Genomic DNA, 110,191 nt, shown 5'->3' on the forward strand with positions numbered 1-110,191 from the left:
ATGGTGCTCATGGCCTCATTATAAAAAGTGCCCACACATACCACCTTTAGCAGGCCAGTGGTGCCCTCCCTGTATGAGGCATGCAGGGAGTACATGAGGGAGAAGCTGCACAAAGCAGGTCCGCAAGTGGCCTAACACTTCACCTCAGACATTTGGAGAAGCCAGGGTGGAGATCATGCCTAGCTCTCCCTCACAAAGCACTTGTGTGACTAGACATGCCGTTGGTGAGCTCTCCTTCAAGCTGAGGTGATGGATGAGTCCCACACAGCACCTGAGATCATGAGGGCCATGAACCACTTGGTGCAGGGGTGGCTCATTGGGCAGGGTGCAGGTTCATGGTCACTGACAATGGGGCCAGTATGATCTAGGTGGTCCATGGTGCTAACTTTGTTGGCATCCGTTGTGTGGCTACTTTACTATTCCTATGAACTGCACTTTCTTAACCTCCTAGGTACTGAAACTCATGGACTCAATAAAGACATTGGAATTATGACACACTATAACCTGCCGGACATCTGACTCCCCAAGTACCTCTCCACTTTTACCTACTACATTCCCTTTCACCCCAACCCCAGCCTGTCCCTCACCCCCTGATGCCTCCATTTCCATTTTCACTGACTGGCTTTCTTGCCTGCATTGCATGCCAGCCTCTGGCTTCTTTACTATTCCTTCCATCCAGGAACAGCACAAACCAACTACAAGTGCTTCCTCAGCATGATGAAGGGTTTTCAACCTGAAAACTTGCTAAGATATATTTCTCCAACTATCAAGTTGGTCTACTAAAAGATATCAGATTGACCCAAAGAACCTTGTCTGCCATGTCCTTAGACCAACACGGCTACAACCTACACCCCTAGCACCTGTTCCGAGCTAGCTGACCAGGAGGAGGCAGGGCCCTGAGCACATTTAAGCCCCAGGGATGGGGTTGGCAGGGAGAGTTCTCTGACAGCTTCTGGTGAAGAAGCTCCTGAAGGAAAGGAAAGAAAGCCTCTGTGACAATTTGGCGGCCTGAGATGCTAGTGCTAGTGTGCTGCTTGCTTACTGGTTGTTATTTAAAGTAGTGAACTGGGCTGAGGCTTTAGGGGAGGAGGAGACCTCATTGGGACACACCACTGTGTCGTGGGCACTAGTGAGGGTGCAGTGACAGGGGCATAGAGAGCCCAGTGACAGTAGAAGGTAGAGTGAGACCAAGACCTCATTACATGGACAGTATCAATATACTATCTGTGAGGCATGGGGTAATGTAAGGGATGGTTGGAGCCATGCATGGTAAGGGGTGGCTTTGCTGTGCTCTGAAGAGAGATTCTACCAGGTACTGTGTATGCTCACCAGTAGACCTACTTGGATCTGTACTGAGAAGCATTATATTGACTGGTTTCTTTGGATATTAGAGATTGGTCCCCTGATAAAAGGGACATGGATTGAATCTAAAGAGAGACTGAAACAGTTGTGTTCTAGGGTGTTTGAATCCAGGCTAAAGCCATCCCCTGGATGGGATGTGTGTCGAACTGAGACTATGGTCATCTGGGTGGCATGTTACAGAGGGCTGAGTATTAGACAATCAGGCAGCATCAAAACCAGGCTGAGGAGAAACCTCAAATTCCATCTGGAGTGGCTAGGGTAGGTTAAAGGGGAGATGTGGAGTCCCACAGAAGAAGACAGATTGAGACCTGAAGGATCACCTCAGAGTATTGCCTCCTATTAACATTGTACCAACAAAGTAATGGCAAGAGAGAAAAAAAATAAGATAAATGTCCTGGCAGACCGGGTGATCCGAGGTTGAGTTCCATCCTGTCACCACTTGTAGGTAAACAAACTCCCGGCAGTGCCCTTAAGCCCTACAATACCTATAGTCATCACAGTGCAGTTTCCCAGAAACCTCTACACCTAACTACTTGAAACTTGACATGCTTTGTGGCCTCAGCAGGGGCTACCATCTTTGCTATTTTCATCTGAATCAGGAAAGAAATGGTAAAGTTATAGGCATTTTCATTATTCCCCAAATGTAGCCTATGGGCAAAACATTGAAATGCACTGAAACAGTGAAACAGTTTCGATGAAGCAGAATGGAACAGTGCTTCAAAACAGTGAAATGAAACACTGTCCCTTCAAAATGGTGAAACAGAAGTTGAAACAAAATGGTGCTGTTTTGCACAGCCCTAACAGTTATCTGAACTGAAATTTGACCAGGAGACCACCATAAACATCCTAACCCAGTGGTGTTCAACCTTCCAGCCTGATGGGCTAGATGACATAGCCCTGAAGCCATATTCAGCCTGCCCTAATCAGATGTAAAATACACCGGGATACTTCCTAACCACTAACATGTATTTTGGTTTCTTAAATCAGGGTGTCCATCTTCTGAGGCCACTGGTTCCACATGTACCCCATACATGTCATGGTGGCTGCATATGCCCTGGTGGCATGCTGCAGGGGCTGAACATGGCACTGTACAGTAGGCCTGTGCAAATAGGGAAGTATTCAATTTGGATTTAGCCAATTCAGAGGACAGTGATTTGATTTGAAGATTCAGATCACTTTCCTGAACTGATTTGGCCGAATTGGCTTCGGAAGATTTGGCTCTGATTCGGAGAGATTTGGCGATTCAGCCATAGACTATAATGTGGAATCACTGAAATACCTATAACTTTGTCATAGTTTGGCTGATTAAGATAAAAATTGTGGGGATGGTAGCCCCTTCTGAGGGCTTGATACCTGCCAAGATTCAAGGAGATAGGTGCAGAGGTTTCTGGGAAACTATACCTCAGGCTGCTGACAAGCAAAACTTGTGACATGTATGACATGGTGTGTGTGTTAAGGCACACTCTCACTGATGCTGGGGCCTCTACATGACATGGTGGTGTGCCCCAATGAAGTCTCCTTCTCCCCTACAGCCTCAGTCTAGTCTACCATTTTAAATAACAACAGGCAATAACTTAGAGAGCAGCACAGTAGCAGTAGCAGCATCTCAGGCCGTCAAACTGTAACAGAGCCTTTCTTTCCTTTCCTGCAGGAGTTTCTTCTCCAGCAGCTGCCAGAGAACTCTACCTGCCAGCCCCAGCCCTGGGACTTAGATGTGCCCAGGGGCCTTCCTCCTTCTGGTCAGATGACTGGGGACAGGTGCTAGGGGTGTTGGTCTAAGGACATGGCACTGGCAGACAAGGTTCTTTGGGTCAATCTGGTATCTTTTAGTAGACCAACTGAATAGTTGAAGAAATATATCTTAGCAAGCTTTCGGGTTGAAAGCCCTTCATCAGGCTGAGGAAGCACCTGCAGTTCCTGGATGGAAGGAATAGTAAAGAAGCCAGAGGCTGGCATGCAACGCAGGCATGAAAGCCAGTCAGTGGAAATGGAAATGGAGGTGTCAGGGGGTGAGAGAGACAGGTTGGGGTAGGGGGAAAGGGGGATGTAGCAGCTACCCCTCTCCCTCCCCTGCCAGAAGACCTGACACCTGCCTTTCCAGCATGCTTCATATTAATTTTTCCTGTGCTGGAAAATGTGCCTGTGTGTGTAACTAACCAATAATATCTCTTCTTCTTCTTCTCTGATGTATGACCATCTGACTTCTGTGTTGTGCTTAATAATCTCTATCTGACTTCTTCTATGATGTATGTACATGAGTGTGTGTAATGTATGTGCTTTCCTGCACAGTGATGAATCACGCCATCAGGGAAAACACAGCTTTCTTTTTGTGTGTGGCGGGGGGGGGGGGGGGGGGCGGGGAACCCAAGAACAAATATAAGTTGAAAGAAATGGATTGGATAGGGATATATAGAGGGATTCTAGTTAGCAAGCTGTATCCAATCCTTTCCAACAACAGATACTAGTAGGAGAGTGACTAGGTAGGAAGCCATACCAGTCCATTACCTTTCAGACGCTGTTGCTCTGGCAAAAACAGTTCACAAAAGGCCCAGAAAGCCTGCAGACACAGGCTTTATATGCTGTTTCTACATCCCTCCTCCTGAGCATTGTGATTGGAAGGGGTATCAGGAAAAGATCACAGTCACTGACCAGCTACAGATGTCAGTCTTTCCCCCCCTGCTCCCCCTCCCTCTTCTCAGTTTATGATCCCCTGAAAGACTTCTTCTGAATCTCTGAATCTTTTTGGATTTGGAGATTCAGAATCAAGGGGGGAGGGGGGGGTTCCCTCCTAGTTTGATTGGATTCAATGATTTGGCCTCCGAAAAGGGCCAAATCTTCTCCAAACCAAATCACGGACCAAAGCTTCACACACCTCTACCCCCATTACAATTCATTGTGTACTGATGTACTGTTCATTGTACCCCAGTCATACAGCCCCCACACCATGTAGTGTGAGCCTCCTGCCCCATATGGCTTCTCCCTACACCATGTGGAGATGCACTCCAGGCCCCTACTAAGTTAGAGGGACAACTCCCAATGTACTGTTACTTTAAATTACCAATTTATCAAATCAAGAGCAAGACCTTATAAAGGGGGATAAGGCAAAATGCCGCATTTATTGATTACATGAATTAGACATAGAGTTTCGGACACACCACTCATACAGATGCACACAAATCATCATACACATCATTACACTCAGACATACACGAACACAAAACAACCATTCCATTCAGATATTATAGTTAACAGCAGCAGTTGTTCAATAGGAATACTAGGTGGCCAGCCCAGGCCTATTGAGAGAAGATGCAGATAGTAGCTGGAGTGGGGTGAACAGATGCGTGTGCTTCAAAAAAAGCAGCAGTTGAGCGAGACTCACCCAAACTGGTATTTTCCAGAATCCTTTTTTGTGGGGATTGGCATCCTTTGTTTTTTACTTTGGGGTTTTTTTCATACCCAATTTCTGTTTTTGCAGTTGTTTCTCATCCATCTTCTGCTTATCTCAGCCCAAGATCAGTTTGGTCATAAAAGTTGGTGTATCAGCCTTGGCATGTCCTTGCTGCCCATGTGGCAGGATGTGTACATTGCTCTTCCTCATTATCTTGATTGTGCCCTAGGCCTCAAAGGGATTCTTCAGCCATCTATTAATTAGTTTACTGAGTGGTAACTTACACAATTGGCACCTTGTTGCTTACATAAACAGTTAAATCTTTTGCTTTCATGCAAAAATTCCCATTCTTTCACCATTCACCCTCTGACATAGACTTTCAAAGTACACAGGGCATACAAAGTTCATTTACTCATGTCAAGCAGGGAACAAGCACAAAATGGAGTTTTAGTTGTTCATAAAAATAAAAAAATCAATATGAAAAGATTCATACTACAGTACCACACTGTCTCCTCTTATGCTGGGAGGGGAAGGGCTAGGGAGGGGGAACCAAGGGACTCCAGCAATAGAAGCTGGATGTGTGCATCTGGGCTAGGAGCCTTGGGTCTGCTTGTTAGCTCCTTAGGGCCTGCATGCCACTTGGAGAGCCCTGTCTTTAATTATTCAAAACCAGAGGATTTCTACAACACAGTTTAATGTTGTCCATTAAATGATAGTTGAAACAAATTTTCAGGGATCAATGCACCCAGTGAATCAATACCACTTAATGCTGGAGCATGTGCAAGTTCTTTGAAGGTCTTTCATATTGCTTTAGCCAAGCTTTACTTAACTTGTAAGAGGGGAGCCAGTGTTAAGTCATGAAATGGGATTCAGGACTAGTGTATAAAGGACTGACATGACAACTTTTTTGATGAATGACAGAAAGTCTTTATTTACTACAAATATTCACTGCTAAATGAGTCTAAAATAAAGCAAAGTCCAGTATTTAGTTGTAAAAGTGATAGCATCTTACCAATACAGGTTATAGTGCTCTTCCTAGGCCTTTAGGTTCCAGGGATGGTGTACTCATTTGGACCTCCTTGCCCCTGGGGTTCTGTCCTCAAGTCATCATTCAGCAGAGACTTGTGGGATGATAAACAGCTTCATCTTTATTAGGAAAACAGGATTCAGCCACACATACTCTCACAGTTTTCAGGGAGAGCCACCCACCACCACCAAACCACACCCACATGGCATCAGGGGGAAAACTGGACCATTGCACCGCAGGCCCCTTAAAGGTACATTTCATATACCACACAGGCAAAGAGTGTTGTCATATTCTCAAGGTGTGGATCCATTCACCAGAAGATCATCTGGGTGCTGTAGCAGTTCTTGTTGGAATGATTTCTCATTCTTGAAGTGTGCCCTATTAGTTGTTTCATTCCTCTTTTATACCCTTTAGCTTAGTATCTTCAAAACATTCTTGTAGCCATGTAAATCAAGAGAGAATCCCAAGTGGTAACTAACAGGAAAATCCTGTTAATTGAACTGTTCATTATTGGTTATCAGAAAGTCCCAATTTTGATTGAATTACCTTTCTCAGTAGCAATAGATTATCGATTTATATTAAGCTGGAACACATCAAAGAGTAAATCAGGAGACACCGACCAAAGCCCGGATGGAGAATGTCTCTTCCTATGCATAAACACAAGTTACTTGCAAAGAAATATTTACTATACTAATTAATTAAGGATAGACATTTCACACAGTTAAATACCAGACAAATAGGAGCCTGTTTAAAATCATCATAACTATAACAAGATAAGCTGGAAGTGATGCCTTATTATTTCTTTTCAGAAGGTCCAGCCACAAACATATCCTCTTGCACTGTGCAATTGCCATCAGTATTTGTATTTTAATTTTGGTGAGTAGGCCCAACTCAGCTTGAGTTTCACAGTCATCAGTCAGCATAATGGCTGCTGGGATACCAGTGTTTACAGGCTCTCTTTACTATTGTGTCTGAAGTTCCAAAGGATGTTTGCGTTTAGCCCCCTAATAGAATATTTACTTTAAAAATAGATTAATAGATTAATAGATTCATAGATGTTAGGGTCGCAAGGGACCTCAATAGATCATCGAGTCTGACCCCCTGCATAAGCAGGAAAGAGTGCTGGGTCTAGATGACCCCAGCTAGATGCATATCCAACCTCCTCTTGAAGACCCCCAGGGTAAGGGAGAGCACCACCTCCCTTGGGAGCCCGTTCCACACCTTGGCCACTTGAACTGTGAAGAAGTTCTTCCTAATGTCCAATCTAAATCTGCTCTCTGCTAGCTTGTGGCCATTATTTCTTGCAACCCCCGGGGGCGCGTTGGTGAATAAATACTCACCAATTCCCTTCTGTGCCCCTGTGATGAACTTATAGGCGGCCACAAGGTCGCCTCTCAACCTTCTCTTGCGGAGGCTGAAAAGGTCCAGTTTCTCTAGTCTCTCCTCGTAGGGCTTGGTCTGCAGGCCCTTAACCATATGAGTGGCCCTTCTCTGGACCCTCTCCAGGTTATCCGCATCCCTCTTGAATTGCGGCACCCAGAATTGCACGCAGTACTCCAACTGCGGTCTGACCAGTGCCCGATAGAGGGGAAGTATCACCTCCTTGGACCTATTTGTCATGCATCTGCTGATGCACGATAAAGTGCCATTGGCTTTTTTGATGGCTTCGTCACACTGCCGACTCATGTTCATCTTGGAGTCCACTAGGACTCCAAGATCCCTTTCCACCTCTGTGCCACCCAGCAGGTCATTCCCTAGGCTGTAGGTGTGCTGGACATTTTTCCTCCCTGGGTGCAGCACTTTGCATTTCTCCTTGTTGAACTGCATTCTGTTGTTTTCTGCCCACTTGTCCAACCTATCCAGGTCTGCTTGCAGCTGTTCCCTGCCCTCCGGCATGTCTACATCTCCCCATAGCTTTGTGTCATCTGCAAACTTGGACAGAGTACATTTGACTCCCTCGTCCAAGTCACTGATGAAGACATTAAAGAGTATCTGTCCAAGGACCGAACCCTGCGGGACCCCACTGCCCACACCCTTCCAGGTCGAGACCGACCCATCCACCACGACTCTCTGGGTGCGACCCTCCAGCCAATTCGCCACCCACCGGACTGTGTAGTCATCCAAGTCACAGCCTCTTAACTTGTTCACCAGTATGGGGTGGGATACCATATCGAAGGCCTTCCTGAAGTCTAAGTATACGACATCCACCCCTCCTCCTGTGTCCAGGCATTTCGTAACCTGGTCATAAAAAGAAACTAGATTGGTCAGGCACGATCTGCCTGCCACGAACCCGTGCTGATTTCCCCTCAGCATAATTTGTCCTGCTGGGCTCTCGCATATGTGAGCCTTGATAATTTTTTCAAAGACTTTGCCAAGGATGGAGGTGAGTCTGACTGGCCTATAGTTGCCCAGGTCCTCCTTCCTCCCCTTTTTGAAAATGGGGACCACGTTGGCCCCTTTCCAGTCCTCCGGGACTTGGCCCGTGCGCCACGAGCGTTCAAATATTCCCGCCAGTGGCTCTGCAATGATGTCGGCCAGTGCCTTCAGCACCCTCGGATGGAGTTCATCCGGGCCTGATGACTTAAAGGCATCCAGTTCTTCCAAATGACTCTGCACCGTCTCAGGGTCTACACATGAAAGTCTGGCACCTTGCTGCTGCCTCTCTACAACCCCAGTGAGAGACTTGTCGTGCCCCTCACTTAGGAACACTGAGGCAAAGAACTCGTTGAGGAGTTCAGCCTTGTCCCCCCTATCTGTCACCAATTGTTTCTGCCCATTTAGCAGGGGTCCTATTCCTCCCTGGGCCTTCCTTTTACTTCCTATATAGCTAAAAAACAATTTCTTGTTGTCTTTTACTTGGGTTGCCCTCCTCAGCTCCAACAATATATGAACAATATGAACAATATACCATTTTAAAAAATTAATCAACCAATTTAGTTCTTTTGAAAGCAGCCAGCCCTGAAGACAGTCTTTTTATTTCAGTACACACATAGTAGCTAGACCAAACAATGTGCCTCAGACCAGAAGGCTAGGGACAGAAGTTGCAAATATACTGGTTTAAGTTATCAGAAACTGGTTTAAACCTGTAACAGAATAGAAGTTCAGTGCACATAAACTAGTTTCAAAATGGCTGAAACTGGTTTAATATAAACCTGGTTGAATGTAGTATCAGACTAACTGATTTGAGTCAAACTGGTTTATGTAACTTCTGTTCCAGACCCCTTCATGGTTTAAGTTAAATCAGACTTAGCATCCTCGATGCTTTGCAACCCTGGTAGGGCAGTGATGTCTGTTCCAGAGACCAGGGCTGGCCCCTCCCCTCTGCTCTATAGCCCAAGCAGGGGCAGGGGCATGGCCAGATACATGGGCCCGTGAGGCAAAGAGAGCAGGGAGAGGGTTTATTTCTGTGAGTGCTGCTGAGGGCAGAGAGAGCGGGGCCAGCCCAGGCTAGGCTGCTAAGGCCAGACCCTTTCCAGTGGGTGGCTGCTTGGGCTGGGGCCACAGGGGCTGCGCAGCTCCCCATGTCCAAGCTGGGCAGGGCTATCATGGAGCCCAGCCAGTTGGGAAGGGATTGCGGGGCTGGCCCATGGGGTCAGGGCCCTTCCCAGCCCACAGTGGCTGTGTGACAGCCCAGCCCAACAGCACAGGTAGGGGCTGGCTGGAGAGCAGGCTTCCTGGGCCATTTCTGAAACTCTTACTGGCAGTAAGTAGCACTTATTTATGGAGTCACACAATTGGTGCTCTCCTTGCAAATAAAGGTTGTAGAACTGGACTTTGGCATTTTATTTTAATAATCCCAAGGTATTGTTTCCAGAAGATTATTCAGGCATAAATATTTTTATATTAGAAAAGAAGCTACGGTAGAAAGGTTAGAAGATATTCTGATCTGTGTTTAGAATTATGCCCCCTAAAATTAGCCCAGTTGGATCATATTTTGAACCGCAAAAGAAGTTGAGGTTTTGATTTCATTCAATTCCTGCTTTATAGACTAAAAAAGGATTTTGAAATTAAGAAAGGCATGCTTACAGGAAAAATGAAGATTAATTTGTGTCTTAAATATGCACCTGGTCTCAGCAGAGGTGGAAGAATCTAAATCAATGTGAAGAACAAGAACTACTTGTTAATCCTGTCAGATAGGAACAGACAGTCGAAGGCTACATTCAGACATTCAAAAACCCCAAACTTGAATTGAGTCAATCTTTGCAAATTAGTCTGTTGTTCATCCTTCGCAAGTGAAGATGACTGCATCCAACGCTCCACTCTGGACCGATGACCTCTAACCTGCACACATTGAACTGATTTGCAAGGGCACAGACATTAACATTTAATTCTGGAAATGCAGGCACATGCTTACAGTGGTTCAGACTAGAAGCCGGAGAGTGTGAAGCAGCCCTCCCTTCCCTTTGCAGCAGCTGTAAGGCTGAAGGGAAGCTGACTTGGGGGATGTGGCCAGGCCCCTGCAGGAGCTAAGTATGGTTGTAGAGGGGTTTAAACCTCCACCCTGGCCCTTAGAGACCCCAGCCAGACTGTGCCTAGAGGGAGAGAGAAGAAGCAGCCCTTGCCAGGCTTGTCCCTGAAGCCAGACACTGGCCAGGGCAGTGTCTCAGGCAAAAGGGAGCAGGGGGTGGGGATTAAATTCCCCTGTCTCTGGGCAGGCATGGGACCCCAGTTGGGGTCTGCCCAGCTTTCCCTCCTGCTCTTGCTCAGGTGGCGGAGGACCTGGCCAGAGCCAGCCAGCATGGCCCTGCTATCCACTCAAGGCTGGGGCTGGGACTGCCACTAGGGCTGTGAAGCTGAGCCCAGCCAGCCTGTGGGTGTTGCTGAGGGTAGAGGCAGAGGGGCAGCTTGGCCTGGGGCCATGGGGGCTGTGTAGCCAGATTGCTTCTGGCTCCCCATGCCCAAGCCAAGCAGGGCTGTCATGGAGCCACAGCCACCTGGGAAGGGCTCCATGGGGCCAGTCCATGGGGGCAGGGCCCTTTCCAGCCCATTGTAGCTGTGACAGCCAAGCTCAGCAGTACCGGTGGGGGCTGGCTGGTGAGCAGGCTACCCAGACCACCTCGGAGGTGCTGGTGAGTGCCGAGCCCAGTAGCCACCACCACTCCCCCTGCCTCTTGCAGCACCTGGGGCTGCAGGCATGCAACCAGCTGTGGGCTAGCTAGGGCTGGGGGACTTGTTCTGCCTCACATGCCTCCAGCTGCTGCTACCACAGCCACACCACACTGCTCTGGGTAAGCGGGGCAGGAAGCTTCAGCCCTGCATCTTCTACCCAGTGTGTGGAGCTCCAGCTCTGGCTCCTGAACACCTTGGAAGGTGGAAGGCATCCAGGTGGAAGGCATCCAGGGGCTGCAGCCAGAGCTCCATGTGCTGGGCAGAAGCCACTAGGCCTGGCAGGACTGTTTTTCTCCCCTCACTTCCAGCTGTGACTCCTGCTCCTGTCACATCATGCAGCATAGCTTGGGGTGGGAGGACCTTCCTTCAGCTTGGCTGCTTCAACCTCTCTCATGCCTTCCACCTTCCAAGATATCCATCAGCTGGAGCTGGAGCTCACACTGGGCACAAGCTGCAGAACTGAAGCTTCCTGCCCCCAACACCCAGAGTGGCTTAGTGCTGCTGCAACAGCAGCAGCTGGAGGTAAAGGGTCCAGAACAGCACCCCCCGGGCCCTGGCCAGCCTGCAGCTGGCTGTGCACCTGCAGTCCCAAGTGCTGCACAGGACAGGGGATGCAGCAGTAGCTGCCAGGCTCAGGGCCTCCCAGCACCCCTGAGCTGGCCCTCCCAGAACACTGGGTCTGAAACTGTTTAATCCTTATACAGGCTGTGCAGTTTGGAAAAAGGCTTGTTATATTCTTCCCCAGCCTTCATTCCCACTTCATACTATGCATGTGGATCAAAGACAGTGCATGTCTTCTGAGTCCATACATCAGCTTTTATTCAGCTTTTTGCTTGCTCTTTTGGCAGGAATGAATTCCACAATTCTGTTGCACAGACTTGGCTTGTTAGATTATACCTCAGACTTCCCACTATGGAGCCACTATAAAAATAAGAGCTGCGGTGTGACAAATATTTCACGACGTGTAGGTTTAAAAAATAAATATAAAACACAGGTATAACAATCTTATTGTTCAGTGCATGTAAGTGTTTCATTTACTATTGAAACTTCAGTTCAAAACCACTCTATTGATTTAACTGCTGATATGATCTTCCCCCACCTCCCAAATTCCACTCCAATCAACTCGAAAAATATACAGACCTTCACCTTAGTAATGTCTTTTCCATTCATTAGTGTCACTGAACCTATTGATGCTATAGTTTCAAGTGATTCCTATTTTAAGTAGTCACCACCAAAAACAGGCAGTAAGCAATATATAGCTAAATTTGATAGCACTTCTTCATCAGTGACATCTCTCCTATTCAGTATTCCCTTATGATGAAAACTTAAACCTTCACCAGTAATATTCTTGTTCCTGGATTCAGGCAATACTTAAAAAAGAGTTGTAAACAATGGTATTTAAATAATTGTACTTTGTGAACATGAGGCACTGGGGACTTGATGCAGCTGGAAACTAGAGATAAGAGAGAGGTTGATACTCACTGATTTAAAAAAAAATTTTTTTTGAATACTTAATGTAACAGTGAATACTGGGTGTAATTAAGTATCCAAAAATAGAGAGGAAGCGGGAGTAGGAGGAGCCCACATAATGAGGTAATTTATGTTTTAAGTTTAGGGGCCTCCTAACTAAAACATATATAGCCTTCAGCAAGGCCAAGTAAGTTATTGCTTTGCAGGAAGACAAATGTGAGCAAATATTGTCATTCAAAATGTGGTGGACCTTGAGAAACAGTGTGCCAGATTTTAACTAGATGGGTGTCTCTTTGCAGCCTCTGGATAGCCTACCTCATCTGCAGAGGTGCGTGTGGTGGAGATTTGAAGGGCAGTGTGCAGGATGGTAGACATCAAGAGCTCAGCAAAAAGACAGGTAGGGGCATAATTATTTTTCCACAATTCCTTGTGTAATGAGGATCTTCTGGATTCGTGCTGGGTTGGACAACAAGGAGCAGGGAAAGATTGAGTGTTATGAATTATTATTTTTAGATTATGGGTATGCATTTATAGGAAGACCCAACATTCTGCCGTTTTAACAATCTCAATGGAACAAATTAGGAGATCTCAGTGATAGGATTCTCCATGTGATGATCTTCATTTAGGCATCTTCTTTGGCTTTTGTAACGCAGAGGATGGGGTCCAAAGCTTTTAAAACTTTCCACTTGTCACACCTAAAAAGACTTCTGTTTGGATAGATGGCTTGCTCTAGTTCTTGATTTACAGAACATCCATATTGTGCTCTTTCTGTTCTCAAAATCTGATACCAGCTCTTGCTATAAATGTAGGAAATGTCTCTAAATTTGATTTTTATTTTTCACTAACATACCTATTTAATGAAGAATGAGTATATTGTGCTGAAATTCATTACCCCACAGCATGTCTCTTTTGGTTAGTGACTCAGATAATTCACTTTCTTGTCTTTCAAGGGACTGTTTTAAAGCAAGTATATGACATTCATAATTTTTCTTATGTGGAAAAAGGCATGAGAAGCAAAAAATGCTTTGTGTTCTTCCCCAAAACAAACTCTCCCAGAAATTTGATTTAGACTAGCTTTAATGCTTAATTTGGTCTTGTACATTTTCTTTTTACTTTTTTAAAATAACATTTGAACTTGGGCCTGACATAATTTAAAATATCAAATTGTTTCTATATAAAAATATTTTTAAAAAATAAATTAAAAAAAATTCTCTATTTTTGGACAGAACTTCATTTTTGTCAAATAAACTATTTGACCAAAAATCTTGTCCCAGATTTATTTCTCATGTGATAAAATAATCTTGCTGGAATTATTGCTTTGGATGTATGATGCCAATTTTACATTTAATAACCTACAGTCTAACTTTCATCTTATTTTTCTTTTTTATTGTAGTGAATTGCTGTTTGCTGATACGAAAATGCAAATATGTAATTCGTTTCCACTTATGTAACTTACAAATTGGTAATAAACAACAGATGAAAGAATGAAATCCAGATTTCCTTTGTTATAAAATAGTTCTGAGCTCAATCTCTTTGTTTCATAAAAACATGCCAAAACTCAAGCAAAAATTTGTCACCTATAAGTATAAATTAAAAAGTAAAGATAATTAAGATCAACATAAGACAAATGCATAAATCATTCGAATAGCTTAATTGTAGTCAAGAATATGAATCAGTAAAATAAATATAGTCAAATATCTACAAAAATACTGGTAATTCAAAAACTTTCATTTCAAATGAATCAAGCCACACAGAATGTAGTTAATATTTATCTGGAATTTTCAAATATACTTCCACATGAGTGCTTCTGGACAAAAGGAATTAGAAGAATGATTAAGTCAGTTACATCCTTCCCCTGCTCCCCCTCTCTTGGCCCTGTTTTCTCCGCTTTTAACATTTTTCCCCCAAATGGTCCCAGAACAGTGGGAATACTGAGCCCTAATAGCTTAGAGCTGAACCATAAACATTACTGGTAACAGAACTGGGAATCTTTGCTCTAACCCTGCTAATCATTGCTATTTACCTATGTGTTAAATTGCAGGTCACTCCCTAGTCACAGCAATACTACAGACCTCTTCCTTTATTCAAAACTAAATAATGAAAAGAGTGGGTAAGGTATTAAACAAACCATAAGGTAAGAGAGTTGGAGACTTGGGCAGCAGTGACCATGAGATAATTGAGTTCAGGATTGTGAGGAAAGGAAGGAGAGAGAGCAGCAGAGTAAGGAACCTGGACATCAGAAAAGTAGACTTTGACTCACTCAGGAGACTGATGCCAGACTGAGGGGAACAGGAGTCCAGGAGAGCTGGCTGTAGTTCAAAGATGCCTTACCAAGAGTGCAGGAACAAACTATCCTGGTGTGCAGGAAAACTAGCAAGTATGGCTGAAAACCAGCTTGGCTTAGCAGGGAACTCTTTAGTAAAATGAATTGCAAAAAGGCAGCATATAAGAAGTGGAAACTTGAAGAAATAACTAGTGAAGAATATAAGAGCATTGCTTGGGCAATGAAGGGATGAAATCAGGAAGGGTGGAGCACAATTGGAGTTGCAGCTAGCAAGAGATATGAAGGGTAACAAGCAAGGCTTCTATAAGTATTTGGTAGCAAGAGGAGGATGAGGGAAAGTGTGGGTCTCTTAGTGAATGGGGGAGGCAACCTTGTGACAGAGGCTGAGTAAAAGGCTGAAGTGCTCAATGCCTTTTTTGCCTCTGTCTTCACAGGCAAGGTCAGCTCCCAGACTACTGCAGTTTGGGGAGGAGGTGAGCAGCCCTCAGTGCTGAAAGAACGGGTTAGGGACTACTTAGAAAAGCTGGATGTGTACAGGTACGTGGGGCCAGATGGAATGCAGCTGAGGGAGTTGGCTGATGTGACTGAAGAGCCATGGGCCATCATCTTTGAAAACTCATGGTGATCAGTAGACGTCCTAGAAAAGGGCAAACATAGTACCCAATTTAAGAGAGGGAAAAGGAGGATCCAGGGAACTACAGACCAGTCAGTCTCACCTCAGTCCCTGGAAAAATCATGGAGCAGAACTTCAAGGAATCCATTTCTGAGCCCTTGGAGGAAAAAAAAAAAGTGATTAGAAACAGTCAGCATGGATTCTCTAAGGCCAAGTCATGCCGAGTAACCTAATTGTCTTTTATGAAAAGGTGGCTGGCTCTGTGGATGTGGGGAGACCAGTCAATGTGGTGTACTTTGATTTTAGCAAGGGTTTTGATATAGTTTCCCACATTTTTGCAGGGAAGCTAAGGAAGTATGGGCTAGATGAATGGACGGTAAGATGGATAGAAAACTGGCTGGAGCATTGGGCTCAAAGAATAGTAATCAATGGCTCAATGTTTAGTTGGCAGCTGGTATCAAGGGGAGCCCCCCAGAGGTTGGTCCTGGGGCCAGTTTTGTTCAATGTCTTCATCAATGACCTGGAAGATGACATAGAGTGCACCCTCAACAAGTTTGCAGATGACACGAAGCTGGGGGAGTAGTAGATATGATGGAGGGTAGGGCTAGGATTCAGAGTGACCTAGATAAATTGGAGGATTGGGCCAAAATAAATCTCATGAAGTTCAACAAGGACAAGTGCAAAGTCCTGCACTTAGGATGGAACAATCCCATGCACTGGTACAGGCTGGGGGCTGACTGGCTGGGCAGCAGCTCTGCGGAAAAGGTCCTGGGGGTTACAGTGGACAATAAACCAGCAGTGTGCCTTTATTACCAAGAAGGCTAATGGCATTCTGGGCTGCATTGGTAGATGTGTTGCCAGTAGATCAAGGGAAGTGATTCTTCCCCTCTATCAGCACTGGTGAGGCCACATCTGGAGTACTGTGTTCAGTTTTGGGCCCCCCACTTCAGAAAAGATATGGACAAATTGAAAAGAGTCCAGTGGAGGACAACAAAAATGGTGAGGGGGCTGGGGGACATGATTTATATGAGGAAAGACAGGGAACTGGGCTTATCAAGTCTAGAGAAGAAAAGACCGAGATGGGATTTAATAGCAGCTTTCAACTACCTGAAAGGGGGGGGGGGGAGTTCAAAAGAGGATGGAGCTAGACTGTTCTTAGTGGTGGCAGAAAACAGAACAAGGAGCAATGGTCTCAAGTTGCAGCAAGGGAAGTTTAGGTTAGATATTAAGAAGAATTTTCTCACTAGGAGGCTAGTAAAACACTGGAACAGGTTACCCAGAGGTGGTGGAAGCTCCATCGTTGAGGGTTTTCAAACCCCAGCTAGACAAAGTTTTAGTTGGAATGATCTATTTGGGGCTGGTTCTGCTTTGAGCAGGGGGTTGGACTAGATGACCTCCTGAGGTCCCTTCCAATCCTGTCTTTCTATGATTCTAGAGCGTCTCAAAAATGTATCAGAACTCGTTGTAGAGGTGATATCTTTAATAGACGAACTAGATTTTTTTTTGCAAAAAAAGGTCTTTATATACAAGCTTTTGGGCACAACCACCCTTCTTCAGGCATAGGAGAAAAGGTTGTAAAAGTTCTCCTAGATAGAAATGAAAGTTCATATTTCATAGAAGAGTTGAAGGGGTGTGGTAAAATCTCCTGTCTGGAACAGTTAATTTTATGCAGATTAGGCTCAGAAAAAAGTTGAAATGGTTTGCTTACCTCAAAGTTGTTTGGTGGCAAGCAGGATATAGAGTCATATTTCCTTCTGATTATGACATTTCATATTTCACAGAGAGTAAAAAGATACAATGCTCCTCTGGGTAGGAATTTCTTATGTGGAGAGGTGTCTCTGGGTTCCATGATAATGCAAATTACCTCAAAGAAAGGCAGGAGGTTTCAGGTGGTAAAACTTGCTTCCTCTTTGTAAAATTATGAAGATTTCATTAAAAAAAATGGTAAAAGTTCAATATCTTCCACATTTCAGATATCTAGATTGTACTGCATATTGGGATGGCTCATTCTTGTGCCCTTGGTAAGGTTTTTAAAAAAATACAACCAGCTCTCCTGGACCCCTTTTGCCTTCCTGGGGAACCTGCCCACCAGTTTCCTAAGTGAATCAAGTCTGCTTTTCTGAAGGATCCTAAACTTAATCATCTCACGGCTGCCCAAATTGCTATCAGCTACTATAGTCTTCCCCCACAATTCTTCCCTGTTTGTGAGTAGCAGGTCAAGAAGGGCCTGGCTCCTACTTGGCCGCTCTAGCACTTGCACCAGACTGTTTTCCCCAATACTCCAAAAATTTCCTGAATTGCCCTCCCCCAACAGATGCAAGGGTGACTGAAGTCCTCTATGAGACCTGGGGCCTGTGATCTGGAAACTTCCACTAGCTGTTTGAAGAAAGCCTCATTGACCCCATCCTTTTGATCTGCTGGTCTACCACAATGTTACAATTGTTACTCTCCCCTATGACCCTAACCTAGAGACGTTCCAGAGGCCTGTCTCCAGTTTCACACTGGAGCTCTGAGCAATTATACAAATCTTGTACATAAAGTGCAACTGCTCCTCCACTTTTCCCCTGCCTGCCCTTCCTGAACAGTTTGTACCCATCCATGACAGTGCTCCAGTCACGTGAACTATCCCACCAAGTCTCTGTTATTCCACTCACGTTATAGTTGTGTGACTGTGTGAAGACTTCCATTTTTTCCTGCTTGTTCCCCAGGTTCCGTGCATTTTTGTACAGACATGTGTAGTAAGTAGCTGGCTGCCCTACTTTCTCAGGAAGAATTAGGCCTCCCCTGTTGCCCTCTCCAGTTCGTGCTTCTCCAGGTCACCTGCTTTCCCACCTACCTCAGGTCTTTGGTGTCCATCCCCCAGTGAACCTGGTTTAAAGCCTACCTCACTTGGTTAGTGAGGCTTCTTCTTGGAGTAACATGTGCCAGGTACTTTTCTGATTACATTCCTTTTTCAGTTTTGCTGCTTCCCAGAGTATGGGAAGAAGTATAGAACTGTCGTATCGTTTTCTTGAGCCTTTTGAGAGAACTGTATCATTCTGAATCAAACCTTTGATATTTTTGAGACTTCTTAAACACATTGCTTTTCATGGGAGCGAAATTTTTCTGTGGTACTGTGCTGCCTCTCAGTGGTTTGTCAAGTTATTTTTTTAATATAATGTTAATCAAGAATAAAATGTTATTCTGGTACATGGTATAATGATTTGAACAATCCATTACTATGAATTAAAGTGGTCTTAATACTTTGGGCCAATCATTCAGGTGATTGTGAGGATATCACATGTGCATCTAAATGCACATTAATTTACTAAAACTTGGCTTTGGGAGGCATTATTGATTTCCTTCAGGCCTTGCATGGACACTGTGCCCGTGCATCATTTTGAAGCAGCCAGTAATTGCAGTCCTGTCAAATATTTCTCTTTTCTTTATCTTCCTGCTCTCACAGATCAATAGGGCATGCACTATTTTCTACCTTATATTTGGTTGTCAGATGACTAGCCCTTCTGATAATGGCTAATACCAGATGCTTTAGGGCCCTGCAAGAGGCAGCTGTTGCATAACTTGCATAGGGACAACTTCCAGCTCCTAATCTTCAAAGGTCCAGGGGAAGCAGGGTTGTTTGCTGCCTCTGGACTTCCAGATAATTTTGCAGTTCTAAGAATGTCAACTACCAACTTGGCAGGAAAAATAGCAAGAGTCTCCCAATGCTTGAAGAAGGGTGTTGTGCCCGAAAGCTTGCAAAGAACCTTTTTGGTCTAATAGAAGATATTAGATATTACATATACCCAAAGAACCTTGCCTGCCTATGTCCATAGACCAAAGGGATAGTTTAACGAGTCAATAGCTAATGGCAGTGTTATACACCCAATGGCATTTGAAAACTAAGGAATCAGGTGGTAGTTGCAGGGTTCTTTGTTGTAGCTGCATTGTTTTCATAGATTTCATAGACATTAGGGCTAGAAGGGACCTCAGAAGATCGAGTCCAGCCCCCTGCCCCAGGGGCAGAAAGTCAGCTGAGGTCAAAGGATGCGAGCAAGATAAACATCCAAATATCTCTTAAAGGAGTCCAGAGTAGGTGCTTGCACCACCTCTCGTGGCAGTCTGTCCAAGCCCCCAAGGCCCTGTTTTGAGGTACCTGGGGAGGCAGAAATCTGGCAGGTTGTAGTGTGTCGTAAATCAAATGTCTATATTGAGTCCATGAGTTTCTGTACCTAGGAGGTTGATGAAGTGCAGTTCATAGGCTCGCCTGTGAAAAGTGGCTTGTAAATTCAAACAAGCACTGAACCTTGCTAACCTCATCACCCAAAGCCAATTTCCTACAGCCCAAAACACACCGAATGGATCCAGGCCAGGCCAGGCCAGGCCATGACAAGACATGCAAAAACTGCCAAGAATATCTCCAGAATGGAGATATCTTCACAATACAATACATATCTCCATCAGGGTACCGAGTGCCCTGATGGAAAATACACGGAGCCACCAAGCAACAACTGCACACCAGAATGAGGCACACCAAAAATCTATCAAAGACAAGAACAGAACACCACTTGTCTCCAATCTCTCAGCCCTGATCCTCAAAGGGATCAGACCACTTTTCAAAGATGAGCCTATGAACTGCACTTGGTACAGAAACTTATGGACTCAATACAAACATTTGACTTACAACACAGTACAACTTGCTGAACATCTGACTCCCCAGGTACCTCTCCAGTTTTACCTGCTATATCCCACTTCCTTCCCCACCCCAGCTTGTCCCTCACCCCACTGATGCCTCCATTTCCATTTTCACTGGCTGGCTTTCTTGTCCACATTACATGCCAGGCCAGTCTCTGGCTTCTTTACTATTCCTTCCATCTAGGAACAGCACACACACCAACTGCAGGTGCTTATTCAGCCCAACAAAGGGGTTTTCAACTCTAAAGCTGGCATCCTGGGCAGCTAAGCTGAGCTTACCTGGAGCCTCACAACTCTACTGCAACCAACAAGCCTCAGGCCTATCAAAGATGTGATGGGTCTGGACTTTCTCCAGTGTGTGGTGGCTGGAGGTTATGGCACCTTCTACCTGCCTTTCACCAGGGGGATCCTCAGTCCTGGCATTTCTAGGAGCTGTGGTGCTGCTGGCAGGATGCTGTTTTAGTGGTCATACAAAGGACCTGGGACCTTGTCCTTCCCCTTGGCCTAGGCCATACCTCCAAGTTTGTTCTGGCATGGGCGCTCACCAGGGACATGTTCTTCCCCTGCTGGCTGGTGATGGAGTGAGTGCCACCTCCAGTTCTGAGAATGGGGCATTAAATAGTTTTTAAAACATGGAAAAAGGAAATTGGAGTGGACAGAGTGAGATGGGTGGAGCTCAGAGAACCCCAGCAGGGGTTCTGCACCTGGAGATCAGAGAACCCCAGCAGCTGGAGGTTCACCTTGAGGAACACCAGCTGCTCCACCAAACCAGGATGAAATGAGGTATGGTGGGATGTCACTACATCACCAGCAATGCTGACCACCCTCTCACTTGGAAAACTGGTCGGTGGACAGGACAAGTGTCTCCAGGCAACTGTGGCCAGATCCCACCACATCTGGCTGCAGCATGCCCAGTAGGCCAAGGGGTCACACAGCAGCGGCTCCACGTCCTTGGTGAGATAGCTCTCAGGCCTTGGTGTCTGCCTGATGGTGGGGTCTGATGCCTCTGGACCCCACCATGGAAGCCATGCCCTTGGTCCACACTGGCAGCACCTGTGGTAGAGAAGGAGACTGGCTGGTGGATGGCTTGCTGGCATGGGACAGTGGATACCCCTCTTCCACATCCCCCACTTCCACCATTCTGCCTCCCTGACTCTGTTCACCAGCACCTCCGTCCAGAGATTCAGGCTTTGGCTGCTGCATATGCTGCTCTTCTCCCTCAGATCACACATGGCAGCCAGCATGTGGACCAAACTGTACCACAAGGGATCAAGCCATTTCCTGATGCCTTCCTTCAACCATCTCACCCGTGCCTGTACGTCTGGTGACAAACACTTGCCCCAGCCAGGAACATTGATCCCCTGGAACTTCTCCATTTGGTTCTGAAGTTCTGTCACTGCGGGAATCACCTGGCTAAGGAGGGTATCACCAGCATTGAGGGTCTCGGTAGCCTCGAGGAAGAGCTTGAGGACCACCAAGATCTGGGAGATGGTATCCCACTCAGTTCTGTTAAGGGGGGCTGCTGATCCAAATCTCCATGAGCAAGGCCATCTCATGGATGGCCTTCTGTTGCTCCACCAGCCTTTTGACCATCAGGTATGTGGAGTTCCATCGAACCTCCACATCCTGCATGGTTTTGTACTGTGAGATGTTCAGCTCTGCTAATTTGTCCTGCAGCATCTTGACCCCTCTTGATGCTCCAGTGGGAGTAGCCTGCCACATTCCTGCATTTCAAAATTAGTTTGGTGGTGGTGCTGACACCATAACTGGCTTCCCTGTCACCCTCCAAGGCATCTCTGACAATGAGGTGTAACTTGTGTGCCACACAGAGGATGTCAACAAAGTTGGCATCAAAGACCACCCTGACCATACTGGACCCATTGTCAGTGACCATGAACCTGCCCTGCCCAATGAGCCACCCGTGCACCAGTGGTTCGTAGCCCCCCATGATCTCGGTTGCTGTGTGGGACTCATCCATCACCTTGGCTTGAAGGATAGACCCATGGACAGCCTAACTGGTAGCATCAGTGTCCTGTGAGGGAGAGAGAGGCATAATCTCCACCCCAGCTGCTCCAGATGTCCAAGGTGAAGTGTAAGGCCACCTGCAGACCTGCCTTGCACAGCTCCTCCCTCAAGTACTCCCTTCATTTCTCATACGTCCCGCTGAAGGTGGTGCATGTAGACACTTGGTATGATGGGGCCACAAGTGCCATGAGCCATCTGAACCCTGGCGCTCAACTAAGGAGAAGGGCTAGCTATTGACAGCAAGCATCTCCCCAGTGCTCTGGTGATCTCACTCGCCCTTGCAACGTGCCCCCCTTTCTGCCTACTTCCCTTTGGGGACACTCCCACTGCTGCTAGGCTGAGGAGGAGCAAGGAGAAGGGGTGATGCCTGTGGAGATGTACCAGCATCCCCCTGATGCTCATGTGTTTCGTTCCCTTGCCCTGTCTGGTTTTGGCTTGGCAGTGCAGGCAAATAGCATATGTGGGATCATATGCCAGCTCAAAAGAATCCCAGACCACACTACCTGCTTGCTTCTGCGGTGCAGGCGCATGTGTGGACACTGCCTGTTCCCCCTCCTCAACAGGCAGAGGTGCATCCCATCCTGCCCCGTGGGTGCATTCCAACCTGCCCTATGTACTTGTACTCATCCAGCTTTTCTAAGTAGTCCCTAGCCTGTTCTTTCACCACTGAGGGCTGCTCACCTCCTCCCAAATTGTACTGCCCAGTCCATGGTCTGGGAGCTAACCTTGTCTGTGAAGACTGAGGCAAAAAGGCATTGATCCCTTCAGCCTCTTCTGCATCCTTTGTCACAAGGTTGCCTCCCCCAGTCAGTAAGGGACCCACACTTTCTGTGATGCTCTTCTTGTTACCAACATATTTGTAGAAACCCTTCTTGTTACCCTTTACCTCCCTTGCTAACTGCAACTCCAACCATGCTTTGGCCTTCCTGACTTCTTCCCTGCATGCCTGAGAAATGCTTTTACATTCTTCCCTAGTTATTTCTCCAAGTTTCCACTTCTTATAAGCTTCCTTTTTGTGATTTAGTTTACTGAAGAGTTCCCTGCTAAGCCAAACTGTTCTTCTGCCTTACTTGCTAGTCTTCCTGCACATTGGGTTGGTTTGTTCCTGCACTCTTGGTAAGGCTTCTTTGAAGTACAGCCAGCGATCCTGGACTCCTCTTCCCCTCAGAATGGCTTCCCAGGAGATTCTGCCTATGAGTTTCTCAAGTGAGTTGAAGTCTGCTTTTCTGAAGTCCAGAGTCCTTACTCTACTGCTCTCCATCCTTCCCTTCCTCAGGATCCTGAACTCTATCATTTTGTCACTGCTGCCCAAGTTGCCACCCACTACTACATTCCCCACCAGTTCTTCCCTGTTTGTGAGCAGCAGGTCAAGAGCAGCCTGGCCCCTAGTTGTCTGCTCCAGCACTTGTTGGAAGTTGTCCCCAATCATCTCCAAAAACTTTCTTGATTGCCTGTGCACTGCTGTATTGCCCTCCCAGCAGATGTCAGGGTGATTGAAGTCCCCCATGAGAACCAGGGCCTGTGATTGGGAAACTTCTGCTAGCTGCTTGAAGAAAGCCTCATTCACCACTTCCTCCTGGTATGGTGTTCTATAGCAGATACCTACCACAATATCACTTTTGTTGCTTTCCCCTCTGACCCTAATCCAGAGTCTCTCAACAGGCCTATTTTCAGCTTCATACTGGAGCTCTTTTACATAAAATGCAACTCCTCCTCCTCTTCTCCCCTGCCTGTCCTTCCTGAACAGTTTGTACCCATCCATGACAGTGCTCCAGTTATGCGAGCTAGCTTACCCAGTCTCTGTTATTCCAATCCCATATAGCTTCTTGATTGTGGAAGGACTTCTGATTCTCCCTGCTTGTTTCCCAGGCTCTGTGTATTTGTGTACAGGCACCTGCAGTAACTAGTTGATTTCCCTGATTTCTCAGGAAGCATGAGAGCACCTCTCCTGTTGCCCACTCCTGCTTACTTTTTCTCCAGGTCTTCCACTTCCCCACTTACATCAAAGCCCTGAAGTAACAGCAATACTTTTCATGTAGGTGTTTTGTCAATTACTTTAAATATGGACTGACCAGAAGGCCAAGAACACTATACTGACTACATTGACTGCTTTTAGTCTAAGTTTTTCTCTATGCATTTCATTTATGATTTTGGGAATGAAGATTTCAAATTCAGCTCCAGGGAACCACTTGTTGCCCTGAGGGGTCAGGTCAACTCTCAGGATCTGAATATTGCGCTGTTAGACATAATTGCACATATACAAACACACAAAGCAATCAGATGCATACACACACACACTACCAGCTCAGGCACATACACATTCAAACCAGCCTAGGCGCATGCATACCTATTACCAATTCAAGCACATACACTATTGTGGTGGTGAAGTGCCCCTACAGGCTCTTGAGGGAGAGAAAGGAGGACCCGCAGACCCCAGACCTCAAGAGCAAGCCCCCAAAGGGGCGTACGTACCTGCTGAAGAGCAGCGGGAGCAGGAGCCGCGTTCATGGCTGCAGCCACATGAACCGCCATTACGCCGGCTGTGGCAACAGCTGTTCCCGGCACGGGGAACAGCTGAGCCAATCCCAGCAGCCGTAGCGGCAGCTGCGGGAAAGTTTAAAAACGCTGGCAGAACAGGGAGAGAGGGGGAGCCAGAGAGAGAGAGTATGGGTGGGCTGCTCGTGCTGCGAGCTCGGGCACGGAGAGGAGAGGACCCAGCCTGCGGGTCTCAAGCAGGCAGCTTAGCAGAGAGCTGTAAGCCTTCTACGGGAGGCAGAGCAGAAGGCAGACAGAGAGTGCAAGCCGAGGCACTCTCTCAGTCTCCTGAAGCGGCTGACGCTCAGGAGGCAGGGGAGTGCTCTGCTGTTGGTAGGAGAGGAGAGACAGCGGAGGCTCCAAGAGGGAGCTGGAATCAGGGGAATTACCCTGCAGCTCCTCCTAACTCGGAAGAGTATTTCCTGTAAAAGAGGAGAAAGGAGACATTGCTCCCAGAAGGAGGGAGAACAACTGGGAACCGGAGAACCGGTCTGAGGCCGTCATACGAGGCCTGGAAACATCTTGAATGCGTCACCCAGTGGTTGGTGCATGGACGGTGTGTAGGGGAGGCGGAGCCCCATGGACCACTGCGTCAGATGACCGTAACACCGTCTATTGGGAGGCCCCACCCAGGATAAAGATCTCCACTGTACGCCCCTCTCAAGGTATATATTTACATCCAAGTCGTGGCAGGTGAGTTGAGGGGAGGGGCAACACTCCGATAGACCAGGCGGAGCGGGGCACAGGCTCCACAACTATACACCCCAGAAGTTAGACACAGATCACTAATTTGTATATCATGCACACAATGCCATATATATACATATATACATACACACACACTCTTACACTAGCAACTCAGATACATGCACCTTCAAAATAACTAGTTTAGGTTCATGCACACCTATCACCAGTTTAAGCCCTTACACTCTACTCACACCAAATTTAGACAGAATCTGTTACCAGTTTCCAACACCTGCACATTCAATACACATATGTGGGTTACTAATTCATATACCACACACATACCCAATGATATCTATATATGTATATATATGTGTATTCACTAATTTACATACATACCACCCACCTACACATACAAACAAGTGAGTTCCTAAGTTGGGTATTGTGATATGTATGTATGTATGTGCTTGGTGTACTTGGGATACCTGGGGAAAGGTTAAGGTAAGAAAGTAGAAGTGTAGGGAGTGAAAGTTGCTGGAAATTAAAGTCACCGGGACCAGGATTAGAACCAGTAGACTAGAGGGGCCTGGGCTGAAGAACTGAGGCTCAGGGGTAACTTTAGGTTAATTGATCTTAGTTGATTAAAAGACAATGCCCAAAGCCTGCAGAACAGGGAAGCATGCTGGCACAGAGTCTGGGACTGGAGCCAAAACTACAGGGGAGCTGAAAAGGTAGATGGGGACAGGGAAAATGGGACTAAGGGAAAGTGTGGGTGTTAAGAAGGGGTCTGGGTGTAGGGAGCCAGAGGATGGCTCCAGGACAGCTAGAGAAGTTGCAGGGAGCAGCAGTAGGTGCTGGAAGCTGGAGAAAGGCTCCAGCTGCTGGAGAAAACTGCAGGACAGCTAAGAGAAGCTGGGAAGCAGCAGGGGTGGGGGTGGGGGGAGGATTACAGAAGGTGCAGGGGAAGTCTGAAAACAGAGAGGCGGATAGCAGAAAATCACAGGAAAAGCAGCAGGCGGCAGGGCAGCAGGAAAGCAGAGAAAGGCAGCAGATAGTCACAGGGAAAAGGCAGTAGGAGCAGGGGAGGTTGAGAGGTGGCAGAAAAGGGGAGATGGGATTGGGAGGAGATCAGGAAACTAGCAGAAAGGGTGGGGTCTGGAGCTGAGAGAGAGAGAGAGAAAGAGAGAGAGAGAGAGAGAATAAGGCTGGAATTTAAGATAGGGAAGGGACTGGGATTCAGTAAAACATGACACAACTCGGGGTTGCAAATGACAGTGGTTTTATTGAACAGGGAAGATGGTGACACAATGTCAAATTGGTTCCCTTGAACCCACACACATGCATGCACAATGGCAGCAGGGGTTAGAGAGGCTTGGTGCAGGGGCTGATGTCCACTGAAGTCCAGGAGGAGAAAGAGAGACAGAGAGAGAGAGAGAGTCCAAATTGTAGTGGGGGGGGGGGGCATGCAGGTAATATCTATCTATCCAGGCTGGAAAGGGGTCCTTGTCCAGTAGGTGTTGTCCAGACTGGGGTCGCCGGCAGGGCCTCTGAGTGGATAGTTGGTATAGCATGGTGCTGGTCCAGATGGAGAGGGCATCCTTCTGGGTCTGTCTTCACTGCCCCTTTTTATAGGGGCGGACCTTGTGTGACCCTAGTGACAGGAGGCATGCCCAGGCAAGGGTGAGCCCCTGGCGTACTGATCATGTGTGCTCCATGCAGGAATGTGCAGTTTCAGGTGTCTACTGGTGTGAGTTGCTGGTTCTGCAGGGTTTTTTCTCTTTCAAATGCTGGTCTTGTCTCTGTTCCTGGGTGAGGTCCATGGTTCCTGGGTGAATTAGTGTGAGGTGAGGGCGCAGTCATTACAGGCCATTCAGTAGAGGCCTACTACCATTGTATTTCAATCATTCCCAATCACATTCATTCATCCGGGAACCAATTTACATGGGAGGGGTATGTGACTCATTAAATTGCAACATGGGATGCCCAGGCAGAGGACAGAAGATGGAGGCTTGACATATAAAATGGAAACTTGACATGACTTTGGTTCACTTAAAACACAGGCCTAAACCATACAATATCCATATGAAACAATAAAAATCAATACGAAAATGATGATAATACAATATACAACAGTGGATAGCCAAAACCAAAAACTTGCTACCAAAATAAAAATGTTTAAAGCTTATCCTAAGTCTGATCTCACTTATACTTATCTATAGGTAAAAGAGAAAGAGAGAAAAGGTCAGAAATAATGCAACCTCCCCACCCCCCTCCCCTAAAACTGGGGGTTTTGCTACACACTGACACCCCAGCCAGTTTTTCTTCATTTATTAATGTTGCCAGGCCCTTTTATAAAGATGGAAACTTTGTATATATAGAGGAGATTTTTATACAGAGAGCCCTGCCAACTTGCTCTTTTCACCTGTTCCCTGACACCCAGTTCTGCAGTGCAACAGGATTTCATGAGGTTGTGTTTCCTCAGCTTCAGCATATGAAATTGATTCACTGTGGCAGTCAGAGATGACTCGTTCATATATATATATACAATGAATACACATGTATGTGTATATATTAGGTGTATGCAAAACAGGCTGTATTGGATTCAGATTTGGATTCAGCCCAAATTGGGGGACAGTGATTTGATTTGTTGATTTGATTTGATTCGGCTGAATCTGAAGCTTTGATGCTGATTCAGGGAAATCAGCAATTCAGCCAAAGCCACAGCTTTACATGTTTTTTCTACATACCTTGAGATACCAGGCGTGGCTCATGAACACTGAGATGGTGGGGTGGATGGAGCATCCCACAGGAGTGCGAGGTGGCCCTCTGCGTGCTTGGTGGTGGACCCAGAAGTAATTCTGGTCGACTTCTGGGTCCACAGCTGAGCGTGCTGGGGACCCCCCTGTGCTCCCGTGGGACACTCCATCCACCCGAGCATCTCAGCCTGGTTCCTCATGAACTGCCTGGTTCCTTGAGGTATGTAGAAAAAATCTTTAAACTGTGTCTGTGTCCAAATCATCAAATCTCTCTGAATAGATTTGGAGTGTTCTGATTCAATTTGGAGAGATTAAAGGGTCTCCTGATTAGATTTGTATTCAGAGATTCGGCTGCCGAATTGAATCGGTGATCGAAGCTTTGCCCTATATATATATAAGGGCTGTACGAAGCTTCGATCACTGATTCAAGATTCTATATATAATATAGAGCAAGTGCTTAGAACATGTCATTCTCCAGAGAGACTAAAAGAACTCACAATCCACATGGGAAGCATCTTAGAAGCCTATACACTATAGGGGCAAGGAGGTCTGAGAATAATTTATTATTTGAAACTCCATTGGAAATGGGAAACAGCAGCATCTCTGAGGTAGACAGTTCCACACAAAGACCTTCTCATTGGGTGTCTCTATACGTGCATTTGCACTTGTAAATTACTCGCAAGTAAACGTTCCCGGGCAGGCATCTACATGTTCAGGGAAGCAGATTTACTGCTCACGGCAGTAAACTGCTCCTGCTTCCTGGGACTCTGCAATGGGCCCCTGCAGCCACCAGGGGGAGCTGGATGCTCCAGCTATAGCTGCCTGTGACCAGATGCCATCTTCCAAAGCCATCCCTGCTCCCTGGCCAGCTGTGTTTCGGGTTGGGAGCAGCACGCAGAGCACGTGGCAGCTGCCTCACTGCAGGCTCTGTCTCCCTGCACTATGGCTGTTCCACCCCTGCCCCTGGCAGCAATACCCAGTGCCCCAGCTCCTACTGGCTGCCATGCTGGCCCTGCTTGCTCACTGTACTTACCAGCAACTGTCCCACAGCTATCTGGGCCCTGCCAGCTCCTCCATGCGCAGCAACTGCCTGCCTGGCCACACTGAACCATCCCAGGGCCTCCGCTGCCATGCAGCTGCCACCACCCTGCTGACCAGACACCAGAAGAAATGCCAACAATGTGTGCCTAGATGCCACCAACAGGGGTGTCCATGCCCTCCTGGGTCTCCCCTCACTACCCCTTGGCCTACCAGGTCAGCCAGGACTGGTGGTTGCATGTTGTCCAGGCCACCTGGGATGATAAACAGTGATTGGAGTCATTCTGCATGACCCAGGCCACCTTCCTGAACTTCCTGGAGCAGCTCTGCCTGCACCTGGAGTGGCAGAACACCATCATGCAGCAGCCCTTCCCCACAGACACCTGACTGGTCATCGCCTTGCTGAAGCTGGCCACTCCCACAAGCCTCTGCTATGTGGGCCACCTCTTTGGTGTGGGCAAGGCCACCACTGGGGATGCCATCCTGGAGGTGTGCAGCAGTCTCCAGGATGTGCTGGGGCACACCATGCTCCACATGCATGACCCACTGGAGGTGGTGGGGGGATTCCATGCACTAGGATTCTCCCAGCACATCAAAGCCCTGGACAGGACCCATATCCCCATCAGAGACGGTACAGAGTGGGTGCTTTGCACCAGGAGTGCTGGGCCTTCAGCTGGGTGCCATGGTGGTCTCATCCCTCATTGGGGACCCTGCCTCCCCACTCCTCCTCTGGCTCATGTGGCCCTACACTGGCCAGCTAGACCCCAGCAAGACCCACTTCAACTGGTGCCTGGGCTAGACCCACACTCAGTGTCCCATAGGAGTACGGGGAGGGGTCCCCAGCTCACTCGGCGGTGGACCTGGAAGTGGCCCAGAAGCACTTCTGGTCCACTTTCAGGTCCGCTGCTGAGCATGCGGGGGGGGGGTGGGGGTGGGGAGAGCCCACATTTCTGTGGGATGCTGTGTCCACCCCACTATCTGAGCATTCACAAGCTGTGCCTGGTACCTCGAGGTATGTAGAAAAAACATTTAAAGCTGTGCCTATGGCTGAATCACTGATTCTCCAAATCAGCATTGAATCTTCAGATTTGGCTGAATCGAATCAGGACAATGATCCAAATCAACTAATTGAATCACTGTCCCCTGAATCAGGCTGAGTCTGAATCAAATTTACCCAAAGATAGTATATAAATGTTGACCCACACTCTAGGGCACGGGGGTCTGATTACCCCCTGGCGCTGTGCCCCCCTGGCGCTAGGGTCTGATCACCCCCTGGCGCTGCACACCCCTGGCGCTGGGGCTTTGCACAGTAGTGTGCTCCAACGAGGCCGCCTCCTCCTCCCCAAATAGCCTCAGCCTAGTCCACCAGATAAAACAATAACATAAATATGAGCCCCTGGGCTATAACATAATACAAGTCATACAAGCCACACTCTGGCTCTTTAAAAACCCCAAACTACTCTTCACGTATTGAGCACCCCCAGATCCAGGTACCTTGTAGACTCCTGGAGCCTCATTAACTTCAGCAACAGTCTGGCCAGCAGCCACAGCATTCCTAGGTAGTTCTGCTGTGCAAGAGCTCCCTTCCCCTGCCGACTTGCCAGAGACCTCCTCCTGCCAGCCTCAGCCCTGGGGTTTGTACTGCCCAGAGGTTTATCACCTTCCTGTCAGCTGACTGGCCTGGGTGGTTGGGCTGTTAAACCCTACCCTCCTGGTGCTTGGTGTTCCTGTAGGCTCAAGTCTTAAAGGAGCAGCCCTGCCTCTTAGTAACAGGGCTAGGGTTCCCTGTTACACCCCCCGCCTTTTCTTTTTCCCGGGGCTTCTGCTCTTTCTATGACCCTTCTTCCTCTTCATATTGGTGGGAAAAGAAGTCAGTGCTCACTTTCTTTACTCCTGGACAATGTTACACTACAATACAGTAGGGCTGGAGGCAGAGAGCCCACTGCGTTAATCGTGTATTGTCGGTCTTCATGTTCTGCAGCCATCGTAGCAGTGCATGATCAGTTGTTGGGGTAAACTTTTTCCCCAACAGATAATACCTAAGCATTTCTATGGCCCACTTAATGGCCAGACACTCTATAGTGGTGTAATTCCTCTCACGCGGGTGCAGTTTTCTACTTATATATGCTATTGGATGTTCCTCCCCTTTCTCTTTCTGAACTAACACCACTCCAATCACTCTATTTGACGCGTCTGTCTGGACTATAAAAGTCTTATTAAGATCTCGTGTATATAATAGTGGATGTGAGCATAAAGCTTCCTTCACCTTCTGGAAAGCTTCTGGTGTCCAGCTCATTTGGGTTGGGGCTCCTGCCTTTATTAATTCTGTCAATGTGACTGTTAACTCTGCAAAGTGAGGTACAAACTTCCTATAGTAATTTGTGAGGCCTAAGAAGGCCCTCACCTGTTTCTTTGTTCGGGGCACTTGGTACCTTTGTAGTGCCTCCACTTTGTCCATCAGTGACCATATTTTTCCACTCCCTACTCAGAATCTGAGGTATCTCGTTTTCTCTTTCCCAATTGTACATTTTTTTGGATTGGCTGTTAGGCTGACTTTCCATAGATCTTGCAGCACCGCCCGCAATGCAGTCAGATGTCCAGCCCAGTCTGGTGTATATACGACAACATCATCAATATAGGCTGCTGCATAGCCCCCATGGGGAGCTAATATTCTGTCCATTAAGCGCTGAAATGTCACAGCGGTCTTGTGAAGTCTAAATGGCATACGCCGGAACTGAAACAGATCCCACAGAGTTGTGAAGGCTGTCTTCTCTTGATCTTCCAGGGCTAGGGGGACCTGCCAATAGCCCTTCGTTAAGTCCAATGTGGAGATATAACTAGCCCTGTATTCTCCACCATCTCGTCAACCCTGGCCATTGGATAGGCATCAAACTTAGCCACCGTGTTTACCTTCAGAAAGTCAATACGAAGGTGAATCTTTCTGTCTGGCTTCAGTACTATGACAATGGGCTTTTGCCAATCACTGTGGGATTTCTGTATTATGCCCTCCTTCAACATCATCTTGATCTCTTCTTTTATCTGGCTCTGTAGCTTTTGTGGAATCCACTTCTGGTTTTCAAGGATCACTTGACCTGCAGGGGTTTCTATCCAGTGTACTATGCCTCGAGCTACCCCGGGCATCTCCCGGAACATGTCCCTGTATTCCTTTACCAGCTCAGTGCCCTGTTGTCTCTGTTCTGCTGACAGTCATGGTGCAGCTCGTCGTTACTCTTCTTGTCCACTTCCCTCAGTGAAGGTCCCAGTTTTGGTTTGTCAGGATGAATGGCCACATGGAAACACTCTTGTTCTTGCCATGTCTTCAACATGTTGACACGGTAAACTTGTTTTTTCTTCTTCTTATCTGTCTGGTATATCTCCTAGCCTATGGGTCCCATTTGACGTATAACTTCATAAGGTCCCTGCCATTGTGCAAGTAGTTTACTCTCCTGGTTGGGTAACAAAACCAACACTCTGTCCCCTGCCTTGAATTTCCTGTCATGAGCTCTTTTATTATAATGCATTACTTGTTTCTTTTGGGGTTCTGTCATATTTCCTAAAGCCTCCCTCCTCACCGCCTCTAGGTGTTCCCTTAACACAAATGTACTGGATCAGATTCTTATCTTTAATTTGCTGTTCTTTCCAGCCTTCTTTATTCAAGTCTAGTATTCTTGGTGGCCGACGTCCATACAGTAGTTTGAAGGGGGAAAACCCTGTCAAGGCTTGGGGAGCTTCTCATACTGCAAATAACAAAGGCAGCAAGATGCAATCCCATTTCTGTGGGCTCTGTACCACAAACTTTTTCAACATCTGTTTCAATGTTCTGTTAAATCACTCCAATAGCCCGTCAGTTTGTGGATAGTAAATGGCAGTCTTTAGGTATCTAATGCCCAAGGTCTTGCTCACCCCCTCAAACACTCGGGATATAAAATTTGTCCCTTGATCAGTCAACAGCTCTTTAGGGAGTCCCACTCTGGCAAATATTTTTAGCAGTTCATCTGTCACCTTTAGGGCTGACACAGTTCTCATTGGCACAGCCTCCGGATATCTCATGGCATAGTCTAGTAAGGCTACGATATATTGGTACCCGGCACCACTTCTGGGCAGTGGCCCAATGATGTCTACCACCACCCATTTGAACAGAACCTCCACCAAGGGCATGGTTATCAGGGGAGCTTTTAATGGATGATTAGGGGTCACTCTCTGGCACGCAGGGCACGAAGCACAGTGATTCGCTATTTTGCGTAGTAATCCTGGCCAAACAAATCTTTCCTGAATGCAGGCTTCTGTTTTGTCCCTCCCCAGGTGCCCACCCATAGGAAGTTCATGGGTGACCTTCAACAGGGCCCTCCTGTAGTGCTGGGGTACCAGCAGCTGTACTTCACCCACTCAACTCTATAGAGGAGATCATTCCTTACCTTGAATCTCAGGGTTGTCCTCATCAGCTCTGGTCACAATATTTCACCATTGCATTGAGCCAGATGTTCCTGAAAGGCATACCAGAAATCTTCCTCCCAGCTTCTTTCCAATCAAAAATGGCCTTTGTCACATAGTTGAGTGATGTCCACTTCCTGCTTTTCCTCTTCCTCATGTGGTAGAGGTTTACTTTCACTGATGAATCCTTCAACCATGGGTGCTGGGCTGGAGTTACTAGGTTCCCCTACCCACCTTTCACCGGAGTGGTAACTGGCCTGGCATTTCCTGGTGCACCACCAGGAGCCCCACCAGACCACCCACTCCCGACAGGGTGCAATTTTAGGTCATGCCCAGGACCAAAATCTTCCAAACTGTCTCTCTTTCTGGTTCCTCTCCCCTGATGGGTGAGGCCATGGGAGGGCTTTCTCATCTCTTCTGCTCCCCTTAGGTTAGGCCTCCCCACTTCTTCATTCTGCCTTTCCCAAGCTATCACTGTCAATAACTCTGGCTAGTCATAACCTATTATCAGTTGATAGGGTGAATGCTCCCTTACCCCTACTAGCATCCGGTGGGTTTTTGCCCACCTGCAGAGTGACCCATACTCTGTCATACTGTAGGGACTCCCTGCACCAACATTAAGAGGATATCTGATCTATTACTTCTCTCTCCTTTCTTGGTAACATGTCTCTTCGTACTACCATCTGGGATGAGCCTGTGTCTAACATAGCTTGCACCCACCATCCTTCTATTATCGCATCTGTCATGAGTGGAGGTTGTTCTTATCCTGGTTCAAGGTCAACCCTTGCTCCATAACCACAAACCCTTTCTTGCATAGTTTGTTGGGTTTGAAAAGCTTTGTAGACTTGGCTCTTGAAGGGGCAGCTCTGCCTCTTAGTAACAGGGCTAGGGTTCCCTGTTACATGGACAAAAAAACAGAGGTCGGTTCTGAGGTTAACACCTATCATGAAAAAGTACAAGCTCTCTGTTAGAGAACATGTTCCTGTTTTCCTTCTGTTTTGGAATTGCAGCTTAGATGTTCAGTCTCCCTGGTTCAAGGCCACATGATGGAGCAAATAGTTTTTGCTGCTTGGCAGCGCTGCAGTTTGAGTCATTTTATTTCTGGAAAGTTGTATCCTGGGCCTTTAATTCTGTTACCAGTGTGCTGCATTCTCTTGCTCCATTATCTGGAATGGTATCAGCAAAAGAATGTTGTGAAAATGCAAAAGATATGACATAGAACATATTGAATGGCTATTAAACTGTTATTCTTTCTATTCATTTGGAAAGACTAGACATTTGGAGAAATTTGGATCTGTTTGCTACAGAAAATAATAAAACAATGGGAAACTATATAATGTGATGAAAAATCATGAGGCAGATATTGTAAGTACTATGTAATGTACAGAACAGTTAATCTGTGGATAATCCTACATATTAAGTTATATGTTTTTATCTCATGATACATACCTTGTATATACTATGTCTTCTGATTCTAATATATGCTCCAAAATTGTCCTGAAGATCAATGCTATTTAAAAATAATATATTACAAATATAGATATTTCCTATTCATTTTCTGACAGACATTTTTGGATGTAGCATTTTGTTTTGCTTTTAGAATACAGACTTGTATAAAAGGCCACTTTAAATGATAAAGGACAATTAAGAATATATTTTTTGAAATCATATGGAGAAAGGCTTCTTTATATAAGGTCTGTTACAAGGTATGCTTCCCCAAATGGTAAAAGAAGGTAAGTATGTGATCTACAGAATCACAGATAGTAAAATAATTTTATTACTCCATTAATCAAACACCAGTAATTATTAAAGCAGATTGACACAATTGTTCTTTGGGTAAAGAAGAATGGCCACTAACCTGATCTGGAGGCTTCATACACTATACTATAGATACTTGAATGAGAATTCAGAACAGACCAGACAAGTCTGAAATTCTTTGAAAGAAAATCCACTATTTGAAAGTAATTACTTGCTGTCTGCTTCACACTCTCCCTATGTGGACAATATTGGTGGGGGGTCAGTTAAATGATACCCAGTAATAAGCCAGCAGGTTTATTCTTCCTTATGTGTATGGCACATTAAGATATACTTTAAATATTGAACCCATTGCTAAAGTTGCAAAACCTATAAACTGGATGTACGTCTCTAAATGATAACTGTATCCTAACATAAATATTGAAGGCATTCAGAATATGATTAGAAGTAGATGACAACAAAACAGCTGCTGTTCAGAGGAAAATAAATAAATATGTGACTTAACACAGTTTTGAAATTTGAAAGTGTTGAATTAATTTTCAGACAAATATTTGCCCAGGACTCGAGCAGAATTAACAGAAATAATATTATAAACTGGCTATTGATCACTACCTGAGGAAGTCATGTCTCATTTTTGGTAATAGGCAGCTCCTAAAAGGGGCTTCATTCATGCATTTAGAGTAAGTCTTCACTAGTTGTGTCTACACATGCATTAGATCCAGGAGCAGTTTACTAATGAGTAAACTACTCATGAGTAAATGCTCTTGGGCGGGCATCTACACATTCAGGGAAGCGGGAACAGATTTGCTGCTAATGGTAGCAAACTGCTCACACTTCCTAGGACCCTGCAATTGGCCCCTGCTGCCACCAGGGGGAGCTCTAGGCTCCCCCTGGGTGATAGCTTAGGGGCTGGCAGGAAGCATGGGGGCTGAGACATTGTTCCTTACCCCTGGGGGCCTGCTTGCTGCTGGCACAGAGACAATGTGCCAGCAGGAGGGAGCTCCTGGCCCCAGCTCCCTGATTGAGGCAGGGGACTTGGAAAGAACTGTAGGGGAGGGGCAGGTCCCAACCCCATGCCCTGATCCACTGGTGGGGCAGCTACGAGCGAATCCCCAGATGGGTGGGGATTCCCCACCCATCTGGGGGCTTGCTACTAGCTGCCTCACCAGCAGATGGGGCAGGGGTCTGGGACATACCCCACCCCTATAGCTCTTTCCAAGCCCTGCACCTCGATCACCCAATTGGGGAATGGGGCTGAGACCTGCCCCTGACTGGGACAGTTCTCAGCCCTTGCTCTGCAATGACAGGGTGGAGGTTGGAGAGCTTGTTTCCTGCTCAGCTCCATGATTGTGCAGCTGGGTGGGGACAGCTCCCCAGCCCCTGCCAGCAGGGAGGGCAAGGGGACATAGTCCCCACCTGGATTCTGGTGGTGGAGCCCACCTTGGCAGCAAGCAGTTCCCAGGGGCAGGGAACAATTTGCTGCCCCCAGTGGCCAGATGACTGGGAGCAGATTTGCTCCTAGTCAGGTGTCAACATGAGTGCCACTGTGCAGTAACTAATCGCAAGTAAATTTGCTACTTGCATTTGCAGGTAGCAAATTTATTCACTATTAGCAAGGTTTACTGCTCACTAAGAGTGTGCACATGTAGACGCACACACTTACTGCACAGTAAACTATGCTACTGCTCAATAAAGCATCTAGTGTAGACACACGCACTGTAAAATTAGCTCAGGGTCTTACTTGGGATTTTCCCCAACGTCTCTCCATCCCAGGTAACCTCTTACCAAATTAAATGGTAGCATTCAGTAGCAAGGTATCTGGCACAGATGGTCGTGTGGGATAGAGCCTGACATACTTTGAAAGGGAGATTCAGGCTAAATCACTAGAGTGCTGAGAGTCCTCCATTGCCTTGCTATATTTCCCTTCATGGGCCTAAAGAGTCCAATCACCATTCACTAGGAAAAAAATGCAGAACAGTTCAGCTTACTGAAACAAAAAATGGGTATTTAACCCGTTCTAGAAATGCTGGGAGGGGTTTCAGCACCAGTGAGGACACAATACCTTCAGGCAGGGCTCTGTAGTATGGCTGTTTCCAAAGGAATAAATTAAGCTAGAGCCTCAGATCTAGGTTAACTCTACGGTGAAGACATGCTCTTTTGTGGGATACTGTACATAAGGGTCAGCATGCCATGTCATGCTTCAGAAAAACATGGAGAACAGCAAGAGCAATGTGACTCCACTGGTCAGAATCCCCTCTGCTTTCTCATAGTACTGGTTGTCAAACCTTTCCTCTATTTTGACTAAGTATGCACCACTTAAAGCTGTTTTCAAAGTTAAGAGTGCTGTCAGCTCTCTGTAGTTAGGTGAATTTCTCTTATAGGGATTTTATAAAGGGTAAGAATTTACATACTAAACTATATAATATTGAGTGTACTCAGATATATCTGTCTCCTAGAGCCTCAGAAAGCATACACCTACATACATCATGGCTACTTGAGTCTATTTTTTTATTTTATGAGTCTAGTGTAGAATGTTCTTAAATGAGATTTCAAGATGTACAGACCTACACGGCCTGACTTTTAGCTAGCTGTCTAGAAGGCAGTGAAGAATCTGACTGAAAGGGCAAGGTAGGACCTATAAGTGAATCAAGGTACCTGTGGTGTAAGCCCTTTTCTTTTCTTTTCATTAGGATTGGAATTGCAAAGCTCAGGCAGAGATGCGACAAGTTTCACATGCTTGGTTTAACACCCCCATGATCTTTTAGCATTTTCTTGTCTCTGTGAGTGACTGCCAGAATACAGAAGAGTGAATGTGTTTCCCGTGTTCTCAAAAGTCACGTTACTGAGACGCAAGGCCAAGCCCTTGAGTGACTGAACTGTGAAAATTCATGGAGCTGGATATTTTGTTTTCAAGGAGTTAGATATATTGATGCTGAATACTATTTGTAGTAACACAACTTTTAAAATAAAAATGATCAGGTAAATCTATCTAATCCTGTCAGAGCACAATAGTCCACAAGGACTATTATTATTATTATTGTTGCTGTTTCAGCCAACCACATTATTGTACAGTTGGCTTTAAGGTAAGAAATAAGGGGCCCCTTGGGACTCGGAGCGGGGGGGGGGGGGGCAGCAAAGGCACCTGTCGCAGGGCTCAAGTGCCTATATACTAATGCTAGGAGCATGGGAAACGAGCAGGATGAACTAGCGCTCCTGCTTGCACAAAACACCTACGACTTAGTAGGGCTAACGGAAACCCGGTGGGATTCGTCCCATGACTGGGCAGTACATATTGAGGGTTATAGATTGTACAGAAAGGACAGGGTGGGGAAAAAAGGGGGAGGGGTTGCGCTCTATGTCAATGAGCAATATACGTCAACCCTCATCAAGACGGAATCCAAGGATGAGGAAGTAGAAGGATTGTGGGTTAGGTTACATGGGGGGCAAGGAGAAAAGGATTTGGTGGTAGGGGTCTGCTACAGACCCCCACATCAAGGGGAAGAAATAGATGCGGGGCTCCTGAGGCAGCTCTCAGAGACCATAAAAGCTAAAGAGGCGGTAGTCATGGGGGACCTAAACTACCCAGACATCTGCTGAGAGACACAGACGGCAAAGTCCCACCGCTCACGCAGGTTTCTAACCTGTGTACTGGACCTCCACATGACACAGGAGGTACATGGTCCCACTAGGGGGAATGCCATACTGGATCTGGTATTGGCAAAGGGGGATGACATGGTAGGGGACCTACAGATTGGTAGCCATCTGTGGGACAGTGATCACCTAATAATGGAATTCACCATAAGACGTTGAGTGGGTAAGGTAAGTAGTAGGGTGAAAGTGCTAGACTTTAGGAAAGCTGATTTAAATGAACTCAGGCGATTAGTCAAGGACGCACTGTAGAGTAGGAGTTTTGAAATGATGGGAGCCCAAGAAGGGTGGCTGTGCCTTAAGGAAACGATGCTTCGGGCACAAAGCGAGACGATCCCCATGCAGGGTAAAAGAGGGAAAGGGGCCAGGAGGCTTCCCTGGCTGACCACAGAAATCCAGGGCAGCCTAAGGGCCAAAAGGGGAGCACATAAAAAGTGGAAACAGGGAGAGATCACGAAAGACGAATATACCTCTTCTGCTCGTGCTTGTAGGGAGGCAGTTAGATGGGCCAAAGCTACCATGGAGCTGAGGATGGCATCCCAAGTAAAGGACAACAAGCAATTGTTTTTTAGATATATAGGGAGTAAAAGGAAGGCCCAGGGAGGAATAGGACCCCTGCTAAATGGGCAGAAACAATTGGTGACGGACAGGGGGGACAAGGCTGAACTCCTCAGCGAGTTCTTTGCCTCAGTGTTCTAAGTGAGGGGCACGACAAGTCTCTCACTGGGGTTGTAGAGAGGCAGCAGCAAGGTGCCAGACTACCATGCATAGACCCTGAGACGGTGCAGAGTCACTTGGAAGAACTGGATGCCTTTAAGTCGGCAGGCCCGGATGGGCTCCATCCGAGGGTGCTGAAGGCACTGGCCGATATCATTGCAGAGCCACTGGCAGGAATATTCGAACACTCGTGGCGCACGGGCCAAGTCCCGGAGGACTGGAAAAGGGCCAGTGTGGTCCCCATCTTCAAGAAGGGGAGGAAGGAGGACCCGGGCAACTATAGGCCAGTCAGTCTCACCTCCATCCTTGGCAAAGTCTTTGAAAAAATTATCAAGGCTCACATTTGTGAGAGCCCGGCAGGACAAATTATGCTGACGGGAAACCAGCACGGGTTCGTGGCAGGCAGATTGTGCCTGACCAATCTAGTCTCTTTTTATGACCAGGTTACGAAATGCCTGGACACAGGAGGAGGGGTGGATGTCGTATACTTAGACTTCAGGAAGGCCTTCGATATGGTATCCCACCCCATACTGGTGAATAAGTTAAGAGGCTGTGACGTGGATGACTACACAGTCCGGTGGGTGGCAAATTGGCTGGAGGGTCACACCCAGAGAGTCGTGGTGGATGGGTCGGTTTCGACCTGGAAGGGTGTGGGCAGTGGGGTCCCGCAGGGTTCGGTCCTTGGACCGATACTCTTTAATGTCTTCATCAGTGACTTGGACGAGGGAGTGAAATGTACTCTGTCCAAGTTTGCAGATGACACAAAGCTATGGGGAGATGTGGACATGCCGGAGGGCAGGGAACAGCTGCAAGCAGACCTGGACAGGTTGGACAAGTGGGCAGAAAACAACAGGATGCAGTTCAACAAGGAGAAATGCAAAGTGCTACACCCAGGGAGGAAAAATGTCCAGCACACCTACAGCCTAGGGAATGACCTGCTGAGTGGCATGGAAGTGGAAAGGGATCTTGGAGTCCTAGTGGACTCTAAGATGAACACGAGTCGGCAGTGTGACGAAGCCATCAGAAAAGCCAATGGCACATTATCGTGCATCAGCAGATGCATGACGAATAGGTCCAAGGAGGTGATACTTCCCCTCTATTGGGCACTGGTCAGACAGCAGTTGGAGTACTGCGTGCAATTCAAGAGGGATGCGGATAACCTGGAGAGGGTCCAGAGAAGGGCCACTCATATGGTTAAGGGCCTGCAGACCAAGCCCTATGACGAGAGACTAGAGAAACTGGATCTTTTCAGCCTCCGCAAGAGAAGGTTGAGAGGTGACCTTGTGGCTGCCTATAAGTTCATCACGGGGGCACAGAAGGGAATTGGTGAGTATTTATTCACCAAGGTGCCCCCGGGGGTTACAAGAAATAATGTCCACAAGCTAGCAGAGATCAGATTTAGATTGGACATTAGGAAGAACTTCTTCACAGTTCGAGTGGCCAAGGTCTGAAACAGGCTCCCAAGGGAGGTGGTGCTCTTCCCTACCCTGGGGGTCTTCAAGAGGAGGTTAGATGAGTATCTAGCTGGGGTCATCTAGACCCAGCACTCTTTCCTGCCTATGCAGGGGGTCGGACTCGATGATCTATTAAGGTCCCTTCCGACCCAAACATCTATGAATCTATGAATCTTAACTGGGAGTAGAAACAATTCGCTTTCCTTTGAAGCACTAGGTATTTTCCTTTGTCAAATACACAAGATGCCAGACCAGATTAATAAGTGGTCTGATCTGTTCCACTAAATTGATTCTTTCTGTTATCAGTGGGGATGTGTTTGCATTTCATTCAGGATCCCTCTGCATTGTAATGTAGTAGTAGTTTATCTGACTCTTGTTCTTTCAAGGGGGTTATTTGTCTATGATCAGCACACTGCAGCAGCTCTTAATTATATGCTGCATTCTGTCCTTAAGTTTGTGCTGCCTTTTAGAGCTCTGATTCCTGCTATAAGAGCTCTTCAGCTATTGAATCTAAATTAAAAGACCAGGGTGATATCAATGTGTGTACTTTGATGTTTAAATTTAGCTTTAAATATTGCCTCTACATCTGTTTTCAATAGCATAATGATTGCTAATGAAACACATGTTTTCTCTCTGTATATCAGAATAACCTCTGTTCAGGGGGATCAGATGAGAGTTCACCGCCTGGGTGTGATCCAGACATAGCAGCAGATTAACATTGCCCTATCAGAGTGTGCTGACTTGCAACTAAGAGCCAGTGAGAACATTTAATCTGATCAGCCCTGAAAGAAGTGGATAGTAAAACATGGGAACTAAATCACTGTTTCTTCTCACTGCAGCTGTTCTGGTAGCTTACTATGTTTATACACCACTTCCAGAGAACACAGAGGAACGTTGGAAACTGATGCTCATAAGTGCTGGTTTTAGATCTGTAGGACATATGGTAAGTTTGGAATTTTATTTCCTCCAGGTATTTTTGGGTGAGAAGGGGATGAGAGAAAAGAACACTATTAAGAGTTGAACTGGGGAATATAAAAAATGCTGTCTAACAGTACCTGAAACCATGTATTAAACTGTAACCATGATATTAAACAACCTATTGGGGAAAAAGAATGAGACATAAAGACCTGAATATAATTGACAAACATAGTAATAGAAATAAAGTAGAATGTAGCAGAGTGACATGATTGAAGATGAGAGAGTGCAGACTTGTTATCAATTTGTACCTTACTCTATAAGCCTGTTCAGTTGAGGTATCTGATTGTTTTATTGCTTCCCTTTTAACCTGTAATACTAAGCCTTTCTAAAAATACTAGGTCAGACTTCTGAGGAAGAAGAACTAGCAATGTGTTTAAATACTGTGCATTATTAGATATTCATAGAATCCATGGGCTGCACAGGTGAGATTATTGTTAAACAAACCTAATTATAGAAGTGCTATTGTAATATACTAAACTGTGCATAATGCTCTTAGAATTTATAAACAGTGTCTTAATACTGATGCAGTATCTAATTGTAATCTTGTGTTACAGAAAGAGAAGGTTAATAAAGCAGCACAGCCCTGTATACAGCACTCTAGAAATGAGCTGGGATAGTACTCTGACTACAATACATAGGGCCTGTGTAAATAACTATACTCCTTATTCCTCAACATATTATAGTCTTAGTTTCAAATTTCTTGGCTTTGCTTCCCCTACATATTATATTCTTAGTTTCAGTTTTCTTGGCTTCGCTGTAGTCATGTACTATGCAGTCATGCTTAACTACATAAATAATGTGTTATTCTGCATACCATTATTTTTGTTTGCCTCAGAGGCTTTTCATAAATAACAGGTTTTTCCTGTATTTGTAGATCTCAGGGCTGTGGTTACCAACTCTTGGTAACCATACCTGCAAAGTGTAGTAAGTGCTATAGTTTAAGAAATGTAATCTAATACATTCACACTGCCCTTTACTTTGAACCCAGCTTGCGTTTGCAAATCAGAAATGACTGCACCAAATTTGATTTTGTATTAAATTTTTGTTGCATTCCTTATGAAGGTTTGGGAGTTTGTTTGTTAAGTAATTTTTGCTCTGTCTTCAGAGAGGGGTTAGGGGAAAGCTGACTGATTTAAGCTCTAAGCTTCAAGCCCTGATATTTATAAGTGCTGCCTGATTTTGTGTCTCTGACCTTGTTGGTACCTATCCTAAGAGTTCTTGGACTTGCTTTTCAGACGTGCTAAGGATCCACCTTTGTCACTGACTGTAGCTGGAGTTGATGCTTAGAGCTATATCCTATTTCATTATACACACCTACATGGCATGTAGGCAGATAGGTGCCAGTGGTTTTTTGGTATTTATGCACAGGTTGAGATTTAGTTTTGTCACAGGATTAAACAGAATTGCTATGAAAATTGCCAGAAGTAAAACAAAGTAGTAGTAGTAGGAGGGCACACCTCTTTTAGCTGTAGGCAGAGGAAGAAAATATGGTTTAATTTTGGGGGGCTGTGCGCTTGTGCATGTATGCCTCTTCCCCCAGCAGGTAAATCTGTTGTAGGGAAGGGGTGGGGGGATAGATAGAGGCCCCTGTGGTGAGGGACAGAGTGGGGCAGAGACAGGGACAGGGGTGAATGGAGCCCTGTGGCCGGGGCTGGGGCTGGGGCAGGCTGTGGGATGCTCCGAGCCTGGGCAGCTTGTCCAGGGGCATGGGGGACAGGAGGCTCCCGCTGCTGCATGCACCCCTGGGGCAGGCACAGGGGATACGTGCCCCCTCATTTGTGTGTGGGGTGGAGGCAGCTGCTGCTGCATGCTGGGCTTTGGGCTCTGCCCCTACTGCTGGTGCCCTGGCAGCTGTGTAATGCCTTGTGCCTCCTGTGTGCTGGCTGAGCCACTTGCCCGGCAGTAAGAAGCACGTGGCATTGTGCTGTTGTCTGGGAACCAGCAGCAGGGGCAGAGTCCAGAGTATAGCGCACAGTGGCAGCTTCCTCCACCCCATACACAGAGCAAGGGGCACGTGCCCCTGTGTCTGCCCCAGGGGTGCACGCAGCAGTGGAACCCTCCCCCCCTTGCACCCCTGGACAAGCCACCCAGGCTTGGAGCATCTCACAACCTGCCCCAGGGCCCTATTCACCACTGTCCCCGCGGGGACCTTGATCTGCCTCCCCTCCTCTGCACCCATTCCAGTCCACACATTTACCTGCTGGGTACGGGATGGCCCGGGCCAGGCTGAGTTCCTGGCCACCTGCAGGCTCTGGCTGCTCATCTGTGTACATTCTCCTCTCCACCCACATCTCCCTGCTGTTGCAGACACCTGGGGCCTGGAACTGGGCTGCCTGCGTTTGCAGAGGGCGGAGCCCCAATAGCCCCAGTGTTTCACTGCCTATGCTTTTAGCCCAATGCCCTACTGGTTAAAACATTTTTGTAGGAACCAGGAGACCTGGGTTCTAGGATCTTGGTCAGAGATACTTTGAACTTCCATCTTCTGTTTTCTAGCACAGTGGTCTAATCACCACCACTAAGCACAAGCTAAGCATTGCCCAGAGCCTGTGCAGAAGGAGAGATATGGGGCCACAGGGAAGACAACAAGGCAGAGGACTTGGAACTCAGTGAGACAGACACTATGATTGCCCCAGAAGGGATGCCCTGGCTTCTAGCCTGAGCCCTTGCTCCCCTGTGGGGCAGAAATTTTCCCAGTGTCTTTATGCATTTTATCTAATCAATATTAAATGCAAGATGCAGTGGACCATTTCAAGATAAGGGCTGGAGGGGAGGAGCTTGGGCAATGCTTAGCCCATGGCCTATGGTTAGTGCACTTTGCTGGGAAGTGCAGGACGCAGGTTCAAACTCCCTCTCAGTTAGGGGAGACTAGAACTTGTCTTTTGTTCCATTGCAAAGTACCCTAACCAATAGGTTATTGATCCAAATGGGAGGGGACTTACTGGCCGCTATCCCATTTTGCCACATAGATGCCCAGCCAAGCTAAATGTCAAAAAACCTGAGGCTGAATCACTTCAATCTTTGCAGGTTAGTCTAAGCTGCAAAGCTGCATAGATTGAAACAATAAGCAAGTAAACAGATATTCACTTTTGATTCTGGAAATGCAGGCCAGAAGTTGGGTGCTAGACATACCTCTCTGTTTGGCTGGAGCAGACAGCTTGTTCCAATGCTAGCCCACCCACCCTGTGAGGGGGAATTTGTGTGGGAGGTGCAAAACATCCTTGGATCCTTTGTGGGAGATGGCCCTAAAGGCTAGGGAAGGAAATTACACATCGACTGGTGTACATGATTGGACACTGGTTCAAATCTGTTATACAAAAGTGCTACAGACAGAAGTTATGCATAAACCAATTTAAATCATCAGAAACTGGTTTAAACCTGTAACAGAGCAGAAGTTATGTTTCTAAATGGCTGAAACTGAAAATGGTGGAGGAAGAGGCAGGGACTGCCCCTCCCAGGCAAACCCTGGGTGTAGTCTGGGGCCAGGGAGGGGAGGTAAACCTCGCTTTCTGCAGGTAAAACCCCTCTTCCCCTAAGTACAGAGCTGCCCTGCCCTGCTAAACTTACTGCTGGCTGCAACTCTGGACTACAAATCCCAGATGCACCTGGAAGCAGGAAGAGGAAGTAATGAGCAACCCTGCAGAGTTCTACTGGTGTGATTCTGGAGTGCAAATCACAGAGACCTCGGGGCAGCAGGAAGAGGAAGCAAACACATAGCCCAAGCTGGCTATGTGCTAGAGATCCATGCTGTAGCACCCCGTGGCTTCTGGCCTGAACCACTGCAGGCATGTGGCCACATTTCCTGAATCAAAAGTAAATGTCTGTTCAGGTGTATCTCAGTTTAATCTATGCATTTTAGATTAACCTGTAAAGACTGAATTGATTCAGATGTGGGATTTTTGACTGCCTGTACTTAGCCTAGAATTTCAGTGAACATAAACGACTTTTAAAATGGCTGAAACTGGTTTAAGATAAACCTGGATGGATGTAGTATCAGACTTAACTGATTTAGGTTGAATTGTTTTATTGAACTTCTGTCTGTCCCAGATCCCCTTCAGATTCAAGCTGTGTGATCCAGTGAAGCAGGAAAGTGTGCTCTAGTGCCCCCTAGCTTCTGGCCTTGGCCCCTACAAGACATGTGGCTGCATTTCTGGAATCAAAAGTGAGTCCTGTTCACTTGCTCATAGGTTCTATCTATGCAGTTTGGACTAACCTGTGAAGATTGAATCAATTCATCCTTGGGGTTTCTGGCTGTCTATACTTAGGTAAAGAAACTAAGGACTGAGCCCTTAGTAGCTCTGAAAATTAACTCTCATTGGCTTCATTTTAGTTGCATAAAATCACTGTCCAGTTTTGATTACTTGGTCGCTGGATAATGTTTTGGGGATCCCTGGATTTGTGTTATATGTGATCTAATTTGTGGGAGACAAAAAAGCTATGTCTTGGCTAGTTGTTCATAATTAAGTTCTTTTTGATGCCACTCCTTGTTTTGGTCTCCATACCTCTAGCATTAGCTTGTCAGACCTGTTCCAGATTGCCCCTAGGCATTATTACTTGTGTCCTTTACATTCTTATCTACAAAATGTAGTTAAATGCATAAGATGAGTTCTGTCTTATAGGAAATTGGCCCACACCACTTGGTTAAAGTTACTAATACTTCATAGTAAAATACTGTTTGACATCACGTTCCTATTCATACTCCAGCTGGATGTATGTACAAAGCTTTGTGTACTTTTATCATAATTTTATAATCTTCATTGTGTCCCAGAGATTATTAATGAGGGTGGGAACAAACTGATGTGACTGATAGTTGCAGTTCAAAAGGGATTCCAGAGTGGGGATAGTAGGTAGTAAAAGGCCAAGAGGGATAGGCATAATCAGAGTTCTAAAGAAAAGTATGAATAATATTTTCTATTACTGGCATATTTTGGCATAAATCAATACTTTACCCTCATAAGTAATGTATTCATAGTGCATTTAGAAGGAAAATCTTTCCAGAAAAAGAGTGCTCTGTTGGTGCCTTAAGTCTTTGCAAATAGCACTTTGTAAAGAAGATGGTTATATAACTTGACAGAAAGTTTTACATAAGTCTGTCTGGATCCTTCACATGAATGAATCCTATGTAACAAAATGGAAAAGCAGAGTGGGCTAGAGGAATGAACATGTGATCGTGACTTAGGCAAACCGGAATTGTAATTCTGGCCACTGTCACTGACTGGCTGCATAGCTATGGACAAATCATGGGTTAATCTTTCCTTATCTCATTTTCCCACCCTCACAAGGAATGCGTATAGCTCTCACTTGCTGTTTAATCAGTACATGTTTGCACAGTAGTTTCAAAACACAGAATGCTAGATTAGTGTAGTTCTCTATAATGGCCTTTTCAAATAGAAACCACAGTTACTCTAAGTGATTTCTATACCACATCTGGAATCCATAGTCTGATGTTTATTGTCTGACATAAAATGACATAATAAGAAAATTACTGGTGGGTAAAAAGTGTGCATATTTAATTTTTGTGGGTTTGTTTAATTATGTAACTGCTGAAACCTCAAGGCAGTGAACATCTGCAGTATAATTCAAGACATTAGTGCATAATTACATTTACATTCAAACATGTAGGGCCAACTGAAGCAAAGCATGGCTCCTGAAAAGCTATTTGATTGGACCCTATTGTTTCTAGGCTCAGAATTGCATGGTTAACATAATCTAACTGTAACCCGCACCAAATTTCTATGTCATGCCTGCTTCAAGTTTCAGTTATGTAGGAGGGTGATCAAGAAGATGTATGTCCAGAACAGATGGGTAAGCTTTTGAGGGGAAGTAACTGGTAAAGGTTTGATCTTAGTATGTGGAGGAGGAGGAACCGGTGATTACCCTCAGCCAAAGACTGATAAAAAGGCCATACATAGCTGCTGGTTTAAACCTATAATAGAACAGAAGTTCAGTGCACATAAACCAGTTTCAAAATGACCAAAACTGGTTTAAGATAAAGCTGATTGAATGTAGTATTATACTTAACTGATTAAGGTCAAGTGGGTTTATGGAACTTCTGTCTCCGACCCTTTCCTGGTTTAAGTTAAATCAGTGTCTCCCAGCATGCTCCGCAGCCCTGGGCTGGGCTGTGCTGTGCTGTCTGCTCCAGAGAGCAGGAGTGGGGACATGGCGAGACTCCAGCTGGCATGGCCTCCTGAGGTGAAGGAGGCAGGGAGAGGGTTTATTACCCCTCCCTCCCCTCTCCCCCCAGGGGATCCCAGCTGGGGTCTGCCTGACTGGGGTGAAGCAGCCTCTGTCAGGGGCCCTCCCCTCTCACCGCTCCAGTGCAGGGGAGGGGGCATGGTCAGATGCTGGCTAGCATGGGCCTCTGAGGTGAAGGGGGCAGGGAGAAGGTCTATTCCCACCTCCCTGTCCTCTCCACTCCCTCCCTCCCCATGGACCATAGCTGGGGTCTGCCTGGCCAGGGCAAAGCAGCCCTTGTCAAGGTCCTCCCCACCTCTCGCCACTCCAGTGGCAGGAGCACGGGCACGGCCAGTTGCCAGCCTGGCATGGCTCCCCAAGGCGAAGGGGGCAAGGAGAGGGTTTATTCCCCCCTCCCTCCCATGCCACTGGAGTAGCGAGGGTTGGGGGAGGGGACCCTGGCAGGGGTAGCTGTCCCTGTCATAGTGTCCTTGGGAGCACAACCCTCTTCTTGGTGGGGGACTGCGCTGCAGGTGGGAGCGGGGTGGGCAGAGTGGCTGCAGACTGTGCAGGGTGGTGGTGGTGCTGGGAGCAGTGGCTAGGGGACTAATTTTAATTTTGGGGTGGCCATAGTCCTCCAAACCTCCCTATCATCACTACCACCACCACTTGGCCTGTGTAGACTGTGCAGCTCTGCCCATTCACTCTGGCCCATGGTGCAGCCCCCCTTCCCCACCAGGAAGAGGCTTGTGCTTCCCAGGACACCACGACAGGGAACATCTATCAGGGTCCCACCTACACTGCTTCAGCTGCAGGGGCAGGGGCATGGCCAAACACTGACTGGCATGGCCCCCTAAGGCAAAGAGGGTAGGGAAGGGGTTTATTTTTCACACCTCCCCTGGTGAACTTCAGCTGAGGTCTTCCTGGCTGGAAGTAAGTGGCAGAGGTGGCATCTGGGCCTGGCAGACCCTGGCTGTAGTCCCCAGTGGGAGAGGGGGGTGAGGGGGAAATAAATCCCCTGTGTGCCCCCTTCACCTTAAGGGGCCATGCTAGGATGGCATTTGGTCACATCCCTGCCCTTGCCACTGGAGCAGCGAGGGACTCTGACAGGGGCTGTTCCAACCCGGCCAGGCAAGGCCAGAATCTTTCCTGGGGCTGGGATCTGACCACAGTCCCTCCTCTACCCGCTCCCCCGCCCTTGCATGAAAAATTAACCCTCAAGGGAACACAAGTTCCCTAAGGCATTCTAAAGCACAGCACCTTGATTAGACAAGGGTTAATTTTTTTGCACGATTGGCCATTTTAGAAGTGTACTGCAACCATGCACATGTGTTAGATCACAGCTGTAGAGTGCTTTCAGGGGCCAGATTACACAAAAAAATGTCACTTCTGTCTGCTTCCATTGTGTAGCATTAGAGCACAGCCATCAAACACGCCATTAGTGAAGGAGGCTTCTCTGAGAGATGCTACGGCAGATGCAGGCTTGGTATAGAATCCTAGGGCTGGAAGGGGTCTCAAGGTCCTCTACGGAGATTGTTCCTTTTTCCTACTTTTTACAGGTAGGAAAATTATCCTGAGGTTTAATCTAAATCTGCTTTACTGTAGTTAAAATGCAATCCCTCATATCCTGCCGTCTGTGGCAAAGGAAGGCAGTTGTTCTCCCACTTCTTTATACTAACTGCTATCATGTTTCCTCTTAATCTCTTTTCTGCAGACCAAATGTTCTAGTTCTCTAAGTCTTTTCTCATGCAGCTTGCCTTCCAGCCCTTTTATTATCATCATTGTTCACCTTCCTATCCTCTCTAGTTTCCTATTCTTCTTAAAGTGTGGTGCCCAGAAATGGATGCCAGACTCCAGTGGAGGCCTAACTAGTGCCAAATAAAGTCATCTCCCATAATAGCATTGTTGTTTATGTCGCCCCTAGTAATATGCTTCTATCTTTTGGATAGTACAGTATTTGACCATGCTACTGAGACTAGTCTGCAAGAAATATACCTACTAGTGTAACTTGTATTAATTTCAGTAGGTGCTACAAGCCTGATCCTACTTCCACTGAACTTTCATTGACTTCTGTGGTGAAAACGGATATGCAGAGGGATTATGCATTACTTCAATACTGGAGCATTGTTTATTTTCATTTTTTAAGCGGACTTGATACTTGCAAGGGATTAACTGTGCTTCACATTGACATCCTCAACCTACAGAACTATTGCAGTGTAAATAGAATAGAGCAGATTCCCCCATCAGTTATTCAAATTATAATCCTATGTACAGCAGAGTTAACCTAGAGAGACTCTTTTGATTATAATAGTTTCTGTGTTTATACCAGTACAAATTAGATCTGAGGTGGCTAAAGTGCATCAGATCTGTTCTGGATCGACAAACTTTAGAAGCAAGATAGTAGTATAATTTACATGCATAGTCAATCACTGGACTTTTTATGAGACTGTCAAGAAGGGTGCCACTTGTGATGGTGGTTTTAATTATATGGAAATCTCTTTACTCTGAAGTAAAGAGTAATCACTTACTTTAATGAACAGTACTCTGTGCTTGGTAATACTGAAGTAGTTTGATCCTCTAGTGAGGGCTAATAAGAATGATATATATTTTAGTATTCAGTTGAATAGTTTTTTCTATGTATTCCTTTTTTTTTGGTTTAAGACCAATAAGTAAATTGCCAACAAACTCACTTCTCCATGCCACTTAAGAGCATCTGGTCAGATGGCAACAATTTATAGTCGCTTAATAGTGGGTCTGAGTTTGAGAGGAGCACTTATTAAAAAGATTCTGTCTATTTTGAACCTTCTATTTTCTTGCTTTGATTTTAAAAGAGAGGGGGAAAAGCTTGCATCAAAAAGCCAAGATAAAAGCCTTGAAATGGCAAAAGCTGAATGCTTCGTCTCTTTAAGAAGTCCTAGGGAATGCTGCTTTGGGTACTGCAGACAGTCCAAATTAGAGGTGGGCAAGCTTTTTTTCTAATTTGAGTTTTATGGCTCAGCTTCTCAGTGCTCTAAATTCTTTTGAAGTCCATTATTGGGCATGAGTTGAATCCTATACTCAGCTTCCCTTACACCTGGACATTTTACTTCAGCGGTTTGTCAACCTCTAAGTCTAACACCTCTCTGTGGATGATGAATAGATCATCTGGATGCATTTGATTCCAGTTCAAAATTATATTTAAAATAGCAAAAGGATGCTGCTATGACTGCAAGAAATGTGAAGCAAATTGGATGAATCATGCCTCAATATTGCATTTGGATCCACATTAGTAGCCACATGTGCCTGCTTATGGAGAGCTCCCCTGACTTCAGTGAGGTTCTGTGGCTAGGGACAGACATTCAAAAAGCCTGAGCATGAATTGATTCAATCTTTGCAGGTTAGTCTAACTTGCAAAGCTTGAACTGATTTGGAGGTGGATAGACATTTCCTTTTCATTCTGGAAATGCAGGCCCATGCCTGCAGTGGCTCAGGCTAGAAGCCAGGGGTGCTTGAGCAGCCCTCCCTTCCCTTCCATAGTGCTGGTATGGCTCCCTGCGGTGAAGTGGGGCCTGCTAGGAGCCAGCAGGATGCTCTGATTAGAGAGGGGTGTAAACCCCCCACTGCCTCAGGCTTTTCTCTGCTGCCTGCTCAAGGAGTGGGAGTGTTGCCAGCCCCTAGCTCTGGGCTAGCACTCTGATGCAACAGGGTGCGGGGAGCTTTTTCCAGGGAAGGAAGGGAGGGACATTACTAGCTGATCTATTGATTAGCTCCAAAGCGCCCTAAGCAGACACTGTTTTGTCTGCCTGTCCCAGTGAAACTGGAGACACACACGGACACCTCTCAGTATTAGCTAGCATATCACGTGCCTAGGGTCCGTGGGGCTGGGGTCCACGCTATGGGAGATGGGAAGGAGAGAGGGGGGAATCCCTGCTTGAGCAGTGAGGGAAGCCAGGGTGACCCTGCTGTGCCTACAGTCTCCCTCGGAGCTCTGGCTAGGGAGGAGAGTGGCAGGGCCAGCCTGTTTTCTGGAGCAGAGAGAACAGCCTGGCTCAGAAAAGCATCTGGGATACTGGCAGACAAGGTTCCTTGGGTGAATTTGATATCTTTTATTAGACCAACCCAAATGGTTGGAGAATAGTTATTAAGCAAGCTTTCGGGTTCAAAAACCCTTCGTCAGGCTATGGACGCTGCAGCAGTTGCTGCGTGCTCTTCCTGGATGGAATGAAAAGTAAAGAAACCGAGGGCTGGGCTGGGCTGGAGAGTCAGTTGCCAGGCAGATTGTAATGTATCAAAAATCCAATGTCTATGTTTAGTCCCTGATCTCTAGTATCCAGCAGGTTGATGAAATGGAGCTCATAGGCTCGTCTCTGGGATGTGTTGTGTAAGTTTCCCTTGAGGATCAGGACTGAGAGATTGGAGAGAGCGTGGCCCTCCTGTGAGAAATGTGCCCCCACCGGTAATTGGGTGTTTCTGTCTTTGATGGATTTCCAGTGTGCGTTCATTCTGGTGCGCAGTTGTTGTCTGGTCTCTCCTACATATCTTCCATCAGGGCATTTGGTGCATTGGATGAGGTATACTACATTCCTGGAGGTGCAGCTGTAAGATCCGGGAATGCTGATGGCTCTGTTGTGGGGTGTAGTAATAGTGGGGGTGGTGGAGACGTGTTGGCAGGTTTTCCATTTCTTGTCATGGCATGGTCTGGATCCTTTTGGTGTGTTCTGGGGTTGAGGAAGTTTGCTTCTGGTGATGAGGTTGGCGAGGTTCGGTGCTTGTCTGAAGGCTAGGATGGGTGGCTCTGGGAAGATTTTTTTAAGAATAGGGTCTTTTTCTAATATGGGTTGCAATTTTTTGAAGATTTTCCATACAGGTTCAAGGGATGGGTGATAGGTCATAACCAGCGGTGTGCGATTTGTGGGTGTTTTTCTTCTGTACTGCAGCAGTTCTTCACGTGGTATCCAGGTGGCTCTTTCAAACGTGAGATCTACCTCTCTGGAGGAGTGTCCTTGCTGGGTGAAAGCCTTTTTAAGATTGGTGAGGTGGCGATCCCGGGTGTTCTCTTCAGTACAGATGCGGTGGTATCTGAGGGCTTGGCTTGGCAAGGTTGGCTCCACTCCTCTCCTCCTTAGCCAGAGCATTATCACTGTTCTGGCTAGCTGAGAAGTGGGTGGGGGTGAGACAAGTGGCGGGGGGGCGGGGGGAAGTGGCTAGATGTTGGCCCCAGGCCTGAGGCAAAGTGGGGGAGGAAGGGACCTGGCCAGTGCTGTCACGGGCAGAAGCAGAGGGGAGGTGGGCAGGGGGAGAGATGCCCCTGGAGGGATCTCAGTGCTGTCCCCCTCTGTGGTGAAGCAATGGGAAGAACATAGGGCATTTAGAAGTCGGTGCCAGACCCTGGGGCACCTGCCCAGTGGCTTCTCCTCCCACCAGTGCCATGCTGGACCCAGGCCTGGTGCAGGGCCAGTGTCCCTGGGGGGGAAGGCGGTGGCACTGATCACGAGACAAGCAGGGACTCCTCAACCCCTGCTGTCAATTCCGCCTGAGTTACTCTCACCCAGCTCCAGGGAACCGCAGCCACTGCTGGGGAAGTTGCCAGCACTCACCTGCAGAGTTACTGGGTGCTGCAGCTGCCTGATTGCAGTCTCCTCTTTCAGACCATTTGGTCTGGGTGGCCTAGCAGGTGGGCCAGCCACTGTGAGCAGCGCTGAGGCTCAGCACAGCCAGGAGCAGCAGCAGTGGCAGGTCCCCTGGGAGGAGCCAGCCTTCACCTGGCCACCCAGCAGCCCCGCTGCTACTGCGGGGCTGCCCCAGCTGAGCAGCACACCCAAGCGCAGTGCCCAGAGCAGCTGCATGGGGCCCAGGGGCAGCAGCCAGGGAATTGCAAACAGGAAAGCAGCTCCAGCCAGGCCCGGCCCAGGGAGACCCTGAGGCCGCTTCCCTGCTTGCAATGCCCTGGCTGCTGCTCCTGGGCCCTATACGGCTGCTCCGGGCACTGTGCCTGGGTGTGCTGTTCAGCTGGGATAGCCCTGGAGTGGTGGTGGAGCTGCCAGGTAGCCACGTGCAGGCTGGCCCTGGTGCCACAGGGGCTGGCTGGCTCCTCTCAGGGGACCTTCTGCTGCTGCTGTTAACTGCCATGCCAAGCCCCGCCACTGCTCACAGTGGCTGGCCCAGCTGCCAGGCCACCCAGGCTGGGTGGTCTGAAAGAGGAGGCTGTGATCAGGCAGCTGCAGCACCTGGTAACTGCAGGCCAGTGCCAGCAACTTCCCCAGTAGTGATCACGGCTACCTGGAGGTGGGCAAGAGTGATGTAAGTGGTGTTAGCAGTGTGAGTTGGGGAAGAAGGATCCCCTCTTGTCTCTTGATTGCTGTCACCACCTTCCCCTCCTCCTGGGACACTGGCCCTGCACCAGGCCTGGGCCTGGGCATGGCCCTGGCGGAATGAGAAGCTGCTCAGCAGGCGTCCCTGGGTCTGGTGCCTGTTTCCAAATGCCCCACATTCTCCCCATTGTTGCATCACAGAGATCAGGCAGACACCACCCTGGTACCAGGCACCCTCAAAGAGACACCGACCTAGTGGCAAGGAGTCCTGACCCACTCCCTGCATGTCCACGGTGCAGGTTGGGCCCCTCTCACTCCCTCTGGCCTTTTAAAATATAGTGGGAGACGGGGTGCCTGAGGGGAAGGGCCCTGATCCCTGCTCATGGCTGTGGGAAGATCACAGGGAAGGGAAGGCTGTGCAGCACCAGGCCCTGTTTTACTTATTTAGGGGAGGGGTGAGACCTTCGGCTTCATGCAGTCCATCATGCATATCCCAGTGTGGAGGTGATCACTGCAACAGGGAAACAGGCCCTGGGCCTTTTCCTTTCTTCTTTCTGCAGCAGAACAGGGGCCTGAAACACTCCATTCTTGGAGGAGCAGCGTGGGGGGTTCCTCTCTGGATCAGGTCATGGAATCCTAGAGGAGTGGGGCTGGGAGGGACCTGCAAGGGTCACAGCTAGCCCAGTAGCATAACTGAGTGAAGAGTGACTGGGGCAGCAGCCTTTATGGGAGGGAGTTTCCAAAATAGTTGCCAAAGCCACAGTTGGTGGTGACAGCTGGCACTGCTCTCTGTGCTGCAGAGCTGCCCTGTTAGTCCTCCAGACGAAAGTATGAAATGTAGTTTCAGCAACAGCTGGATGCTGAAGTGTCTAAATTTAACAAAACCACAAAAGACCAACAAAAAAACATATCTGAAAGGATTTAGCAAGCAATGCAAGATGCTGGAAATAATTCCAAGTCTCAAGGCAGTTGTGCTGTGTTTCATTTAACACAGCTTTTCACACTTGGATAGTTAAACTAAGGCACATAAATCCATATTTAGGTAATCTAATAATACATGGTCTGATTGCCTGCAAAGAAACACACATAAAATAACCTATTCCTTCTAACCTCTGTGATCCTTTTAGTAAGATAACAATAATATTATTAATTAGTAATAACCATATTACTTTGATTAACCTGTAACCTTTACTAATTTTTTAATTGTTCTTTGAAACTTTGTGCCTTAGTTAAAGTACATACTGGAGAAATATGACCCATTTATGAGTTTTATTAAAAAATGGATTTTTAAAGGAAAACCCAATTGTAGAAGGCAAACAAAAGTAAATTATACAATAAGAAGTATATACAGTATTGAAATATCAAAAACTGAACTTAGTGTGAGATATTACATCTTTCAACAGATAAAAGATTTTAAATTAATTGACCTCACATTCCTTTTCTTCTTACAAAGGAAAACTTTTGCAATAGTTCTGGATTACTCTGTGCAGATGATTTTGGCATAAACATGGAACTATGGTTGTTTACTTAATTTTGGTCAAGTTATGCCAGTGGGAGCAGGGGACCATTTGTGTCAATTCAATCAAACAATTCTGAGAGAGAATTTAATAAACTTACTTCATTATTACAAAATGTAAATTCAATTCCAAATTACATTACCGGTAGCTATACGTTGTCTTGTATGCACATGCAAGATTAACAAATGTTAAACCAAAAATGTAAAATATAGGAATAATTTGGATGTTGTTCTGTTTTTGAATTTTAACTATTGCTGTAAAGTTTTACACGATTAAAATACTGAAATTAATTTATGAGCCAATTTAAAGCTTCTCTCCATTTTTGTATAAGCAGCTGTGAATTCTTTGAATAATGTAGTCTGTGTCTGTATTTTATTTGGATTTTTAAAAAAAAAAGTAGTATGTAGTTAAGTTAGGCATTTCTCTAACCTCAACACTCTCACTCACTTAATGTTTTTGTATACGTTATGATTAGCTAGGACTAGTGAAGCAAAAGCACACATTATAGATTTTAGTCACTTAGGGGAATTAACTTGGTAAATTGGGTAAAAAAAAATATAGGTATGAAACTAAATTTGCTGCCTGCCCATTGGAATTGGTATAGGTTGGTTTTCCAGCTCAGTTTCACAGTTGCAATTACTGGTTTCTAGAGACAGACAGAAAGCTCACTGAGGTGTTTCACTCAAGGTGTTGAGAGATGTATGTTTATTCTCCTTCCCAGATTTCACACGACATTGTGATTCTGGCAACAAAACTGCCCCAAATTGATGTGGTTTGTTATCAAATGATTTAGATAACCCTTCTAAATATAGTTTCTTAAGTGTTACTGATATCTTTTAGCTCTAACGGAACTAGTTGTCACTGAGTTGCAGTTGCCACCTGTAAAAGGTAATGAGTCTCGGTGACTAGGTACTTCCGGGTCTGGCCAGGGAAAGGTTTGGATCTCTATGTCTTCCAGGACAGACTCTTCCTGCCCTCACTTAATTTTTCGCACCGCAACTCTGATGGACAATGAATAGGAGATGATGTTGAATTTGAGAACAGTCAATTCCTGGGTGAGGATTTCATACCATACCAATCATACCATGAATGATCCTAGCCTTGTGCAGCCCTGTTTCCTTTAGGACTGGCAGACTGGCCTTGAGAGCCAAGTTTTGGGAGCTCCTCCAGCCCCTACACTCCCACTTTGTACCTCCAGTCTTATAATTATTTAAAGTCCTATCTGTGCCCAGCCTTGTTGCTGTAGGCACCAGATTTAACTCCTGGGATACCCAAGCTTCTGTCCTTTATAAGAATAAATAAAGGTGAGCAGCTCAGCTGCTCCTCACCCATCTGGTGCTTGGCTTGCTCTGATGTCCACTCACTGCCTAGTCTTAGTTCCTTGGATTTCTTGGACTTTCCTGCCAGCTCTCTGCTCCAATTCAGTGTGATTTCAGCTGCACCGCTGAGGCTCGTGATCCCTGTGGGGGAAATGTCTGAGTCTTGATCAGCTGGTTCCTGGCTCAATCACAGAGCTGGTGTGGGGTTTTGGCCCCTCCCTTTCTCTGAACACTGACTCGCATCAGAGTGGGGCTCTGGCATCAGCCTCACTCCCTGTGAGGATTCCCAGTTCAGCTGGGGCTGGGGAAGGTACTCACCCTAGCTCTCCCAACTCCGTACCAGTCCGAGTGTCCAGGTAAGTCCCACGCACTCACAGGATCTGGGTGGGGGTGTGAGCGGGGTCTTTCTTTTCTTTTCTTTTCTTTTCTTTTCTTTTCTTTTCTTTTCTCTTCTTTACCAGCTCTGCCACACAGGTTAAAAAAAAAAAAAAAATGATGCCTGATGATATTGTGGAATCTGCTTCCACAATTGGACATCATGAGCAAATTTCATTATGTCACAGTAAGTGAAGGACTCTGAAGTTAAGTTAAAGTTTTTTTCCTCTGCTGCTGTTTTGAGGATTTTTTTTTTTTACTTTTATTTGCTCCACTGGAATAAAGCATAATAGCTCTTAAATTTTAACTATCTAGGTAGTCTGAAAAAATAAACTACTGAGCATTTGAGAAAACATGCCTTTGAGAAACATGCACTCTTCCTCTACTGAAAAAAAAAATTCACAGCTATGTGGCCTTGAATTTTAAATACATTGTTTCCTGTTACATCCTCTGAGTTTTTTAATCCTGCATTTCAAAGAGGTTTTATAATGCTGGAGTTTGATATAACATTAGACAGAGTTTTAACTTTTATAAAAGTGACACTAGCGAATATATATTTTTAAAAGATTAAACATATTGAAAATCCAAACAGAGGCCCCTTGTCACATGAAGCAATTTATTCAGTTTATTGAAAAGGAGGTTACGGTGATTTAAATCCTTTGAAACACTTAAAAATGACAAAGATATCTAATGGAGTGTGTGTGAAATATTGTTTGTAAAGCATAATGAGATCCAATCACTCAACGATGATGTTAAGCCCTGAAATAAGATTAAACTTCTTAGAATAACTTGCCAGGTGAGGTACTGAACTCACCATAGCTTCCAATTTTTCAGTTTAGATGTCTATTTAAAAGATGTACCATAATCCAGATTTAGGGAATTCTTTAATGTGTGTGGGAAGGGAAGCAAGGTGAAAGTTGGGCTGGATGGCTGGATGGCCGATATTTGCCCACCTCTCCAATCTGTCCAGATCCACCTGTATCTGCAGCCTATCTGCAGGCATGACCACGTTTCCCCCCCATCACTTGGTGTTGTCCACGAACTTGGCCAGTGAGCTCTTCACCCCTACATCCAAATCATTGATAAAGATGTTGAAAAGCACCAGACCAAGCACAGATCTTTGAGGGACACCACTGGCCACTTCTTGCCAAGATGACACAGATCCATTTATAAGAACTCTCTGGGTCCTACCCCACAGCCAGTTTCCCACCCATTGAACCATTAAGCAGTCAAGGCCACAATTTTCCAATTTTCCCATAAGGATATTGTGGGATACAAAACCAAAGGCCTTTTGGAAGTCTAGGTATATAGCATCAACCTCCTTTCCCATGTCCAGGTGGCGAGATACCTGGTCATAGAAGGAGATGAGATTAGTAAGACAGGACCTGCCTGCAACAAAGCCATGCTGGCTGTCTTTCAGAATCCTATCCTCTATGAGTGAGCCACACATAAACTCCTTGATGAGTTTTTCTAGGATTTTCCCTGGGATAGAATTTAGGCGGATTGGCCTATAGTTGCCTGGGTCCTCCCTGTTCCCCTTCTTGAAGATGGGCATAATGCTGTCCCTCTTCCAATCCTCAGGGTTCTCTCCTGAGCACCATGATTTTTTAAAAAGATTTGCCAGAGGTCCTGCAATGACCTCAGCCAGCTCCTTCAGTACTCTCAGGTGAAGTTCATCCAGTCCTGCTGACTTAAATGTCTAGCTTTTCTAGTTGGTTATGCACCAGCTTACTGTCAACAGTGGGAAGGCTGTCATTTCTGCCATGTGTCATATGAGCCTTATCTCACATGTTTTTCCCTTTGGTTTGGTGAAAGACAGAAGCAAAGTGGGCATTCAGGAATTCTGTTTTCTCCTGGTTGCCAGCTACCAGCTGTCCTGAGGTGTTCAGCAGGGGTCCCGTGCTCCCATTTGTTTTCCTTCTGCTCCCTACATACTTAAAGAAGGACTTCTTATTGCCCTTTACTCCTGTTGCTAACTTGAATTCAGTCACCGCCTTAGCTTTCCTAATCTTCTCCCTACATCTGTGTATAGTCCTCTTTAAGGACTGTCCCTAGCTTCCATTTTGTGTATGCCTCTTTCTTCTTTTTCAAAAATACCTTATATCCCTATTGAGCCAAGAGAGCTTGAGAGCCCTTCTGCTGCCTTTCCGCTGCATGGGAATGATCTTCTTTTGTGCTTCGAGGATTGTGTCTTTGACACAACGAGCACTCTTTGTGTACTCCATTCACCTCCAGTCCCTGGTCCCACATCACCTCCCCTACTAATGCCCTGAGCCTGTTGAAATTAGTGTTTTTGAAGTTCAGGACTTCAGTTCTGCAAGTTGGTTTGTCTACCTTGTGGTGTACAGCAAACATCATGATCTCATGGTTGCTGTCACCCAGGCTACCCCCTATGTTCAAGTCACTCACCAGATCGTCTCCTTTGGCCAAGACCAAGTCTAGGAGAGCATTACCTCTGGTTGGCCCATGCACTTCCTGAGTCAGAAAGAGCTCTTTGATACAGGTTATGAAGCTACATGACTGATCCAACCTAGCCAAATGTCCCCCTCCCCCCCCCCCGGTTTGACCCAGAGGGTTTCAAGCTGCTTATTTTGGAGCCAATGTCAGCCTCCAGAGAGATGTACTGCTCCCTCACATAGAGAGCTACACCTCCACCCCTTTCCCCTACTTGGTTCCCTCTGTGCAGGGTGTAGCCCTGAATGGCTATGTTCCAATTGTGTGAGGAGTCCCACCAGGTCTCTGTAATCCCTGCAAGGTCATATTGCCCACTAGAGAGTAGGAGGGCTAGCTCCTCTTGCTTGTTCCCCATGCTTCTGGCATTAGTGTATGGGCACCTAAGTTCCCCAACTGACACCCCCAATTTCCTGATACGCTGTGGGAGAACTGTTCCCTGAGCTCTTTCAAAAGTGGTTATCTTAGTGTCCTCCACAATGGAGCTTTCCTGTGCACCAGTCCCTGGTCATGCTCCATTTGGAGTTTCCCCATGCCCCGGTGAAGTTTGTTTAAAGCCCTGTCCAAAAGATCAGCCATCCTGGCTGAGAACAGGGACTTACAACTCTCCACGTAAGGCAGATGCTGTCTCGTCCCAGGAGTCCTCTCTCCCTGAAGTGTGGGCTGTGGTCAAAGAAACACAGAGAAAGTTCATTCTGTTATCTAGAACTATATCTAACTATGAGACTGAAAGATGTCAGAGTCTATTTAGTATAATCAGTATGGAGATTAGTGCCTAAAATGGCTCCAGAAATATCAGTGAAGTTTGGTATAACTGATATCAGACTGTCCTACTGGGTGTGTGGAAACATAAAGCAGTTAAAAATTACAGGTGGTATAAAAGAGAGAGAGGTGATAAAATACTCTCACTTTCATAGATTTGGCATTTACTGCATTTGTGAAATAAATTTGCAAGTAACTGAGGGCGTGAAATGATGCAGAGGAAGGCTTCATTCTCCTGAAACACACATTAGGATTGCAATATACTGCAGTTTTTGCTGCTTCCATAAATCAGACAGATGGCTGTTTTCTAAAATTTAGTAGAGAGACATTTAACTCACAATAAAGCCATCACATAACGTGTCAGTGGGAATTAGACAAAAAAGTTTCAAAATCATAAAGCATACTGAATAGCACAGTACTATGTTGTTCCAGTTATAAGTCAATCCTGCTTATAAGTTGATCCCATATTTTCAGGTTTGATTTTAGGAAAAACAATTTGCCTCCAAAATATTGCTCAAGGTTTCTGCATGGGTCAGCCAAGAATTGTTGGAGGTCCATTTATAGGCTGACTCTGGATATAAATCAAATACAATTGATGGTACGTGGAACAAAAATGTCAATTTATAGTTGGAACATTACAGTTTATTGATATTGTTTAGCAGAGAACAAATGTGAGTAGCTCACTACCAAAATATAGTACTTTTTCAATGAAGCTGCACATGAGGTGGATACTCCATAATGGATTTATTCCACATGACCGATACGAGAATCTAGTCCAACATTTCGCTTTCATTCCTGCAGAATTACTTCTGTAAGATTGAATTGCATGATAAAATTTAGCTAGTGTCTAGTTCTGAAGGAGCCTAGATATCATTTTGTAGATAGTGGAGCGTTGATTAGCTTGGCAGCTCTGATGGCAAAGCTTTCTTATGCCTCTGTTCATATGTAATGATCTCATTATGTACATGTTAAACATTTTAAGAGCAACATAATTCACATGTTTTCAAACCAAAGGTTCCACTAGAAAGAGGACAGGGAGGGAAAGCTTTCACACTGTAAGTAGAAACAAACCAAAGAAAACATGTATTTAAACAAACACTGATCATTAGGGCTGTGCAAAGCTTCAGGTGCTGATTCGATTCGGAGAAGATTCAGCCCGATTTGATGGCTGAATCTCTGAATCTGAATCAAATGAGGAGACCAGTTAAAAGGTCCAAATCAATTCAAAGCTCTCTGTATCGATTCAGAAAAGATTCAGAGAGAGCTTTGGTGATTTGGGCAGTCCCCTCTGGCTGCAGCAAGGAACTGGACCCAGACTCTTTGCTGATAAGTAGGGGGTGGGAGAGTGGGGGGCTGGAGGAGGAGGGAGGGGACCATGGAGGGAGCCCTGCCAGGCCCCATCCCCTGCCTACTCTCTCAGCCTCCTCCCCTCATGACTGCCCCTGCCCCCAGCTCCCGGCCCTTTAAAAAAGAAAAAAAAGAAAAAAGCTCCAACCCACGGGCTGCTGCAGTGGCCTCAACGCTTCTGGGGACTCATGACAGAGCCCCCCCATGCCGCGTGGGCAGTGGGGGTCAACCCCCCCTGCCTGGCAGGAGCCTGTGAGTCAGGGCTTTATTTATTTATTTATTTATGTATTTATTTATTTTTAAAGGGCTGGGATTTGGGCAGGCAGGGTAGCTATGGGAGAGGCTGAGAGAGTGGGCAGGGGTCAGGGGGCTCATGGCAGAGCCCCCCATGTGGCATGGGGCAACGGGGGCAGTGGGGATTGCCCCCCCCCACCTGGCAGCAGCCAGTGAGTGGGGACTTTTTTTTTTTCCAAAGAGCCGGGGGCTGGGAAAGCAGGAGGGGCAGCCATTGGGAGCAGGTCAGGATGGGGCCGATTTGGAGATGCAGCGAGATCGATTCGGAACAGTGATTCGAATCACTGTCCCCTGAATTTGCTGAATCCAGATCCAAAGTGAATACTTGCCACTTCGCAGAGGCCTACTGATCATGTGTCCTTTTCTTTGTTTAAACTAGTGTTAGAAATGCATTAAGAATGTCATACCATCTACTTTGCTTTAAAAAAATTGCTTGTGAGAGACTAGTTAGCAAAAGTTAGAGACAAAGAAACTGTATTAGTCCAAAGCGAAAATCATAGATTTCATAGACTTTAGGGCTGGAAGGGACCTTGCAAGATCATCGAGTCCAGCCCCCTGCCCAAGGGGGAGGAAGGCGGATGGGGTCATATGATCCCAGTGAGATAGGCACTCAAGTGTTTCTTAAAGGTGTCCAGAGTAGGTTCTTGCACCAGTTCTGTGAGGAGTCTATTCCAGACTCTGGGGACTTGGATGGTAAAGAAGTTTTTTCTTATGTTCAGGCTAAAATGGTCTTCCAGGAGTCTGTGATCATTATACCTTGTCTTTCCTTGAGGTGCCCTGGTGAACAGACAGTTTCCCAGTTCTTGATGCACCCCTCTTATATATTTATAGGCTGCCACCAAGTCCCCTCTAAGTCTTTGCTTCTTCAGGCTGTAGAGTCCCATGGCTCTCAGCCTTTCCTCGTAAGGCCTACTCTCTTGTCCTTTAATCGTGTGTGGCTCTCCTCTAGACTTTATCAAGCTTCTCCACATCCTTTCTAAAGTATAGAGCCCAGAACTGGATGTAGTACTCCAGCTGTGGCATCACCAAGTCTGAGTAAATTGGGAGGATGACTTCCTGGGTCTAGCTAGAGATTCATAGGTAGATGGAAGCCAAGGTTTTGCCAACTGCAGCATCGCATTGGTGGCTCATGTTTATCTTGTGATCAATCATGACCCCCAAGTCTCTTTCAGTCATGGTGCTAGTAAGTGTAGCACTGCCAAGCCTATAAGTACAGTGTGGGGTTTTTCCCCCCGAGGTGGAGCACCATGCATTTCTCTGTGTTGAATGCCATCAAGTTTTGATCCATCCACCTTGTGAACCTGTCCAGGTTGGCCTGAATCACTATCCTGTCCTCTAGTGTGACCACTTTTCCCCATAATTTGGTGTTGTCAGTGAACTTACCCAGTCCACCTCTGACACCAGAATCCAGATTGTTTATAAATACATTAATAAGTACTGGTCCAAGTACAGAGCCCTGCGGGATGCTACTTGTCACCATGTGCCATGTTCATATGGTTCCATCGACTATCACACTCTGGATCTGACCATGGAGCCAGTTCCCCAGCCATTGGACTGTAAGGTTGTTGAGGCCTCAGTTCCCCAGTTTTACTATGAGGACATCATGGGAGAGCAAGTCAAAGGTTTTTTTGAAGTCTAAATATATGATGTCAACCTCTACTCCTTTGTCCAAGTGATGTGTCATCTGTTAATAGAAGGATATGAGGTTGGTCAGTCAAGACTTATCTGCAACAAATCCATGTTGGCTATCTCTCAGAATGTTGCTTTCCATGAGCCTGTTGTTAATGGTTTCTTTGATGATTTTTCCCAAGATCTTACTAGGGATTGAGGTCAAACTGATTGGCCCGTAGTTCCCTGGATCTTCCTTCCTCCCTTTCTCGAAGATAAGCACCACAATGGCCCTCTTCCAATCTTCAGGAACCTCTCCCAAGTGCCATGAGTTCTCAAATATCCGTGCCATTGGCCATGCTATGATGTCAGCCAATTCCTTTAGCACTTTTGCATGCATTCTATCTGGACCAGCTGATTAGTGGATGTCTAGCCTCTCAAGGTGTTCCCTCATGAGATCTTTGCCAATGATAGGCATACCCTGGTAACCCTGCATCTTGGCAGGCAGGGTGATCCCCTTGGGCTGGTGGAAGACTGATGCAAAGTAATCATTAAGGAGATTTAGCTTTTTCCTGGGTGTCAGTTGCCAGCTCCCCTATTTGGTTTAGCAAAGGCTCCAATGTTGCCCTTGTTTTTCTTCTGACTTCTCATATATCTGAAGAAGGACTTTTTATTGTCCTTGATTCCTGTAGCCCATTTGATTTCGGTTTCAGCCTTGGCTTTCCTAGTTTGTTCCCTACAGATGCAGGCCAGTGCTGAATACTTCTTCTTGGTGGTGGTACCTGACTTCTATCCCTTACCAACTTCTCTTTTCATGTACAGGAGGTCCATGAGCTCCCTATTTAGCGAGGGAGGTCATCCACCACTTTTAATACCTTTCCTATGGGCTGGAATGGACTGCCCTTCTGCTTCAAGGATCATGTCCTTAAGGAGCAACCACTCATCATGGACCACCCTCCCTGTCAGGTGATGGCCACTCAGGGCCTCAGCAACCAGTCATCTAAGCTTGTGAAAGTTGACTTTCTTAAAGTTGAGGATTTCTTCATTGCTGACTGACTGCCAGCTTTGTGATGGATAGAGAAGTGATCAACTCGTAATCACTGTCACCAAGCTTTCCCATTGCAGGTCACTCACTAGATCATCCACTTTGGCCAATACCAGATCCTTGCTTCTTGTCGGTCCATAGACTTACCAGATCCTTGCTTCTTGTTGGTTCATAGACTTCTTGAGACAAGTAAAGCTTGTCAATGCAAGTGAGAAAGCTTTGCAACCAATCAGGTTTGGCCGAGTGCTCTTCACATGAGATGTCAGGGTAGTTGAAGTTGCCTGTGAAAACCATGTATCAAGAGTGTGCAACCTCTGCCAATTTCCTAGTGAATTTGTGGTCAAGCTGTTCCCCTTGGTTAGGAGGTCTGTAATAGACTCCTACCACTATATCCCCTTCATCATGTTCCCCCTGTAATCTAACGCAGAGGGTCTCAAGTTGCCCTCCTTGGGTGCCAATAGCTGCTTGTAGGGAAGTATACTGCTTCTTCACATACAGAGCTACACCCCTGCCCTTTCTTGCAACACAGTCGCTCCTGTACAAGTTATAGCCATCTATACCTGTGGTCCAGTCATAGATGGATTCATAGATTCATAGATGTTAGGGTTGGAAGGGACCTCAATAGATCATCGAGTCCAACCCCTTGCATAGGCAGGAAAGAGTGCTGGGTTTAGATGACCCCAGCTAGATGCCTATCCAACCTCCTCTTGAAGACCCCCAGGGTAGGGGAGAGCACCACCTCCCTTGGGAGCCCATTCCAGATTTTGGCCACTCTAACTGTGAAGAAGTTCTTCCTAATGTCTAGTCTAAATCTGCTTTCTGCTAGCTTAGACCTGGAGTCCTACCAGGTCTCTGTTATCTCTGAGAACGTATTCATTTGTGTTTAGTGGGAGGGCTGGTTCCTCCTGTTTGTTCCCCAGGCTCCTGGCATTTGTGTATAGGCAAGTAATACTATCATTGGAAGTCCTAGGCTTCCCTGCACTCCTAGAAGAGTTCTGCCCCTGGGCTGGGGTAGGAGTGAATTCCCTTGTGCTGCCTGACCTGAGACAACCCAAAGACTCTGAGACTACCCAAAGACTAAGGTCATGTCTCTGTTTAAGAGTTGTGCAGGATTAGAAATCAATGAACCCAAAACTCTTTGGCAATTCATGATATCACCAACCTTCCCTTTCTGGTATCCATTATTTTTCATTGGTGCTAGGAGGTGATGTGGATTGTGAAAACAGGCAGGGTGCTGGGTGGGATGGGTTGTGTGCTTTACCAGTAGCATAACTAGAGGGACATGACCAGAACAACTGCCTCGGGTGCTGACTTGGGGGGTGGGGTGAAAATACTGCTGCCAGGATCATCCACATGATCATGCTGGAACTGTGGCAGGAATCAGAAGTAACCACTGCCCGGGTGCCCAGAAGTATTGTTGTGCTCTGCCATCGTGACTACTATCCCTACCGTATCCAGGGACCCTGCCACCACTATGGCACCATTTCACTGGCCTGATCATGATAAATGTTCTGACCTAATTGAGTCAGAGATGACAGACCTAGATGATACTGCCACCTTCACTTTCTTCAGCTAAACATCAATACCCGAAATGTGAGACTTGCATTCCTGTTTTCATTCCTTTTCTTTTTTCTCCTTTACCTGTCTATATTATTTCTTCTCTTTCCTACTTCTCTCTTCTTTGCTTTCTGTTTAACACATTTGGCCTACTTGGTTATAAAGTGGCATAATTTGCAACCAGGCTGTGAAGCCCTAACCAAAAAGGCAGCTAAAAGCCATCTAGTGGCTGATATGAGTTTGCCAAGTCTGGGGTTGCTGATAAGATGGTATACTGTACCTATTTTCTTGGGAGTTAGTTTAAAAGAGTCAGCACCAGAGAGAGAGAAGCTATATTTTTGCTCTTCTTTCCACTGCTCTCTTGTGTATGCTTTTTATTTTGTGTTTTAAGAAAACAAAATTGGACTGTAATGCTGGGAGTTCCAGTCCAGCTTAGCTATTCTCTTCCCTAAGAAGGACAATTAATACCATCTTTAATACGATCTAAAAAACTGTCAAATGAGGGGCTTTAGATTTAAAAAAAAAACATAAAAGAAAAAGGAATAAGGATGTTGTTATAATGAAAATATTGCTTTATACTTTAGGGTTTTTATACATGTGTTCCCTGAGCTAGGGGCAGACATTACGCTTAAACTGGTTTAAACCTATGACATAGCAGACTTTCAGTGCACATAAACCAGTTTCAAAATGGCTGAAACTCATTTGCAATAAACCTGATTGAATGTGGTACCAGACTTAACTGATTGAGCTCAGACAGGTTTATGCATGTCTGTCCTAGATCCCTTCCTGGTTTAACGTAAACCAGAGTCCCCCAGCATCCTAGCATGCTCTCTGGGCTGGGCTCTCTGCTCCAATGGAGCAGGGCTGGCCCCACCCCTCTGCTCCCCAGCTGAGCATGGACAGGCAGGGGTGGGGGTCTGGCCAGATGCTGGTCCCAGAAAGGAACAAGGAAAAAATGTATTCACCCCCTCCCTCCCCTGTCCCACCAGCTTGGATCTGCACTACTCAGTGCTGGCTGTTCTCTGGGGCAGAAGGGGCAGGGAGGGAGGTTATTTCTCCCTCTACACCCACTGCCCCCAGTGGACTACAGTGGGGTCTGCTCACCCCGACTGCCACCCCTGTTTGCTCCCTGCTTCAGGCAAGCAATGGAATAACCCCCCTTCCTGCCCCCCTGCCTAAGGGACCCTGCTGGTCAGTATCTGGCTGTACCCTGCCCTGCTGCTGTAGCGGTGAGCGGGTAGCACCCTGTCATAGAGTCGGGGAGAGCAAGCCCCTTCCCAGCAAGGTGGGGCAGGGTGGTGTTGCAGGGTGGGCAGAGCTGTGGCCCACTGCACATGACAGCACTGGGGCTTGGAAGGGGTCAGAGCCCCCCACAGTGTCACCAACACCACAGTCTGCAGCAGCTTTACCCACCCTGCAGTGCAGCCCCCCATGCCAGGAAGGGGCTTGTGCTCAGGGAAATCATGACGGGCTGCTGCCGCTGTCATGGTTGTTTCTACCACTTGCTGCTCCAGTGGCCAGCTGGCAGGGGGCAAAGAATGGGGTTATTCCCCCCAAATTGAGTCTCCTATGTGCTGAGAATTACAGCACATAGGAGCAGCCTGACTGCATGTGTATAGGCACCCTTACATTTCAAATATTTTATTTTGTTTTTTCTTCCTTTTCTGCATATTTGAAATTAGAAAAGATTTTTTTCAAGCCAATTGATTGTTATAGAAATAATCAAGTTCTGAGGTTTCTGTACTGAAACTATGGATGATATTTAACTATTTAATACTGTATTTTCTTACTGATCAGCCAAAAGCTGTTACTAGTTCAGCAGTGGCTATGACAGGATTAAAGCTTTAGCTACAGAGAGGGAAGAAGACAGTTGAGTGATGCTGAGGAATGAACTCTATCCCTCCTGCATGCCACATAGAACCATTCCAGTGTTCCTATTTCTCCATTATACACACTGATTTTGAATGACTAATTTGGGGGGAAAAGGGGTGCGTGAGTGGTAGTATGTGAATAAATACAGTGTGTACAGTGCCAGGGTCATAGAAAAACACCTTTGATTCTATTCTAGTACTGTTACACAAGAGGTCCCAAGTTGTAGCCAAGCTTTTAAATCTAATTTCATCTGTTTGTCCATGAGGGCTAGTGGTGCTTTTCAGAAAGAATAATGTATTTGGATATTCCTATCAAAATTCACTGAATTGGCTTAAGATAATTTACTTTTAATTTCCTGTATCAGTTTTCGAAGAGATGGAATACAGTATTAAGCAGTCAATGCATTCATTATCTCAGACAGAAATGAAAAGCAACAGAATAACAGGGCAAAGCCATACAGGGGAACTAAAGTTATATCAGATGTTTTGGATCTTCCTACTCATATTTTGTGCTTGGCAAACTGTTTAAACCAGGCAAAGAAAGTGTTGCACTACAGACAACACTGAATCAACAGAATTCAGTAGATAATACAGTCAGACATTATCTGCAAGACTGGGTAAAAAAAAAAAGGATGCATCTGACATAATTGGCAAGGCAGAATTGAGTGCTCACTGATTCTCAGCCAGCATGCTATGGCACCCTAGGGAGCCTTGATATCTTTTCAAGAGTGCAGTGGGGATGCCACACAATATTGACACTGTTAGGTTTGCAGGCATGGTTCTCAAGCTAAACCTCGAAGATTTCAAATAGGACTCTATAGTGTTCAAAACGTTCTTACTTGTTGTGGACTTCCCAAGTTCTTTTGAACAAAATTGCTTTATAATTTTATTGTAGTAAAAAAAAAACAGTGGAAGCTAAAAGCTGCCATTTCTATGGGGTGTCATGAGTTAATAAGGCTGATAACCACTGGACTAAGCTCATAAAATGCTGGCCTTGCCATGGAACAGATCTGAAATCTGTCTAGTTGACACTGATTTTAATGCCATTTTAGATGAACAATATAGGCGGTATCTAGAAACTCAGGGATAACTGAGTTTCTAATGCCCCATCCACACATTATACTTAAGGCATGATTAAGCACATCTCAGCAGTGGTCACCCAGCCACATGTTCAATCAATGAATGGCATAATAAAAAGAGGATAAGCTACAAGGTTACTCCACAAAATATGTAATAACTTTGTAGCTGCTTCCTATCATGCCATTAATTGAACATGTGGTCAAGGTCTCCTGTGGCTGGGAGCCCCATCAGCTGACAAAGCTCCCAGCCATGGGGATGCCCTATGCATCACTGCAGGTGGGAGACTGCTGCTGTTGTGGTGTCCCAGCTACAGGGATGCTCCAGGCCACTGCCATGGCTGTCAGACATTAACTAATTCAGTGCTCTGTGTCACAACCCAATGATTTTAGTGCCTCGGCACGATGGAATCTTCCCACCACATGAGAGTCTCTGTGCACAGCAAAAGTTCTGCTGCAACAGAAAACTCCGGTGCAAGAGAGTTCCCGCCATTCGCATGCAAATTTGTGTCCCACTATTGGCTAGTTCTAAATTATTCCTACGTGACGGCTAGCGATTGGCTTGCTAGCCGTATAAAATTCTGTGCGACTTCCACCCAAGTCGGAGAACTTTCAGCATACTGCAGCGTGCCTTTGAAGATTCTTGAAGTGCCTTTGCTGATCGATAGCCTGATCACCTATCGATTCTTCTCCCTGTTACTGAGCGCAATCCTTCGACGTACCCTTTCCCTGCCGGCCTGACTCGTGTACAGATTCGCTGGTCTGAGCCTTGCCAGCTGGAGCAACTCGTGTAGTTGTTTAAGCGACCGGACCACCTGCGTCGTGACTACTAGCAGCGTAAGTAAAGCTTTTTGCAACCAATACGCTTTGTCTGCCTCTCCATTCACCAGCCCGCCCAACAACCGAGTAATTTCTAAATCACCTCAAGTTGGCTCCAGCCGTCTGAGACATGGCGATGAGGATGGGATCTAAGGGTATGGTGATGGAGATGAACCTAATTGGGTGCTGTCCTTGGCGCACCGGGATTTGCCGCGTAGAGAATGCAAACAATCTATGGGCACATATCGCCTACCACCAGGTGGTAGAAGGGGATGAATGAAGTATTGATGGCTACTTCTCCATAAAGAAAGAAGAAGCGGTCATAAAAGAGTGGAGGACAAAGCTATCCCTTGGGGAGTTCGGGTGTATAATGGGGAGTGATCGGGTCTATTATTGGCCCCCGGAGGAAACATCGACCATATCCCTAGCTGGGGTGAAGGCACGGAAGGCAGAAAAGCTGTCCCCCGCTCAGGAGTTTGCTCAATGCACCCGATACATGAGGGAAGGAGGGGAACCCACCCCAACGGACTGGTTCAACTGTCCGGATTTGGTGCCCAGGTTGTGGAGTCATGAGCTTCTCGTTCAGCTCCGGGAGGACCTGGAAACCAAGGGCCGTCACGTGCCCAAGTGGGGTTTAACTAAATGGAAGAAGGGAAAAATGATGAATGTGTTGTTCCGTACAGTAGCGGGTCTACTAAGGGAATATGCAAATTTGGAGGTTCAACTGCATACGGCGGGTAAGGAGTTGCTGGAGCGGATGGTAAGGAGCTCCAGAGTGATGCTTATCAGTAGCGCTGGCCGCATGATGCCGCTGATAGAAAATGGCGCCGAAAGAAACATGAGCCATCCGGAGAACCCGGAAAAGAGGGGTGGAGCTTCGGGAGACCCGGCGGTGATCCGCCTAGCGACACCGCCCCCTGAGGTGACATCATTCCCAACAGCCCCGCCTCCTTGCCATGGGGAGGGGGCAATGGGAGGAGGGATGTACCCAAAGCTCCCGCATGAAGAATTTAACTCTCTCTCTGCCGCAGCTCACCTGATAGCTGTGATGAAGCATGTTGCGGATGAAGAAGGTACCACGCATACCACTGTTACCTCTCGCACATGCACCCGACCAGAAATTCAAGAACTTTGCAGAGAATCTAAAATAAAACCAGAAGAAACTTTGGCCATGTGGTTGGGACGATTAATAGTAGAGTTTGGATCTGACATTTTAGACAGGGAAGAAGCAAGTGCCCTGACCCGACAAGCGGCGTGGAGCGGAGGGCGTGCTACTGATTTGAACATGGTCATGGACAGTGCCCACTGGCCCATCCCACTCCCGGCGCTTGTAGTGGGACAGGTAACCCACAAATTCCACACCTGGCATGAGGGTCGCCCGCAGAAGGCAACTGCGGAGCAGCTCCTCCTAGCCATAATCGGAGTATCGTATCTTTCATGGAGCCCAAGAGCGAGTCCAATGGGGCTAACAGCAGCCCAACACAAAGAGAGATGGGCTCATCGCCACCTATCGCACCCCGGGGCAATTCCAACGCCCCTGGAAGCTATAGACGCCTGTGTAGATGTATATGGAGGAGCAAATGCTGTTACGTTCCAACTTTTTTTGAACCCGATGGCGGGTCAGCCAGTGGGAAATCTTTTAGGCCATCTCCCACGACTGCAGGCGCTCATGAAACAAAGTGAAGAAACTTCTGATGATATAAAAGACCAATCTTCGGCATATCCAGTCAAAGAACCGAGACCAAGACGTCAAGAATTTAACCCCCGGCGAGAATCATGGTGGTCGGCTAAAAGAACCTTGAAGGAAAGAAATATGTTCGGATTTCTTCTCGCCCACTCCAGACTTACAAAGTATCAGTTACGTATCTTGGGAGAGAGGAGCCAACGTCATCTAGCCGAAGCATTAGGATTCAAATTCGAGGACCCACCAAAAAACGAGTAATGGCCATCGGCTCCGCCAGCGGCCTTCTCCAACTTGAACCTGACCCTACTGACCCTCGTCCTTATGCTGAACTCACTGTTTACAACCCTACTGATCCAGATGACCAACAACAAGTACTTTTCCTCCTCAATACTGGAGCTCAGGTTAACGCAATTACCTCAACAATACCCCACCAGAAGACCACCAAAACAATCAAGGTACAAGGGCTTAACGCTATTGCAGTCACCACACAGGTCAAATTCTTAGTCCAAGGTTATCGATACGCTCTAGAGGCCGTGTTAGGGGGCATCAACATTCTAGGAATCCCGGGGATTAAGGCGCTTGACCTTAAGGAACAAGTGCTACAAGCATTACCCATTATTATCCCAGAACAGGATTGGCATCAACCAATGCTTCGTAACACCTCCACCTGGTGGTATCGACCAATCCCAACCAAGAGTCCCCTAAAAAAGTCTCTTACTGACCTCCTGCGGTGACTCGAGCAACGAGGTTGTATTAAAACTGTAACTGCTAGCACCTACCTGTCACCGGGATGGGGAGTCGCGAAACCTGGAAAGCCCAACGAAGCCCGGCTAGTCGTCCATTATAGAGAAGTTAACAGAAGATGTCAGGTACTTCAACAACCTAACCCTTCTACTCTGCCACAATGCATGTTCAAGATGGCTCAATTCCAGCAAAGTAAGTGGGTCAGGGTCACACTGGATTTGAAAAACATGTTCTTTTCCATTCCAATAACTGACCCTGAAGGAGTACTAAATATGTGCATTGAAGGCACTATGTACAGGTGGATGGTTTGCCCGCAGGGATATCGCAACGCTCCGTCGCTGGCTACTGGTGCCATGAACAATACCCTAAAAAATTTCCAAGTCTCACATTCTCTTCCCCCAGAGGAGGAATTAAGAATCTGGAGTTATGTCGATGACATTGCTATCATGGGTCCGTAGTTACTAGTATAGTCAACCAACTAGTCGCTCACCTTCAGAGTGAGGGATGGACAATCAATGAGGAAAAGTCATGCCTACATCCTGTAGACGACATCACATTCCTTGGCACCCGATACATCGGTTCCATCCGTCATGGAATCTCACATGATGGTCCTAACATTGATTCATTAAAAACATTCCTCCCTGTTACTAAGAGACACATCCAACAGCTTTTGGGTCATTTAAATTGGTACCGACATTATGTTGAACCCAGTCATTTGGCGCTCCTCAATAAGTTGCAGTGACAGATCCGTGACAAATCCCGAAAATCCACGCCTTGGATGGAAGGAGATCAGCGGAACCTGCTTCGCCTTCTAGCCACTGTTAAAAACACACAGCTCCACGCCATCGATCTGGGTGAGCCATTAACCGTAACCCTTGGGTTCACCACAAATCACGTGTGGGCTATTGCGCACAACCCTCGCGATGAGCTAGTATACACTGCCCATAAGACGCTTCAAGCAGCACAACATTGATATGGAGCAGTAGGAAAAATCCTCCTAGCTGGACAACTAGTGGAGCCATTAGCAAGGGGGCATGGGACACTACGCGCTCCCGGTGCCACATTGTTACCCTTACTGGATGCGGGAAAAGTTGACCCCCATTTTCAGGGGGAGCCTAAAACGTGGAATACGTTGGTGCTTACTCACCATTACAATTGGCACTGCTGGAAGTTTGAAGATACGACGCCTAATCCTAGCCCAGAAGATGAGGAAAAGGTCCCTACACTGTATGGAACCTCTGCCCCAGCATGGATGGTGTCAGATGGAACCTCCCGACATGGCGGAGGCTATGGGTATTATTGCAAGGCTTGTCATGATAAGGAAATATTTCAAGCCTATCCAGATGACAATTCGGCCCAAAAATGTGAGTTGTTGGGATTCCTCAAGGTACTGGAACATTGTCTGACACATCATGACGATACGCTCCCCGTTCCAAACATCAGCTCAGAGCTTTCGACTCTTCGCAGTTCCAGGCAGGAAAAGTCTGGCAAGTAGATCTGCTAGGACCCCTCCCAGGGTCTAAGCTGCCAAATAAAGGATTAGTTGTTGTTGACTTGGGAACAAGACAGTTACAAGTTATTCCCTTATGGAAAAGCAATGCCACTGCTGTTATTTCTGTCTTAACTGCTGTATTTGCCACCTAGCAACCTCCTCATGAGATTCAGTCTGATTGGGGACCCCTTTTAACTCTAACGCTCTAGACAAATTTGCTCATCTTCATAATGTAGCATGGCATCTCCATCTGCCATACCACCCGCAGTCCAATGGCGTTGTAGAAAGACATATAGGCCTATACAAAGAACAACTTCGTCTCAGAGGAGGAGGGACGTTTAAAAACTGGACTAAATTCAATCATGATGTTCTCATCTCACTGAATACCGCAAAACCGTTATGGAACGAAGCTAATGTCCAGAAACCTCTACCTTGGGAACCTAAGTTCCAACCAGATGAGTTAGTATGGATCTCAATACCGCACCCCCACCAGTCTCATCCGCAAGTTCACAAGGGAACAGTTCAACGGTCAGGACAATATCCTAATACCTATTCTGTCCAATTAGAGGAAAAGCCCAATCGTCCCCCTATTATCGTTCATCACAACTGGATGACTCATCGTTCCGACGTTCACCTAGTATCCTTATAGTAAATTCAATTACGATTCTCTTTTGTTTTGTTCTGTTGTTGTTTTTTTCTTTACAGGCCTGACTTCAACAAAGCAGTAATCTACAGCCGCTCGATTGTGAGATCCATCGAGCACCAAACTGCGGTTCCTTCGAGTTAACGGAGTGACGGCTATGAAGGAGACACCGAGGCAGCGAATGTCCATCGGGTCAGAACTCACTCTGGCGCTGCTCCTCTCTCATTTCTGCTGCAGTGTGTTAGTTAGACCTATTGTTGATCCACACGTAACAGCGGTTTGGGGAAAGAATGTCACATTAAAGTGTATAATTGACATGAATGAAACCATAATACAAATTTCATGGGAAAAACTACATGATAAAAGTGCGCAAACTATTGTTGTGCATCATCCTGAATATGGGGTCTCTGTTCAAAAAAAATACCACGGGAGGGTGTTGTCTAGAAGTTCTTCGCCCATTGATGCGACGATCAGTCTGCATAATGTGAGTTTCTATGGTGAAGGAAAGTATATATGTAAGGCAGTCACATTCCCCTTAGGAAATACACAGTCGTTAACAATGGTAACTGTACTTGTTGAGCCCACTATAAGTTTCACCAAGGAGCCAAATTCTCTAATAGATGATAGAAAGTGGACAGTGGCAGCTATTTGTACAGCAGCCACCGGGAAACCAGCTGCAAATATAAGTTGGGAAGGAGACTTTGGTAAAATAGAAAATAGTTTAATTTCCTTTCCAAATAGAACAGTAACAATTATAAGGCAATATAAGATCATTTCTACTAAATTTGCGAGGGGAAGGCGTATAACTTGTATTGTGAAACACCCAGCTTTGGACAGGGAAATAAGGTACTTTTACGTCCTAGACATCCAATATGCCCCTGAAGTATCAATAACCGGTTATGACGAAAATTGGGTTTTCGGCGGAAAGAATGTTCAACTTAAGTGTAACGTTAATTCTAACCCGCCGCCTATAAAGTTTACCTGGGCCAGATTAGATGGACAATGGCCTAAAGGCTTACTGTATATAAACAATACTCTACATTTCAATGGCCCACTAACCCACAATCATGGCGGGACTTATATCTGTAGGGTGACAAATTCCCTTGGTCAAAGAAGCAGTTGAAAGACTATTTACATATTGGATCTTTCTACCATCACTACCACACGACCACCCACGGTTTCATGGTATCCTTCAACTAATAGTATTACGGGTTTAGCGTCAGCATTAACATCAACAGTAATTCAGAGACGCAGTTGGGGTACCAACATCGGTAGTGCAGTAAGTGTAAGTCTCTTTCTAGTACTGGAAAGTATTTTATTTGGCATTGTCTGTTATGGAAGAAGGCGAACGTTCCATGGCAACTATGTCATTGAGGACCACACTCCGTCGACTGACATAGAGGAAGAGTCTCAAGTAGATGTTTCCCAGTCAACTGATAATTAATAATTATTCTTATAAGTTCAAGTTGTTATATTTTATAGTTTGTTAAAGACCGGTCTGTAAAATTGTTTATTTGTGTATATATATATATATTATTGTTGGTTGCTTAAGCTCTGCAAGACCAGTGAATCCTGAAACAAAAATTCCTTATAACGTGCTCATGTGTCTAAAATTCCAGTTGTGCCATCGGCAAGGGGGCATGTCACAACCCAATGATTTTAGTGCCTCGGCACGATGGAATTTTCCCACCACATGAGAGTCTCTGAGCACAGCAAAAGTTTTCTGCTTCAACAGAAAACTCCGGTGCAAGGGAGTTCCCGCCATTCGCATGCAAATTTGTGTCCCACTATTGGCTAGTTCTAAATTATTCCTATGTGGCGGCTAGCGATTGGCTTGCTAGCCGTATAAAATTCTGTGCGACTTCCACCCAAGTCAGAGAACTTTGAGCACGCTGCAGAGTGCCTTTGAAGATTCCTGACTTGCGGCTGAGCTGATCGATAGCCTGATCACCTATCGATTCTTCTCCCCATCGCCGAGCGCAATCCTTCGATGTACCCTTTCCCTGCTGGCCTGACTCGTGTACAGATTTGCTGGCCTGAGCCTTGCCAGCTGGAGCAACTTGTGTAGTTGTTTAAGAGACCGGACCACCTGCGTCATGACTACTAGCGGCGTAAGTAAAGCTTTTTGCAACCAATACACTTTGTCTGCCTCTCCATTCACCAGCCCGCCCAACGACCGAGTAATTTCTAAATCACCTCAAGTCAGCTCCGGCCGTCTGAGACACTCTGAAGCTAGGAGATCATGTCAGCTGTGGTCTCCCTGTCGTGGGGACCTCTGGGGCACTGCCACAACTGGGAGTGCATGTCAGCAGACAGGGCTCCCAGCCACAGGATTGCATGGTGCACCCCTGTGGCTGAGAGTCCCTTCAGCTGTGAGAGTTTGCTTCTTGTTGGTGCAGGGGGAGCCCAGGATTATGATACAGAGCTCCCCGTGTACCAGCAATAAAGTGTGATGGGATCTGATTCTTGATCTCACAATCTTGTATGGCATGGTAGGAGGTGCAATTGCGTGGATCTTGCATCAGATCCCATTGCACCTTTACCTGCATGTCTAGAGGGGCCCTAAATGTTTTACAGAGATATATATGTATGTATGTATATATATGTATTTGTAAACTAATATTTTATTGTCTCTGAAATTTAAAATAGGGAAAAATCAGGACTGATAAATGGAAATGCTTTTTCATATAACATGTACTTAGAGGACTATCTATTTTTAGAATGATTTTTTTTGCTAATTATTACTTAGAATCAGTTTATGGTATTCTGTACCTTCTGTTCTTTTTCTTACATGTGAAACAGTCACAATGCATCTTTGCTGGGGCCCAGTTCAATTTCAGTTAGTTTCTCCTTCTTTAGACTAAATAAGCCCAGTTCCCTTAGTCTTTCCTCATAGGTCATGTGCCCGAATGTGCCCACTCACCATTTTTGTTGCCCTCCGCTGGACTCTCTCCAATTTGTCCACATCCTTTCTGTAGTGGGGGGCCCAAAACTGAACACAGGACTTCAGATGTGGCCTCACCAGTGCTGAATAGAGGGGAAGAATCACTTCCCTTGACCTCCTCGCAGCACACCTACCAAGGCAGTCCAGTATGCCATTAGCTTTATTGGCAACAAGGGCACACTGCTGGTTCATATGCAGCTTATTGTCCACTGTAACTAACCCCCAGGTCCTTTTCTGCAAAGCTGCTGCCCAGTGAGTCAACCCCCAGCTTGTACTGGTACATGGGATTATTCTGGCCTAAGTGCAGGACTTTATGATTTTGTTCTTGTTGAACCACATGGGATTTCTTTTGGTCCAATCCTCCAACTTGTCTAGGTCTCTCTGAATCCTAGCCTTACTTGCCAATGTATCTACTACTCTCCCACCAGCTTGGTGTTATCTGCAGACTTGCTAAGGGTACACTCTATACCATCCTGCAGGTTGGTGATAAAGACATTGAACAAAACCAGCTCCAGGACAGATTCCTGGGGCACTCTACTTGCTACTGGCTGCCAACCAGATATTGAATCATTGATTACTACCCTCTGAGCCTGATGCTCCAGCCAGATTTCTATCCACCTTACACTCCTTTCAACCAGCCCCGTGCATCCTTAGCTTGCCTGCAAGAATGTTTTTTGAGACAATATCAAAAGCCTTGCTAAAACCAAGATATACCACGTTCAGTGGTTTCCCCGCATCCATAGAACCAGTCATCTCATCATAGAACGCAGTCAGTTTGCTCAAGCATGATCTGCCCGGTAAATCCATGATGACTGTTTCTAATCACCTTTTTCTCCTTCAAGTGCTTAGAAATAGATTCCTTTAGGATCTGCTCCATAATTTTTCCAGGGACTGAGGTGAGGCTGACTAGTTTGTTGTTCCCTGGATCCTCTTTTTTGCCTTTCTTAATATGGGCACTATGCTTACCCTTTTCCAATCATCCGGGACCTCTCCTGATCGCCGTGAGTTTTCAAAGATGATGGCCAATGGCTCTGCAACCACATCACCCTACTCACTCAGTACCCTCAAGTGCATCCCATCTGGCTCTATCAACTTGTACATGTCCATCTTTTCTAGGTAGACCCTAGCCTGTTCTTTCACCACTGAGGGGCTGCTCACTGCCTCTTCAAACTGTGTTGCCTGATGCAATAGTCTGGTACCTGACCTTGCCTGTGAAGATTGAGGAAAAAAAGGCATTGAGCTCTTCAACCTTTTCTGCATCCTCTGTTACAAGGTTGCCTCCCCCATTCAGTAAGGGACCCAAACTTTGCTTGATTCTCCTCTTGCTACCAACATACTTGTATAAACTCTTCTTGTTACCCTTCACAGCCCTTGCTAGCTGCAACTCCAGTTGCTCTTTGGCCTTCCTGACTTCATCCCTGCATACTTACACAACACTCTTATATACTTCCCTGGTCATCCCACTTATAAGCTTCCTTTTTGTGATTTAGTTTACTTAAGAGTTCCCTGCTAAGCCAAGCTTGTCTTCTACCATACTCGCTAGTCTTCCTGGGCATCGGGATGGTTTATTCTTGCACTCTCAGTAGGGCTTCCAGGTACTCTGGGATTTGTAGTCCACAATAGACCTGTGCAAATAGAGAACTATTCAATTCAGATTCGTCTGATTCGGATGCCAGAGATTTGATTTGGATCACTTTTCTGATTTGATTTGGCTGAATTGTCTTCAGAAGATTTGGTGCCAATTCGGAGAGATTCGGCCATAGAGTATAATGGGGAATCAATGAAGTATCTGTAACTCTGAAATTTTTTTGCTGATTCAGGTGGAACTTGCAGGGCTGGTAGCCAGGTTTCAAGGCGATAGGTGCAGGGGTTTCTGGGAAACTGCACCTCAAACTATTGAAAGCAAAACTCATGTCACGTGTGTGTTAAGCCACAGTGGGGTGAAAACTACAGGAGTGGTAGCCCTTTCTAAGGCCACAAAGCCTGCCAAGTTCCAAGGAGATAGGTATAGGAGTGTCTGGGAAACTGCATCTCAGACTGCTGACAAGCAAAACTCATGACAGGTGACACTCTGTGTGTGTGTGTGTGTGTGTGTGTGTGTGTGTGTGTGTGTGTGTGTGTGTGTTAAGGCACAATGGGGTGAAAACTGCAGGCCTGCTAGGCCCTGCTGTGGCCATGAAGCCTGACAGCTGTCAAGGAGATAGGTGAAGGGGGGAGTCTGTGTTCTGGGGCCCTGTACCTCTGGCCGCAGGCAGGCAAAACTCGTGACATGGGTGGGTGACACTGTGTCTGTGTTCAGGTGCTCCTTTCCTGGCACTGGGGTCTCTGCACAACATGGCAGAGACCCCAGTGCCAGGAAAGGTGCATCTTTTGGAAAAAAGCATGTGCCCTCTGCATTTCTTTCTATTGTTTTGATGTTAATATCCAATCTTTAGAAAGGGACAGCCAAATCCAACTATAAGATGGGGTCACAACGTTCCCACTGCCAATTTGAAGAATAAAAATCCATGTACAGTAATGTTTCTAGAGCTTCTAAAGCTTCTGAAGTTTTTAAATGATGATTTTTAGCATTATATATGTTATTAGTATGGCAAGGAATTATATGATAATTCACTATGTTCCCATATGTAATTATTGGGAAAGAACCAATATATATTTTTGTTCTTTATAAGATTTTCTGTGTAGGAATGTTAAGTAAGTGTTCTATTTCAAAACTGTCGTTCAGTGATCTAAATGATCCCTCCAGCACTACATTTCAGCTTTCTTTGCATTCCTTTGTAATATAAATTGTGTTTTAGCCAACTGACCACTGACATGCAATACATTAGCAAAACAATATCCTATGTGGGAAAATCAAATAACATTTATATTTCATGAAGTACCTTCCCTGTAGTCTACTGAAGCTGTTCCATGAAGGAAAAAGACTTCCTGTAAAAGGGAATCAATTTAGTTCGCTATGACAGGATGGTTTTCTTATAGCAATAAGAAATATTTTGAGGAGTTCAATAATATACACATGGAGAGCTCAAGCAATTGCCTAGATATTTTTTGCCTACTGTTTTGCCAGGCCTAGGTTACAATACCAAAAAAGTTTAACATTTTCCAAATAACTCCTGATTATTTCAGAGATATAAAACTCAGCCATCATGTTCCAATTGTTTGTTACTAGCACAGTAACATAGAAATCTAACACAACATTATAAAATACAGCAATAAAATAAACATCCTTCTTCAGATTATATAGGGAGCAAAAATAAGGCGCATGGCAACATAGGACCCCTACAGGACAGACTAGGGCAACTGGTGACAGATAGGAGTGACAAAGCTGAGCTCTTCAATGAGTTTTTCACATCTGTATTCCTGAACATGGATAAAGGCATATCTGCCAGTTGGATTATAGATGGGCACAAGAGGGACACCAGCCTACCAACAGTTAGCATCGACCTAGGGAAGGGACACTTGGAGGGGCTGGACGTGTTTAAGTCAGCAGGCCCAGCATAATTCCCATCCAAGCATGCTTAGGGAATTAGCCAGTGTTATAGCAGAACCACTGGCAAGACTGTTTGAGCACTCGTGGTGCTCCAGTCAGGTCCCAGATGACTGGAAAAGGGCCAGTGTGGTCCCTATTTTCAAGAAGGGGAGAAAGGAGGATTGTGGTAACTATAGGCTGGTTAGTTTCATCTCTATCCTTGGGAAAACCATTGAAAAAATGATCAAGGGACACATTAATCATAGAATCATAGAAGTAGGGTCGGAAGGGACCTTGCAGATCTTCAGGTCCAACCCCCTGCCTGGGCAGGAAGAAAACTGGGCTCAAATGACTCCAGCCAGGTAGGCATCAAGCCGCTTCTTAAAGACCCTCAGGGTAGGAGCCAGCACCACTTCCCTTGGAAGCTGGTTCCAGATCCTAGCCGCCCTAACTGTGAAGTAGTTCTTATGGATGTCTAATCTAAACCCACTCTCCAATGACTTGTGGCCGTTATTCCTTGTTATCCTGGGGGGCGCTAGGGGAAACAAGGTCTCCCCCAAACCCTTCTGGTCCCCCCCTAGTGAGTTTATAGATGGTCACCAGGTCCCCTCTCAGCTTTTTCTTGTGAAGTCTGAACAGGTTCAGGTCCCATAACCTATGGTTGTAGGGTCTGCCCTGCAGTCCCCAGATCGTGCAGGTGGCCCTCCTCTGGATCCTCTCAATGTTGTCCACATCCCTCTTGAAGTGGGGTGCCCAGAAATGGACACAGTACTCCAGCTGTGGCCTGACCAGTGTCACATAGAGGGGAGGATCACCTCCTTGGACCTACTTGAAATGCACCTGTGAATGCACGATAGAGTCTGGTTAGCCCTGCCAACTGTGACCTCGCATTGTCGGCCCATGTTTATCTTAGAGTCAGTAATGACTCCATAGATTCATAGATTCATATATGTTAGCGTCGGAAGGGACCTCAATAGATCATCGAGTCTGACCCCCTGCATAGGCAGGAAAGAGTGCTGGGTTTAGATGACCCTAGCTAGATGCATATCCAACCTCCTCTTGAAGACCCCCAGGGTAAGGGAGAGCACCATCTCCCTTGGGAGCCCGTTCCAGACCTTGGCCACTCTAACTGTGAAGAAGTTCTTCCTAATGTCCAGTCTAAATCTGATCTCTGCTAGCTTGTGGCCATTATTTCTTGTAACCCCCGGGGGTGCCTTGGTGAATAAAACCTCACCAATTCCCTTCTGTGCCCCCATGATGAACTTATAGGCAGCCAAAAGGTCGCCTCTCAACCTTCTCTTGCGGAGGCTAAAAAGGTCCAGGTTCTCTAGTCTCTCCTCATAGGGCTTGGTCTGCAAGCCCTTAACCATATGAGTGGCCCTTCTCTGAACCCTCTCCAGGTTTTCCTCATTCCTCTTGAAGTGAAGTGCCCAAAATTGCACACAGTATTCCAACTGCGGTCTGACCAGTGCCTGATAGAGGGGAAGTATCACCTCTTTGGATCTATTCGTCATGCATCTGCTGATGCACGATAAAGTGCCATTAGCTTTTCTGATGGCTTCGTCACACTGCCGACTCATGTTCATCTTGGAGTCCACTACGACTCCAAGATCCCTTTCCGCTTCCATGCTACCAAGCAGGTGATTTCCTAGGCAGTAGGTATGCTGGATATTTTTCCTCCCTAGATGCAGCACTTTGCACTTCTCCTTGTTGAATTGCATTCTGTTGTTTTTTGCCCACTTGTCCAACCTGTCCAGGTCTGCTTGTAGCTGTTCCCTGCCCTCCAGCGTGTCCACTTCTCCCCACGGTTTTGTGTCATCTGCAAACTTGGACAGAGTACACTTCACTCCCTCATCCAAGTCGCTGATGAAGACATTAAAGAGTATTGGTCCAAGGACCGAGCCCTGCGGGACCCCACTGCCCACACCCTTCCAGGTCGAAACCGACCCATCCACCACAACTCTCTGGGTGTGACCCTCTAGCCAATTCGCCACCCACTGGACTGTGTAGTCATCCAAGTCACAGTCTCTTAACTTGTTCACCAGTATGGGGTGGGATACCGTATCGAAGGCCTTCCTGAAGTCTAAGTATATGACATCCACCCCTCCTCCTGTGTCCAGGCATTTCGTAACCTGGTCATAAAAAGAGACTAGATTAGTCAGGCATGATCTGCCTGCTATGAACCCGTGCTTATTTCCCCTCAGCAAAATTTGTCCCACCGAGCTCTCGCAAATGTAAGCCTTGATAATTTTTTCAAAGACTTTGCCAAGGATGGAGGTGAGACTGACTGGCCTATAGTTGCCTGGGTCCTCCTTCCTCCCCTTCTTGAAAATGGGGACCACATTGGCCCTTTTCCAGTCCTCCGGGACTTGGCCCATGCGCCATGAGCGTTCAAATATTCCCGCCAGTGGCTGTGCAATGACGTCGGCCAGTGCCTTCAGTACCCTCAGATGGGGCTCATCTGGGCCTGCCGACTTAAGGCATCCAGTTCTTCCAAGTGAGTCTGCACCATCTCAGGGTCTACGCATGGTAGTCTGGTGCCTTGCTGCTGCCTCTCTACAACCCCAGTGAGAGACTTGTCGTGCCCCTCACTTAGGAACATTGAGGCAAAGAACTGGTTGAGGAGTTCAGCCTTGTCCCCCCTGTCCATCACCAATTGCTTCTGCCCATTTAGATCCCTTTCTGCCTCCGTGCTCTCAAGAAGGGAGTTTCCCATCTTATAAGTGTGCTGCTGGTTACTACTGCCCAAGTGCAGCACCCTGCACTTGTCAGTATTGAAACGCATCCTGTTTTTGTTAGCCCACCCCTGCAACCTATCCAGGTCTTTCTGCAGTCTCTCCCTCCCTGCTAACATACCCACCTCTCCCCATATTTTGGTATTTGTGAAAGTCCGGCAGGAAAAATAATGCTGAAGGGCAACCAGCATGGATTCATAGCACGTAGATCTTTTCTGACTATCCTTGTTTCTTTTTATGACCAAGTCACAAAATGCTAATATACAGGAGTCAAAGTACATATCATCTGCTTGGATTTTAAAAAGGCCTTCAATATGGTGTCTCATCCCATTCTTATAAATAAACTAAGCAGCTGATAAATAAACTAAGCAGCTGCAATATAGATGATTACACAGTCAGGTGGGTGGCAAATTGGCTTATGGAACACACCCAGAGAGTGGTGGTGGATGGGTCGGTATCAAAGATGTGGGCAGTGGTATCCCCCAAGGTTTGGTCCTTGGACCTGTGTTGTTCAATATTTTCATCAGTGACTTGGATGAGGGCGTGGAGAGCACTCTGTCCAAATTTGTGCATGACACCAAATTATGGGGCAAAGTAAACACATGGATGGGCAGGGAACAGATTCAGGCAGATTTGAACAGGTTGGAAAAATAGGCAGAACAGAATAGGATGCAGTTTAACAAGGATAAGCACAAAGTGCTGCATCTAGGGAGAAAGAATCTCCAACACATACAGATTGGGGGTTGACCTTCTAAGTAGCACTGCAGCAGAAAGGGATGTTGGAGTCCTAGTAGACTCCATGATGAACATGAGTCATCAGTGTGAAGTGTTAACCACACTCTATCATGCGTTAGCAGGTGTATCATGAACAGGTCTAAGGAGGTGATACTTCCCCCCCCCCCCCCCCCAATGCAGCTGAGGTAAGGCTGCAGCTGGAGTACTGCATCCAGTTTGGGGCATTGCACTTCAAGAAGGAATAGGATAACCTTGAGAGGGTCTAGAGGAGGGCTACTCATATGGTTAGGGGCCTGCAGGTAAGGCTTTACGAGGAGAGATTGAAGGACCTGGATCTCTTCAGCTTCCACAAAAGCAGGCTGAGAGTTGATCTTGTGGCTGCCTACAAATTCATTGGGGTGGGGCATCAAGGAATAGGAGATACTCTGTTTACCAGGACATTCCTTGGGGTGACTAGAAACAGTGGCCACAAACTGGCAAAGAGCAGATTTAGATTGGACATCAGGAAGAACTTCATGGTAAGGGTTACCAGAATCTAGAGTGAGCTTCCAAGGGAGGTGGTGCTCTCTCCTACCCTGCAGGTCTATAAGAGGAGACTGGACAAGCACATGGCTGGGGTCATCTGACCCCAGCACTCTTTCCTGTCCAGGGCAGGGGCTCAGACTCAATGATGTACTGAGGTCCCTTTCAACCCTAAAAGTCTATGAAATCTATAAATCTATGAAAATTATATCATGCCTCCCAAAGGAATTCTGAGTTTTACTTTAGATCAGTTATTACTTTTGAATAGAATATTCTGCCCTGCAGAGATACAAGACATGTACCCTTCACTAAATAAGAATGGCTTCATTAGGGTTTTTTATTTTGACTTCATCATGTGAGTACCAGCTTCCATCAGCTATGATACCATGGGCTAAATAAATTTATCATGTAATTTCCTCAGATTCCCTTGTGATAGTGATGTTCAGTTTTTTGATCAATTTTTAGCAATAAAAATATCTGCCTAAACCTCTTTCTTCATGGACATTAGTTGTGAACAAAGCTGCTAAAGTGAAGTTTCTGGTGTATTTTGGAAACACGTTCTAGAGGGAGCCTCAGATCATAACATAAATGAAACTTGTCAACCAAAAAACCAGATGTAGACATAATTTCTCTGTCTAAGAGTGTGTCCATTAATTGTAAGTTAATGTTCTGTGCTTTTCTTGCCTTTCTCCTTTGTAAGGCACCTGAGTAAAAGTCAAAAGTGAGGTATATCGAATTGATTCTTTGGTAGACAATTTTAAAGATTTCTCATGAGGCCAAAACTGTCCTGACAGTCTGCCTTCTAGGGCTAATGATCTATCTGTAGAATATTATGTTGAAGAAAGGATGAAGGTTGACATGTTTTGGCACTGTGAGATATTGGGAGTGGAAGGTTATCTTCTGCAGTTGTTCATCTATGGTCTCACTAATAGCAATGGTCCCTTATTCTTAAGATAAATCTACAAAGCATGTGTGACAGACTCAGCCATTGATGACAATGGCAAAGCTCTAGGGCTGGAAGTTGCACATAAACTGGTTTAAGTGATTAGAAACTGGTTTAAACCTGTAACAGAACAGAATTTCAATATACATAAACCAGTTTCAAAATGGCTAAAACTGGTTTAAGATAAACCTGGTTGAATGTAGTATCAGACTTACCTGAGTTGGGTCAAACCGGTTTATGAAACTTCTGTCCCAGACCCTTTCTTGGTTCAAGTTAAATCACAGTCCCTCAGCATCCCAGCATGCTTTCCACCCAGGGGCTGGGCTGTGTTGTCATCTCCGGCAGAGAAGGGTTGAGGGGTAAAGGGGAGGCAGGGACTTCCTGCCCCCTCCTCACCCCCCAGCAAACCCTGGCTGGGGTTTGGGGCCAGGGAGGGGGGTAAGCTTCCCTTACCCTGAGTACAGAACAGTTCTGCACTGCTAAAAACTTAATGCTGGCTGCTACTGTGGACTACAAATCCTAGAGGCACCTGGAAAAAGAAGAGGAAGTGATGAGTAACCCTGCAGAGTGCGGTTGTTGTAATTCTGGACTGCAAATCTCAGAGACCTCAGGGACAGTAGAAAAAGGAAGAAAACACACAGCTCATGCTGGCTATGTGCCAGAGAGCTGTGCTGTAGCACCCCTGGGGCTTCTGGCTTGACCCACTGCAGGCACGTGGCTGCATTTCCTGAATCAAAAATGAATGTCTGTCCATCTGTTTCTCAGTTTAATCTGTGCAGTTTAGACTAACCTGGAAAGACTGAATTGATCCAGCCTCAGGATTTTTGACTATCTGTCTTTAGCCTTATTGAGTTAAGAAAAGAAGAGGTCCCTAATTGAACCTAAAATGTAATTCAGAAATATAACTCAAATGATATGTAAGGTAGTGATCTTAAACTCAACTTTGCTCTTTCTTTCTTTGATCTCAGGCTGGTTTAGCTGAGCGGCTGGGTCTGATGCACTACATGGAAGTTCTGATGATGATCACAAGTTATGAATATGTTCCAGCAACATCTGATGAAAATGTCACTGTGACAGATACAGAATTTGAGAATGTTCCAGTTCGGTTATATGTACCCAGGAAGCAGTCCAGTGAATTGAAAAGGGCAGTAATTTACATTCATGGAGGAGGGTGGTGCGTTGGAGGCTCAGGTAAGCACCAGGGCTTCTTGTTTTCACTAGCTAGGATCTTGTGTAGCAGGTGTCAGCTGCTAGTGTAAGGTGTTGCTATTTTACGGTATAAGTTTACAGGAAGGGACATATTAGATAAGAGACATATTATTGTAACAGGTGAAGTAGAACCTCTTTCATTCAAGTGTTAGAGGCCCTGTTCTTCAAGACTGATGCAGGTTCTAGTCTCTCTATGTGTATCAGTTATAGGGCAATTGTGTGCATTAACTGCAAGATAACAAATAAACTTATTACACTATGACAAATGGGGGAAGAAAGAATAATGAGGAGGTTTCGGTACCATATAAAGATGAAGAACATCTATGTGGAACCTGTTTGGTAAGCCCCAGTAAGTGTCACCCATAGATAGATGGTAGGACTATGAGAAGGAAAGGACAAATGCATATCATAAGGAAATGATTGTTTATCTGTTAGGTGAAGAGTAGGTGGGTATTCTTGGGAACGTATTTGCTTCAGATTTCTTCATAATTTAGAAGGTGCTTTCCAATTTCAAGGAAAAATTTTCTTATCACATCTTCATTTCTAATGCTGTGCATTCTCTTGGAAGAAGTTAGTTAATTGCTTTAGTCAATTTAGTGTTATGGCAGACTAACCCTGTATTTGGCTTTTTGTTTTTTCCCACATTATTTCCAGCAAGACATGCTGTAACGTATCTCATTTTTGTGCTGTGCTTTTCCTGTTAATACTTCATCTGAATGCTTTTGCTTGTTTCCACACTGAAGCCTGGTCACATTCCTTCTCAGAGCACACATTCTCTGCTTTTTTTATAATTGGACTTTAACGACCTAAATAATAAATGCTTATAAATGACCATCTTAGACAAGCATCCAAATTGGCATCATCAATGTAGTACATAAGGCTTAAATTCCTAATGATCACTCAGGAGCTCACATTGCATTGTTCTCTACTTGTAGGGATGCTAATTGTCAGGCTTGTAGAGCCTGAGCCAAATTCCACTCTCAGTAGAGCTCAGGCAACCTCTCTAATTTCAGCCTGGATGCGCTCGTGAACTCATCCCCTGGCTTAGTTTGGACTTTCTTTTTTCCTTGCTATAAAATTCAAGCTTTCTGGACCTTATTTTATGTGTTGCACTTGAGAATTTAAATAACTTATTGCTTTTTCATGGATGTCCCCTTGAATAATGTTCAAACTACAGTATAATCATTTGTTTAAACTCTACTGCTAGATAAAGCTGTGTGCGCATTATTTGCATTACGTTGCTGTGAAGGCACTGAACTGTGGAGTTTTTGGAAAGTTCCTGGCAAGTGTCTGCCAAAAGGCACATGTCCTATTTTACATATTTGTTTTTAACTGTAATTGACTATGCTTGAAGTGACTTGTTTCATTTCAGCCATGGAGCCCTATGACCTCCTGTCGAGATGGACTTCAAACAAGCTGAATGCGGTTGTCATATCAGTCGAGTAAGAAAAATTCTGTGTCTAAAACAAATTAGGATTTTCCCTACAACAAAAGATGTAGTTTATATATATAAATTTAGGGCTTGGAGTTATGTGGTTAGCTTTAAATACTTGCATGCAAAAACTGCAAGGATTTGATGGTGAACTCTGCGAAATAGTAGGATTTGGGCTTTTGTGAAGTGTCTGAGTAGGAAAACTTCTTCCATTTAGCATAAACAGAAAGAATCCCTGGTTCTCATACCACGTGCAGGTCACATTCATAAAACCCTTCCCAACAGTGATATATATTAGCAGTCTTTGTGTTAGATTTTTCATATTTGGACCCTGTGCTTCTTGCAGACAAGCAGACAGGAGCCAGGACTTGCAGATCCCTTCCCTGGGTAGGTTGAGAAGACTAGCATTGAATTTATTCATTTTAAGGCTATGAGAAAGTACAAATGAATTCAGTTATAGTTGAGTGAAGGTTTGGGGAGAAAGGGAAAAGACAAGTTAGTAATTAAAAACCATTTCAGTCATGTTTTTAGTTGTATATTTTGTTATAAAAAGATCTGGCCTATGATAGATTGCTAGGCAAATGCAAACTTGGGAACAAATCAGTTAAATAAGCAATAAGAATAAGCCATTTTTAAAATAAGTAAGCACCCATTAAGTGCCCTCTTCAGAGCTCATGTTTTACATTTTTGTATTGTTGAAACTGACTTTATTTTAAAAGCTCTCACTCTTCTTTAACCAAACTTACACCAGGAATAAAGTTGTATAGTTGTATTACACATCCCTGCAGCCAGTAGCACTCATTCACAATAGTAATAGGAATGGTATAAAGCCCTAGGCCCAGATCATTCTTATCTCAGAAATATCAATTGGAAAAGTCATAGAGGAAAGAAATCTCTGCAAGAATCTACCTATCACATTATCCAGTTTCCCTTCCCCAAGAAAAGCCAGCAATGTCAACTTTTAAACATGATAGCTCCCTGGGTAGTCATGTGGATTCCTAAGAATCTTTAGGAAGCCAAAGTCATCTGCATGGAGACCCCTTGTCTCTCCATTGGATCTGGACACAATTGTACACTATCTGCTCCAGCTCCCTAGTAGTGTACCTCCATTACATTTAATGGCAAAGCATAATGTTTAAAGATATATACAGTATATACACATCCACAGAAGTCTAGGCCAATATACAAAACAAAAATAGAAATAAACATATTGAGTTCATTTTTAGACATCAAATAATTGTATTTTATTTTAAGATACCAATCAGATAACTATCAGAGAGGCATTTGCAGTGTGAAGCAAGTCACCTGATGAGCGTAGGCAGCATAAATAAGAAAATGCGGTGGTACTGGATACTAATAACATAAGAATGCAATGAGATGAAAGTGATGTCTCACCCACTCCTTTTTGCAAATAGAAATTGATTTGGCACAACAGGGACTGCTGTAATATTACAATGTCTTCTAAGAGTAATATTGTTGTGTCTTATTGTATTTTCTTTATACTGACCCTTTAAGGCCAAAGCCCTCATTTTCAGCACTACAGGGTTCAGTTTGCTTTGTGGCAGTTTTTGCAGCACTGGTGACTCCTTGTTCACTGGCATGAGGAGCCAGGGGGCATTTTCTTGGTTCTTCTCACTCACAAGGACTGGGTCAGGCCAAGGGCAGAGACAGAGCGAGTTTAAGTGTTGCATACATATACAGAGGGCGGTTGTTTAAGATCCACCCTGGATATGATTCCAAAGATTTATAATAATAAATAACTGTTAGTTCAACACAGGAGTATCCAGAGTATTATTGCTAAACTCACAACTTATCAAGTATTGAATTGACAAACATTCCATTAGGCTGCAAAAGCACATCATAATCCTTTTGCACCCTGAATCAAAGTTTCTGGAGCACAAATGCTAATTATCACTTCTAGCAGCATTTTAGGTACCCTAAAATTAGCACAAATGCTAATTATCACTTCTAGCAGCATTTTTTACCCCCCTTCCCCTCTGAAAGCTTTCATTTTAAAATATTCTATATTAGAAAAGAAGGGTGGCATAATTACATTTGAAAGAAAAGTAGGGAGAGCAACAGCACCCTTCAGATGACCTAAGGCACTGGAGTGCACAAAAGGATATTAGGAGTTTCTTTCCTTTTGGATACCCATGCATTCAGGTAGGCAGAAACAGAAGATGTAGACTTCTACATCTGTTACACCACAGAACTGGGGTTTTGTTAGACAGGTTGAAGACTGTTCCATCTCTGTTCCTATCACATACATGGTGTAATAAGTATTAGATATTGGGAGCATTGTTTATGGCTGCTGCTTTTTAAAAAAATATCCAGTATAAGGGTCCCTATATGGAACATTCCAGCAGGATGTTTCTTAGTCATGTTGCCAGCACACTGTCTCAGGGACTCATTGTGCTGTGAGTACCACTTGTTTTCCTCCCATGCTCTTAAGTCTTTAAAAGGTCTTTCAGAATTTAAAGTGAAGCTTTACTCTGAAAAGTAATGACATAATATGGCCCCTTCTTACACAAGAAATCCACTCCCTGAGTGCATGTTCAGAGTCTCATCTGCTCACTTAAGTAACTAAAATAAATTTAACTCATTTTTATTTTTATAGTTGTAGCCCTGCAGAGTGAAAACAGCTGCAAAAAAGTACGTTGAAAATTGATCCACTTAGTGCATCCTCAGCAGAATTGTTTGTTAAATGCAAATCAGTTACCCTTTACAATCCCTTTAAGGACATGGATATTACAATATTATGTGTCTTATAATGCCTAGGAGCCACAATAATGGATCCATTATGCTGTACAAATATAGGACAAAAGGACAATCTCTCTACTTCCCAAAACCTTGCAATCCAAGTATAAAATAGGAAACAATGGATATAGATGTAGAAGAATGAAATGAGACAATACTGGTGAGCAAGGTAAAATGTGGTTTTGGGGCACCAAATGCCTAATTGTCAAGGTTTTGTAAGGGTCATGGGAAAAGAGACTTTTATGGCTTTGAACAAGAAGAATGAATTACTTGACAGATGGTTACCAGTAGTTCTTACCAAAAAAGGCAGCATGGGAGAAAGCAAGAAGGTACTTATTTCAAAATGTCACCAGTGGGCAATGGAAACTGACACCATTGGCCAATTGGAGGTGAGAGTTAACCTTACGATACTGAATAAGAGATGTTTCAGGTGAGGGGTAGTCCATAAGGGGCCTTCAATGTGAAGTTAAATAGCTTATGTTTGATGCAGCAGAAAAGAAAAAGTGAGTGGAGAAACACAGCCAAAGCAATTGGCTTAGAAAATAATCTTTGTAGAAGCTTTCTGACTGTGTGCTAGGAAGGCAAGATTCAATTTAGCAAAGCAAGGAAAAAGGATGTTTCAGTAATTTAGAAGGGGTGATGAGACCCTGGAAGACAGTTTTACCTATTTGGATAAATAAGAAAAGCCTTAGTTTAGATATGTTATGCAGAAACAATTTGTACAGCTTGGAGAGCCTGATTATGGACAGGGGAGATTTTAATTAGTTCAAAATGAGTCAGGTCAAATTACTGAGAGAGAGATTTCCAATTTTTCTACACAGCCATAATAGATGAATGTATGTTTGTGGCTGAAATGATGAGACAGAGACCTGTGAAATACTCTGAAAAAGCTGGAATAGGGGATGATGAATATCCTGTGAAGGATGCACTGAAGAAGTGATTAGAGAGGTAAGGGAGATCCCTGAGAAAATAGACTTATGGAATCCAAAAGAGGATGAGAGTCCAAGAAAATATCCAAGGTTCAAACAACAAAGTTCATGTTGACATGGATAATATAACAGTCTCAAAATTTGCCTAAGAGGTCTTTAGACTTTGGTTGATTAGAGTGCAAAAAAGCAGAAATCAGATTGAAGAAGCTGTAGGAGGGAATGGAAGATGAACTCCAGGCATCAAGGCTAAGTACAGACAGTCAAAAAGTCTGAGGCTGAATTGATTCAGTCTTTGCAGTTTAGTTTAAGCTGCAGGGATTGAACTGAGGAACAACTGGACAGACATTCACTTTTGATTCAGGAAATGCAGTCATATGGCTGCAGTGTCTCAGGCTAGAAACCCAGGGGTGCTAGAAGACAGCTCGTTGGCACATAGCTAGCATGGGTTGTGTGTTCACTTCATATTCCTGCTGCCCCCGAGGTCCCTGGGATTTGCAGTGTAGAATCATAACAACAGGAGTCTGCAGGGTTGTTCATCACTTCCTCTTCCTGCTTCCAGACACCTCTGGACTTTGTAGTCCACAGTCACTGCCAGCAGTAAGTTTAGCAGCTCTGTACTCAGGGAAGGGAAGTTTAACCCCCTTGCCTGGCCCCTGACCACAGCTGGGGGTGGGGGAACAGTCCCTTCCTTCCTCCCCCAACCCAGCCCTTCTCTGCTGGAGCAGACAGCACAGCTCAGCCCAGGGCTGGAAAGCATACTGCGATGCTTGAGGGCTGTGATTTAACTTGAACCAGGAAGGGTTCTGGCTCAGAAGTTTCATAAACCAATTTGACCCAACTCAGTTAAATACGATACTATATTCAATCAGGTTTATCTTAAAGCAATTTCAGCCATTTTGAAACTGATTTATGTGCACTGAGCTTCTGTTTTGTTACAGGTGCTGGGTGGCACAGAAGTGGAAAGGGATCTTGGAGTCCTAGTGGACTCCAAGATGAACATGAGTCGGCAGTGTGACGAAGCCATCAAAAAAGCCAATGGCACTTTATCGTGCATCAGCAGATGCATGACGAATAGGTCCAAGGAGGTGACGAATAGGTCCAAGGAGGTGATACTTCCCCTCTATCGGGCGGTGGTCAGACTGCAGTTGGAGTACTGCGTGCAATTCTGGGCGCCACACTTCAAGAGGGATGCGGATAATCTGGAGAGGGTCCAGAGAAGGGCCACTCGTATGGTTAAGGGCCTGCAGACCAAGCCCTACGAGGAGAGACTAGAGAAACTGGAACTTTTCAGCCTCCGCAAGAGAAGGTTGAGAGGCGACCTTGTGGCTGCCTATAAGTTCATCACGGGGGCACAGAAGGGAATTGGTGAGTATTTATTCACCAAGGCGCCCCCAGGGGTTAGAAGAAATAATGGCCACAAGCTAGCAGAGATAAGATTTAGACTGGACATTAGGAAGAACTTCTTCACAGTTTGAGTGGCCAAGGTCTGGAACGGTCTCCCAAGGGAGGTGGTGCTCTCCCTTACCCTGGGGGTCTTCAAGAGGAGGTTGGATATGCATCTAGCTGGGGTCATCTAGACCCAGCACTCTTTCCTGCTATGCAGGGGGTCGGACTCGATGATCTATTGAGGTCCCTTCCGACCCTAACATCTATGAATCTAGGTTTAAACCAGTTTCTGATTACTTAAACTAGTTTATGTGTAACTTCTGTCTCTAGCCCAATTGTTCACACTGCTTTCCACAAGCTCAGAAATGAGGAGGTCCTCAATAGCTAGTGATAATTACTCCAAGAATAGCTACTTCAAGAATGTATTCAATTCCTTTTTTAATCTGGCTAAACTTTTAGCTCCACAACATCTTGTGGCAATGTGTTCCACACTTTAATGACACTCTGGAAAACAAAAGGTCACAAAAGAAAGTTCTAAGCTTACTACCTACTTGTTTCATTTTGTGACCTCTAGTTCTTATATTGTGTAAGAGAGAGTAAATAATAAATCCTTATTTACTTTCTCTTTGCCATTTAGTATTTTGTAAACCTTTATTATGCCCCCCACCCCCAATTGTCTGTCTTCTAAACTGTATGGCTAGGGACAGAAATGACACATAAGCTAGTTTAAGTAATCAGAAACTGGTTTAAACCTGTAAATGAACAGAATTTCAATGCACATAAACCTGTTTCAAAATGGCTGAAACTGGTTTAAGATAAACCTGGATGGATGTAGGATCAGTCTTAGCTGATTGAGGTCAAACCAGTTTATGGAACTTCTGTCCCAGACCCCTTCCTAGTTTAAGTTAAATCAGAGTCCCTCCACATGCTTTGCAGCCCTGGGCTGGGTTATGCTGTCTGTTCCAGAAAGCAAGGTTGGCCCTGCCCCTCTACTCTCTAGCCAGAGCAGGGGGGGCTAGCTGACAAGAGGGTGGGAATGGAAAACCTGTCTGGGGATGGCAGCTGGGTCTGCCTGAGGAGAAAGCCCCTGTCAGACCTTTCTCCTCTGGGGGCATGGGGTGGGCTGAGCAGGGCAATAGCCTGAGAGGCACTGCTTCCCCCAGGCAAACCCCTGCTGGGGTCTTGGACATGCTTTAATCCTCCCTTACCCACCTCGATGTTCTGCCCACACCCCTTCCTCTCTCCTAGATCAGGGCATGCGGTGCAGGCAGGTAACAGCCTGAAAGGGACTGCCTCCCTAGGCAAACCCTGGCTGCGGTCTGGCAGAGGCTTTAATCTCCCATTTCCAGCTCAGTTTGCTGCCCATGCCTCCTGCTCTCTGCTGGAGCAGGGCATGAGGCATGGGTGGGCAATAGCCTGAGAGGGACTGCACCCCCCAGGAAATCCCTGGCTCGGGGCTGGGAGGGTCTTTAATCTCCTGTCCCCCACTCAGTGTGCTGGCACCGAGCCCTGCAGGAACAGACTGAGAGGTGGAAGCTGCTGGCAAAGACCTGACACAACCATCGCATATATGCTGGAGAAGGAGCTAAGGGAACAGGAGAGGGACTGCTTGTGCTGGTGTGACCAAAGAAAGCAGAGAACTACATTTACAATTGGCAGAAGACCAGCAGACTCCACCCTCTCCCATCTCTGACAGAGACTGAAGCAAGCAGTTGATAAGGGGAAAGGGGCATAATTCCCTTCAGCTCCCCCAGGCCATGGGGGAGGGGGAAGAGGCTGGGGAACGGGGCTGGTCCCCTGCCACCTGTAAGCACAGAGCCAAGCTCTGCAGGACCAGACTGAGAGGTGGGAGATGTGAGCAAAGACCTGGTACAGCCATCACATGTATGTGCTAGAGACAGAAGAACAGGAGAGGGTCACAGGCAGTTTGAGTTAGTGTGACCAAAGAAAGCAGAGAACTACATTTACATTATGAAGCAGAGCCAATTAAAGGTGACAGACTGGAATACCTAAGCAATAGGGGTGTGCGAAGTGGGCCTTATTCAATTCATATTCGGCCCAAATCAGGGACAGTGATTTGATTCATTGATTCGGATGACTGTCCCTGATTCAATTCAGCCAAATCTGAGTCTGAAGATTCGATGCTGATTCAGAGAATCAGCGATTTGGACAACTTTAAATGTTTTTTCTACATGCCTTGAGGTACCAGTGTGGCTTGTGAATGCTGTGATGCTGGGGCAGATGGAGCATCCCACAGGAGTTCAGGGGGCCGTCCACATGCTCAGCAGCAAACCTGGAAGTGGACTGGAAGTACTTCCGGTCCACTTTCAGGTCCACTGGGGAGCACATGGGGGACCCGTCCTGCGCCCCCTCAGCTTGGCAATTGCCCACAGGGGGATCCCAGATGCCCTGCCAGACACAGGAGGCACCAGTCGCCAAGCTGGGGAGGCATGGGGGTGGGCCCCAGCATGCTCCCCAGTGGACCCAGAAGTGGACCAAAAGTGCTTCTGGTCCACTTCTGGGTCTGCTGCCGAGTGCACTGGAAGTCCCCCGCACTCCTGTGGGACTTTCCATGCGCACCAGCATCTCAGCATTGATGAGCAACCTACTACCTAGAGGTATGTAGGAAAAACATTTAAAGCTGTGTCTACGTCTGAATCTCTGAATCTTTCTGAATCGATTAGAGGGTTCCAATTCAGAGAGATTAAAGTGTTCTCTGATTCGATTTGGATTCAGAGATTCAGCCACTGAATTGGGCCGAATCGCTGCCAAATCTAATCAGGGACTGAAGCTTTGTACAGCCCTACAAAGGACTTTCTGAAGACCTGGCTATAAGGAGTCTAGGTTGTATGTAGCTGTATTGGTCTAGAGCCAAAAGAAATTAGAACTCATGGTAGAGGTGGTATCTTTTATTAGACCAAATAGATTTTTGCAAAAAAATTCTTTAATTTCAAGCTTCCATGCACCAGCATCATTCTTCAGGCATAGGAAAAAAGATTGTAGAAGTTCTCCTAGGTAGAAATGAAAGTTCATTTTCATAGGAGAGTTAAATGTGTCGTAAAATCTCCTGTTTGGCACAGTTCATTTTATACAGGTTAGGCTCAGAGAAAAGGTGGAATAATCTGATTACCTCAAAGTTGGTTGGTGGCAAGCAGGATACAGTCATATTTCCTTCTGGTTCTGATGGTTCATATTTCACGGAAGAGAAAGAGGATGGAATACTCTTCTGGGCAGGAATTTCTTGTATGGTGAGGTGTCTCTGGGCTCTGTGATGCTACAAATTACTGTGAACAAAGGCAGGAGCAAGGTCTCAGGTTTCAGGTGGTAAAACTTGCTTTCTCCTTGTAAAGTTACGAAGATTTCATTTTAAAAAAATCAGCTAAAATTAAAAAAAAAAATAAAGCTGGCAATTAAAGATTTTTTTTTTTTTTTTTTTTTTTTTTGCAAAAATCTAGTTGGTCTAATAAACGATATCACCTCTGCCATGAGTTTTGATTCCTTTTTGCTGTAAGGGGACACACTGCCCTCAGGATCACATAAGACCTATGCAAGGCTTTCTCTTGTCTTTTAGGTTTATTACATTCCATGGGTGACTGGTGCCACATTGCTACTCATCCCCTTTTCCAGATCATTTATGAATATGTTAAACAGCACTGGTTCCAACACAGATCTTTGGGGAACCCAGGTGTTTACTTCTTTCCATCCCCAAAACTGACCGTTGATACTCGCTCTGTTTTTTATGTTTAAAACAATTTCTAATTCGACAAATTCATGAATGGACTTTCCCTATAATCCCATGACTACTTAAAATTAAGAGCCTCTTATGGGGGACCTGGTCAAAGGGTTTTTGGAAGTCCAGATATATATTATGTCAGCTGAATCACCATAATCCCTCTGCTTATTGACATCCTCAAAAGAACTCTAATAGGTTAGTGAGATGTGATTTTCCTTTGACAAAGCCATGTTGGTTTCTCCCCAGCAAGTCGTGTTCATCCATGTGCTGGACATATTTTTTCCTTTTTTTCTTTTTAATTAAACATGGTTTTGCCCTGGATTTCAGTTGAATGAAAAAGAAGGCAAGGCATGTAAATCTTTCTGATTATGTAAAAATTTCAAGCCTGGTGGGTCTCCCTGTATGTAAGTCTGGAAAGCAAGTCTTTAGCAGTAACTGTCTCTTGGCAGTAGCTGTCTCTTTAGCAGTAACAGTATCTTTTGTCTTTAGCAGTAACTGTTTCATGGTATGCATTTCCTTAGGGTAACTGTTGAGACAGGGTTATTCTTCAGCTCCCAATAATGGGTTCAAACATTCATTAATTTTATTTAAATCAAATTCCTTACCTTTGTTTAAATTATGCAGAAATGATTAACTTTCCCCATATTTTCTCTTGCAGCACAATATCACTCAGCTTTTAACACAATTATTATAATCAGTAGTATCATTTTCATTGCACATATTTTTAAGAAAAAATCAAGGCAATGATAGTATGTATATAGCAGCTGAGTTTTAAGATTTGCAGTATTTTCCAGGAATGTTTTGCTCTCAGCAATACCAGACAAATGGTGCTTTTTATTGCAAATGGCCTATCAGTGGAATGAGGGTATTATTACAGAAATTACATAAATCTATTAGGAAATTGTTGTAGTTGGATGATAATCACAGAACATCAGGACTTCAATATTAATTTTGAATCATTTAGGATAATATCGCCCTGAGCTTAGGATTTGTATACCTCTTCAGCAGATTAGAAAGAAGAGGCCCAATAACAAAATGATGCTATTTCTGTTAAATGTAATAAATACCTACAAATTCTTGAAGCTTCTGTATTGTGGGGTCAACCTCCCCTCCCCTGCCCCCCGCCAAAAAAAAATCCCCCCAAAACCAACAGCAACTTGGATTTCACATAGAAAATGAAAAAGTTTCCACTGTGTAAATGGGTTTATTTTCATTAAAATTCACAAGTGTAAAATTAATTGTGTCTGTTTCCCCAAGCAGTGATAGGACAATAACATGCCCTTGTTTATGTTCCCAAAGATACAGACTAGCACCTAAATATCATTTCCCAGCTCAGTTTGAAGATGTGTACAAGGTACTGAAGTTCGTCCTACAAAATAATATACTTGCACAATATGGAGTAGACCCATCTCGGATCAGTGTTGCAGGAGATAGTTCAGGAGGTAACTTAGCTGCTGCAGTGGCACAGGAGGTAGGTTATTTATATTTTACAGGTTTAGAGACTCTGTTCTGCTAATTTTTCTTACTGGATTATTTTAAACAAAATATGTTTTTAAAACCCACGATTATCACACACAAACTAATCGACCTCCCAGTTATCTTTCATGTCTGGTATGTGTGAGTTCTGAATTAGGCTGTCAGTGGATAAATACAAGCCAACTATTTCAGGTTCTGTGGGCAAGTGTTTTGTGTCTGAGGCTGAACAAACTGCTTTAGCATAATTTAATTTCCATAGAACCATAGAGAAGTAGGGCTAGAAGAGACCTTGAGAGGTCATCTAGTCCAACCTCCTGCCTGAGGCCACAGTGACTAATGTCTTTATCAGCTACAAGACTGATATAATATGCACAAGAGATCCTAGAAAGATAGTCACTGTCCCTTCCCCCTCCCTGCTCCCACAGAGGAAGGCAAAACCCATCACAGTCCATATCAATCTGACCAGGAAGTAAAATTCCTTCTTGACTCCAAATCTGGTGATTGGTCTGACCCTGAGCAGAGGGGAAAAGCTGAGAACTTCTAGCTGTAAGTCCCAGAAGGAGCATTGGCATACCCCAGTCAAAATCCCCAACCTCAGTCGTAGCCAATACCCAGTGCATCTGGAGTTGGATTAAAAACAAACAAACAAAAAAGCCCCAAAACCCTGACACAAGAAGCAGTGGGGGTAGGGGGAGGGAGGGGCAGGAATTGTCCCATGCAACAATCAGCAAACCCCAAAAGCATTGGAAATCCCCATAGTAGACCATAGGCATAACTTCACCTAGATTATCCCTGACCAACTTCCAACATCCATCTTCCTTAGACAGTTTATTCCACTGCCTCACTGTCCTAACAGTGAAGAAGTTTTTCCTGATATCTACTATTTCTAATGCTACCACTTAATAACACAGTAGCAGTCACTGATAACCCAGGTACTTGATACCACTACATGCTCTGGTGGGCTCTCCCCAAATATGAATTTGGGGAAAGAAAAAAGATGAATTTCGAAATATAATTTGGTCATGTCACATGGCCTGTATTCAGACAAAACTCCTTTCATGTTGACTCTATTAGGAATATTATTTGAAAAAAAGCTTGCAGAATGTAATCCATTTTGTTGGTGTGTCTACACGAGATGTTTACTGCGCAGTAGATTAATTAGTTGCACAGTAAATGTCTCAGTGTTTGCACATTTGTCCCTATTAAGCTGGAGTAAACTAACAAACTCTGCAGCAGCACTGCCTGCCAGCTAGCCCCCACCCTGAGGCATCATTATTCCCTAGCCAGCCCCTCTACAGCATGTTGAGCCAGGTGATTGCCAGCTGATTGCAGCCCTGGGCTAGCAGGATGATCCCTTAGACCCCTAACCAGCCAGGGATGCTTGACCCAGCTCAATGTGCTGTACTCCCAGGTGCATGTTCAAATGCAGTAAACTTTGGAATGTGTTGCTCCAGAATGTATCACTCCCAGACTCATGTTCAAACGACGTGCCTGGGAACAATAAATTCTGAAGCAATCATGGGCAACTAGTGCCTCCTGAATCTGTGGGGCACCAGCAGCTGATTGCTGACCGGGATGGCGGGGGGGATGTCCCCCAGCAGCTGATTGCTGACTGGGGAGTGGTCCCCCAGCGGCCAATGGCAACTTCTCTCAATGCCCCCACATTCTCAGGGGGGGCACCGGCCATCACCCCCCCCCACGCCCCAGCCACCAATGGCCAGTCTCTGGGGGGGGAACATTCTCCTCCATGCTTCTCCTACGCATTTCCTATTGAAGCAATAAATTCTGGAGTTTATTGCTTCGTATTAAATGCACATGTAGACATACCTAGTTTGAAGTACAACTGCAAGAAGCAACCAACTATGAGTGGGTTGTCAGTGCAATCTAGCTCTATAACAAGGTTTTGTGACAAATTAAATGTAAATAAACTCTTGCTGCTACAGCCAGAAAACAAAAAAGAAGGCTTGGGTCTCCTCTCAAGAGAAAGGATAACATTTAAGTGGTCAGGGTTTTTAATTTACTTTGTCCACTCATTTTGTTTTTTGTGTTCAGGATGCATGCAAGCTTAATTATGAGCACCCTAAACTCTCCTCAGGTTTAATAAGACAGAGTGGATGAAGTCTATGTATTGTGAAATAATTAATGAAGCCTCAAAAGTCTGCAGTTTATAAATCATGGATGTTTCTATGTAGCAATTTTTACTCATTAGACAAGCACCAGTGACTTTAATTTTATGTCAATTAAAGAACCCTTTTGGATGTATTCTTTTCATTCAATATATAAGATAATAAGGGACTATATTTTTAAGAGCACCTATGAGAAAACAGTTCTTAACATTCCAGATATGGTTAGAATTGTTATTCGACATATTGTTTTAGGTGACATTTCTATGAATTGAAGATTTAAAAAAAAATTTTGTTGCATATACTGGAAAATAATAAATATGTTAATTCCATTCCCTTCATTGTGTGTTGGAGCTTCATCTTCATTGTGTGTTGGTGCTAAAGCCTTTGAATTGATTATGGAATTATTCTATTTTTTACAGCTGCTGGATGACCCTGAAGTCAAAATTAAACTTAAGACACAAGCTTTACTTTATCCAGCTCTTCAGACCCTTGATCTGAATTTACCATCCTATCAAGATAATGAAGACAAGCCGATTCTACCCAAGTCATTAATGGTCAGGTTCTGGAGTGAATATTTTACTAATGACACCTCTCTTAATGAAGCAATGGCTTCCAACAGACATGTCCCGGAAGAATCAAGCCATTTATTTGCATTTGTAAACTGGAGCAACTGGCTGCCTGAAAAGTTTAAAAAGGACCACACTTATAAGGGCCCAATTTATGGAAGTTCCAAGTTTGGAGAAAAATATCCAGGGTTTCTGGATCCAAGAGCAGCACCACTGCTAGCTGATAATGTTAAATTACATGGCTTACCTCTGACATATGTCCTTACGTGTCAACATGATGTCTTAAGGGACGATGGAATCATGTATGTCTCACGACTTAGGGAAGCAGGAATTCAAGTAACACATGACCACATTGAGGATGCATTTCATGGGGCTTTAATGTTTATTACAAGTCCAACTGATCTCGCTGTAGGGCACAGACTAGCAAATAAATATATTGCATGGTTAGATGAGAATTTATAAGAGAAATTGCATATTTAACACCTGCAACTTTTACTCACTGGGTCTCAGTCAAATGCTGTATTTGAAGACAAAAATATCCCTGTTGAGCTTCATGGACATGAAATTGCCATATTTTAATATATATTGCTCTAAATTATTTGGATTCAGGATGGCTTCTTGCCTATCCTGTCAGGTAATAGAGTCTGACTAATCTAAGTGCTCTTTCATCCCTGACATGTAAAACCCAAGTCCATACAACATCTATTAGTCTCCCTAGATTTCTCTAAACAGGAATAAAAATGCCCCTGAACATGAACCATTTTGACCCAGTGCCTATACCCAGTGTGAATTCCTCTTCCTTTGGAATTCTCTTTCCATTCCATACGCTCTGCTGCTGATTCACAGTTCATTTTACTCCTTGAGGTTTTTCTTAATTTGTTCTATTAAATTCACACCCTGTAAGCCTCTGTGTGTGTCCATAATATAAATATTAATTTGTTAGTACCAGTGTTTAGTCTTTGCTGCCGATCCATCTTAGAATCTTTGCATCTGCCCTAGAATAGGTTCCCCCTATATGCTACTTAATAATAAAATGCTTATCATTAAATCATGGTCACCAGTGAGAAATTATACTACAGTAAAAGGGGTAGTAGATATAAGTGGAATTTCAGAGAAAATCCATGAGAAAAGTTTTGATCTAAACCTGTGAAGATTTGCTGGCTGGCATTTCTGTGAGTTTATTTCTCTTCTCAACAGAATTCAAGGTAAGCACTTGAAAAGATAACTAAGTTTGTATGGCTGTAAATACAATGACGTTACAAATATGTAATTATGTTTTGTGCTATTATTAGACTTTCTCTAATAAGAACATTCATTAACCTCTGCTTATTGGGATAAATTAAGTGGTAAAATTTAATATTGGATACAATATCAAATACAACTAAAGATCACAGCTATTTGATAGCATCATTTTTCTGTTATGTTTTTCTCATTACTTATTAAAATTGTAATCAATACTCAGTAATCTTATCTGTCACTATTTAGTAATCTCAGCTGTCAATAATCAATAAACACAGCTAATTTAAAGTTAATTTAGTAATATTTCAATACAGCACTCCAACTTGCATCACTATCCTTTAACATGAATGTGCTTATGCATGAAATACATATCCTAAAAAATGTTGGGATAATGAAAAGTAACCTCACCACATTGAGTATTGATTTTTATGTGCTTGTAACTTGCTGTTTTTCCCAGAAGAAAAAGATACTAAAACATAAAATCAACAGTTTCCAGGTGTGTGTGAAATGGAATGTATACATAATGATTATAATATTAATTTGCCTTCATTTTTCATCATTATAATTATTAACATTAAAATCTGAACTTTTTTATTCAACAATGTACGGTTCATCATTTAAATACAATTTAAAGGTACAATTGAAGAGGCTTACTTTGTCTACGCAGCGGTAATCAATATAAACAGTTTAGGGTAAATCCTGTGAGACATTGAGATACCTCCTGCATCAATTCCAGAAAAGTTAAGAGTGTACAGTGCCTTATAGCAAACACAACTCTTGAAGACTCATGTTTCTCTTCTAAAAAGAAAAAGAATGCTATAATAAATTTATTTTATCAGCAAAAGAGTCTGGGATTATACTGAGATTTATATTAGGTTCAGGATTCTGGGATACATGAAGGCTGTAGGGTACCTGGAAATGCCAGAACAAATTGATTACATTTTTTAAGGAGTAGATTTCTATTTTCCCTTCCTCCTAAGTTATTCCTTTTAAAGGGTAGCAAACCATCACATAGAAAACATTTTCTGTATTAAAAAGCATCTCACTCAGAAGTTGTATACAATATTGACTGTATACTCTCCCCCGATCCCCTCTCTTTTTCTCTTTCTTCCTCCTCCCTCTATATCTCTCATATGAAATTAATTCTCTGTGATGCTTCAATTTGTCTTGTTAAGTCTTGCCAATATATTCAGATGTGGACAAATTGAAGAGAGTCCAGCGGAGGACAGCAAATATGGTGAGGGGCAGGCGCAGCTGGTGAACTCAGACTGGTGGGATCATGGGAGCAGGGTGAAGGTGGGGGTTGCAGCTGGCCAGGAGCAGGGTGGGCCTTCCACCACCCCACCAGTCTGAGTTCACCAGCTGTGTCTGGTGAGGAGACAGGGGGACATGACTTATGGGAAAAGACTGGGGGAACTGGGCTTATTTAGCCTACAAAAGGGGAGACTGAGAGGAGACTTAATAGCTGTCTTCAACTACCTGAAGAGGGTTCAAAAGAGAATGGAGTTCTGAGTGGTAACTGTTCTCAGTGGTGACAGATGACAGAACAAGGAACAATGGTCTCAAGTTACAGCAAGGGAAGTTTAGGTTAGATATTAGGAAGAATTTTCTCACTAGGAGGGTAGTAAAACTCTGGACCAGGTTATCCAGAGAAGTGGTGGCAGCTCCATCTTTGAAGGTTTTGAAGGTTTTCAAAACCTGGCTAGACAAAACTTTGGCTGGGATGATCTAGTTGGGCCTGGTCCTGCTTTGAGCAGGGGGTTGGACTAGATGACCTCCTGAAGTCCCTTCCAACTCTAACTTTCTATGATTCTATGATGATTCTATGATTTAGCCTGATAGAAGGTCTGAAATAACAAACAGAAGGAGCTCTTGGTCATGGAAGAGAGGAGAAGCATGAGTCAGGAGCAACGTCTGACACTGCTGCAGGATGAAGAAACCCCGGTAGGCTTGAGCGTGATTATAGCCAGGTGGTTTCTGTTTGTGTTATAGCCCAGGGGCTTGTGTTTGTGTTGCTGTTTGTTACTGGTTGTTTGGGTGAGGCTATTAGGGGTTGGAGGAGGCCTCATAGGGGACCTGCAGCAGTGTGGGAACCCCAGCGCTAGCAAAAGTGCGGCTTTCGGGGTGCACAGACCCCAGCCCCAGAGAAGAGCAGTTGAGAAGCCCCAGAGAAGGGGGCATTACTGAGAAGCCCCAGTGTGGGCGTAGTGAGCCCCGGAGAAGGGGGCAGCATTGTGGTGAGACCCAGGAAAGGGGGCAGCATTTGAGAAGTCCCCGGAGAGAGGACGGCGTTACTGAGAAGTCCCTGGAGAGAGGGCGCAGAGAGAGAGAGAGAGGGGGTTGCAGAGAGCCTGAGCGCCAGAAAGGGTGCGGAGAGAGAGAGACCGAACAATGTCAGTCACATCTGTGAGGCTTGGGGCATGGTACAGGGGTGGTCGGAGCCACGCATAGCCCATAAGCCAGGAGTGTACAGAACACTCGCTCCCGTAGAGGAACTAGAGTTAACAGGAGAACCGTGGACCAGAAGACGAGGGGCAGCCTCCCTATAAAATGTATATATAAGATCAAAGTCGTGGTGGGTGAGAATTGGAGGGTGCCAGTCGACAACTTGACACAGTAAAGGAGGCAGCAGGGGAGAGCACGGCAACCCTGACCGCCCTCCTGTTACAGGTGACATGAGATAGGTGGTCAGAGCAGAAGTTATGGCTAGAAGGCATAAGAGAGGTGATAGGAAAGTAAGGATAATATCTGGGAGCCAGTGGGGCTGAGTGAAGTGAGTAAGAGGGAATGAGGGTGAGGGGGTTGGATAGAGTGGTTGCAGTAGGAGGGCTTAAGGGTCAGAGCAGAGAGATCCTGTTCACATCCTATTTGGGTAAAGGGCTTTATAAAAGGGAAAAAACATGTAGGAAGATGATCTTGTTGCCTCTGGTCCTAAAATCCCTTAAATCCTGAGAAGATGTAGGAGTGGGTACTCTGGAGCCAAAAATGCAAGACTCCTGGGTTGATAATGTTCACACCGTCTTTCTGCAAATAAAGATCTGAAATTTTGTGCTTCCCTGATCAAAAGAGTGTTTTCTTATGCTTACGTTCTTGGCTTAAAAAAGAGGATCAGCCCTTGTTTAGGCCTTGGAGCAAAGGAGAGGGAGAACCCTTCATTGCAAGATAAAACTAGTATTGTTTCTTTGGCCCCTGCTGAGGAGAACTGTGGACTGCCAGTTTACCTAAGTGAGCCAATATGAACTGCTCTGTGTCATAAAAAAATAATAGACACTGAGCTTATGTTTAAAAAACCATTAGTTTTTCACTTTAATGAGAAGATATGGCTCTGGGAGACAAGCTTAGAGGCTCGGGGGCACAATACAATGACATGTTGCATGTAGATTTCTCATCAGTCCTCCCGGTCAGTGGCCATGGCCAGCACCAAAGCAACTGCATCGAGGACGTCAACTCATGGCTTTGGAGCTGGTACCACCATGCGGGGTTCAGCTTTCTAGACCATGATCCGTTCTTCCAGGATAAGACCTTGCTGGGATGGGATGGCCTACATCTCTCTCCAAAAGGTAAGAATCTGTTCTCTTACAGGTTGGCAGACCTCCTACATAGAGCTTTAAACTAGCTTTGATGGGGGATGAGGATGCAGAGTTCAGGATGAGATCAGGTAAGACAAGCCACAAACCACATGCTGGAAATGATCAGGTAAGTACTAAGGGGTCCACTAGGATCAGGATAGGGGAATACTAAGGGCATCTATCAGGGGGTTTAGGTGTCTCTATACTAATGCTAGAAGTATGGGTAAGAAGCAGGAGGAACTTGCACTCCTACTTGCAGACAAAGATCTCAACCTGGTTGGTCTAACAGAAACCTGGTGGGACTCTACCAATGACCAGGCAGTGAGCATTGAAGTCTACAGGCTATACAGGCAGGATAGATTGGGGAAAGAGGGGGCGGGCATTGTTCTATACGTTCGGAAGCATTATACATCTTCTGTAATAAAGATGGGGCAAAAGAAGGGCAAATTGAAGCAAGTCCTATGGGTCAGATTACAAGGGGGTAGGGGTGAAAGGGACTTGGTAGTGGGGGTCTACTACAGACCTTCACACCAGGAGGAAGAGTTAGACCTAGAATTCTGAAACAGCTCTCAAAGGCAGTACGCTCAAAAGACCTAGTTGTCATTGGTGACCTAAATTACCCAGTCATCTGCTGGGAGGAGCAGTCAGCCAGGTCTGCCCATTCATGTAGGTTCTTAACCTGCATACAGGGCCTGAATCTAACACAGGAGGTATGCAGTCCCACTAGGGGAGATGCCTCACTTGACTTGGTGCTGGCCACAGGGAAGGACTTGGTGGGGGATCTACAGGTACAAGGTAACCTAGGGGATAGTGACCACCAGTTGATAGGATTCACTATTCTGCGTAAAGTGTGAAAGACAACTAGTAGGGCAGTAGTGCTACACTTCCAGAAGGCCAACTTCAATGAGCTCAGGAGATTGGTTAGGGTGGGACTGAGGGGTAATCACATCTGTGATATGGGAGTCCAAGAAGGGTGAGAGTTTCTCAAGGGACTGATCCTACAGGCACAGAGGAACACCATCCCAGTACCTACAAAGGGAGGCAAAAGAGCCAAAAAACTTTGGCTGAGCAGGAAATCCGGGAGAGCCTTCAGAGGAAAAAAGAGGCCTACAGGCTGTGGAAGCAGGGGGTAGCCACCAAGGAGGAGTATACCTGCTTGGCTTACACTTGCAGGGAAGAAGTGAGGAACTCAAGTTGGCAACAAAAATTAAGGATAACAAAAAATCCTTTAAGTACATAGGGAGCAGGAAGAAGGTGCAGGGTAACATAGGGCCGCTACAGAATGGACTAGGGCAACTTGTTACTGATAGGATGGAAAAAGCAGAGCTCTTAAATAATTTATTTGCTTCTGTTTTCCTGGACATGGATACAAATACACCTCCCAATGAGTTTTTAGTCTGGAGTGAGAGTAGTACCAATCCACCAACGGTTAGCACTGACCTAGTGAAGGGGAAGGGTTGGATGTATTTAAGTTGGCAGGCCCTGATGATCTTCACCCAAGGGTACTAAAGGAATTGGCCGATGACATAGCAAAACCACTGACACAACTGTTTGAGCACTCATGGCACTTGGGACAGGTCCCAGAGGACTGGAAAAGGGCCAACGTGGTCCCTATTTTCAAGAAGGGGAGGAAGGAGGACCCAAATAATTATGGGCTAGTTAGCCTCACCTGTATTCTCAGCAAGACCTTAGAATAAATCATAAAGGATCACATTTGCAGGGGGCCAGAGGGTAACACAATGGTAAGGGGCAACCAGCATGGGTTTATAGCAGGTAGATCCTGCCTGACTAACCTGGTCTCTTTTTATGACCAGGTCACAAAGTGCTTAGATGTAGGAGTGGACATAGACATTATTTACCTGGATTTTAAAAAGGTTTTTGATGCAGTGTCACACCTAATTCTTATGAGCAAACTGAGTAGCTGTAATGTGGATTTTCTCACAGTAAGGCGGGTGAAAAACTGGCTTATGGGATGCACCCAGAAAGTGGTGGTACATGGGTCGGTTTCTCCCTGGAGGGATGTGGGCAGTGGTGTCCCCCTAGGCTCTGGCCTGGGACCACTACTGTTTAATATCTTCATCAGTGATTTGGATGAAGGTGTTGAAAGCATATTGTCCAAACTCGCTGATGACACTAAACTATGGGGTATAGTAAACACACTGGAGGGCAGGGAGTGAATTCAGATGGATTTGGATAGACTGGGGAAGTGGGCAGATCCGAATAGGATGCAATTCAACAAGGATAAATGCAAGGTTCTGTACCTGGGCAGAAAGAATCTCTAACACACCTATACACTGGGGGGTACCATGCTGAGTACCACAACAGTGGAAAGAGATCTCGGAGTGAGTCCTGATTGACACAAAATTAACATGAGTTGCCAGTGTGACGAGGCAAGGCTAACTGCACTCTTTCTTCCATCAGCGGGTGTATCACAAGCAGGTCTAGGGAAGTGATAATTCCCCTTTATGCAGCATTGGTGAGGCTGTAGATGGAATACTGCATCCAGTTTTGGTCACCACACTTCAAGAGGGGTGTGGATAACCTTGAGGGGGTTCATAGGAGGGCTGCTTGTATGGTGAGGGCCTGCAGGTAAGACCCTATAAAGACAGACTGAGGGACCTGAATCTCTTCAGCCTTCACAAAAGAAGTCTGAGGCGCGATCTTGTGGCTGCCTACAAACTCATCAGGGGGGATCAGCAGGGAATAGGGAATAGGACTCTGTTTATCAGAGTGCCCCTCGGGGTTACCAAAAATAATGTCCACAAACTGAAGAAGAGCAGATTTAGGTTGGACATAAGGAAGAAATTCTTTACAGTAAGGGTTGCCAAAATATGGAATGGGCTTCCAAGGGAGGTGGTGCTTTCCCCTACCTTGGAGGTGTTCAACAGGCATCTGGCTGGGGTTACTAATCCTCAGCACTCTTTCCTGCCAGGAGCATGGGGTCAGACCCAATGATCTACCAGGTCCCTTCTAACCCTAGAAATCTATGAAATCTATATTTTCTGTAGAAGGTGTGCTGATGACTTTTCAAAAAAATCCTTTTTTTTTTTTAATAACTGGGATAGAAAAATATTCATATTTGACACTCTTAGTATGCCATTCCTTTTACTTTCACAAAATAAGTATCCACAAATAAAGCCAAATATGTAGGTACATATATATAAGAAAGTCAAATGTTATGTATAGTCTAACAGTTGTAATGATTTATATACAAATACACAGAAATTAAAAATTGAAATAGGTTTCAAACACAAAGTAAAAACAGTGAAACTAAATTATAAATTTATGAGCATGTCCTTGGCTAGCTTGATCAAATAAATTTCAGAACTGAAAATGCTTGGTGTAAGTGAAGTCACAGTTATAGCTTGACCTGCTAGTCAGTCCCTGTGAGGAACTGAACTAAGG

The 110,191-nt window shown here is 45.4% G+C and overlaps 1 protein-coding gene across 5 annotated transcripts; it reads left to right on the forward strand.

Annotated features, from left to right (window-relative positions):
* The first annotated feature begins 12,611 nt into the window (after positions 1 to 12,611).
* Positions 12,612 to 103,819, forward strand: AADAC (arylacetamide deacetylase). Of its 5 annotated transcripts, none has more exons than XM_019491865.2 (6): positions 12,612 to 12,753; positions 41,810 to 41,913; positions 87,333 to 87,555; positions 88,946 to 89,015; positions 99,110 to 99,281; positions 101,832 to 103,819. In XM_019491865.2, exons 2-6 carry the CDS (start codon positions 41,875 to 41,877, stop codon positions 102,438 to 102,440), a joined length of 1,113 nt encoding a protein of 370 aa, XP_019347410.1. In that variant the 5' UTR covers positions 12,612 to 12,753; positions 41,810 to 41,874; the 3' UTR covers positions 102,441 to 103,819. The 5 variants fall into 5 exon arrangements, with proteins under 5 accessions (XP_019347410.1, XP_059587024.1, XP_059587023.1 ...); XM_059731040.1 differs by lacking the exon at positions 12,612 to 12,753 and adding an exon at positions 41,709 to 41,727; XM_059731041.1 differs by lacking the exon at positions 41,810 to 41,913 and having other exon boundaries at positions 12,658 to 12,753.
* The last annotated feature ends 6,372 nt before the right edge of the window (positions 103,820 to 110,191 follow it).

This window comes from Alligator mississippiensis, chromosome 7 (assembly GCF_030867095.1).
Source record: "Alligator mississippiensis isolate rAllMis1 chromosome 7, rAllMis1, whole genome shotgun sequence".
In the NCBI taxonomy this organism is placed as follows: Eukaryota; Metazoa; Chordata; order Crocodylia; family Alligatoridae; genus Alligator; species Alligator mississippiensis.

Coding starts and splice junctions, on each gene's coding strand:
- AADAC (XM_006261964.4), top strand. CDS start 41,776: ATGGGAACTAAATCACTGTTTCTTCTCACTGCAGCTGTTCTGGTAGCT. Junction 87,556..88,945: donor GTGGTGCGTTGGAGGCTCAG/GTAAGCACCAGG, acceptor GTTTCATTTCAG/CCATGGAGCCCTATGACCTC. Junction 99,282..101,831: donor CTGCTGCAGTGGCACAGGAG/GTAGGTTATTTA, acceptor TATTTTTTACAG/CTGCTGGATGACCCTGAAGT.